The 140,712-nt window shown below is 39.0% G+C and overlaps 12 protein-coding genes and 2 long non-coding RNA genes across 23 annotated transcripts in view; 7 read left to right on the top strand and 7 right to left on the bottom strand.

Annotated features, from left to right (window-relative positions):
• The window catches only part of LOC110040952 (sodium- and chloride-dependent GABA transporter 1-like), an 18,906-nt gene extending 16,266 nt beyond the window's left edge, over positions 1 to 2,640 (top strand). Inside the window, exons 14-16 of the mRNA XM_020746216.2 lie at positions 1 to 69; positions 299 to 394; positions 1,710 to 2,640. The exon at positions 1 to 69 is cut by the window's left edge and continues 99 nt beyond it. Of these exons, the coding sequence (XP_020601875.2) occupies positions 1 to 69; positions 299 to 394; positions 1,710 to 1,715 (171 nt within the window). The 3' untranslated portion in view covers positions 1,716 to 2,640. The remainder of the gene's footprint in view (positions 70 to 298; positions 395 to 1,709) is intronic.
• Positions 2,641 to 4,330: 1,690 nt separating this feature from the next.
• Positions 4,331 to 15,162, top strand: LOC110040951 (sodium- and chloride-dependent GABA transporter 2-like). Its single transcript, XM_020746215.2, has 15 exons — positions 4,331 to 4,660; positions 5,283 to 5,417; positions 5,753 to 5,903; positions 6,336 to 6,434; positions 6,992 to 7,124; positions 7,625 to 7,759; positions 8,212 to 8,315; positions 9,155 to 9,279; positions 9,956 to 10,068; positions 10,461 to 10,589; positions 11,075 to 11,174; positions 11,835 to 11,935; positions 12,670 to 12,840; positions 13,126 to 13,215; positions 13,920 to 15,162. Exons 1-15 carry the CDS (start codon positions 4,450 to 4,452, stop codon positions 13,923 to 13,925), a joined length of 1,803 nt encoding a protein of 600 aa, XP_020601874.2. The 5' UTR covers positions 4,331 to 4,449; the 3' UTR covers positions 13,926 to 15,162.
• An 873-nt stretch (positions 15,163 to 16,035) lies between these two features.
• On the top strand, positions 16,036 to 35,094 carry LOC110040950 (sodium- and chloride-dependent GABA transporter 2-like). 2 transcript variants are annotated; one of them, XM_020746214.2, is made up of 15 exons: positions 16,036 to 16,386; positions 21,756 to 21,890; positions 23,046 to 23,196; positions 23,872 to 23,967; positions 26,696 to 26,828; positions 26,982 to 27,116; positions 27,433 to 27,536; positions 27,952 to 28,076; positions 28,877 to 28,989; positions 29,478 to 29,606; positions 30,124 to 30,223; positions 30,752 to 30,852; positions 31,614 to 31,787; positions 32,391 to 32,464; positions 33,226 to 35,094. In XM_020746214.2, exons 1-15 carry the CDS (start codon positions 16,152 to 16,154, stop codon positions 33,242 to 33,244), a joined length of 1,824 nt encoding a protein of 607 aa, XP_020601873.2. In that variant the 5' UTR covers positions 16,036 to 16,151; the 3' UTR covers positions 33,245 to 35,094. The 2 variants fall into 2 exon arrangements, with proteins under 2 accessions (XP_020601873.2, XP_020601872.2); XM_020746213.2 differs by lacking the exon at positions 16,036 to 16,386 and adding an exon at positions 19,263 to 19,623.
• An 89-nt stretch (positions 35,095 to 35,183) lies between these two features.
• Positions 35,184 to 37,591, bottom strand: LOC110040953 (microfibril-associated glycoprotein 4-like). Its single transcript, XM_020746217.2, has 4 exons — positions 37,253 to 37,591; positions 36,625 to 36,728; positions 35,981 to 36,257; positions 35,184 to 35,891 (listed from the first exon to the last, which is right to left on the bottom strand). The coding sequence occupies exons 1-4, from the start codon at positions 37,503 to 37,505 to the stop codon at positions 35,614 to 35,616; spliced, it is 912 nt and encodes a 303-aa protein (XP_020601876.1). The 5' UTR covers positions 37,506 to 37,591; the 3' UTR covers positions 35,184 to 35,613.
• Positions 37,592 to 38,062: 471 nt separating this feature from the next.
• On the bottom strand, positions 38,063 to 56,877 carry LOC110040947 (paladin-like). 4 transcript variants are annotated; one of them, XM_020746208.2, is made up of 19 exons: positions 56,717 to 56,877; positions 50,793 to 51,217; positions 46,969 to 47,136; positions 46,723 to 46,883; positions 45,950 to 46,174; positions 45,421 to 45,532; positions 44,617 to 44,721; positions 44,126 to 44,221; positions 43,798 to 43,938; positions 43,321 to 43,374; positions 43,174 to 43,236; positions 42,518 to 42,640; positions 42,183 to 42,239; positions 41,983 to 42,042; positions 41,386 to 41,535; positions 40,852 to 41,001; positions 40,356 to 40,436; positions 39,953 to 40,093; positions 38,063 to 39,207 (listed from the first exon to the last, which is right to left on the bottom strand). In XM_020746208.2, exons 2-19 carry the CDS (start codon positions 51,195 to 51,197, stop codon positions 38,914 to 38,916), a joined length of 2,586 nt encoding a protein of 861 aa, XP_020601867.1. In that variant the 5' UTR covers positions 51,198 to 51,217; positions 56,717 to 56,877; the 3' UTR covers positions 38,063 to 38,913. The 4 variants fall into 4 exon arrangements, with proteins under 4 accessions (XP_020601867.1, XP_020601866.1, XP_020601869.1 ...); XM_020746207.2 differs by lacking the exon at positions 56,717 to 56,877 and adding an exon at positions 55,778 to 56,080; XM_020746210.2 differs by lacking the exon at positions 56,717 to 56,877 and adding an exon at positions 54,635 to 54,828.
• A 4,286-nt stretch (positions 56,878 to 61,163) lies between these two features.
• On the bottom strand, positions 61,164 to 76,884 carry LOC110040981 (histone acetyltransferase KAT6B-like). 3 transcript variants are annotated; one of them, XM_089298880.1, is made up of 16 exons: positions 76,708 to 76,884; positions 73,679 to 74,249; positions 72,223 to 72,340; positions 71,266 to 71,378; positions 70,620 to 70,701; positions 67,880 to 68,006; positions 67,565 to 67,636; positions 67,133 to 67,302; positions 66,262 to 66,439; positions 65,710 to 65,782; positions 65,479 to 65,568; positions 65,088 to 65,228; positions 64,599 to 64,692; positions 63,932 to 64,078; positions 63,401 to 63,485; positions 61,164 to 63,070 (listed from the first exon to the last, which is right to left on the bottom strand). In XM_089298880.1, exons 2-16 carry the CDS (start codon positions 74,213 to 74,215, stop codon positions 62,005 to 62,007), a joined length of 3,093 nt encoding a protein of 1,030 aa, XP_089155006.1. In that variant the 5' UTR covers positions 74,216 to 74,249; positions 76,708 to 76,884; the 3' UTR covers positions 61,164 to 62,004. The 3 variants fall into 3 exon arrangements, with proteins under 3 accessions (XP_089155006.1, XP_089155015.1, XP_089155010.1); XM_089298889.1 differs by lacking the exon at positions 76,708 to 76,884 and adding an exon at positions 76,436 to 76,632; XM_089298884.1 differs by lacking the exon at positions 76,708 to 76,884 and adding an exon at positions 74,960 to 75,061.
• On the top strand, positions 75,196 to 76,106 carry LOC149118647 (uncharacterized). The gene is made up of 2 exons (XR_016210089.1): positions 75,196 to 75,702; positions 75,792 to 76,106. It is a non-coding gene; the product is annotated as an uncharacterized LOC149118647 (long non-coding RNA).
• A 6,438-nt stretch (positions 76,885 to 83,322) lies between the features above and the next one.
• LOC149118646 (uncharacterized) lies at positions 83,323 to 86,308 on the bottom strand. Its single transcript, XR_016210079.1, has 2 exons — positions 85,571 to 86,308; positions 83,323 to 83,598 (listed from the first exon to the last, which is right to left on the bottom strand). It is a non-coding gene; the product is annotated as an uncharacterized LOC149118646 (long non-coding RNA).
• A 950-nt stretch (positions 86,309 to 87,258) lies between these two features.
• On the top strand, positions 87,259 to 91,175 carry LOC110040960 (apoptosis regulator R1-like). The gene is made up of 2 exons (XM_020746225.2): positions 87,259 to 87,774; positions 89,906 to 91,175. Exons 1-2 carry the CDS (start codon positions 87,337 to 87,339, stop codon positions 90,029 to 90,031), a joined length of 564 nt encoding a protein of 187 aa, XP_020601884.1. The 5' UTR covers positions 87,259 to 87,336; the 3' UTR covers positions 90,032 to 91,175.
• Positions 91,176 to 93,143: 1,968 nt separating this feature from the next.
• Positions 93,144 to 100,029, bottom strand: LOC110040969 (uncharacterized). The gene is made up of 4 exons (XM_089298872.1): positions 99,499 to 100,029; positions 97,962 to 98,083; positions 97,596 to 97,677; positions 93,144 to 96,317 (listed from the first exon to the last, which is right to left on the bottom strand). The coding sequence occupies exons 1-4, from the start codon at positions 99,917 to 99,919 to the stop codon at positions 96,118 to 96,120; spliced, it is 825 nt and encodes a 274-aa protein (XP_089154998.1). The 5' UTR covers positions 99,920 to 100,029; the 3' UTR covers positions 93,144 to 96,117.
• A 23-nt stretch (positions 100,030 to 100,052) lies between these two features.
• Positions 100,053 to 114,714, top strand: LOC110040970 (WASH complex subunit 3-like). 2 transcript variants are annotated; one of them, XM_089298870.1, is made up of 9 exons: positions 100,053 to 100,237; positions 101,583 to 101,681; positions 109,790 to 109,855; positions 110,348 to 110,479; positions 110,867 to 110,897; positions 111,240 to 111,254; positions 111,622 to 111,677; positions 113,036 to 113,100; positions 113,498 to 114,714. In XM_089298870.1, exons 1-9 carry the CDS (start codon positions 100,187 to 100,189, stop codon positions 113,598 to 113,600), a joined length of 618 nt encoding a protein of 205 aa, XP_089154996.1. In that variant the 5' UTR covers positions 100,053 to 100,186; the 3' UTR covers positions 113,601 to 114,714. The 2 variants fall into 2 exon arrangements, with proteins under 2 accessions (XP_089154996.1, XP_089154997.1); XM_089298871.1 differs by lacking the exon at positions 111,240 to 111,254.
• An 80-nt stretch (positions 114,715 to 114,794) lies between these two features.
• LOC110040968 (uncharacterized) lies at positions 114,795 to 121,252 on the top strand. Its single transcript, XM_020746233.2, has one exon. It carries the CDS (start codon positions 117,998 to 118,000, stop codon positions 119,702 to 119,704), a length of 1,707 nt encoding a protein of 568 aa, XP_020601892.2. The 5' UTR covers positions 114,795 to 117,997; the 3' UTR covers positions 119,705 to 121,252.
• LOC110040980 (carboxypeptidase Q-like) lies at positions 121,157 to 127,452 on the bottom strand. The gene is made up of 4 exons (XM_089298869.1): positions 126,243 to 127,452; positions 124,863 to 125,040; positions 124,524 to 124,699; positions 121,157 to 122,929 (listed from the first exon to the last, which is right to left on the bottom strand). Exons 1-4 carry the CDS (start codon positions 126,753 to 126,755, stop codon positions 122,360 to 122,362), a joined length of 1,437 nt encoding a protein of 478 aa, XP_089154995.1. The 5' UTR covers positions 126,756 to 127,452; the 3' UTR covers positions 121,157 to 122,359.
• A 3,517-nt stretch (positions 127,453 to 130,969) lies between these two features.
• On the bottom strand, positions 130,970 to 139,367 carry LOC110040974 (carboxypeptidase Q-like). Of its 3 annotated transcripts, none has more exons than XM_020746246.2 (5): positions 139,179 to 139,367; positions 135,363 to 135,877; positions 133,353 to 133,530; positions 133,006 to 133,181; positions 130,970 to 132,804 (listed from the first exon to the last, which is right to left on the bottom strand). In XM_020746246.2, exons 2-5 carry the CDS (start codon positions 135,855 to 135,857, stop codon positions 132,235 to 132,237), a joined length of 1,419 nt encoding a protein of 472 aa, XP_020601905.2. In that variant the 5' UTR covers positions 135,858 to 135,877; positions 139,179 to 139,367; the 3' UTR covers positions 130,970 to 132,234. The 3 variants fall into 3 exon arrangements, with proteins under 3 accessions (XP_020601905.2, XP_020601903.2, XP_020601904.2); XM_020746244.2 differs by lacking the exon at positions 139,179 to 139,367 and adding an exon at positions 137,143 to 137,222; XM_020746245.2 differs by lacking the exon at positions 139,179 to 139,367 and adding an exon at positions 137,108 to 137,197.
• Positions 139,368 to 140,712: the final 1,345 nt, after the last annotated feature.

Here is a 140,712-nt window from a genome sequence, read left to right as displayed (position 1 = left end):
GCTTCCATATTGCTTATTCCAGGATTTGCAATTCACCAAATGTGGAAAACACCTGGAACTCTCAGTGAAGTAAGTGCTTCTGTTTCTGACTTCTACTTCATCTTGTATCGTCTTCGTCTTATTTATATTTTCGTCTGTAATTTGTTTTCATGAAGTGAATGTTGGATGATTTACCTCTGCATTTATTCAGTCCTTTAGATGTAAGTTTTACAATCTCTTTTTTAACTCGGTGTGGACCATATTTGTTTCACAAAATATATCCTGAGTGAGTTCGTTTTAAAACTTTTGTTGTTCCCAGCGTTTTTACACACTGCTGAAGCCAGACCAGAAAATGATGGATCAAATTTTACGAGACAATGGCATTCAAGACAAAAGGGCACCTGAAGTCGTTTTGGTGAGTTGACTGCTGATGACATTAATTCTAGTCTCGAATAAGACCACTGAAATCTTGGATATTCTCAATTGTTTCTTTGATCTATCAAACTCTGTTTAACTACGCTGAGCAGAACCGTGAACTCAATAAGACACAATTTGCACCCTAACCTTTTTTCAAGTGCGACGCACTGGTGGCAAGCCCGGGGTGGACTCCCATCCTTCACATCCTTGATTTAACGACGAGCATTTCCGACCTTTTCGTATGGGAGTCTCCCCCGGGGGACGGGGGTGGCACGTCTTTTACTAGTCTAGGTACAAGGATTAACGGCTGTCAGGAGAACAACACAATTTTTTATTGCTGTAGGGCACAAGAAACCGTCTAAGTATCGCTTCTTGTATTGATTGACCAAGATGACTCAGTAGAAGTAAGATTTAGCAGATATTTGGGTTATGGCAACCCCGGTTTCTTATGGCTAACCAAAATACACACCCGGTTACTAAGGTTCCTAATAGGCTTTAGAACTAAAGATATGTTCACCTAAAAAAAAAAAAATTCCATTTTCTTGTCTGAAACAAAAGTCTCAGTGGGCTGTTTTTTCTCCCTTTTGAGAGACGACTGAGAATCTACCCGAAAAAAGTCTTAATCCAATCGGAGACACAACTCAGATTGAAGCAGGTCGGAATTGAGTCCTCGATCTGGCAGAAATGTATGTTTGCTTAGAGTTACCGTACCGGCCCTTACATAAGGGAGCTTCAGCAACGACGACGGCGACGCCGAGGACGACGCAAAAGTGAAAACTGAATTTATAGTTACCAGCGAAATTCGCAATTGCCTAGATCTGTTCAGTTCGCCAATGGCTCTAAAAACCTGCTCAGGCTAAATATGCAATGACAGCGTCCAATTTCAAATGGAAATACGAAAAATTAGCCGTCGTCGTTCGCGTTCCTCAGACGACGCAGAACTTGGTCATTTCACGTTCTTGTTTTGCAGAGGACGGCTAAGAAATGTACAAAGATTAAAAACGCACGTGCGCAGCTGTTGTTTTGCTCATTCTCTGTTTTCCATTTGCCCCCCAAATTTTGCATAAACTATTGTTATGAAATGCTCTTGGGAATATGCAGACCTCCCAAGAGTATTTCACAACAATAGTTTATGCAAAGTTTAGGGAGCAAACAGAGTGAATTATGGGCAATTAATTGGAAAATAGTAAATTAAATCTTTTGTTTGGTGACGTTCTCGTTGCCGTCGTCGTCGTGGTTTGTTTAAGCTCCCTACCTCTTTACGACCTTTACTTTATTTTTAAATATAATTTATATATTTGTTTATTTGAAAGTTGTGAGACGATGCCGTTACTTGTCCAAGAGGATTTCTGGCGGTGCAATTGAAGGAAACGTCAAGCCAAAATAAACCTGGATAGAAAGAAATATTCCTGTGTAGTCTAATGAAGTAAAAATCTAATGACAAGCATTTTGATATCTGATAAAGGTGCTGTGATATGATGCTTAAAACGTAACGACTTAGCATTAGTTTCTTTTTGAATGAGAGGTTTTATCTTCTCCGTAAATGGGTGAAATATAGTTAACCAACAATTGTTGGTAGAGCTTTTGGGGATTTCAGTTCTTTGCGCATTTTATTTATCGAGTTCAGTGTTGAATACAAGCACTGCAATGAATTATTGCAGAATTTGTCCTTTTTGTAATGGTAACTTTCTCTTCAGTGAATTATCAACTACTGCGGACTCAGTAAATGTTCATTTTCAGTGAGTGTTAAACAGTTTTCCTTGTTAATCAATCGCACCACTCTTTGTCAGTTGAAGGCACAATGATAATATCAAAGAATTGTGTCTTCTTGCATTTGTATACAAGTTATGGTTATTTTTTCAAGTTTTAAGTCCTCATGACTGAAAAGCAAGTCCACTGACACCACCCCCTTAGCCCCAAAGCCCCACCCCCCCCCCCTCCCACGCGCCATTGCATTGCAGTTAGCGTGCTAAATTACAACTCTTTACCAGGTTGAACACAATGTGAGCTAAATTTCAGGGCCACTTCCTGAACCTTTTTTGAACTTTGTGATAGTAAAACATTTGATCCGTTGAAGCAGAAGGGCTGAAAAACTCTGGAAACAGTTGCCAGCTACATTTCAACGTCGACTAGCCTAATGTTATTACTTAAAAGTTTCTGTATTGTTCAGAGTATATAAAAACTTGTAAGTAAAACTTTTAATGTATATTTTATTAAGGCTGGTATTAAAAACATGATAATTAATATATTTGTCATCTGCCTTGGTTTTACAGTATCATTCAACACAGATTGTGATAACCCCTACAGTGTTTAAGGGTTATGTTTACAAAGTTCTGCCGCATTCCAGGACTACTATTATATTTTGTGCACGTTGTCGGTTCTATATAAGTTCTACTGGGTTTCCAGGTTTTCAAAGAAAGCAATTCAAAAAGTTGGACAATGTCTTCCCCATTCAAAAGCTATTTCGATCTTACTTTAAGCAGCCTAATTGATTTTCTCTGACTTTTATCTTGTCGCTGCCTTGGCATTCAGTTGTGTATATCATCAACGGAATGCGGAAATTTCGAACTCACTTCAGTGTCGTTGAGAATCAGGCTGACATCGATGAAAGTTTCGTGCCTCGCTTTGTACGGTGGAATCGAAAACGATCTAGTTCTGTCTTTCTTCCCTTGCCATAACTTCCTCATATCTTTGCCTTTATTTCAAAAATATGCTAAGGAAGTAAAAGCGAGTTGCTGAAGGAAGACCAGTTCAGCGCTCCCTCGCACGTAAGGATCGAGAGTTCCTAATCAGCAATGAAATCAAATATAATTAGGAAGGAAGCTCATTAATTACTCAAATATTACGTCTCAGGCAAGTCGTGAATTCAACTACTCAATGATCAGCTAGAAAGGAAGTTATCGACGTAACTAAGAAGGTGTTTTCTAGAAAGGAAAAAGGAACGGAAGATGTATGGAGACTACAGTTGACCACAGTTGATGAGTTCAAGGGAAGAAATAAATGAGACAAAATCAAATTTCCATCTAATTGTTAATCACTCGGAATTTATGCAAACCAGTTGGACAGGTAGCCTGTATGTCGCGCTGCGAAAACTACACAACAAGAGATGTTTACTGGGAAACATGAATACATGCAGTTAACCGATTGGGCAGGAGACGAGAGCTATTAAGCTGAGGCTGTTATGCTTCGTATAGTACTGGTGCACGATCAGGACTCAATATGTCTTGAAAATTGATTAAATTTTGCAAAATAGCCAGTCTGCCGAATAAGTTACGTCGACTCAATATCGATAAAATGGAGAGTTTGAGAGTAAAATAAACATAGCGCGCAGGTTTGAAACAATGAATTTCTGAATGAATCCTGCAAGAAGTGTACATCTCACTGGGTTCCAAATTGTTCTTTTATTGAAGGCAACAAGTTATTTAATTTCGACGCAAGCAGTTTTTGCGTTTAAAACTTTCTCGCCGGTAACGACGTGCCCTGACTCCCAATTTTTTTGAAATAATGAATTAATTATTGTTTTATTATATTGTTTTGTCTCAACCTTAAAATTGCTAATTATCCCAAACCCTATCACGTTCACTCTCACTTCTCACTTCCTTTGATGCTAACTTCCTTGTTACTGGATTTTCGTCCACGTTTTGCTCTATACCTCGGTTTAGATGGGTTTAGATATCGCACTTCCGTACACGAATTTTCAGCTAAGAGGCCTGGAGCTTTTTTAAATGAGTAAATCTAACAATAATGGGAATTACTGTTCATTCTGTTAATTCTCCCGTTATAGAGTCCATTTTTGGTCTCTCAATCTTAGGAAATAAGAAAATGGTTCTGTTGGCAACATTCCGTGTTAAAATATGTAGCCACAGCTGAAAAATAGCTCGAAAACAGCCCGACAGGAACTTCAAATTAGCATTAATTTGGCAACGTGATGAGACAGTCACTGAGGTCAATTGAATTACACGTACTACAAGTTAACTGTTTATAAGTCCGTGTTCACTTAACATTTTCCCAAGTTTTCGCTTCTTGCACACGTGTCAGTAACACCTTGTAGCGATGGACAAAAACAACGATTTGGAACCTCTAAATCCCCTTACCTCGTCAAGAAGAGCAACTTCACTCCCTAAGAAAGAGGCAGGTACAGAAGAGCAAGGAAAGCGCGAGCAGTGGACAAGAAAACTCGATTTTATTTTATCATGCGTTGGTTACGCTGTAGGACTGGGGAACCTGTGGCGCTTTCCTTACTTGTGCTACATTAATGGAGGAGGTGAGATATCAGCTGTTTGTGCAGTTCTAATGTAGAATGACATGGTTTCTAGCACGCCCGCCAGGCTATTAATTCTTCCTACTGATTTCCATTGAGTTTCAATTTTCGTGCTACGTACGTCGGGGCAAATTTGTTACTTGTCTCAGTTTAGTGCTATCGCATGAGCTTGATCTTCTTTATCTTCGGTAATGATAACGGCGGTTAAAAAGAGAATGTACCGCGAGAAAATAGCCTGAAAATGAGAGAGATGATACGAGAATGGTGAAAGATGTTTCTGTTTTCAGTGCTCCGACACTGTTTTCTACTAAGTTTCATAGATTTTTTATATCATCAACCCACTACTATGGAACTCATAAGGCATGAAACCGCAATTGGTACACAGAAAATAAATTATGTCAGTTAACCGTTTGAAAGCACTGGACCACACTTTTCACGGCTACTGTTTCTATACCTTCGTTAAGAGAAGCACCTACTAGGACTTGCTCGAAGTTTAATAAGACAACTTCAAATGTAAGTCAAGTACCAATGAAATAGATTATAGGACAAAAAATTAAAACTACCTTCTGTGACAGTTAGATGTTCACATGACTTGGTCTGGCACGGTGTTTTATCTATTTCACAGCCTCGTTTCTGATCCCTTATGTGATCTGCCTGGTGTTCTGTGGAATCCCCATCTTCTACCTTGAAGTCGCTCTTGGTCAGTATGTCGGAAAAGGCGTTGTTAAGTCTTGGTCAGCTATTTGTCCTCTGTTTGGAGGTAAGTGTCACATTCCATGCCATCTTAATCGGAATTTAAAAAAAAAAATTAAAAAAGTTCCAGAGATTGTTCAACTAGTGTTTGAACGCGTTCTACTAGCAACACGCAGTAACAAGAACCTGTTTGAGGTTAAGACGATATCAAAACAATTCATGCCATTACTTTCATACTATTCACACAAACACCGCAACTGACATGTTTAATGGCGGATACTAAACGCTTCCTACAACATTATTAGCACATAAGAAAGTCGCAGTTCAACCAATCAATACACATACGGTAGTAGTTAACTGTAATGACCAGGCCTTAACACGTGATCTGCTTTATTTCATCAGGCCTCGGTTACGCCATGCTGGTGATCACCTTCCTGATCAGTGTCTATTACAACGTCATCATCGCTTGGACTCTCTATTACATATTTGTAACGTTTAGAAAAACTATGCCATGGGGTGAATGTGGAAATGAGTGGAATTCCAACTACTGCAAGTAAGGGATTTGATTAGGATTAATTAAGAAACATCCTCCACCAAAAGCTGTTTAAAATGTCTCTAGGGTCATATCTGTTTGCCTCTGGACCGCGAGCAAACTCATTTTCTCTCCTTTAAGGAGTGTACAACGCACTTCCCTAGGAAACTTGTTGGGATTCTATTCTCTCGAGAATACATGCCTTTTCAGGCGTAAGTATTTGAAGGATCATTGCTCAAAGTCTTGTCTCAAAATCTGACCCACTACCAAACCTGGAATGATGGCATAAGAAATTTGCTCTTACTACAAATACACGTTTACCACCGAGCCTAGATAGCTTCACGAATCTTGTTGTCAGCAGGAGATAAACTGAGATGCGGCAAGGCAAACTTCTTTGTGTTGTTATCCTCGTACAATCATATAAGTGGTAATTTTCTCTCTTTTTTCATGTAGAAAGGACCGCGTAATGGATGTCTCATTGAACTGCACAGCTATTGGCCTTCCATTAAATTGCAGCGGGCAATATATATCTCCTGAGGAGGAATATTTCAAGTAAGAAATAATGGTTGTTAGTATCACCCAACTAGTGGACTAATGCAAATCTTGCATTTTAATTGGCCACGCTACTAGAGGTCTATTAGTAATAGTCCTTCAGTAGCGAAATTGGCGCAATCGAAGGTGACGCTTTCTCTTGTTTTATTCCCAGATAAATATTTCTTCAACCTGCATTTGCTAACTTTATTATTGTCTTTTCTGTCCGACTAGTTGGGTGATACTAAAACAATTAGACCCTTCGCCCTCAAGGGCCACGGTTCAATAGCCCATTCGGCTTCGCCTCATGGGCTATTGACCCGTAGCCCTTGCGGGCTACGTGTCTAATTGTTAATTAGACCTGATTTGATACCTATATAAGTACTTTTCACGACAAAATAAGAATGGCAAAATATTTGGCGTTCTTTTTCAGTTTTTAGTGACACACTGTTATGACCTGGCTGTTTATTACAGATTTATCCTAAATCCACACACAAGAAATCAATCAATCAATCGATCAGTTCTTATTGTCTTATCTAATGTGCCTGATTGGGCTCTCTTGCTTTTATTTATCTTAGTGGCCGTATGCTCAAGGTGTCGGATGGAATTGATCAACCAGGAGAAATCCGTTGGGAGCTGGCTGTTTGCCTTCTCGTGGCTTGGATCTGTGTTTACTTCTGCGTGTGGAAGGGAGTCAAATCAGTTGGAAAGGTAATTTTAAATATCTTCCAGATATGTGAAGCCAATCATTATCGATTCCGTGCCATTAAAAAAAAATCAACTCTGAAGGCCATCAAAAAAATAAGTTGCATCAATGTTTGCTTCACGGTTTCAATTTTCCTAACTAACTGTAGTATTTGTAGTCCATAGAGAGTTATACTGGATTAACTTCAGGGGTTTTGCAAGAAGCTTGGCAAACGGAAGTTTTCCATACACAAGTGTGCGCTTTGTTCTTTTCTCAAAAAAAATTAATTCAATAAGAAAAGCAAAGAAGAAGAGATTCCAGAGAAACACTTGCCGTCAGATAGAAACGTTGTCTTGACATTAAAAAACCAACCATTTCTGAGCTGAGGACTCTCAGTTGCTAATATACTTTTGGTCGCATGTAGTAAAAGTCACTTTCTTTCAACAGAATGAGAAACGATGCGATTGATACGGCGTACATTGACCAGTGAGATATAAAACTGAAACGCCAGTGTCTTGCTTTCCAGGTTGTCTACTTCACTGCTTTGTTTCCATACCTGGTCTTGTTCATTTTTCTCATTCGTGGTGCTACTTTAGAGGGAGCCGGTGACGGGATCCTCTTCTACTTGAAGCCTGATTTCTCCAGACTTAAAGATCCGCAGGTAAGAGTGCCATTCTGCTCACTGGTACAGTAGAAACGTGTACAAACCCCTAGACAGTTAAAGCCGTCGGCTTAGCTAGGAGAAGAATCTGAAAGATCTCAGTAACTTTACTACTTTACAGTTTTTTTTTACTAGTGTAATGCTTTCTTGAAAGACATTGAGAGGGCCATAAACTTCACTTACTTTTTTTCGTAAAACTAAGCAAAAGATACAATATATATCCAATGTCATTTGATATCTAATACGCGTGACAAGACCAAATACACTCTATTTAGAAGAATGGCAGTTTTGGAAAATATTATTTTTATTTTTTCATTTATCGTCCCTTATTAGCTTTGCAATAGTAATTGAAGCTGGTCTATCTCTGGTGCTTCATTTGATTTCCTGTATTTCTCCGTGAAAAAGCAAACATGGGTCTTGCTTCTTGTTCTCGGCATTAATGATCTCTACAGGTGTGGGTGCAAGCCGCTGGTCAGATATTTTACTCACTCAGTATCGGAATGGGAGGACTCCTTACCTACAGTAGCTTCAACAAGTTTAACAACAACTGTGAAAAGTAAGGGAAACATTACTAACGTCCATTTCACAGGTTTTAGAGATTTTTCCACGTAAAGATACTTGTCAAAAAACTCAGTAACCAAGCAAAATTTATTTTTTGTTTGAACAGTTTCGGGTTTTAAACGTTGAAAATTCGCATGACAACTTTCGCCACTTTTAAAACGAACAACTAAATATAACATATGGTTTACATCACTGAGCAACATTTTATTTCAATACAAAGAAAAACTGTGAAATCAGTGACAGGAAAACGGTTTAAATATGATAATTCCCTCTGTAATTGATATGAGCGTGAGTGGGGCGATAGATAAAAGGTCAATGCCTTTTTTAGACGATTAATTTGCAACTGCTCAATCCCCGTCCACACTGCGCTGGAGGAATTTGAAAACGGAGGTTCCACTCTGAAAACGCATCAAATGTTTTCCGTCCACACTACGCGGGAGGAATTTAAAAACGAAACAATCACCGGTCATTTTCGATTTGTGTTTGGGGAAAACTCCGTCAGGGAAATTACATGGTTATTTTGACGCCATCGTTCGTTTTCGAAAAGCTCCGTTTTCAAAATATTTTCTTTCCACATGAAAACGAAATGCCAGCGTTTTCAAATTCCTCTGGTTTGAAGAGCGTTTCCCAAAAGCTCCGTTTTCGTGACGGATTATGGTAGACGGTTGGCCTAAACGTAAAAATAACGCTAAGTTTTAAAATAGCGTAGTGTGGACGCGGCCTCAGTCACTTTAAAATTGCTGGAGTTCTTTAGTCCATGGTAGACAACATAATGTGCGATTTTGGCTAACTCCGATCGTCTTCACTAAAGAATTCCCTGTTCTCTTATTTTAGGGACAGCATAGTGGTTTCATTGATCAATTGTATGACCAGTTTTTTCGCGGGCTTTACCGTATTCAGCATGATGGGTTTTATGGCACGCTTACTCAAAACTGAAGTTGGTAATGCCGTCAAAGGAGGTAAAATCTCTGCTGTGTCTCGCGTATTGTTTTGAACATATGACACGAAAGTTTGTTTTCTTTTGTTTCTTGTAGTTGAGTATCTAATATCAAATAAAAAAATTAAACTGCACAAATTCCATGTGGCAGACAATTCCTGCTTGTTAATGAACTTAATTATTTAATTAACAAACAGTAAATCCTGCTTGTAGACATGAATGGAACCACTATTTTTCTAGACACTGATTGCCTTTCTGTGCTGACCCTTATTTTCCCCCGTGGTATGCAAATGTGTATCAGGTTATTCCGCACGAAGGGAATTTGAAAGAAAGAAAGAAAGAAAAGAAAGTACCTTTTCAATTGGTCATTTCACATCAAAGTATAAATTAGACTAAAATTGTCACAACGCCAACCACGATGGCAAAATTGTTAAAGCTTTTTTTTCGAGTTGAACGTTGTCTAACATATTCAGTTTTAGGATAGTTCTAGTGAAAGACAATTGAGTAAATTTGGATTTTCGCGAGATTCGTAGGTGAATATACCCCGTTTTTAAATCGCCGTTGTCTTCTGAGTAGCCGCCAGGGGGGTCGTGGCTGCTAGTAAAATCCGATTTCTCTCAAAGGGTTGTTCTTATTATCACACCACCCTACCTCCTCTCTGACCTGTACTCAAGTAACAATATCATTTCAATATTTAGGACCAGGCCTGGTGTTCATGGCGTTTCCTGAAGGAATCAAACAGCTGCCTGTTCCACAAATCTGGGCATTTCTTTTTTTCTTCATGTTGTTTAACCTTGGTCTGGACAGCCAGGTACTTTTACAATGTCGATTCTCATTATAGTTTTGAAACGGAAGCGAATAGATGACATACATATTAGTAGCCTTAGTTCATTTAATTGTTATTCACTAAAAATATGAATTAAAATCAAACAGCCTTTTAAAGACAAAAATTAATTTCACCAAATGTAAATCTTCCTGACCCTTTTTTCAAACACTCCATTAAACTCTTTTTTCGGTGTTACTGATAAATAACTAGTTCAAAGCCTTTAAATCAGTTCCATAATTATAAGTAGGAGAGCTTGAAAATTTAGCATAAGAGAATTACTCTATAGTAAGAAGAAAGCAGTGACATACAATGGCTAATGCTTTGAGAAATATATACATTTTTTTAATATCATGCACTTTGTTTCATTTTATTCTCAGTTTGTTGGCGTTGAGACCTGTACTACCGTTATCATTGACTGGTCACCACGCATGCGTAAATACAAGTCTGCCGTCTCACTCGGTTTTTGTGTTATCTGCTACCTCATTGGCCTGGCACACGTGACTCAGGTAATTATACACGAGCTTTGTTGGCTTAAGTTGAAACGAAAACAGGAAATTAGAAATGTCTTGTCTGTGTATTTCTGAACAGTGACACCGTTGTTAGCTTTCGAACCAAACTGCTCTGACGTCATACTTTTGTTTCTATTAGATTGTTGATATGATAATAATGAAATGTATAATGATAATGAAAATTACGTTTAGCTGTTATCGCGAAACGACAACAGCCGAAACGAAATTAAATAAGCAGGAAACATTTACGGCTTTACCTTTTTTTTTCTGTATCCGCTGTCATTTTACAAATACTTTGATCAACGTCGCCTGATATTTTCTATGATAAGACAGCTTATGTTTCAAACAGGAAACGATCAAAGCAAATTGGATTGCCCTGTCAAAGAATAATTGTCTAACCTTGTCAAGTTGAACTGAATCTTGTCTGCCAATTGTCTGTTAATTTTTCACTTACAATGCCACCTTAATTCGCTTTCTTATAGGGTGGACTGTACGTGTTCGAAATGTTTGACATTCAGAGCGGTGGAATTTCATTGGTTCTTATCGCGCTCCTGGAATCAATTGCCATTGGATGGGTCTATGGTAAGAAAAATAGCTCTTACTACGTTAATTAATAAAATCCATGCGAGAATGTCTTACTTACCGTGGGATTAAAATGAACTCCGCTCAAGGAAGCTAATTTATTAATCTCTTTATTTTGTCTCTCTTTTGTTGTATCCTTGTCACATAATACCTTGCACTTAAAGGAGCTACGGTTTGTGCATCTTGAAAAGTTTAGCCTAAATTTTTCAAGTTCGTCGTTTGTAATCCTTGTAAATCTTCTCCATCCTTAACCATCCTTGTTTCTTTGTGGTTTAGCATTATTTCTTGGTGTTTTTCTATCTTTTAGTAGACTATCGTTTTCAGATTCCCTTCAATTTAAAGGTAATTTTGTACATGGCAAAAATAACTCAAAATAGCATGACTGAGTTCCTTTAACTCCGAGATGGAAGGCCTACAGCCAGCTGATTCCCTTCAGTGATTATAGTCGAGTATCACCAACCAAAATCACAGTACACCGTGAAACTCCGTGACAATGAAAGGTCATGCCGAAAAATCTTAACTTATAAAGAATGTTGTCTTGCTTTGCCACTAAAGTTAAAAGATGTGTATGACAATCAGTAAGGATTATTACCTCTAATATATCAAGTTTGTGTTCAATGAATAATAACAGATGAAATCTCATGATCTCATTTTCAATAGGAACTGAAAACTTTTCCAAGAACATAGAGACCATGATAGGACACCGACCAAATCTGTATTTCCGGGTGTGCTGGAAGTTCTTGTCTCCAGTGATCATTCTGGTAAGGAACACATTACAACTGTATCTGGCTTCATAAAGCCTCTCAATATTTAGTCCATGTCAAAATTACAACCAATCTGAATACAGGAAAGCCGTTGTGTACTTGCGTTGTTGCGTTGGACTTATATGTCGCCTTGATTGTGTTGGCCACTGTATTTTCTATTGCATGGTATAAGCCCGGGGGGGTACTCCCAGAAAAGTTGGGTGGGGGTGTGCGGCCCACTTCCCAAAACTCTTACCTTATTTATGACCAAAATCTGCGATTTTTGCTACCCTATTTATGACCTGGCCAAAAATTCAATACCCTATTTATGACCGTTGCGGCTGACGCAGTTGCCTTAAACTTAAGTTATGAAGGGCTTTTGTTGACGTTCTTATTGAAAACGAAGAAAAAGTAGCTTCTTCTAAGAAATATACCCAATTAAAGACTAGAGCGCTAAAACCATACCCTATTTATAACCAAAATGGCCAAAATCGATACCCTATTTATGACTACAACGGCTGAAAAACCCTACCCTTTGGGGCCGCACATACCTATATAGCCCATATAAGAGAGTACCCCCCACCCCCCCGAGGGGGTATAAGATAGCTACTAAAGGCTCGTGCGTATACCCAGAAAATACAAATGACTCGTGGGCTCATCTCGTGGCGTGGCGTTCACGCTAAAAAATACATATTCATTATTACTTCATTGTAACTGAAGACAATATTATTTACCTTCTCCTCCCATCCCAGGTTATCTTTGTCTGGCAGTGTGTGGACTGGTCAGGACTTTCGCTTGGCGATTACAAATATCCAGTCTGGGCTGAGCTGGTGGGGTGGGGCCTTTGCCTTGCATCCATTCTTTTTGTTCCTGGATATGCCATATACAGGCTTTTCAGAGACAGGTCCCGTCCAATCAAAGAGGTGAGCCACTCAAACCTGCAGTTCTAGGATTTCGTTATGTTGGTAAAGATGCCAGCTAGTAGTAACTAAATATAATGTTACTAGCATTGAATACACGTTCTGTATGGTCCTACCATTTAATCTGTAACACTACAAAGCGATTAGCCCTGATGCTGAGTTTTAACGCAACTAAAACATTGTAGTTTTAAACCAGTTTTAGTTGTTCGTCAGTGATGTATCTACAAAGATGAAAAGATCGATTTCACTGTGTTTCTTTTCTTGTAACACCACTCTGTTTTGGTTTAGCGATTTTTGAACCTGCTGAAACCAGATGAACAAACCATGCGAAGGATAGAACAAGATAACGGACTACCTACCCAAACGGAATTCGCCCTGGTGAGTTTTACAATTGGAACATTTTCTTATGCATATTTGACTGGTACGGCCTACACGGGTAATGAAGCAACAGCCGTAGAAAGCTGAGAAACCAACACCGAAAATGTAATGACATTTAGCATTATTGGCATAATTACCCGAACGGCTGCTAACTTAATTTTCCTTGAAAAGAAGCTTATACGAGTACCTAGCATTTATGATTTATAATATTTTAAACAAGCTGACCACTGGATTAGGACCCTTCTCCATCACAGAGTTTTCTCGCCATGTTTTCAAGGCTGTCCCATGAAAAGATTTGATGTATTATGCATCGTAATTTCAAATAAGCGCCCCCTCTATTACGATCCACTTCTCCTTAAAATAATGAAACATAAAAAAATTAACCGGACTCATTCCCTCCGCCTGAAAGGTGTGAAAATAGTGGCGCGAAATAAGAGAAGGGCGCATTTCTAATGGTATTAGCACGAAATTAAATAATAGAGAATTAACGTTAGTTAAATCGTGGAATTTGGAAAAAGAAAACCGCGAAATTTGAAATAAGACCCTAAGGAAGTGTAATATCTTCAGTATATTGAGTGACATGTCTCAAAAACATGTATTACAAACTGAAGTGTCGTTTTGTATTTTAGAATAGTAGCAGAATATTAATCCCCTAGTCATAAAGCAACTGTTTTCACAAATATTTTTATGTCAATTTATTTCAGATTTAAAGTCTTTAAAGGTAAAGCCCTCAGCTGCTGGAGCCAAATTATCAAAACACTGGCATGAAACTTTGATGTACTTATTAGTTTAATTTATTTCTTTGAGCGCCATACTTCATACGAGTTCATGTCATGATCATAATGCGAGTAACAACAACTTGTACGTAGTATTAATTAGTCTAAGTACGTATATGAGCTAACAGATAAAGAAATGTCCGAGAATATTACATCAGTGGGCAAGATTTCAAGACCTGAATGAAAGACTGTGGGTGTCAGTTTAAACGATCTTTATATTGAGAGTTGAACGTAATTCGAATTGCGTTGGTTTTGTTTAACTACGCTCTGTGATTAGTTTAAAAAAGACTCGCGCCGTCTATTCAACCAATCAGATGCAAATCTGCTCAACCAATAACTGCTCTGTTGCTCGTGTTGGTTAGAGCGGTTTTTAGAGCGTCGTAAAACCAATACCAAAGCAATTACAATGGCCAATTACCGTAAATGAGAACAGACGCAAACAAGGAAACGGACTAATAGCGGGGACCTCCAAATAAAAACACTCGGCCAAGCCTTGATTGGCTTTAGTTCTGCATCTGATTGTTTGAGCCAATCATAGAAAGTAGCTAAGTTTAAACCAAAGCCATTCCGGATTACTTTGCGTTGTTTAGGTTTATTGTGATTAAGAATTGTAACTCCTTTGTAGGATTTGTTCTCATCTCTTACATCAAAGCTTTAAACACGTTTAACTAAAAAGAACTAAGTTTATCATTTAGATAGATTGAAAGTGTTTTGCGTATAGCAGCGTTCACAGAAGTTTGTTTACCACAGAAGTATCCTGTAAGATAAGATAATAACGTTTATTTAAGTGTCAAGGAATTTAGCCCAAGCGGACTAATTAGGCACACTAAACAAGAATGAACCTACATGAATCTACCTCGGTAAACAGTGAGAGAAAAAAAATCAATAGTTGTTCGATGTGCAGAGAAGGAGAGAGGTTATAGAGTTAAGGAAGCAGTTGTAGTGATATTACTAGGAAACAGCAGTCCACTTTGGTATTTTAGGTCCATGTTGGAGGGGTCTGTACTATAACTTGTCAAAAACCGGATATCTTAGCCCCGACGGTAGGATGAACCTGAGCTTTTTATATCAGGATTTAAAGAGACGGAGGTCTTAAAATGCCGAAAGTATTTTGCTGTAATAAAGCTTGATAAGAGGACTAGTGTGGAATAAACTCTTTTAATGTGTTTAATTTCTGTTTGTTTTTTCGTTTTGTACATGGTTGGAGTAAACTATTCTGTTCTTGTTGGATTAGAGAAATTTGAATAAATGAAAAAAGTAGCTTTCTCTCTGCCTTTCTCATCGTCGGGTCGCGCACTACAAGAGACAACTAACCCACGTAGCATAGAGGGTAACTGCCACGGTATTGATCAATACCGCGGAATTTTTGCAGTCGGAGGCAAAATTGCTTGTTGGTCCAGGATATGTCTCTCAATTTTCAGTCCTGCTATCTCCTCTGCAAATCAACAGCCGCGTGACGGATGTAACAGAAATGTACAAGTCACGAATTAGAGGGCTGGTGGTAACTTAAAGATTTTAAGCTATAAATGGCGTAAATCACATCGTAAATGTTTCCTTCTCGTTCCGGGTGGTCTCGCGAGATAGCACATGTCACACGCGTGTTATCACTGAGGCCTGGTTCACACTAGCGACACAACAACATAACGACGCAATCGCTTATGTCGGTAATGTGAACATCGACATAAGGAAAAGATCCCTTTTCTCCTTGTGTCGTTATGTTTATGCTGTTATGTTGTGTATATTGCTATTAATGCCATTATGGATGTTCACACTGCATACATAACGACAAAACGTCCTTCTTCTGTTGTTCTGTTTATGTCGTTATGTGGCTAGTCTAAACTGGGCTTAACAAATAAAATTCTCTGCATACTTGTGGGGGTTATGAAAACACAAAGATCTTTTTAATTTTTGCCCGGCATTTCTCAGATTTACCATTGGTCCTGTTGTTGACCTCTGAGTCCTCTGTGGGTAACATATCAGACATCCAAAACAACGACGCACTTAATTTTTGCCCGGCATTTCTCAGATTTACCATTGGTCCTGTTGTTGACCTCTGAGTCCTCTGTGGGTAACATAGCAGACATCCAAAACAACGACGCACTGGGTCAAAATTAAAAAAAAAAGCCTCTCGCTTCGGAAGGAAACTACCCACAAATTGCCATGGAAGACAAAAAAACCAACTTAGAGCTATATCCTGTCGGCACCCCAAGTGATATCACGCTCACCAGAGGCGAGGTAGCTCAACATGAAAACCCTGCAGTGGCAGAGAAGGAGAACGAAGTTGTCCGAGAGGTTTGGGGAAGCAAATTGGATTTCATTCTGTCGTGCGTTGGTTATGCTGTCGGGCTTGGCAATGTGTGGCGTTTTCCTTACCTATGTTTCAGTAACGGTGGAGGTATGCCATGGTTCTCTTTTGTCTGCATTGAAAATCTGTATTCATTTTCATCCCTTAAAGGGGTATATTTAAACTTCACCAAAAGTGCGCTTTACACACTAACATGCACTTTATAAACATAATTTGGAGATCGGCTGCCATTTTGTTTGAGTTTAGCTCAGATATGCCGACTATTCTTCCTCCATTTTCTATCTGCAGATGCGTTATTATATTTCCGCCCACGATGATCTCTTATTCGTATTTCTGTATTCGTATTCCTGTACAAACACTCAAGAAGTTGTCAGCGAATTTTCTGCTCAGTTTGTCAGTCTCACACTTCTCAGTGCAAATGCCTCAGGATTGTGTCAACGCCAAAAGCGAAGTATAAAGCTGTCACGGAAAAGGAGTGTTTGACATCTCTCAAGTTTTCCCCATAGTTTGTCAAAACAGACATGGAGTAAAAAGTGACACAACACGCCAAAAAAAATAGTGTTTTAATTTAAATATATCAGGCTCATCGCCATAATTTAATATCAAGTCCATCTAATAGTTGACCCTTTAGTTAAGTTTCCGGAGGAAATGCCCTTTAGACTGGAGTAAGAAGCCCTGCTAAACATTTCGCGTCTGATTATTAGGCGGCGAGAAAATGATATCTTATAACGGTTTGATCGAAAAGCGAAATGACGCGTGCTTTGCTTATACAAAATCACAATCGTACAAGAAACCGTAAAACGTCAATCATACAGGTGTTTTTTTTTCCCTGGGTCGACGACCTGTTTAATTGCGTGCGTAAAAATATATAGAGATTGTTTCGTGCCGTTTATGTTTGACGAGGTTGCGACTGGGTTTGCGTAACGTCCCAGTAATGTAATTTCACACCGTACAGGTCTCATACTGCACTGTCTGAATAAGCTTGTCTGACATCTCTCCAAATCTGGCATTCACCAGATAAAGAAATAAACCTGTAACGTTAAAACATATTTGTAATGTTCATAACTTCCTTCTTAACGTATGATCCTAGAAAGATGGGTGATATTAGGGTATGAAAGTTGCGCGGGCAAAGCAAACACGGAAGTGTGAAAGCGCGTCTCAGTTTGTATTAGTGACATCAAATATCCAAATGGTTTGATGATAAACAAAGCCCTTTTTATATCGCCGCCAACCAGAGTCACGCTACTCTCGTGAGTCGATTTTCTCCGTAAAAAATGACTTGAGATTGCCTGCACTAAAGAAACTCGTTCTGCTTTTGCTTACTTCAAGAATTACATGAAATCGCAACAGAATTTCCCGACAACAATAGCCATTACGAAGAAAGAGAGAAGGAAAAATCTCTTCCGGGGAGGTCGTAAAAGTCAAAGATCACCTCAAAAACCAAAGTCACACAGACAGGCACGCTTTTAACACGTGTCCAACTGTAAGTTGGTGAGGGGCAAGTCCGACCCTGCAGCAACAAACCACTGACAAACCGCGTGGGAATGGTCTAATCAGTTGTAACTCTTATGTCTCTTATGAACTGCAAGCCATTGGATTGTTACCTTAATAAAAATATGCTCTAGAAGGGAAAAGAGACCTTTGTAACCTTTCAGTTTTAGTGAGTTTTGACTGAGAATGGCTGTATCCGGTCGATGTTGTTTTACTTAAGGTCCGACTGCTATAAGACCTACAAGTTATCGATCAAATAGAGATATCAACATCCGCCCGGGAATTTCACGGATATTTGCCACGTTGGTTTTCTCAGGATATTGGACTCATGATGGAGAAGCGCGAAGATTCGTCAAGAGTCAATCTCAGGCTCTTTTGATATCATGTCGCTTTTTGTTTTCCTTTAACAAATCTTAATTACTTTACTGTGTCTACAGCAATTTTCTCAACTGAGCGTCGTAAAACCCAAACCAAACCAATGACTTATCAATTAAACTGCTTATCCAATCTCAAACCGAAGGACAACCAAAACCAAAGTAATTGTCTGGTGTTTGTATCTGTTTTTCTGTAAATAAAATGTAGCAGTAAATACAAGAACAAAATAAATAATAAAATAAACCATGACAATTAAGTTGACTTGTGATAGTACATTGTTCGTGGCTAGTCTTACACAGCTCGTTTCGTCCCGACCAAGGGACTTCAAAGACCTTTCTGTTTGGCAAACTCGTTGGGCATCGCGCCCAAAGTCCCGTTCTCTAACAAAATGATGACAGCAATCTCGCCTTATATCGCATAAAGATTCCCGACCGCACAAATTTACGAGTGAAAATTGACAATAAAGTTGACAGTTACTTGTGATAATACAAAATAAAACATGTCGCTCAAAATAAAACTAAAGCTTTGAGAGCTGTTTGAAGGTAAATGCGTAGCTTTGCTTGTGAAATTCAAAGCAATTTTGTATTTTAGTAATACAAATTACAGAAACAATACTTCCAGAGACAGTCAGCCAGAAGTTCGACCCAGGCCATGTTCGAGTGGGTGGTGTTATATCTTTATTCATTTTTTTTATTTTTTTTTTTTCTTGCACTCTGGAAAACAGGGCAAAGTGACTTATGGCGCCATAATGTCCCTAGAGTCCAATTAATCAACTAATTTTGGCTTAGGACACGGGAACTTGAACAACCAGACCTTCAAAGTTCAAATACCCGGTGAAAGAGGGTGCTCGAGGGAGTTTTGAATTGGTCAGTCTTTGTGTAAATATTACACCATGAAATTTCCAAATATTTTCATTGATAGAAAATGAAATTTTGTAATAAACATAGCTACAGCAGTTCTAATAAAACGCACTTAAAAAGCGATGTGAAGTAACAAGAACTAAGCCATTTTCACTAAGGGAGACTCGCATTTCGTAATAATATGAATGGAATGTGACTGATAATGACTCTACTATGCGGCCTTTTGTTTGGCGCTCAAATTACTATGCAGTTTTCTGAACACGAGAGATTGGAACTCAGTCAGCCACAATATCAGCCCACCAAAACGAACAACGCTTTGTAGCGTCGAAGACAGCGGCAAATCGAACATCAGAAGGGTTCAGGATGGCGACAAAAGGCGTCGAATTGTACCCGGTCGGCTATGACAGTCGAGCTGGACTTGCCGATTCAGAAGTTAGGGAAAGTAAGGCAAGCTTTGTGCCTACCGGCAAACCCGAGGTGGAAGTAGAAGAACGTGAGAAATGGGGCCGTAAACTTGACTTTCTCCTCTCCTGCATTGGATACGCTGTCGGCTTGGGAAATGTCTGGCGATTCCCTTATCTTTGCTTTAGTAACGGTGGAGGTAAATGAATGTCTTGTCTTGAAAATTAGATCACGTAATACCAGAGACAACAAGTTCAAGTTTGCATAAAAAAAAGGGTACTTCACAGCTACTTGGCAACTTTTTAGACTTTGAAATTACTATTTCTCAGTGGTGTAGTCGGGAAAAAACTGAGTTGTTACTTCAACAGGAAGAGTTTATGGACAATCCACTTCTTATTTTTCGTATACAACGCAGATTTAATCTGCGCGCTGGAATGTTAGCGTGACTAGATTTGATATATGCCTGTTGGACATCCAATCCAATCATTTGAACGGTTTTGTCTCCCGTCTTGGGAGAAAATAAACAGGTAGCGTGAAAAACATGCTCGTTATTTTCAAAAGATTCTGTCTTCTCCCTGTAGGATCAAAGACTATGTGACAAAAGCATTAGGCTTATTGCAGAAAATACAAATACGACGTGAACCGCAGGCGACTTCTAATTTGCATACTACTTCAAATAAGACCGGCACCGCATAAATCTGTGGTGGCGGAATCACTGCTCAAAGTCGTGTATGATGCATTATTCACAGACCTGCCGTTAATCCACTAGACCAAAGTGGAAACCTTTCATAATTTTATTAATGCTCGCTGTGAAAAAGACTTCGCAAAGCTCTGCAGTTCGATTGCGCACTTTGTTGCGCAAACTTCGCTACTAGAGGTTTTTAACTCTATGACATTAACAGAAAACTTTTATCACCTACTTGGTGCTTTTTAAAACGGGTGTCGCCTCAAACAATTTTAAAATAGTCGTGTTTATTTTTAACGCCGGTGGAATTATTGAAAATCCAGTCTCATAACTTACAAGGCATGTTGGACTTAGAACAAACAAAGCAGAACGACGTATTTCTATTGTCATGTTGAATAAGCTGCCATTTTGATCTCACAATATTATTTTTCGCCAGTGTTTGAACGGGAGAATATTTTAACTCTTGCGAATAATTTGATTAAGTCACGGTTCAGTGCAAGTTGTGTTGTGCAATAGTGTGTCAATTCAAAATTAAGACAGCGCCTTTTGTTATTTAAATCTTTGTACTAAACAACGTCTCTTTACAATTTATCTTTACAAAGAACCATTCATTTCTTTGCTTATGCCACTTTTGGATAAAACAAAGGAATTTGTCATTTGAAAATGATTGCTCTGAGAAAAGCCGGCAGCGACGAGCTGTTCAATCTGCATTGGGTTTGGCTATTGTTTTTCTAAAGTGACAGAATGGAAGAGGGGTTCAATGGGCGATTTCAATAGCCCCCTTGTTTTCCTTGATATTTCTTTGTTTTCTTTTAAGTCAAGTTCAAATATCGTGAAATGTCATAACTATTAGTTTATTTCATTTAGCAACAAACTATGACTAACTACGACAGAAATAGATTTGAAGATAATTTATCATTTGCACACTCAAATATAGTACTTCCTTCAAATGACTTAAAATACTCACTGACGAAAATTGCCCGAAAAAAAAAGTACAATATCAGATGATAAATTTCGAGTATGGCATTCCGAGAGATTTTGGGCATGATCAGCTGTCATCCGAACTAAATTCGAACTCGTTAAAACGAATAGCGAGTGAATATTTTGAGCAACTAGCGATACTTCTAAAACTTCTACGGAATTACTTTAACACAGGAAAAGAAAAATCCAGTATAATTAAAGGCTAAATAAGTATAAATACTATACTTAGAAAAGGTTTCCTCAACTGAAGAGTTACCTGATGTAAAAGAGTATTTGGCGCGAAAATCATGATGTAGGGATACTTGGCCGTGGACTTTACCTGTTACGAAAAGGGAGCAGTTTCCAAGAGCAAAGCTCGAGGGAAACTGTGGGTTCCGAGGAGCAAACAATTTTCATAGACTGATACTCGAGCACGTTTTCGAGTCAAATGGGCGGGGTGGGGTAATTTGTAACATCCTGCAATGTGGTAACTGACATTCGTTTTTGTGTTTGTTTGTTTGTTTTGTTTGTTTGTTTGTTTGTTTGTTTGTTTGTTTTGTTTCGTTTTGTTTTGTTCTGACGCCTCTGGCGAATCATTTCATTATCGACTCCTCAAGCTATGCAAAACATTACCAGAATGAAACATTTTTTAACTTTTTCGATGTTACTTTGCCTTTCCCTTACAGCTTCTTTTCTGATCCCTTATGTGATCTGCCTGGTGTTCTGTGGAATCCCCATCTTCTACCTTGAAGTCGCACTTGGTCAGTATGTGCAACAGGGTGTGGTCGGTGCCTGGGCAGCGTACTGTCCTGCCCTGGGAGGTGAGATAGCTATACACAGCGCTCAATTTAGATAGTTAAAATGAGATGTTAACGGTACTTTTTAAAATTCAATCCTTATGAGATCTTGAAAGAATGATGAAGTCCAAAATTGCACTTTGCGTTCATGCTGACTACCTGATTACAACAAGAACTACAAGCTTTAGTTATTTCCACCATTCGGTCCAAATACAGATATTTATGTATAACTTATTTAAAAAAGAGAGAGGCGGTCTTGCTACCTGAAATAAAGGCAGGCAGGCAGCCAGTTTTACAAACATATTCATACAATTAAAAATAGAAGAACCGTAGCCAGGACAAAACATATTAAAAATTTATAAAAAACGTTCACTGGCTATATAAAGTTAAAACTTTCAGAGCTTTCGGCTGTCGGACTACAGCCTTCGATGGATAAAAAATGGAAAAGATAGCAACTACAAATATATACAAAAATAAGTGGGACTATAAAGAAAAGAATTCCCACCTATTTTTGTATATATTTGTAGTTGTTATCTTTTCCATTTTTTATCCATCGAAGGCTGTAGTCCGACAGCCGAAAGCTCTGAAAGTTTTAACTTTATATAGCCAGTGAACGTTTTTTATAAATTTTTAATATATTTATACACGTTTAGGTCAGTACACACACACACACACACCCAAGCAACCGTTATGCTTAATGCTTTTAATGCTTTTGCGCTAGTGTAAACTAGCCTTAAGGTAAACGGCACGCAATGCATTCAGAAGTGACGACGCTTATTCTTGACGTGGCTATCCTAGACACTGCAGAACAAACTACAAGGTATAAGCTAGGTTAACAAAAGTACCTAAATTTAGTACAAAAAAAAATGACACAGAACAGTGAGCGCTAAATGAATGCCATACTAGAATGATAATACTATTTAAGCAATAGAGCACTTTTTCCGTTTTTGCATAGCTTTATCTAAACACGAGGAGGGTTCGGAGAATCGACTACGTCTCGGATACTCTCATTTAAACACACCTATCAACCAATCAGAGCGCGCGTAGAAACTCAGTTATTTTATAAAGAATAATAAATAGACGGAATGTAGAGCGAAAAAAATAGTAGTAACTGATTGTCAAGTGATAACTTGTAAGGTGTATGGAATGCCGTTTTGATTGATGTGTTTCTTTTATCAGGTATTGGTCTTGGAATGGTGATTATTACCTTCCTCTGCAGTGTTTACTACAATGTTATCATGGCATGGACATTTTACTACCTGTTTGCATCATTCCAGAAGCATCTACCGTGGGAAAGTTGTGATAAATCGTGGAACTCACCGTTATGTCAGTACGTTATGCACGTAAATTAGAATATTTAGAGAAGAAGCCACATCAACCTTAGGTCGCTTTCATGCAGGTCCTCTATCTTCGCAATTTGGAGAAGTTTGGTTTTTGTGGAGAGAGGAAAACCGGAGAACCCGGAGAAAAACCTTCGGAGCCAGGCGAGAACCAACAACACAACAGCAAACTCAACCCACATAATCTCTTTTATGTACATACGGCTGTTTCAAGAAAAGTAGTGTGCAATCACACTTCCTACACTTCCGGCAGAAGTGTGCAATCACACGCAAAAAAACTCAGAACGGTACCACGGCATGTCGTAGTTTACCTGGTTTGCTTTTCTTTTGATCGAAGTTCGCGATGTTTTACAGCTATTGAAGAAAAACCCATGAATACCTGCACTCGTGGTATCTCTTTCCTTCGCGCTGAAGCACTCTGAACTTCGATCAAACAACGCTAAGTCACCACTACCCATGTCATTCCATGAGATAGATATGAGATGATTAGAGCCAACTCATATCCAACGCGCCGCTCGTGGAATAATTGTTAAATATAATGTTGGTACTGTAGCCCTTCAAAAATGGTGATACGTTACATAATTACAGTAAAACAGTCGAAAATCGATTTCAATGAATGTCGAACAATTGAACCAAAATCAAATGCACTTTATATTGCATTTCAGAACAGACCGTAAGTCTCCTCCCGACTGTGTGGCCCTGGGGGTAAATGTTTCTAAAGACGACTGTAAATGGATATCTCCGGAAGAAGAATATTTCAAGTAAGTTAAGAGTGAATTTTTTTAATTAGCAAACATAGCACGGCAGAAGTCGAAAAATTGATTATTCTCTCTTTTCGTCCACAAATAGCCATTAGGTAAATATGAAACGTGATATAGTTTTTTGGAGCTCGAAGCGCTTTAAATTCGAGAAAACCGAGAAAAACGATTTTCGCCTCAACGGTCGCCAAAATGGCCCATGTCAAAGGCTTAAAATTAGTAATCTAAACTTAATTTGCGTTCGCGTGTAAAGGAAAACCAAAACTTATCGATCCTTTTTCTTGAAAGACAAAGTATTCAGGTATCCAAAACAGGTTACAGCTTGACTGAGCGCCAATTGAGAATAAACACACAATTTTTAAAAAAGTCCCTTTCAGTTGCTAGGTCGAATTCCTAATTTACAAATAAAATTCAGAGATATTTTTCGACATGTGCCATAACTCCAAATTCCTTGAAACTTCGCCTTTGGAACCCTTTTATGTTGTTGTAAAACATGTATTAAAATCAGCTTGGGTTATTCTTCGAGTGTTTTTTGAGTCCCGGCTGAAAAACCCCGATTTTACCTAAAACATCCAGCTTGATCAGTTGGAAATCTGCTAACCTGAATGGTTCTCCCAATTTTGCTTATTTAGCAATTAAATCATGAGTTTGAGATTCCCACTAGTTCTCCGCATTTGCATTCAATTTTCAAAACTAGTTTCCAGTACTTTCCAAGGGACTTTTTAGCGCGGGGGAGGGGGCACTCCCAGAAAAATTGGATTCGGTGTGCGTCCCGCTTCCCAGAACCCTTACCCTGTTTATGACCAAAATCTGCCCTATTTATGACTTGACCAAAAATTCGACACCCTATTTATTACCTGACCCTTAAATCAATACCCTGTTTCAGACCTGCCTTATAATTAGTTCCCTGTTCAGACCAATGTTAAACATAATTTATGAAGGGTTTTTGTCGATGGTCTTATCGATAATGATGAAAACGTAGCTTCTTTTTAAAAGAACATACCCATATCAAGACTAGATGGCAAAAGCCTTACCCCATACCCTATTTATTACCAAAATGGCCAAAATCGATACCCTATTTATGACCAAAACAGCTGAAAAACCCTACCCTTTGGGGCCGCACATACCTATATAGCCCATATAAGGGAGTACTTCCCGGGCTTTTTAGCAGGTCATACTGCTGCTATGGTAACCTAATGTGTCATGAACGTGACAACAACGAGTTCAGCAATGATTGGGCAGTTTTTTGATTCCATGATTGTAGCATGAACTGATAACGAGTGGTTAAAATCTTAGTCTTGGAAAGTGTTAGAAACTGTTTTGAGCCACCTAAAGTGAGAATAACAATACAATTTTTTATAACAAGAAACTTGCCGACAACGTGAAAAATTCGTAAATATTTCCATTTTCTTTTACTCCTTAGGCACGATTGAGAAGCTATTTCAAAAACTCGTGCATCGTTTTTGAAATAGAACATCAAAATTTCAGTCTTAGAAAGTGCTAGAAACTGTTTTGAGCCACCTAAAGTGAGAAGTGAGAAAACGTCGCCATTTTGTGGACGACCTCCATTTACAAACAGTAACGGCTGGAAGTGTATAATAGTTTAGCCATTCAGATTTATTTAATGTGCCAAACTGCTCATCGACTGACAAGGATCAAGTTCAAGAGATTATCTACGTCCACAGATCTCCTCACTAACAACAACAACGAACTTTATTTCCCCTCGTACTAATAGAAATATTTTTACAAGGTTATATATTAATAGAGTTAGGGGCCTGGCTACCTTAGTATTCCTTAGTGATTCCTTAGTATTGCATTGCGCATCTCTAATCCGCAGGATTTTCGCGTCATTAGCGCGTGCGCGTACAAAACGTAAGCTCGACAGCGAAATAAATGCTCCTTTTCTCTTAAGCGAGCACGGTGACCCCCACTTTTTATTTCATAATTTCAATGAGAACAATATCGTCAATAACTGAGAAAAAAATTAGCAGAAATCTATGGCTACCTTTTTTGGCAAATAAAATAAATACTACAGAGGGAGACAAAACGGGCCCAACAGTGTATGTCCAAATTATGTTTCCTTTAAAGGATAAAAAAATGCAGGGTAATTGAAGACATTTTTTCTGGGACGTAGATGAATAAACAATCAAAGAAAGTCAAACTCTGCGTCATATAACACGGCATTGAAAAATAATCGAACTTATTTGTTGCGCATTGAGATGACCAAAAGTCACCTAAATAACTGTATTTGTCAGCATTGCGGCGTGAAAACAAACTCGGTGACCCCCTCTTTATATTACGCTTTTTTTTTTAATATCTCCTTGTCCTGTAACAACACCATACCGAGTTTCATCGGAAATCTATGGCGGGTTCTTTTACTGGGGAATCACCTTAAATAACTAGAGAGTTAAAAAGGGGAGGCAGCCAGATCTACATATGTATTACTGCAAATTTAGGTCGGTACACACACATACAACACAGAACACATCTTTATCTTTATACTGAGCGCTAAATAAGAACTGTACCGCGCTAGGACATTTGGTAATGCTAGGGAGCAATAACGGTTTTGTTTTTCAACATTCAGAGACTCGGGACTACAGCAAATGTTCCAGGCTCTGATAGTTCATACAGGGACTTTTTGCCACTTCTACCAAAGTTCGATTCCTTTTAGTATTAAGATACATTTAAGATGTCGAAGCTCGTTAAATCTTCAGCTTTTTGTCTGTTTCAGCAAAAAGGTTCTTGAAATATCCCCTGGTATTGGGGCAGCAGGTGAAGTGCGCTTTGAACTCGCCATGTGTCTCCTGCTGGGCTGGATCATCGTTTACTTCTGCGTGTGGAAAGGAATTAAATCTGCGGGCAAGGTAGCGTACTTTTTCACCTTTTTATTTTCCTTCTTCAAATTACATGGCAAGATGTTGATCGCAACTTTTTCATTTCTTCACGTCGCTGTAATAGAACTGTATTTACCTATATGTTTAAAATGTTGGAGCTCGTCTTTATGTTCTTCCTTTCAGGTCGTGTATTTCACAGCTACCTTTCCTTATCTGGTTTTGTTTATCCTGTTGATTCGGGGTGCCACGTTGGAAGGAGCAGGAGAGGGGGTTATCTTCTATCTCAAACCAGACTTTTCAAAATTAAAGAACCCTCAGGTAATATGACTAATAAATTTTCGTATTCTATTCCTGTTCTCCTTCAGTATTCTCTTAAATATCTATAGAAACATTACAATAACTGGTGACTGACTACAAAACTTTGGAGTTACCTCAGTCTCCAGACTCAAGCCATACATTTTTATGGTCTTCTATTTATACATATTTTTATTAAACTGTAATGTACCAGTTAATGAATAAAGTCGTTGTTGCTGTTGTTGTTGTATTTGACCCTATTCAGACCTTATTCATGTACTGCTTATTTGAAGCTCGTATTTTAGTCTATTGTGACCAGATACATGTTTGCTTGTCGCAGGTGTGGGTGCAGGCCGCGGGTCAGATTTTCTTCTCGCTCAGTGTTGGGTTTGGCGGGCTTATCACCTATGGAAGCTACAACAAATTTCGCAACAATTGTGAAAAGTGAGTAAACTAATATTTATATTCGAGTACGTCACAGAATACTGCTAGCTGGCTGCTGTTGTCCTTTCGCACTATCAGTCGTTCAATAACCCTTGTGCATCAAACAGTTCATGTATCTTTACAAATTAAAACCCTGTTACCTCGTTCTGCCATGGCATTCCCGTTCTAACTTACTTAAGCTTCTGCAGAAGGAGCTTGGTGTTTTTGGCTCTTCCCTTTCCTCTTTGACTCAGGTCTCCTCACAATGTGATTCAGCCACGTTCGGTTTTCGCTTCAGCACTTCATAGCCGTGGACTCCTGACTCTGCATCGTCCAACGCTGTTGTTTGAGATCTTCTCTGTTCGCGTCATGCTTGTACTGGCCCTTATTATCAAGTGCAATCTTTTAAAGCTATAAATCGTTGTTCACTCCATAGGGATACGCTAATTGTTTCCCTTATCAACTGTGGCACGAGTATCTTCGCTGGTTTTGTCATATTTACTATGATGGGTTACATGAGCCACATACTTGGAGTCCCGGTGCCCGACGTTGTGAAAGGAGGTAAGGCTGACTAGAAACACCTGCGAGGGCAGCCACGCTTTCGACTTAAGCGAGTTTAAGCAAACTACAACAGCAACGATGACGGAGCAGTCGCTAAACAAAAGGTCTCGTGAACAGAACAATGACTTTGCACGTGCGCTAAACATCTTGGTCCATTTTTTAGCTGTCCTCTGCAAAACAACTACTTAGAATGACCAAGTTCTGTGGAACGTGAAACTCAACCACAAAATTTCGTTTATGGATTGATCGCTGTGCTACATACTTAGCTCTGACAGTCATAGACACACCTAATTTTAGTTGCCATTGTCCGGAGCGTGAACATCGCGGTTGCTTAAACTCCCTTTTATGTCGAATAGAACAACATTAATGCGTGAATGTATTAAGCGTCTATTGCACCAGCATAGAATTGTGCATTCGAAAATAATGACTACGACCTTCAAAGTTACACTTTGTTTGAACTAATTTTTTTGATTCAGATACTTTCCAGTCAATCTGCTCGTAGCAAGCTCTGATCCTATGCTCCAATATTTCGTGGAGTGTAGAAAAGGGTTTGAACTGAGCTGAGCTTTGCTAGGAGAGTTATTGGTTCATCCAACGTGATCATCCATGTAAGAGGTACTCTTACTTACGTTTTAAAAATCCTAGAATAAGTCATCTTGTCATCCTGTGTGTCAGGTGATAAGATAATTTAGTAGTACCGTATTTAGCCTATGGCCGTTAATCCGATTGATTAGTATTGTCATTATGAATAAGTAGTCGTGATATAATCTCCGTTTAATAAACAAACTATCCGTTTGCAGGGCCCGGCTTGGCGTTCATAGCCTACCCTGAAGGAATCAAGCAAATGCCTGCTTCACCATTCTGGGCTTTTATTTTCTTCTTCATGTTGTTCAATCTTGGACTGGACAGTCAGGTCAACATTTTTATGTAACAGTGTTTGTTTCAAGTTATTTATTCGTTTATACACACGCCGACACCTGTTCCAACGCGTTAATTAGCATAAGTAATGAGCCGTCGGAAAACACCTTCGAGAAAATCACAACCAAGACCAGCTGAATATGTACGAACAATTCAACATCTTAAAGAAGTGCAGAAGGAAGCTGGGATGCTTGATTTACGAGATGCTGCTAATCAAGGCAAAAAGAAAACAAACTTAAACACACAAGCGGACTCTATTCGGGCAAAGTTTTTAATTAGCTGACATCGTTCCTCACATTTTTCTTGACTCCTTAACACATAAGCTAGTATATATCTGAACTGAACCTTTCTTTTTAATCTGCGTTTGATAATGGCGACAAGATGACGACGAAACGTCATGTTGTAGCGTTTATTTTTCTTTTAAAATGTTTTTCTATATCTTCTTTAATCATATTTATTTGCTGTTTATTTATCTTTATACAGTTTGTGGGGGTGGAGACGGTCACTACAGTGCTAGCAGACTGGAGACCAGGCTTCCGTCGATACAAATCCGTCATTACACTGGGTTTCTGTATCGTGTGCTACTTCCTTGGACTTGCTCACGTGACTCAGGTGAGTCACGGGGGATGGGTGGGGGATAAAATGTAGCTGACTGAAGTAATAAATACTAGTATCGAAACATTTAGCCATTTCAACTTTGTGGAGTGCATGCCCGATCCAGACTTGCATACAAGGTGGGCGCCTGGAGTAAAAAGGTGCTCACCCAGATTGAAAGACTTCATGAATAGCACTATGGGAACCCTTCGGCTTTACACCTTCACTCAAAAAGCGGGAGGCCCCCATTTCCTGTCATACCAGGATCCGTTACTGCGTGGTAGATGTTCGCCAGAGAAGCATCCAGTTGCACAGATAACTAAACCTGGTAGTTAGGAAACGCTCAGAAACTCGAAACATCTTTGTCATATTGCTACCTATTCAAATGCACCGAGACTTGTAACATACCAATCACGGAATGTCAACGAGCTGAATCGACAAAATCCAGTAATTCTGTTTTATTGGGTTTTTATAGGGCCCTATACCAAGTGACAAATTTTAAGATTTCTTGATAGTCTATTTCTCTCCTCGCCAGGGTGGAATGTACGTGTTTCAGATGTTTGATTACCAAGCAGGAGGAATATCTCTTGTGTTGATAGCCTTCCTGGAGGCCGTGGGGATCGGATGGTTCTACGGTGAGAAACCAGACACTGAAATTTATTAATTTATAAAAGCTGTGTACCAGGGGTTCATGATTGTTGGGCAACGTGTCTATCACCAAACAATGCAATATCTTGTGCATAGAAAAAGATATCACGAGTAGAGACAATTTTTGGGAGGAGCCAAATGGTATGAGATTCAATGAAACATTTCTTACTTGTCGTTGTTGTTTCTTTTTTTTTTTTTTCCCCTTTTTTATTTCCTTTGATTAATTTATTCATTTATTTCGTCATCCATTTTAATAATTTTTATAATTTTTTTAGCCATTAATTTAATAATAGCCATTCCATGGTTACCTTGTACCATTTGTATTACAATATAATCTGGCGTGGAATTGAGGCAATTTCTAGGCAATTTGTAGTTTCTGCCGGCAATTGCGTCGCTCCCATCCCAGTATTCCCCTCCAAATCCTTTGAGTACTCTTTTCCTTTTATTTCCGTGAAATGAAACTTACGAGGTTAGATATAAAGTTTCCATTTAAACACATTTATTTTAATTTACAGGAACCGAAAAGTTCTGCACAGATATTGAGAACATGATCGGCCACCGTCCCAATTTGTACTTCCGCCTGTGTTGGAAATACATTTCACCCGTTATTATTGGCGTAAGCATGATATTGATAACTGTCAGTATAGCTAATGAAAGGAGTTTCCGAAAGAGTTAAGTAGTTGGATTAAGGATGCCAATCCATCACAGGTTTTTGACAGATTGAGAGCTCTTTCTTGATTATATGGGTGCTATTGCATAGCTGTTCTAAGTTGATGGAGTGATTTGCCCGATTCATAGCCCATTTCCGAGTTGCCTTAAGCCTCTCTATCAAAGCGAGGCCTGGTACACAACCATTCATATGAAAATGAGTTTAATTTGCATGTGAACGGAATTTCATTTTCATATGAAAGGATGGGCACCAAGACTCGCTTTGAGGCTATCCTGTTAACGAACGAGACCTTAACCTGCTAGACGACTGTAAAAGATTTACCAACCTCGGTCTTGAACTAAATTGTCACTTTAGAAACGAGAAGAGCTCATCTTTCATTGGCTTGTTGGACCGTCACTGAGGACATAAAAAAGACGAAGAGCGATGTCGTCCTCAGTAACGATCCCACAAGCCACCGCGAGACAATACTCGCCCCAGATTTCTTTCCGTTCGTCAATTGGCGAATAATATCCACGGTTTCATTTTTAAAAAAGTCCAAAGATTGTCGCACGGCCGCTTGTTTCATATCTAACGAATTATCACTGATCTTTCTAAATTAAAATTCTTGTAGGTCAGCTAATTTTTTGAGAAACATTATCACCCCTTGGTCTCAGTTCTTTTTCAAACTTAGGAAAGAATAACAGTATTTTCCATTATGACAACTGCAGGTGATTTTCATCTGGTTCTGCGTGGACTGGACAGGCATATCCTATAATGATGTCAAATATCCAGGTTGGGCCGAGTTTCTGGGATGGATGCTGTGTATATCAGCCATCCTCTGTGTTCCAGGATATGCCCTCCATCGATATCTAAAACTCGACTCAAGCCTTACTGTTTATGAGGTAAGCTTTAAATGTCCATCAGTTTCGTGACATGCTTGGGGACTATATCTGTCCATTCACACAATGATTAAATGTGACTGAAGCTAATCTTTGCTATCGCAGTCGTTAAGGCGTTCGCTTCTTTGAGAAACAACGCAGAAAATGTTGAGAGAATTTATAGGAGAGTAATGAGTCCCTAACTTTCCCTGCCGTGTTAATATGGCAGTGGAAAAGGAAAAAAAACGGATTTGTAGGATTTTAAATCCGTTGAAGCATCGGATTGATAGGATGTCTTTAAAACGAGAAAACTGGAACAAAACCATTCAACAATTTTCTCATAGGACTTACATGAGTGATATGCAGAAGTATTGCACCACTGAGTGATGAGCGGTGGGTTAGATTGCTTTCAGTCCCAAATCGACATCTCTGAGTGTGGAATGAAACTGTAGTCATCTTTCAACTTACTCTATTCTTCAAATTAAAACGAGACATTAAGATAACTGTTTAAATGACCATGCCAGGCCGAATTAATAACAAGAACATCGTTATCATTATTTGTAGTTCTCTGCGTCATCAGATCAAATCAACAAACTAACGTATTTGTTACCAAATTTGTTTCTCAAGCGTTTCCGCACAATCCTAATGCCTGACAAAGAAGTGATGAGCAAGATCGAGGAGAAAGAAGGCATCAGACGAAGGTAAGTTGAAGTATTGATTCTCGCCCGTTTCTGCCCACCCTACACCCAGACAACATAGAATGGTCAGTATGTGGAGTAGTGCAAAAAGAGTTACAGGATAAACGTCGAAATGGGCGTGTATTTGCAGTTACTCTTGCCTGACTGACTGACTGACTGACTGACTGACTGACTGACTGACTGACTGACTGACTGAATGAATGAATGAATGAATGAATGAATGAATGAATGAATGAATGAATGAATGAATGAATGAATAGTATAGTATAGTAGAGTAGAGTATATCTTTATTACGCCTTACTCTCCAAAGGGAGGTATTGGTCTGTTTACAATAAACTGACTGACTGACTGATTGACTGACTGATTGACTGAATGACTGACATACTGCCTGACTGACTGACTGACTGACTGAATGAATGAATGAATGAATGAATGAATGAATGAATGAATGACTGACATACTGCCTGACTGACTGACTGACTGCCTGCCTGCCTGCTTGCCTGCCTACCTGCCTGCCTGCCTGCCTGAGTGACTGACTGACTGACTGACTGACTGACTGGCTGACTGGCTGACTGCTTGACTCTGTCTCACAGACCGACCGACCGACCGACCGCCTGACTGGCTGGCTGGCAGGCTAGATGGCTGGTTGTCAGACTGGCTGGCTGCCTGGCATTTCTATCGATCGAACTAACGATCGACCCATCCATCCGTCCGTTATTATGTTTTGTATTTTCCCAACCTGTTATTTTTATAATTCCTTACAGGTACCAAAACGTCTTGTAACATGAGGACAGCAGTCACTCTAATCCGAGAAAAAATCTCGTTGCTATATCATTATATCATTACTTTTTAACATTGCTAGCTGATACCTTATCGACAAAAATGCCGAGTTCTCGACTGCATTAGTTCCACTTATAAACTCGCTACTAAGTCATTTGACCTCATATAATCTAGGGAACACGTCACAGTATTCCATATTCATTGTGTACACCGTAATGCCCAGTTGTGACGCTAAAAAATTAGAAAACTTTAGTGAAATAATGAAATGCCCATTTAGATGGTTTGAGAGATTGTCTTCGAGTTGCGAACAGCTTAATCATTTCTCACAATTTCTCCATCCCCGTGAGGCTCAGAAATTACGACGACAATCATAAAATATCCTTGTGTAATATTTTTAAAACCACTAAATAAGGTGTATGTAAGACTTCAGCTCCCTTTCCTGTGTCTGCATGAGCGTTTTCAAATCTGCCAACCTGTGGTCAAGTGCTGTTTGCTCGACTGGGGCGTCAGTAACTTCAGTGTAAAATATTTGTCTTCATAAGGAAAGGGATAAGCCTTTGTACGTTTACAAAATACATTGTCGTAATGTCTAGGTAATTTCGTGTTTCAAAGACGTTTTGTGCTCAGTGGAAATTGAAAATATTACATTTTAAAAATATGTATATCAGCTTGTCCTTGCCCTTTCCTTCTCTACAGTGGACAATAATTTTACTTTGAAGAATTACTGTACTTTTCAGTCTAAACTGTTCATTATACCCCCTTACGAGAACTCCTATTGATTTCGCATTAGATGTACAGTCCCGTCTTGGCAAATGAGTTTTGTGGCGGAGTGTACCTAGCTTTTTACTGTTAAGTCAGATTAATATTTCAGAGCCGTTTTATGTAACCTACGTTATATCGTGCAAAACGATTACACATGCAGGCGTGATGTTATCAAGGAAAATCTGATCACGAGTATCCTCTATGCTCACTTAACGGATTGTGCAGTGCTAGGCTGCGAAAGCCGGGGTAATTTTGCTGGTTTAAATCAAACCACGTGTACAGTTCAGACATCAATTCTTCGTTTAAATTAATTACATGTCTAGTTTAGTATCTTGTGCAGCTTTTCCCCTAGGCCAACTCCAAAACAAACGCCAGCAGCAAAGTTTTCGTTTAGAAAACTGATTAGAACCGAACTACCATAGCTTTCCTCTCCATGCGCCAACCCGCTCAGTCCAGCGAAGGAAAGTTAGCTTTTGTTCAGTCAAGTCAGTCAAAGGAACATTCGATTGTTTTGTGTCTGGTGTGAATAAGGTATCAGAGAATTTAGTTTGACGTCACGTTTGTTGTCTAATTAGAATTTCAATATTAGATACCGTGCATAACGTGTAGATGTGTAGTTATGTCCTGTTTGTAAAGAATAGTTTTAAACTCTTTGAGTAGTTTACAAAGCAGATCGCGTTAAATTAATTAGAACCAACCGCTTCATCAACCTTACAATACGGTCAAATCCAACTCCAACTGCCTTTAGAAGACGAGCAAGAAGAAAATTACTTACAGAAAGGAGAAGATCAGGGTAACCATTGTGTAACTAAAAGTCACCAAAGTAAGAGAGTTTGTATAGTTGGGTTGCTGTGAATGAAAGTGGATATTGTTTCTGAATTTTACTTTACGCCGAAATGAAAAGATGAAGCAGGTTGCTCTCGAGGGCTATATATCATGAAAACAAAGCCAAGCAACTCAGTTGTTGGCATAAGCCAGTAGAACATGAAAATCAAGTACCGCTAAAATATTGTATAGTTAGGTATTGCAGCTTTTTCCTTTAGTGAGTTATGTAAGTGAATAGCAAATAAAAGTGGGTTCTATCGTAAGAAGACTGTATGACTTGAATTGCGCAAATGAAGAGAATTACACCTGTTATGCTCACTGAAGGCTGGTTTATCACTGAGGGGTTTTGAGAAGCTTTTGTTCATATATAATGAGGTCGTTTATTAGTAAACATATCAAGTTCACAGATGCACAATAATTTTAATGACCGACCCGATGGATTGCACATGATGTCATAAAATTTTGGGTCAGGTAGCAGCTCTCGTAAGGTTTCACATGAATGGCTTGATACCCTTTGAGAGGACAATAGAACAAACAACAGAAACAATGCCCCCTAGCCCTAAAACAGTAACAGCTGATACAATAACAAGACAATAGTAGCTTACGAGAACTGCTACATTTCTGACAATTTTGCAAAGGATGTTTCCTCTTTAATCATCCCACATCATTACTTACATGTAAATCAGCGCATAGCGTTAGAAAAAGGTTTACCTCATTGCAAACCACCTTTACCGACAAGCAAAAAGAAAATGAGATAGTCTCGTCGTTAATTATAACTTTCTCGATCACAACCTTCCGTTGAATCCCATTGGTCGCAACTTCATTTCAGCTCGAGATGCAGAGTAGTAAAGTCCGCCCCAAGTCTTCCAGTTCACCCCGTCGGCGTATGATGTCTGCTGATTGCGGTAATAGACGCCATTGAGATTTGACGACAGGCATGCGTTATACCACCACGCCCCTTTGTAGAATTCTGCGCAGTTTCCGTCAGCAGAGTTGTCGTGGTCTCTGTCACGTGTAGTAAATTGCATGTCATTATGCCAGCTCAGAGAGTCGCCCGCTGTCCCTGAAGACGAGAAAGTTTGTCAGAATTAAAAAGATATGTTTTCAACGCTTATCTTTGGCAACTGAAACAATCGATCCAACCACACTAACCTGTGTAGGAACCTATACCAAGGGTGTAATTCAGCTTTTCATTAGAGACTGTAAAGTCCCTGTAGAGAGCATGCGCGGACTGTAGCATCTTTCCATTTAAGTCCACACGTAACATCATTCGTCCCTGATTGGTCAGCCGGTTTATATTGTCCAGTCCCAACCAATATTCACCTCCAGCCGTACCAAACCCTTCTTTGTATTCTTTCCATTCACGGTAAAAGTCAACCGAGCCGTCCAGTCTCCGCTGGAACACTGTCCAGCCACCACCGTCTGTGGTCTGTTGAGGAAATACCAAAAAATAGATAAAAACGAAGTGATAAATTCTGAAGAAGTTCTGTGATAGTAAAGCTCTTTTATTCTGGCTTTCCACTGCTTCTGTCTCGTTTAACACGAACGCTAATGTAAAGAGAATTTCTTTTCAACGCGTCAGTGAACAAGTACATAAAATGCAGAGGACCCTGTCCACAACGACCATCCTCTAGAGCGGAATTGCAATAGCTGTTTTTAGAGGTGGGTGTTATAGAAAAGTGCTGCGCTGTAAGACAATAGTGCCATTGATCTTAGGGGCTGATCATTATGCGAATTTCAAATGCTGCTTAGAAGCGAGGCAGAAAATATCACACTGACTTCACTGCAACGCTAACCTGGTCACAAAACACTTCCATGGAACCTTCGCCATCGGGATCAATGGTGTAAATACCGTTTCCATGACGACCGGACTTGTAGACGTCAGCACAGTCACGAGGAACTACAGATGAGAAAAAGATGGAAACATGCATCACGACTGAAACTTCTGCTCGATACAAGTATGGTGCTCGGGGGTTTTAATTCCACCGTTGGTACAAAGGAATTCAACCAAAAAGTTAAAAAGTCTCACTTTATCGACTGAATATGTGGCGGTGTTATATAGGCTAGTAAAATTAAATTCTCATAAAGATCTCGGCATCTTGTGATCTCTATTTCCCACAGCATGACACCGAAAAGGAAATGAATCCCCAAAACACGACAAAAATGTCTCAAAACATATCTTATATCGAGTGGAGAACAACACACTACTATTTACTTTTTATCGCACTTAGCAGATGCACTGCCTGATTTGACCTTCAATGAATTGTTTTTGTTTCCAAGACAAGTCCCTTCTCTGTTTGTTTTTAATTAACAGATATGGAAGATAAACTAACGAATTTCATCTCAGAGATCAAACAAACTTTTCTTAAATAAAATAGAGCTATTGTGTATCCATGAGTTTCGAGCGCAGTTTCTTTCTGTTACCTTTACTCTGTTGTCCATTGCAGTTAATGTTTCCCACTTGCCTACTCAAGGCGGCAATCCGCTGCTCCTGTGAATCAATTTTATCATTCAGCTTGCCAAGCATCGAAACGATAGAATCGAGTTTGTTCTTCAACTCCGTGTCAGTTGATCTGCGAGAAAGTCGTGTTCTTCCTTCATAATGATCTGCTCCTTGAACGTCGACAAAGGCGATGAAAAGGCCAAACAGGATAAACGGTACAGAAAAGCCTACCATCGTTTAACACCCTTAATACATTGGTACTGGTCGCAATACAGAACTGACCTACCTCGCGTGATGATGGCAGAATGAATATGATGACTTTAATGAAACGTAACACCAATTCACGAGACGACACAAAGTTCTTGTCAGCTGGTCACGAAAGGAACTGTCAACGGGAATCACGCGAGATAACAACAGGGCATGGGAAACCGCGGAAGTCGCGCGTCTCACGATTCCGAAGCTCTCTCTAGTTTCACTCCACATCTAACTCACTATTTTGTTTTTCGAGCCAAATTCGTTTTCAGAACTGACGCGGAAAATGGCCGGCCTGTTGTCGCAGTTGCAAACGTAACTGATCTGGGAGATCGCCAAAGAATAACTAATAATGATGGAGAATTTATCTCTTGATCATGGGGAGGGGAGTGGTTATGGGGCCGGGGGTATTTAAGAGGGCGTCTCATAACAGCATTTCCGGAACATTATGAATTGACTTTTCTAGAAACTCATTTTTCCCTGCAAATTTAATGGTATGTGGGGCCAGAGAGGTTTTACACGATGAACAACACAAAAAATAAAGTTAACCATGTTTATTGTGTTTCCTTCTATCATTACTGTGTATGTACAATGTCGCCAGCGAGATGCATATATATAATATGTTCATAACATTAAATAAAATTCAGAACCAAGTCTTGAACTTTAACTTGTAGTATTATTCTCGTATTACTGGACCACCGTCACCTTGCATGGACAAAATGAATTTTTCTTAGGATGGTGATGGATCCTGAGTATAAACTTTGGAAAAAAGTGACTACGGTATTTATGAATAAATATCATTTTCTTTCCTTTACGTTTGCTGTTGTTGTTTTTGTTTTTGTTGTTGCTGGTGTTGTTGCTGGGCAGTCTAGACATTTAACAAAACGAAAACAACACTCGCAGAGCGAGAACCTGCCCTAACCCTGCTAATTATTTACTATCATTAGATTTCTTTCCCCTTCCCTTTGATTGGTTTAGCGACCACTGCGTCACTTACAAAGAACGGCCTACGAGAATAGACCATGATACTCTCCTAGCCTCGTGAGCATTGCCATGCAAGCATAGTAGTATTAGAAACACAGTGCTACAGCATGGTAGATCGGAGGAGGTTAAAGGACATTGTTTTCTAAAAATAGGACATTGCAAAATTCTTTTCAAGAGACTTAACATCTTTTAAGGCAAATAAAATAAAACTTATTTACATTTTTCAGGTCTGCAACGATCAATTAAGAAGTCTGTAATGATTCTGACGTCGCATTTTACTCTAGTATTAAATTATAATAAATATCAATTACATAGATATTTGTTAATGAAAGTCTAATTTGCAAGGACTCAGTTTACTGCAAGAGAAGACTAGCTTTGTCGCAAATCACATTTCCTGCCCAAATTATCAATTTGACGGCTTCCCCTTGTAACTTTCCCGCCATCTCCAGCGCAGCGCGCGCAAGCGTTCCTCTGTTTTTTCAAAATCGTGGAAGCCAAAATTGTCGAGAATTTCATAAACGCCCGCAGCTGTTGCAACTTCAGTCATCCATTGACTGAACGACCGTTGCCATTTGGTTCTTCTCTCCATGTGAAGGTACGTGTTAAACAGGATAAGATAAAAATATCTCTCCAGCAAGTAAAGGCTCCTTTTTCGAAACTCTGGAATTTCCCCGCGTCGAGAGCAGACGCCATTACGATACTGGGAAAAACAAACCAGGCCATTAGGATTCCTTACACTTTATGATAGCCTCGCATTGCTCGGGACGGGGGCATCAATTACCGGGGGGGAGAATCCCACATAAAAAGGACGGGGGTGCTCGTCGTACCTTTTAGGGGTTAAAAAAGCGGTTTCCGTACCTCTTAGGGTGTTCAGTCTCAAAAGGTCCTCAGCAGGAGCTTTTGCCGTACCTTTTAGGGTATTGAGCCGAAAAAAAAAATGACAGGAGATAATCTGTTGTTTTAGAATTAGTATCTCGTAGAGGTGAAAAAAATTTCGAGGTACGCCAACAAAACAGCATCTTGGTACCTCTTAATAGTTCTTTTCAAAACTTCCGAACAGCACGCCCGTCCTTTTCATACGGAAGTGTCCCCTGGGATCAGTTAGACAGGTAAGAATTTGCCAAGCGGGGTTACGTAGCCAGTCCTAAAGTCTTTTCTTTGGGGTGGATAGGTAGGCTGGCACCTGGTTGCTAGGAAACTAGAAGGTAGATAGGTAGGTAGCATAATAACATAACAATTTATTTAACTTCAATAACATGGGGGTGGTTGCCCAAGTCTGCCGAGCCAAAGGCCCATGGTAAGAACACTTGACAGCTAAAATCGAAAATACATGATAAGCATATAAATAAGAAAATTAAGTGACTAGGCAAGAACAGTGACCATGCCAATACAACAGCACCTTCAACAAGGTACTTCACCTTTACGACCGCTTTAACTCCACTCACCAAATTAAAAGTGCTGAAGATAACTTCTCTTGAGTGATAGTGCATTGGTGTCATGGTCTCTGAGATTCTGTCCAGGACATAATCAACCTCTCGCTTCCTCTGCGGACCGCTGGGCAGGACTCTTTTAAGGTGGCGAATAACCTGAAGCAGGATGAAACCAAACGTTTCGTTCACTAAACTAATACTGTCTGAAAGTACTCGTACAACCAGAATCTACACCACGAACTGGACCACGAAACTGCAATTCCCTTGCCAACTGCCCACCGCGCACCTCCTAATTCAGCGCTGTGCACGAAACAGAGATTTCTGTTCTGACTGTCCCAATCACTTCACATAGCAAACTAAAGGATCGATGAAGGAAATGATAATAATAAATGGCAAATACAAGTGATACTCCACTCACTGAAAACTCGCCCAGCGTGTACTTTGCATTGGGAACACAAGCTGGATCTTGCTCGTCTACTTTAGTACCCACTGGAAAACCCTGAAACGTTTAAAATATGCATAAAAAGGTTAAAAGATATATGTCTGAGAAACTTTTGTTTGGACTGTATTTACACGTTCCTAACGTCTCAATCAGTGGCATTGACCATAGAGCGGTTTTCAATTGAGTGTCGTAAAACCAAAGTCAAACCTCTTATTTATCAGTTAGACTACCCAGCCAAACTCAAACCGTAGTTAAACCAAAACCAAAACCAAAGTAAGCCTGATCACTTTCGACACTCAATTAAAAATAGCTCTATTAGTATAATTTAATTCATACGTCATTATTTTAAGACAGTATTGTTTTCAAACTTGTCATGTGCTGAAATGTGAGATCTTGAAATTGGCAGTCAGACAGTAAAGGCAGAGTGCATATGAAAGCAGTATGACTATTAAGCAATAAAACACGTATTTACCTTCTTGTTGCAGTAAATAAGTGCAGCAATTGCCATGCCCGTGGTTGTTCGACCCTTGCCTAGCTCGCAGTTAAAAACAATAGCAGGACCGTCTTCATCTGTGTAAATCTCATGCAAGTTGTTAAGAGTTGATAATATACGGTCAAAGTCCTGCAAGAGACAAAGTACAAAACATACACAGCAATGATTTAACCTTTCGTTTAATTTTAAATAACCTAAAAACGTGTAGCAGAAAGGCGTGAATGATATATTTCATTTATTAAAATTTGACTGTTGTTTAAGAAATAGAAAACATGTACCGTGTTTCTATCGAGTTATAGAAGTACGAGTGGAAGTTTGGGGGAACGAGAAAACGTTCTCTTAAAACATCTTTATTGCTGATTTGCACACAAAATGTCTGCCTCAGTAGATGTCGTCGTGAATTGTTGGCAACCAAGAAAATTTTCTGTTGTTGATGTTGTTGTTGTTGTCTTTACATTGATTATAACTTAATTACTCAAATTAAGTTGCTGTCAGTATAATTTCAAACTTTACCTTCTCCTCTGGAGCTTTGTCTTCTGGTAAAGGCATTCTAAAATACAACGTCTGTGGATTCTTTGCCATGCAGAGCTCCGCTGCTTCACGCATGGTCAGAACACTGCTGAACTCGTGCACAACAGGCGCGCCGTGGAGATCCTTGTAAACCTGAGCACAAGAATAGCTCGTAACTGATAGAGCTTAGTTTCAAAGTTAACTTATCATTGTCAGTTTCCGGGGTTGCTTAATTCATGATACTTAAATTTTAGCGAGTGCAGAGAACGGACCATTTTCGTATTCTCTTTACCGGACTGGAACTAGCTTACAATGGAAGTTCATGCGGGAGAATATCATTAAAAAAAGATTATCATTAATGTCATTCGCATTTGGCAAGACTCCACGCATTAGCCTCAATCGCAACCGGTCAATATCGGAAATACGAAAACAGTCTATTGCAGTTGCTTAATGGACTACCCTGAGCTAATAAACCTTTGCCTTCCATTCACTTGCGTCAAAGTTGATTACTGAAACCCACAATTGCTTTCTAATTATGTTGCTAATATCATGACTTAAAATAAAAACGAACGAAAAAATGGAGCTTCCCTTTCAACTTACCTGTGTGGGTCGTTTCTTTCCTCTCTTTAACAATTCTGATTTTAATTCATTCTCCTTGTGCTGAAAATTTAGGAAGAAAAATTTTAGACGCAAGGCAGACAAAAGGTGTACGAACTTCACATTGAAAAGCATCCAATAAGAGTCTTCGCCACATTTGTTTTAAATTCAAAGCATGCGTGATAGTATAGGCACATCCTCACCTCTACCTCACTAGTGTCCAGTCCTCTAAATGGCATATGTTCGGTTAAATTAGAGAGCTGCAGTTTGGGAGGAAAAAAAAGATATTTTACAACTCATAATAATAAGTCATAAGAGAGGTAATGCGATTAATTTGACTGGAGGAACGCTGGCAAAATCGACTCTTCAGCAAATGAAGCGTTAGTTCGCTAAACTAAATGATCAGACTTTTTCTGGAAAATCGCTAAGCCACCTCATTTTATATGTTCCACCATCCCAAGGGCATTACTAACATGAAATGGCATTTTTGATCAGTCTTTTTATTTTGAGCTGCATGTTGTGGTCATTGTGTTCTCACCTCTCTCGGACTATACGTGCTGCCGTCACAGTCTACAGCAAGGTCTTCCCTCAAGTTGAAAAACACAACTTTAGGATGAAGACACTTCGGACCGAGAAGATAGCTTGAAACACGATGCAGTCCCTGCAAAGAGAAAGGCGGTCAGAGATTTGCGGACGATTAACGATCAACATGTTCCAGAGAATTTAGTACTGCTAAGGTGATTACCCATTTTAACGTATACATATATGTATGAATGGATTCAAGAAAACCGTGTCCATGAAAAAATGACTTCTTTTGTTCCAGATGACCTATATGCATTCTGTTTTCACGACTCCTAAAAACCTCAAAATCACTCCAAGCGATGAAAACAAAAATAGAGAAGAGCACAAAAAGGAGATAAGGGAGTGAAGAGAAAGAAGACAGATATTCCTTTCAATTTGGCATCGTCTACTTTGGCGAGAAAAAAAGCGCTTGAGAGGGCGAGATTTTTTTTACACTGTTTTCGTAAATCTAGAGACATGTATTTGCTAAGTAATTTGGTTTTGGTTACAGCTGTTGTTGCTGTTGTTGTTGTTGTTGTTATTACTATTATTATTGTTGTCGTTTGTTTTTCTTGTCGTTGTTGGTGTTATCGTCCTCTTCGTTGATGTTGTCATTGTTGTTTGTTATCATACCTGTCTTGACGGTTGGCACATGCCATATATCGGTAATCCGGGAACTTTACGAAAATTTGAAACCTGAAAACAAGAACATTAAAAAAAAAATTCTTTTTCATTTGAACATTTATCAAAGTTAATTGAGAGTATTATAATAGGAAATACCTCAAATTCCCGCTGGGTGCTCAAGACATCCAAACTATCTTGTTCATCAGAAACCTAAATATAAAATAAATACACTGAAACGATCAAAATCGTTCTTCATAAGACAGAAAAGTAATTTTTGTTTTACCTCGCATTGGATTATATATTGGAATTCATAAAATTGTGTTACTTCAAACTCTCTTCCTTTTGTTCTCTTATTGACTTTTATTAGGGAAAAAAATTCAAGAGATGTGGCGAGATATGTCCAGATTGTTTCTTTGGAAGTTTTTTTTTTTACTCTCGCCCTAGTTTCCTTGTTTCTTTACGATTGATACAACCTGCTGGTAGGATACTCCATCGACCCACACACCCAGGAAGTTAGCGATGGCCCGCACGCAAGACTCCGGTTGACTACGTTACTGATTTAAATCTCTCTCTAAAGGGATACTGATAAGCTTTAATTATCTTTAAACGATATTCGCGTAAAGGTCAAATTACCAGGCAAGTTTGATTTTGGTATTTAGAGATGAATTCTGACGTCACACCCTTCTCCATGACGTCAATATGACTCAGCATTCTGTAGAGCCAAGGCCTCTGCTGCATCCACTTCCGGAACGTTTGTGAAAACATAAGTGGAAACTAGGTGAAAGAAAGAGAAAGAAAGTCAATAAGATCCCATGTCTTGCAATGGCCAAGTGACACCGAAACATGCAAACTTTACCGTGAAATAAATGGGATATATTCATTTCAGGTTACTTATTTACTAGCGCTTCAGGCCATATAACAATTTCTTTCGTACGTCTCATTTTATCGACTTTTTTCTCACCTGCTCGTGCAAGTATGCATTGAAGAGGATCAAAAAGAAATATCGCTCTAAGGCACTCAGACCTCTTCTCAACCAGTATTCACGAGCACTTTGACCCTGGGAAGAAATTGAGATGGTTATTGCATCAAGACACGACCAACTAAGGCAGTGTAGTAAACAATTTCAAACACTTTGCTTTGCTGCTGTGGTCCTTTATTTAATGTTTGTCTTTTGAAACTGAATGAAATAGACTAATTTTGTGTTTGTTTATTTGTTTGTTTGTTTGTTTTTCTGCTATTTTAAGAGATTTGGCATAGGGGAAAAGTTAGTGAATAAATTTTTCGAACTCAGTATTGACAAAACTAGAAAATATTTCGTGACGACAATTTGAGGGTTGTTGGTATGATGGGAAGCCGAAGCCACATGATTTGCAGTTACATGTTTCTGTTAGAAGTCGAACACCGTTTCTCAACTCAAACTTTCATAAACCTGTGTTACCCTAAAAAACGTACCTCGATTTTATAGTCATCCTTTATCTCCTCCAGTTTACATTTGCACTCATAACTGACAGATCGCAAGTTCATGACGTCACAGCAGATGTCAATCACAGAATCCACCTTAAAAACACACAAAGCATCAGCAAAGAACGTTCACTTATTTTTCCTGGTATGAAGGTAAATAAGTAGCTACATTCATTGTGTTACCACTGATGAATCATTTCATAAGACATTAAACAGTAAACAAATTAGATGTTGATTGAAAAGGTAAATTAAGGGCACAGCTTCTGTGAACGCCGGCGTCAGGCTTATTCACTTCACAGTGAACAGGAAAAGGATACCTCGCCTGCCTACCCAGTTACATAGTTTTCTGGACTTTTTCCGCACGGTTCCGCCGAGTCTATCTTGGAAAACTCTGTGGAGGAGCTGGTCACTAGGTATTTTTTGAGAAAAATAATTGACCAAATCCTCTCTACCGAATCCGAAGATTTTCTTATTCCGATTCAAATATTGGACATTGTTCTGTCATCTTGGCGGTATTAGATTGTGTCATGTACAGCTTCAGTTTACTACATTCCTTGTCGTGCTTACCATCCCCCGCAAAGATTTTTTTTTTACCTCTGCAAAGAAAATAATCCCTTAAACTAACTATCTCCTGTCTCACTCAGATCGTACATATGTATGGCATTTTCCGTTCTCCTGTCAGATCTCTTCTGTCGTCTTTTAACAACGGCTGCAGACTTCAAAGCTCTTATCATTGTTATCAGCACTTGTTCAATATAAACAGAACACGACAACCTTGTGGATCATTCAGCATACCTCTTGTTTTATCTTTTTTCCACCTGGCAGATACTTTACAAGCTGTTGGATTATTCTAAATTCTCCTCTCTCAAGGTTTGGATTGTTTTCGTCGACAGGCATTGGAATGTGGCTGGCAAAACATCGAACAATAATAGGTCATTGTACGAACCATCATAAAACATTGTGCAGGGAGCTAATTTATCTCTCAAGCTCGAACTCAAATTTCAATATATAGAGAGAATCAGTTTCAAAATGTAAAATTCATTTAATAAGTATATGAATGAGCTCCATAAAGAATGACTTACATTATTTTACGGGAACAAAAACTAAAAAATTGCGCCGTTTCACAATTTGCAAACTGCTCATGGAAAACGACAAAAGAACATAGGCATGCAGGCCTTCGTCTTAAAGTGTTTATAGAGGTTTCTAATTGTTTTTTAGTCAAAATTTTAAGTTGGTCTCCCTTAAACACAATTTTTGTGCCCACAACTTTATCGAAATTTAGCCACGCCCTTGAAGGTCATGTGACCAATGCTATTGCACTTACTGTGCCTCGGATGGAAAACCAGTCCTGTGTGACATGATTAAACAGCCAATCACCATGCCAGTAGTGGTGCGACCCTGGCCGACGTGACAGTTGAACACCATGGCAGGCAAGGGAGCCGACGAGTTGCTGTCGAATAGCTGAGGAATGTCTTTAATGGCGCTGATGAACTGGTCAAAATCTTGCTCTTCGGGAGCATTGGTGGCAGTGATAGGGATCCGAGAATATCTGCGAAGAAACACCGTAGTAACAATCCCGAATTCCACCTGCAGCCGCGCTAAGCCTCGTACACAGACGTCCGAATGGCTTGTCACCCACTCCTTCCCAACGTTGCAGAGAACGGATTGTGTGACAAGCCCAAAGAACGTCTGCTTGGCGATGGTCCATTAATTCTTTTTAAAGGGGGGGGGGGGCATGAACTGTTTTCCTCACCTCTAGATTGTACATGATTTTTTTGATGGGCAATAGCTTGAGCAAGAATGTTAAAACATAAAAAATAGGACCTGGAGAGGAGAAAGCACTTGCTCGATTTTTTACCCCATAGCTCCCCTTGCACGACGGTCCGTCCCTTTTTGAATAATTGTTTAGTATATCGGGAATAACTTTGTCTTTAATATTTCACAACGTGCGATCTCTACGTTGTGAGAGATTTAAGACAAAGTTATTCCCGCTTCTCTAGGTATGAATAAAACTAATGTGTGACAAAAATGCTGCGAAAAATCTGGAGGTGCAGGACACATTTTCACGATAAATATACAAGCTTGCATCTGCCTTACCTAAGGAAAGGTGTGAGAAAGATCTGTCTGCTATAGATTTCATCCAACACACACAGGTCTTCCTCGTATGTAACCTTATATGGGTGTGGCTCGTCTTCAAATGTTTCCACGTTGTTGTAGAAATAAAATTTTCCACCTTCGTCGATTGAAAACCTAATTATCTGCAACAAAAACAAATCAAAAAAATATTGTTTTCTCGGTAGTAAAGTTTCACAGGTAAATACGAGAGTAAAATAACGCGCGTACCTCTTCTCTTATTTTGAGCTCTGTGTCAGCGAGTTCTTCGGGCTTTACTCCGTGATTAGCGATGTTACCTTTCAGACTGTTCGGGTCCCGGGGCGAGTAAGGCACAAAGTCATGATTGAGCCCCACAAATATCACCGGCTCCTCTCGCAAGTTAAACGACACTATCTCCTGTAGACGCAATTAAATACATTTTAAAGTAATTATTCCACGAACGAGCGTTGGATATGAGATGGTAGATAGCCAACAAGCGCGAGTGGAACATTTGCTTTATTAAACCCCCCCCCCCCCCCCCAAAAAAAAAATATAGAAAACTAAAAAGAAAATAAAAATAAAAACGCCCCAAGAAATCACGCATACGCTTACCATATTTGTAGAGCATGGTATATTGTCTCATATACCATGATGCCTAAGCCAATAAAAAAGCTTGAATGATTATCCAATGATACCGTTTTTAATCATGTTAATTACACCTAAACATATATGTAGCTTTTCGGTACGATTCGGCGGTATGTCAGACGAGTTTTGTTAAGCCGTGATTCGTATTTTGGTAAGAAGCAGTCGAACCATGCTCATGTCGAGACCAAACGAGGTTGATATGCCGCGAAAACTCCCGCGATATGTGTTGGGACAATGAATTGATATCGCGAGAAATGAGAACAGTAATAAAGGCTTGACTAATTGCGAATTTAATTACGGTTACGGTGGATATCATTAGAGAACGTGCTTTGATATGACTTTCCAACATAATCAAAACGGTTTTCTGTTGAGTGCAAAACCCAAACCAAAAATAATTTCATTTCAGTGTCAGGCCTGTCATAACAAACACAAATATCCGCACAATGAAAAAGCATACCAAAAATTCACATCACGACTGATTTTAAGTTTGCCATTGAATTTGTTAGAAAAGAAACACAGCATGTTTGCAATGACCTTTTCAAGTCATATTCCACGTTTGCTATTGGCTCTTTTCTAGTTTATTCGCAATTCAAACCAAAGCCTAAATATCCTTAACAGCTTTTTTAAAACAAATAGTTTGCAATCACTTCATTCAAATAACAGTTGATTAATAACAGCTATTGTCAAACAAATATAAGGTTCAAGTGTTGTGTCAGTCAATCTTAAACTGGTTGAAATAAATAGATTTTTGAATAGGTGTGGCTGGAAAATTGATTCTCTGCTCTACTCTCTCTTCTCTGTTTTATCTTGTTCTTCGCTTTTCATCGAAACTCAAGTTATTTAAAATTAAACGTCGATGTTCTAAATGATAAAAGAGCTTCAAATTTGTTGAAACATGCTGAAGCTACTGAACATTTTACTGAGTTTCTTCTTGCTTCCAGAATAATTACTTTTGATTAATTCTTTTGTCTTTGTAGGATATTGCTACGGTCGAAGGGTGGCAGTTCATGGTGTAGATTAAACAGAAAAGAAAAGCTGACAATTTTAACAAAAGAACTGCAGGGAGGTTCAGAATTGCGATATCGCCAAATCAATCGCAGATTTGAAGGCAGTCCTTGGAGAAAATAAGTTTTTCTGGTTTTTGTAAGCTAGAGGAATCAAACCACTCTAAATTAGATTAAATGTCGGTGAAATTTCTAGTTTGATAGAGTATTTAAATACTGAAAAATGTTGCAACAAAGACAAAGATATTTAATTCTGTCGTTCGCAGGCCAGTTCAAAAAATGCACCTGCAGTCAAGGAGGTTTTGTAATTATTTTTCATTTAATACCAAAATATTATTTTATCAAATGTAATACCAAACTACAACAGAGGAAAATGAAATGAGACATTTCCTAATTCTATTGATTGGCAGAAAAACATCTGTAGGATTGACGCACATTGGAAAGAAGGTTTACGAACCGTGCAAAAAGCGGTTTCTATGCATGTTGTAAACAACCGGTCAGCTTAATTTAGGACTTTGAGATCATGGGGCATCGACCTTATCTCAGTTCCATGACCATTTTATAATTTCTTGATCCGCGACTTTTATTATATCGCAAGTTAAATCAGAAGCATATCACCATATCACCAGTTGTTTGTTTTTTACAAGCGGTATTTTTTTTTTTTTTTTTTTTTTACCATCTTCACGACATCGTCTTTAATCCGCGACTTCTATTTTTGTAAACATTTGTTCTTTGAATAGCACACTTCTTTTAAGAGAGCTTGGGTGATATAATAAAGGTTTTAGCAATGACGATTAGCCAAAAAAGCACATAAATAGCTACAGCCGCGACCAGGAGTGTGGACAAGTGTTTTCCGTTGCATTATTTTGCGTACGTCTACAGCCGTAAACGGCGAATTTTAATAAATTTACCTTCGTAAAATAAAATTGATAAAATGTAAAGGCCACCGGCGGGTGTGCGGAAAAATTGAACCTCATTCAACTTTTTCTGAAGACGAAATTTGGCCTCATATTGTTTCCTTTGTATTTGAGCGCGTTAGCGCACGTAAAAATAGCGAAACACTGGTAATCAAGCTGAAATAAAGAACGCTCCAAAGTTTTCAACCGCACGAAAATTGAAAACCAAAAGAAGGGTTGTTCTAGCGGATCTTCGCAAAAGCGCTCAAAGTTTATCAAATCGGAAAATAGGAAGACAATTTTTCCGAAAGTTGCAGACGATATAACCCATGTTGCCAGGCAACTGATCTTCGAATGAAGCCTCGTTGACGTTCGTTTGCCTTGTTACGCACATCAATGTATGCAGAATGTCTGCTAACTCTTGTAAACAATGGTGCTTTTGAAATTTGAATTTTGACAAGGATACGATAAAGCCAGAAATTAAGCTGTAAAATTTTTATTGCTACGATTATTTCCTTTACACTGGTGCTCGGCCTAACAAAACAATTTGGCGGCTTATCTGCCGTTTACAGCGTGTTTTAAATCTGCTCACCCCTACAGGTTATAACTAAATCAATAAGTGTTAGACTGCAAAAAAACCTTGAAATCAATTAAAATCCTCGCGGATTAGCGTTGCTATGAGAACTTCGCAAAATAACACTAATTTCCCGCCACTATGATCTAGTCCGCTGCGAAAAAGAAAATAAATTTAAGGAACGATCCCTTCCTACCGAGCTTCAGGTAAAACAAATTTAAAACTGAAAAATAGAGCGTTTTTTTTTTTTTTTTATCCCGAAAGACGATCGAATGTTCTTGACGTTTGATTGACAAAAGCAAACTCTACACCCAATCAAGTTGTTGTAGAACGCGACGGCTATTTTCAGTGTCCTCCCACTACTAAAAATTATTTTCCTTACAACGACGAAAGACACTACAAAAGCAAATATCATTTGCAAATTTCTCGTTATTATTTTCATAACAATAAAAAATATTACTGCATGCTGTTCTCCTATTCAGCATTTTATTACCAATGTCTGATATTCGCCTTTTCTCGAGAAAGGAATAATTGCAACTTTCCTAAGCGAAAACGAAATTTTTCAGATTTCGAATTATAAGAAAATTTTATCTGCCTCGTAACAGAAGTTACTGGCAAGCGCGATATATATCGTGACTAAATATGTTATCTTTAGCAACCGTAATCGATATCACTGAAAAATCGCCTGGCCTTTGCAATTAGTTTAGTCGCGCGCGCAAAAATGATGCAAATCTTTTTCAACTGGAGGCGAAGTATGTCTCTTAGAATGCGAAAAACTTTGATATTAATACACCATGCTACTTGAAATTGGATTACAATAGCAATTCTAAAGCTAGTGATTTTTTACTTTTTTCTTGAGAAAAGAAAATAGACCCACAATAACCTCATAGAAGAGCTACTATCTGCATCGCTTCGACGAAATGTTGAATTAAAGTTATTCAAAATCCTTCTTACCTTGTGTCCATTTTCAACCAAAGATTGAATTACGTGAGCTAAGCCATCTCTTGACGGTTGACCCATTCCATAAACAGGATAAGGACCGCAGCTCTTGCGGAAATTCGGTGCACCATACTTGTCCAAGGTCTTGAGCTTGTCGATTCCTTCAAAGTGATCTTTTATTAGGAAATATTTGTCTTGAATAAGTCCGTGCACAGGAAATCCTTCCTTGATGAAGCCTCGTTTTCGAATAAGTGGTGTATTTGTCGGCTCATAACTCAATGTAATGAAACCGTTTGAGTGTTTTTTCGATATAGAAGACGCTTTCCTCGATGATTTGTCCTCTGTCGACGGTATGGAGCCTTCCTTTACATTTGGATTTGATCCTGCCTGTGATCCGCCACTGCTAGCTCCAGTTCCCATCTCCCAACATCGAAAAAGACCTTCAAAGCGACAGACACAAAGTTACGATCGATAAAATTCAACTTTTGCTCCCTGGACAACAAACGAGCGAGCGATCTTTTAGCTGCAACGAGCATTTGATGCTCGTTTGAAAGAATGATGCTCATTTCTTCCGCTCAAGTTTGACAGCTGTTGTCCAAAATTAACCAATCGTAGAGCTGTTTCGCTGTATGAAAGTCAATAAGGTACTGCAGGTGGTTTGAGCACTAGTAAACAAAACAATTGCACGTGGCTACGAACAAGGCCAGTGTGTACTTAAACTTTTTACAGTAGCTCGAAACTAATTCAAATAGGAAACTCGATAGATCTTGTTCCGTCTCGCGGCAACGAAACCTTCAACTCATGCAAGGTTTTCCTAGTCTCTTTCTTTATTGTCAAGGGGTCTCGCCACTTCACTAATGGTTAAATGACTGAAAGTTTGTTTTTCATTGTTGCCCTTCGCTTGGCAAACGCTTTTTAATCAAAAATGTGCCAAAATAACCTCGAAAGATAGTTCTAGAATCCCGAAAGTACACTAAAGGACGGCGCCTATTAACCTGAACCGAACATCTTTGGTGGCTAATTACCATTTGTCGTTTATTTCACTTAGTCGACGTTTGTTTACAGCTGCCGTCTAAAGTAGAAACTTCGTAAGAATTATCAACATTTATTGTCTATAGTCAACTTCTATCAGTTATTTTGACGGAAACTCTGCAGTGTTCCAATATCGATCGGCAGTTTTCTCCAAGATACTTGCAATTAACTTTTGTTATAAATGCAACTGCATTAGTTAGTGACCACTGGTTAAATGAAAGCTGTTTAGCAGTATTTTGCTCTGCGTAGTGTTTATTATTATGCATCAGTCAATTCCAGCAGTGCCCATCCCCCCCCCCCCCCGGGCTAACCCCCGGGCATTAGCATTTTTTTAAAAAAATTGGCAAATTCCCCGGGTTGGGGAAACATAAGCTGTCTAAATGCCCCGGGGTGGGGACGAAGAAAGAGGGCAAATGCCCCGCCCCCGGGATCGTCGCCTTCCAACACCTCCACAGTTTTTTAATCAATCAGTGAATAAAACGGTCAACTGTTCAGTATTTTAATGCAACGGTAAGACTTCAAGAACAACAGTACCTGTTAGTTGATACTGATTATATTTAACTCTTTATATTTGTTTTTAACAGTTTGCTAGAGGATAGCTGGGATTGCGGCGGACGTGCCCCCAGCCGCGAGCGATGATAGGTGCCTGTTTTCGCACGCTACTTTTTCCGTGAAGAATCAAGACATTTTAAATGATGATGCATTGCATCATTTTAAGCTCGCAAGATCTGTCTTGAAGATCGCATCATTTGAACTCGCAAACCTTAAGTATTTTAACTCAACTTTCATGAATTTAAAAAATGCTAGGCTAGTTTTGAATGCGAAATGCGAAATAGTCGTGTTCACGTCAGTTTACGTTATTGTTTTGTGATAAACAAAATATAGTTCACCTTGTCGCTTATATTTATATGCTTACAAGAAAACATAACTTTAAAAACAAGTTTCTCTAGTCCCTGACGGACAAGCCATTGTTCGACAAACGCCTCGTCTTTCCCGATGAACTCATCCATGGCACTTTCCAAAACACGTGTGTCGAATGCCCGGGGGTCGCTCCGGGGTACGCAAATGCCCAGCCCCCGGGCCGCGATAAAATTGCGGGTGCCCCACCCCCGGGACTGACAACTTGAGCAAATGCCCCGCGGTTGCCCGGGGGGGGATGGGCACTGCTGGAATTGACTGATGCATTAATTTTGCTTACCGGCTGTGTGTTGCGGTATGTTTTTTAATACCTCAATTCCATAAATATGTTACAGATTATTAGAAATGACAAGATTTAAATCAACAAAATGGAGGTTGTCCTTCTCCAAAAGGCTACAGCATTTGCGAACAGTTCTACTGGTCTTTGCAATGTTTTGTGCTTGTTGTTTGAAATGGATTCCGTTTAAATTGTAAAACAAAATTATGCCTGAAACGGTGGGAAAAAATTGAATTGGCTGACTAAAGCCTCAAACCTTAAAACACTTCGATAGCAGAGCTTCTACTCTGTCCCACTTCAAACGTTCTTAAATTTTGTTTTAAGCTTCTGTTCAAAATAAAACGATAAATTGACACCTATTTTTATAAAAACAGAATCCATGTCTCTTATCATTTCGATTGTTTTCAGTTTATTCTCTTTGTTCCTAATAACTTAAAAGACTTAGTGGTAAAATTGGAGACTTCTTGTTCACTATGCTATACATCAATTCGTTTCTCGATGTTACTTTCGTCTTGATAGGTTGTCCCGTACTGCGATAAAAACTCAGCTGCGCTTTCAATATTCTTTATGAGTCTTATCTACTCCAAGGCTGATAAAAATAGACTACAAATACAAAACAGGGGGTAAACAGGATTAATATGACAAGCTCTTACTATAATACGGTCATTAGATCGACTCAAATATTGGCTACGTGTGTGCTTATTCAGACTGGAAGAGAAAGAAACCACACGCTGTACGCACGAAGGAGGATATACGAGCTTTTTCCCAACTTTTATGAACTTGTTTTGAAATGAAATCCGACTGAAACCATCAATCCAATGCACTATCGTAATCATTGTGATTATTTTTAGGTTAAACTACTGTCCAATCATTAGGTAAAATATGTAGAATAGACTATAATTATCACAAGATATGTCCACTAGCAGCTTAACGCGTTGCCAATTTTTGCGTAATTGCCGTTTATATTGTTCCAGTGCACTGGAATTGAAATATAGAATATTGGCGTTGACGAGTTAACGTGTTTAATACTGGTATTCTGATATGACCGTAACACGATTAGAAGTACAAAAAACTTATATGGCTTTGGCTTTTTCGATCGAGATGTTGCAGTAAAGTTATCGCTTTTCCGCAGGGCACCGAAAGAAAAATTAATAAATCCGGCCATACCTGGTTTTTCTTTACGAAACGCATTTTGTTTCGGCCCATTCTGAAGAAAATTAATGGACACCTTCCGGTTATACTGAGGATAAATAATATATCAACTTTGTTCGCTGAGCTTAATTTAAAGTCAACTTTGGCCGGTAGATCACAGACACACTTGTTCGTACATCGGATCAATGAAGATATGAGAGGTGATCGTATCGCGTAACAGATGTTAAGCTGATCTTCGAAAACTGAGAAAAGCAACATAAATGTAAATATAACCAATACAACAGATTCAAACACTTACTTTGTGGACAATAAAACCAGCCAAAGTCACTTCCTATGAATTACCCTTCTCCAATCTAAGATCGAAAGTGTTTTTTATCCACGCGGAGCACGCGAACAAAGCACTTTTTAAAGTCTTATTTTTCGGCGTTCATTATTATTGGTTTCCGAGTACAGTGCCACAAATGGCAACAAAACTTACCTATTCTGTAAATGCGTCATTCAGTGGTTCAAAGTTCCCAAACCCAATATTCCTTGTAGCAACCAATGGCAAGAACACTAAACGAATACCTCTTCGAAAATTGCCCCTAGAGGGAAATGTGGCCCAGCCGAGGGTAAAACTGATATTTCCAGACAAAAATGGATCGAACAGGACTTGATTGATCGTTGTTTGATCTAAATAATTCTTCATTTGCATTAAAAAGGAAAATAATGGCGTTTGGTGAGGACAAATCAATTTACCACGATCGTAATCATAACTTTAAATTGAAAACCCCAATGGTGGTTTGTGATGTGTTTCTACATTAAATTCATCACAAACACTTCACGTTAAGTCTTGGCGTAGAATCTGGGAAAAAAAATTTAATTTTGAGCAATATACATATATATTTTTTTTTTTTTACTGTTGTAATATATATCTGTCTGATCATCTTAGCTGTATGGCGGAAAATTGGGCCTCGTATGTGGGCTGTTGTAACTGCGTGACAGGCCGAGACATTTAGGATTAGTTGCCTTGGAAATCGTTTGAGTCAAACTGATGGCAAAACTTAGCCTGATGAACGGAGATTGTTTGGAACGGATAAATAATATGCTTGATTCAGATTTGCATATAAATTTAATGAACGCAATTTCCGAGGGCCGAAGAAAAATGATGTTTGCCCAAGTTTTTTTCCAGAAATCTTATACATGTACCGTATTTTCATTTCTTATTATATAAGATCAATCTTCTACTAATAAATCCCTGCAGCAAAATGTCAGAGGAAAGACTGAAAGAGCCGGGAACTAGCGTTAAATTAAGATTGATAAGTAATCCGTTCCGTGTTGCGAGGAAACCTTCAGTGATATAGGATATTGAAGGTCGAGCTATCCACGGTTAGTTTTAATTATTATTCACCAGATGGCGAGATTTTCCGATTTGGACATTACTAGGGGAAAAAAACTATAGTAACAGCAGCTTTCTGACAATGAATACAAAAGATTTTTTCGTACTGTTCAAGTCAGCTGAAAGGAAAATCGTCACACATATATTCTGCCCAGTCGGAAATTCGATCACGGCTTTCAAAGCTATTTCGAGTCGAGTTTCGATCTACTTGTAGTTTCCTATTTTGGCAGCTGCAACACTCACCCGAAATGTCGCGCAGAATGTGACTCATGTTTAAGGTCTTCCTCACACTCCATAAATTGGAAACCCGCAGTCAGTAAACGCTCCCGTCATGGGTTATATGTGAAGTCCTCCGTAAGACTTTTCTATGAAAAGCACGTTTACATAACAATACAAACAAAACCTGCTTAATAGAGGACCACCCACCGCGGGCGCTTGTGAAGAAGAAGTCAAGGAGAAAGAAATGACCAACGTCTGTTTATTTTGAATCTGAAGTCAAAGATCAATTTTTGGGTTTCAGCAATTAATATTATTCATTCATGCAAGAATTATAATCAACTATTTGCCACACGATTTACTATGTGTACTAGCTTATCTTTTGATTTGCAAGTTTCTACAAACCTAGCATATATTGAAACAAATCACATGTAAGTAAATTTGATTTCTAAAAATGGTGAATTGTTTTTCTTTAAATATCTAAAATATCGCATGTAGTGAATGAAAACGAAGAGGATGGCGAATTTTCATCCGCCACAACAGCAACCATCCAATAGTGACAAGTTTCAGTTTGATCAAAAAACAGAAAAGGACAAACACTTGAAAACCAGCTTTACCAGATTGTCAAAGAAAAATGGACCTTAACATGACGCACAATTAACGAGCAGCAATTGATGTTACATCCGGATCAATATTGAAAAAGTAGGGTTTTTTTCTGAGATAAACTTTTCCGTAGAAATAAAAAAAATGCATCAAATAAACTTTGCAAGCATCCATTGCACGTATCGTAACATATAGCAATGTTTTCCTTTTTTAGTGTTATTCTTGGATGATATGATTACTGGAGTGCATTGAAAATAATGACGGATTATTCAATGACAATCACAGGTAGTACGGCACGAAAACGAGAGAGAGAGAAAAATTTGAAAAAGAAGAAAATTACAACTCCAATTCGTGTACACTTACGCGTTTATGATGTCCACCAGCCAGAGAAAGAGGACATTTGATGCAGTAAGATCATCACTTGAAAACGTCTGGCGTTATTCGTGTTGTTCGTTCAAGCGACTGTGGCTAAAAGAATACTGTTACATCTGCGGCGTCTAGATGACCTTTGCTTTTTAAAACGCGTCACTTTTACAACTCAGCATGAATTTAGTATCTAAACGTACGTAATAAGTTGGTACGTGTCCAAGTACGAATAATGTTAAAAATATTTCGGTATTTTTAGTCTTTTGAAATAAAAGGGGATATAGTATTCGATCGATGGTTTTTTTGTTGTTCTTTTTTTTTTCGCAGTAAAGTACAAGAAAAGAGCCACCACACTTTAAAAATAAGAGACAACTGCATTTGCCGCAAAGCAGGTGCGATAAAAGAACAGTGTTGGTCCATTTGATAAAGGATCCCTCTGTTTGATTCCTCAATCGATCAAAAATAAATATTTCTAAAACTAATTTTTTTTCCCCAAACTTTCAACAGTCAGGACGGGTCCCTGAACTATACCTGCGAAAATTTACTTCAGAGAGTCAGTCATGCTTTTCAGAACCTTTTCACAGTCTTAAAGCGGAAAAGAAAATTACTCTCAACTTCACTTTGATTAACAAGAAATCTGCATAAGTCTTCGTCAAAACACAAAGACATGATGGCGTTTTAATTTGATGGTGGCTAAAAGCCGACAGCTATCTTATTAGCCGCCGCCAACACTTTCATCCCAGTCCACTTTTATCTACTGTTTATTCTGAAACAGCTGCCTTCTTCTTCCTTTCGCTGAGAGCTTGTTATTCCATACGCTTTTATCACTGTTTCACACAGGCTAGTTGAATCACAAAACACAGCAATCGCTCATTTTTCAGTAAACATCTGATAGTCGACAACACATGCACTATCACGTACAGAGATCAGTGCAGCTTCCATTATCTGTTGATAATTTACAAGGAATTGCCGCAGCACCTTGCTGATGTTGAAACAAATGGAATAATGAACGAAATGAGAGACGGAACTGGACTCACATGACGTCATTGCACAAGCAACCAATCAAAAGGTTGCACTTAGAAAACCCTGCGAGGACACCACACTTGGTGAATTAAACATGCTGTTCTGATATTTTTGATTTTTTCTTCATATGGTCTTTACGTGAAAACATTACACATTGTATCGTATCGTCTGACGTAGGTTTGTGCGTCATTTTGTGGAGAATGGTCGCCACCCACGAACTGGCAAGTGGCACACATTCTGCTCCGAAAACATTAGATATAACATATTTCGATACGAACAAGTCAACTTATCTTGTGCTTGACTAGAATCTTTGCTTCACAATTTTCAAAAAACAACCATCATCTAAGACCGAATGATACCCCGACGCGAAACAAGTTACAAGGGTTTTTTTAGTTTTCTTTCCTAGTTGATCATTTTATTATGTACCCAGTTTCACTGTGGACTCACTCGGCTGCCCCTCGTGAGTCCACAATATTTTGACCACTGTGATGACGCGTATTGTTGTCGATAAGAGTACAGACCACGCTAAACTACATTCGATTTGTTAAATTTTCGAATTCGATGACATAGCGAAATCGTGTCCATGCAGTCTCTTACCGAACAATAAACCAATATGGCGGCACAACGTGTAAGCCTAGTTTCTCTAGATTGAATCCGGATACCATCGGATGCGTGTGGACAGGTGAATTCGATTTGAATACGCTACGTGCGGACGGGGAAATGTTTGAATCCGGAAACAAAAAGTTGCGGATTCAAAAATATCCGGATACGTGTGGACGGAGCCTAAGACCTTAATTAATTTACAATTCATAAGCTATGAACCGGAACTTAAGCGAGTAAGGATACAAACCGCTTACATAAACAAACTAAACTAGCGTAAAAGATAATTACCTTGGTACTGCTTTGATCACCAGAACAGTGATAAACTTGGAGAAACTTGTTAATTTGCGGTGAATTAACAGATCTTGCGTCAACTGATCTTGCTGACGAAAAAAGCTAATCCTTTATACCGTTAGTTGGGTGTCACGATGCCTACGCGTGTGCTTTCGCGACACAACAGAACTTACTAGATAGACCTAGAAACAAATTAACGTACAGGCGAAACAAATACGCATGAAAAGCCTTAAATAAATGAACGCGCCTAATACAACTAAAATAGTACTCTTAAGGCTACAAAGTATAGTAATTGGACGTAAAAACAGCTTAAATAAGAGACGTGTACAAAACATGCGCAATGTTGCGCGTGCAAAATTTGTTGCAGAAGCGCGCGTCGCCTTAGGTGTCGTATATCGCGCGCGCGCACAATTTAACTGCTGTAGCTGCAAGGATGTGTAATATTTATGCTTTGTTATATGGCTAGCTCCGTGAGAGGGCAAGATGAACCGAATCCTCCACTGTGATTGGCTACCCGAGTGGACAAAATGACGCTATCTTGCCCGCTTGGGATTACCCGCTGTGTCCCACAAGTAAATAATATTCTTTTTTCATATACTAAATCCTTTGTTTTCCAAGGTTGTTTCTATCATGATGGCTGGAGATTGGCCTTGTTCTTTTTTTCTTTCTTTTTTGCGGGTTGTGGACCTCAACTCCGTCTCGGTGCAGAAACACGCAAAAAAAAAAGAACTTGGCCAATATTCAGCCATGTTGACCTCACGCCCGGTCAATAACCCATATTCGGCCCATATATATGTAAAGTAAATATATATAGCATTGCCCTAACCAAAAAAATGAACTTGTAATGCGTGTAATGAGTGTAAGATGACCGCAAGCAAGCCGGAATGAAAGCTAGCCGATCCAGCTAGCCGATGCTCAGCCTCTACAAAAATAGGTCCGCAATGCAGACAAACGAGGCAGTTTATTGACTTTTGGTGACACTTGTACTGGTAACAAAAGTAATGATAAAAAATTGAAGGAAGACAAATATCGTTCCTTATTGTAAGTTGACTAACGAGAGAAAAAGCCTCCGAGATACTTTTTACTTCTGGATTTTCCGCATTTTGAAGCACTTCACTTCCAAACAGCTTTTCGTGCACCCTACAAGAGAATACTTGAAACGGCGATATCCGCCGATGGATTTACTTATTTTGAATTTGAACCCTCGACTTCAACTTATCTGTCTAAAGCTAGGGAAGAAAAATTTATTGTGCGACTGTTTCCAGGACCAGGAGGTTGCCCGACATGTTCTAATAGACGAAAGCTTCTCAATCGCACGCGTAATGAGGACGAAAGCACAAGTAATCTGCGTGCTCGAAGGAAAACGTCAGTGTTTTTCGATATTTTATGACCTCAACATGAGCACAAAAAGCATAACTGATAGTGAATTTTTTCGCGTTTCCTTCGGTAAAATTCCGTAAAATTTGGCAGACTGGTAGGAAATATTTTACTTTAGTCGGAGCTCGTTTTTCACGGGAATCTATGACACCAGTTTTTTTGCAGCGGTAAGACATAAAGTTTTAAAAATCGAAAAAACTGCCTGTACAAACCCTACCTTTTTCGTATCCCGCAGGATGCGATATGCTATGAAAATGTTGGAAGATTTCACCGAAGGAAATTCAAGAACATTAGAAATACGACCATAATAAAGTAAAAAACACATATTTTTGTTCAACCCAAAATTTTAACAGAGATGATAGTAAAACGCTATATAATCATTGCTTATTACATGTAATAAGTTTGAGAGGACTGGTTGTAAAAACGAATGCAAAACAGAAGGCTTGCGCTCGCAACGCCATAAATGATTACCCTATGGAACCACGTTAAGTGGGTGTTTTGATGACCAACTAAATACGTTTAGCTGCGGGAAATATTTAATAGTTCAACTCATGCAATTTTTACGAACTACGTGATTGGGTGCAGCTTGAGGTCGATTTTGAGAGATAGCATCATTCTTTATTTGTCCAAATTATTTGCTGATCCAACCTGAAAGAAATTTTCAGAAAAAGAAAAAAAAAAACGAAAATAAGGGCCGAAAACACAGGCAGGCCCCGAGTTTAAACTTCAGAACACTGGATTGGAAGGCGAGAATCTTACCACGGTACAACCATGAACAGGGCCCAAGAACGAGGTTGATCTCGTATCCGGTCAAATGGACGAACGCCTCCGATGTTGACAGAAAATTCGAGAGCACGGTTGAAAATTTTTCTTTCATTCTTTCACTATTTCCTCACAAAATAAACTGTTCTCACAGCTTGTGCGCACAGAATAGCTTCATTTTCGCGCTTTGAAATCTTACAAAACACGCTGAGATTCATGGCCGCACTGCCACTGTATATAATAGATTCTCAAATCCATCGAAAACTGCCTCAGTAGCGATCACGAGTCATTCAAATAACGCGCGGAAGGAGTAGCCCTGACATGAAAGCAGCGGAGGGAGGGGGGGGGGGGGGGGGAAACGTTAAGCAAATACCCTGGACAACAAACATTATATAACGTCTATTTTATAGATATATTACGATTACTTGTTAACCAAAATGTACAACATCCATCAACTCGTGCAATACAAAATGTTCATCAAAAAGAACTTTCTAACTTGACTCTGTTTCATACAATCAGGAAATCATCCAACAAATACGTCACGTAAGAAAAGAATACATAACAAAACACGATGATGTAAATCAAACATGGGATATGTTGCACAGTAAAGTAGGTTAAGAAAGAAATCCTAGTCAAATTGCGGAAAAGTTGAATACTACTTCCTACACTTTTCTAAACCATCACTAAAATGTCGAACGCTAATACAACAAAAAGTCAATCTTTTCCAATTTAAAGGACCTCAGTCACGGTATTTTGGCCAAGACCAAAATACCCTCTAAATAGAAGAAAACCTGAAAATAGTAGTTTACTAAGATTGAAAAACACCATAGAGATAATGATACAACGTTTAGAAACAAGGATGGTAAAGGATTGATTCACACGGATTACAAACGACGAATTTGAAAAAATTAGGCTGAACTTTTTAAGGTGGGTAACTGTGACGTAGCTCCTTTAAAGAGAGTTAAATCTTTCTCGGTCAACATGTGGTTGAATTGGTAGTTTAAAGTTTCAGAACATAACATGTCACTTTGTGAAACTTCCCGTAAGGTTACATTGCAGTTTCCGTGGATTTTAACAATCAATCGCCTTCTTGAAGAAAGAACTGCTGTCTTATCCAAGTTGATGTGATAACTAAAACCAACAAAAAAGGAGAATTTACATCAATCGTGTGTTTGACAAAAAGACGAGGAATCAATCACTAAAAGAGCACATCAAAATAAAAGGTCTGCTCAAATCTCTTCGTCTGAAGAGTGCTGCCCTCCAAGAGAGGGCGTGGCACCGATAGAGAACACCTCTTCAGACAGTTCTTTGATGAGTGCTGTGCTATCCGTGTCTGGGAAATCCACCACAGGGTTCATATCTTGGTCTACTGCTAAATTATCCGACGGGTTACTCTCCTTGCACTCAAAACTCGGTGACAATCTGGAGAATGCGGGATCCATTCCAATCTCTGGGTCTGTTAACCCAGCTAAGGGATCTCGAGGACCTGATTGGCTGCCGAATCCCTCATAAACGCCCGCTGGCGAGTTGTTCATTTCGGACGACGATTCGCTCGTTCCATCTTCGGAGCCTTTTTGGCGGTCTTCGTTTTGCCTAGCGGGATTATCTTCGTTGTCATCCATAGGTTCTCCGTTATCGCTGTCTTCGGACGATGACGAAGACGACGACGACGAAGATGACGACGAATCATCGGAGTCCGAATTATCTGCAGAATCATCGCTGACATCAGCTCTCGGCTCTTCATCGTTCAATTTCATTCGCTTCTTGACGACTTCTGGTTCGGGCTCTGCGCTATTCAGCTTTTTGCTTGCCGCAGTTTCGGAATCAGTTTCTTTCTTTGAGTTTGCCCGGTTCTTGGACACTCCTTCATCGTCTTCTTTTCCCTCGGTTTTGTCCGAACCGCTGTCCGAAAGCGTATTACTCCGTCGGCGCTTTCTCGGACGAATAATCGGTCCCTCGTCATCTTCCTCGGAAGCACTTTCACATTCTTCATCTTCGACAACTCCGTTCACAATTAATCCATCCTTGGACTTGTCATCCAGACTGCTGTTAATCACATCTACCTGTCGATCGCTGGCGTCCTCTGGAACCTCCTTGTCTTCCACGCCAGTGTCTTCTGTACCATTCTTGGCGTGAGGTCCGTTGGCTGCTTCGTTTTCCTTGTCGATGAGCGCCAAGTTGGTGTGCACCAGAGGGGTCCATCTCAGTGCGTCAGGATCCAGCGAGGTGCGGTTGCTCTTTCTTAGTTTTTCCATGTGTGTGTTGATCAGGCGTTGGTTAACACACAGCACAAACCTGTGGATCAGACAAACAACTTTGAACTCTCATACTGATTTAAAATCGCTCTAACTTTAAAGTCTACGGCTGAGGACGGAGGGTGTGACATTCAAGTGAAAGCCCCTGATCGTTACTTTCAATTGGTACTACTTGAAAAAATGTCTTTGCTGAGCCTCGGTACCCTAGAGAGTAAACGGCAAAAAGCACCAGACAAAATATCTTGACGACATATTTGGCTGACTAAATTTCGTCTAACATTGGAGACTGGCAAGGAGAAATCTATTTGCTTTGCAAACTGAGGTACGGTCATACTGATAGACTAACAGAATACCTATGGCTATGACTCACTTGCCGTCCCGTTTCTGAACCATGTTGAGAATCTGTAGTGTAGCAGCAATGTCATGCGGATCCATTCCAGTCGACTTACTAATCCCTGCAAACAAACGGCATTTCACTGTTCAGATCTTCCTCACGCCGCCCCATCCTGATCCTCTGGGTCTTACTATGCACTTACTTATACAAGACTTCCCTTTTTCTGTCCTATTTCCGTAAACCCGGCAGCATTTTACCAATTCCCGTCACCAGAAAAATAAAACATCCTCAATCAAAATTCAACGGAATCAGGCTGAGCCTAGAATATCCAAACAATAATTTTCAAGATAGTCATAAAAATGACCACACCTATGCAAAACAGAAGTTATCAATCATTTATCTTTGTGACAACAATTAGCAGGAAATCTTCAAGGTGGCGGGGGTATTGCATGCAGTAAGTTCTTTTAATAACTTTTAAAAAGATAAGCCCAGTTCTGGATCAGAAAGAAAAAATAAAGTGAAGGTATTATTCGCAGTTAAGAAGCTACAAATACCACCAATGCTCACCTCTAATGGTTACATGTTTTTCTTTGTGGTCGTGCAGATACTCTAGTAAAACACTCTTCCAGTAGCTACGATAGCTGATCAAACCAAGGTCTGACAAGGGTTTCTCAGGAGATCCAGGCTGGCCTTCAATTCTCGACAAGAGATAACCTTCGATGGAAGAATATATTATGTTAAGAAAGCACCCGGATGACACTCAAACTATATTTTACTTGTAACTTACTCTAAGAAGGTTTCGTCAATGTAGGGCATGGATACAGGGATATAAGAGGGTGAAAGAAAAATGTGCAAAGACAACAAGAAAACCACAAACATGTAACCCCCCCCCCCCCCCCACCACCCCCACTACTCTACTTATACTTATCAGATGGGTCATAAGGGGACAACGTCTCCCAGAGATTTGACAAAGTCTGCTCTTTTTAGTGCGGAGGTTGTTAAGAACCACCAGGGATCATGACACCGATATGCTAACACGCGACAACTTATCTACTACACACTCATTGGACAGTAAGACCCAGAAACTCTTCGGCTGCTTCACAATGTTCACATGCTCTCTCATTTTCCGACTGTTACCGTTCGGTGGTGGTAAATGTAGCAGGAGAATCAGGTAAAGGACATAATGACTGAGGGTAAAATAGATAGGCTAGTTTAAGAACAGAAGCAGGCTTACTGAAGTCGATGAGCAGGCGGCCAAATCCTTGTCTCTGATAGTGAGGCATGGTCATAATACAAGACACATTGTACTTCTGTTGACATGACTTTTCCTGTGGAAAACGATTGGATATAAATCAGTTGGAATATGTCCATGCGTCATATTGGAACTCAGAAAAAGAAAATTTTCTCTTCTCATTATGAACGTCCAACGCTTGCAGTGTAAAAAGATTTAGATACCTTAATGTCTACAATGAAACAAGTTCTTGAATCAAAACACGCGCGTTCCACAAGTGGTGCTGACAGTCGGCTGACAGTTGGTGACCTCGCGGTCAGGGAGGACTTAAAACTGAATTTTCCCCACAGGAAGTTCAGAACATGTATCAATGTCCTAAAGAGTTTTTGGTCGACAATCAGGAAAATGAAAGGAGTAACAACTACACAGGCACAAGAATCCCACGTATTAATAAACATTCAACAAAGATATAGACCGTGAGCAAAACCTCACCTTTGAGAAATAACCCACCAAATGACAGCCTTTCTTATCGTTCTTTGTTAAAGCATAGAACAAGAATGGCTCAACATCGTAATACAGAGTCTTGTGATCAAGAAACAGCTTGGCTAACAGGCAAAGGTTCTGACAGTAGATCTAAGATATAAACACATATGGAATTGTTCACAAAATAATGTACCGTACTAAATAGAAAAGCCTTAGTTTCTCCAAGTAACGACTCGCTTAAAAAAAGTGCCAGTACAATCAAAACTGGCGAGAAAATCAATTTATTCCAACATGGGTTTGCACATAAGCTTTAGAAAACGCAAGAAGAATTAACGTTTAATGTCTGAAATACATCACGCATTGACTCAAAAGCAGAGCCAAGATTTTGCAAAGGGCTTACCTTGTTAACTGCACCATCCACTTCAAATACCGAGATTTCACCTTTACGGTAAATTTCATTAGCCGGTGGATGAAACCATTTGCATTTTGTCTACAACAAGAAATAAGAGAGAAAACTACTGTGAATTAGGTGGAACAAGACTGCAACAAAACAAATACAATAAAGTCAAATAAAATAAAATAAAATAAAATAAAATAAATACAATATAGTCGCTTTGTATAGGTACTTTACCATGTGGCGCATCAGGATGCTGGTGCTTTTCATGTACTTGAGGCAAAACTCACACAGGTAGAGTTTGGGAAGTCTGCAAGATAACATGCAAACAGTTCATGCTACTATGCATAATCAAGAAAATAAAACTGCATGAGCAATTTACAAATGAAAATACCAACTGCACCCATGTGATACACATGCAATTTTGTAACAGCATCCTCAATTAATCTGTTCATCAATAGCAAAGAGAGAAGGGGTGGGGGTGTTAATCTCACTGCACAATGTACATTGACTTTGCTGTACTGTGTCTGCACACCATAGCCTCAGGCTAAATATTTCTTGGTCCAGCCCTCTCACTCAATAAATTTAAGTGTCAGTATATAACATATATTGCTAGTCACTTTATGCTGATGAGCACCAGCCTGATGGGTCATAAGACCTAGAGCTCTCCTCAAGGTGTTTTGTATGCAGAAGATTTCTAAGTCCTTTCACTTTAAGTAAAAGCATTGCTCACTGAATCATATGTACAGTGCAGATGCTGAGACTTTAACCTTCACAGAAATATGTTACCTGGCATACTCTTGAGGATACGGTGAAGAGTACCATGTAACTATCTCATACCGACCAAACTGGATCAGTGGGGGTGAGCGAGTACTTGGCACAAGAGTGGTGGATGAATCCAGATTCATAGCAGCATTAGCTTTTTCCTGAGCCTGTTTGAACAGTGCTAGATCCTCCTCAGTCACTCCTACATGTCAACACACAACGTAACACTTGACATAATATGATATTAGCAGACCATATTGTAATGGTCCTTCTTACAGATGGCACGTATTTCTGTCAGTTTAGGCATAAGCAATTCAACCGGATGTCCGATATTTTTGGATTTCTAAACAGAACTTTCCAAGGTTACTTGTTTGTTCTGGTCAAGGAGAACAAGGACTCTGGGTACAAGGAGGGTAGGATGCACAGTGAGGAAAAATCCTCCATAGGAAAAACGATGGAGGCTGTACATTTTACCACAATATCTTGTGAACCCAACACAACAATTACACACAGAGAGCCATTTTTTGCCATATTTGTCCCTGTATGAAAAACAATGTCCATACTAGGTTTGAAGGTTTTAGAACTTTCCTGTCATACTTATGAGCACTGTCTGTGTTTTCTTGCGCTAAGAATTATGGGTATCTGTACCAACAGCCCTTTTCACAGTGAATTTTTCTCATTTGCGTTACAATGTAATCCAACATGGATGCAAGGCTATTTCGGGCTAAAACTACAAAATAGCCTGAAATTGCCTCACCTACATGCTAGATTTTATTGTAATGCAAATGAGCAAAGGTAACCCTGAAAAGGGCTATTGCCATGATTTTTTCCTAGGGACGATTTGACACTGATATCAGGAGTTTAATACAAAATCAAGTATCCTTGAGTGACTAACCTGGGGGTAACTGCTGTTGTTTTCTGGGTGATGTGGGTGAGAGTGGAGTCATGGGCTGTACTTTACTGGAAGCAGGTGGTCTACCAGGTCGCCTCTTGGGAGTTTCGTCAGCAGACTTAGAATCTTCCTCAAACTTTTTGGTCTCATTGGCAATTGGGCAAGCTGGAAGGCTGCAACAAAACCACATCTACATTGTACATGTAACTGGAGTACAACTTAAGGGTACAATACAATCCCAAACACTCAAATCCTCAGGACAAAAATTCACTGTATTTTAGCTATTTCAACTTCTGCAGGTCAGTTGTGAAAATCTGAGAGTTTTAAAAATGTTATAAACTATTGTATCTTGGAGATAAGTAAATACAGCTGTTTATCCACCAAGGTGATAACTTCCAGATATGATCTTGCAAATATACAATAATTCTACTGCACCTCCTATGTGATGTAAATCTTCCATTGACATGACCTGATCCATCACAACCTGGTGTAGGACACACACTTGACCTGAAAGACACGTCAAACAATTTAGCCAACATATCTGGCTAATGATAACATATAAAAATTAAATATTATTCTACAAAACTGTGCTGCCTATAAGATAGCAGCTGCCTACAGAAAATATTTTCCATGTTTACCTTGTTTGATTGGTGTCACTGTTTAGCATACACCAGACCAAACAAATAGAAAAAGCCACACATTGAATTCATGAATATTACATGTTACTGAGTCTAAAATTATTGCACTCACCCTTGAACTTCTGCTGTTGCTTGAGGTTGAATTTTTCTGCGTGGCGGGCTGGTGATAGGAGTCTCTATCTGTCCTTTTTTCCGTCGACCAGGTGTTTTTACCTTACATCCTGAGCAAACCCAGCTTCCTAAAGGGTGTATATGAAAAAGATTAATATTAAAAAAAAAAGCAAAAGCCTTAACCAATAATATGAGTGTCTTACACAAATGTATGGCAATAAGCGACTCACACCAAGAACTCTCAAATTATCTAGCCTGCGAACAGGCTCCCGGTTGGTTTTAGAGCGAGCTAGCAGAGTGTAGTATAGGGCGAGCGGGACGAGCCGAGAGTGGTTTGGTGACGAGGGAGTGCACGGGGGAGCCTGTAGACATTCCATTGATGCCGCCGTTCCATGATACCAGCTCGTGGTATCAAGATCTGATTGGTTGAATCAATGACTGTTGACAGCTTTGAGAAGCTTTGAGATAAATATTTGACAGATCTTGACAACTGCATGTAAATTTACATAATTCTTGCCGTGACAGACAAAGATGGCTTCTGCGTGCAATGTACAGTTCACTGATGTGGAATTCGAGGTAGCTTTGAGCAATTCTTTGCAACATTTTCATCACATCTCTGGTTTGAAACATGAACAGAAGCTATGCCTGGAAACTGTGGCACAGAAGCGCGATGTTTTCGGTATTCTACCTACTGGTTTCGGGAAGAGTCTTATTTTTCAATTGCTGCCGTGTCTACTGAAAGACTTGTGGAAACTACTAAGTGCTTGTGTCTTAGTTGTGACGCCTTTAGTTTCTATAATGAAAGACCAGGTTGAAGAGTTGACACGTCTAGGTCTGAGAGCGTTTGCCATTGGCTTACGAGACGAAAAAGAAGAGAAAGAACTGGTCACCGGTGGATTTGAACCAAAGTTGCGCACTTACTGTGTAGGCACCCATCAAAATGAGGAACGGCTCTTACTGCAACGACAGACAGATCGATCAAGAAAGGCGCTCCATGTGAAGCGCTACCCTCCTGAAAGCTATGCTTCTTGATCTCTTCCAACAAACAAATCAGTAGTTCAGTTTCTCTGGTTTGTTCCGTCCATGACACAACCTTCGCATCAAAATCGTCACCAAATTTCTCCTGCATGCGAATAGTTGACTTTTGAGACATAGTAATAGCCAAGTGATGACACCTTTGCAATGTCGCCGCTTTCACACCGCCATGCAACAACAACAGACCATTTCTGTAGTGAAAGGCACTTAGCTTCTGGTTGTACTGTTTAAGGCAAATACAGGCAGCAGCACAAAGAGCATTCCTCGTTTCAGGTTTCTCATCAAAGGCGTTTGGTCCACGGAGAATACTTTTTCTGACTGATTTCGGTTTACCAGACTTACAAACCGCGGCCAGGAAGCAAATTAAATGCGGTAGAATGCTATAAAAAGCCAATATATCAGCACGGGAAAAACCATCAATTTTGACAGGTTTAATTACCTACTTGACTGATTTGTAACAGGCTAATCACCAAGGGGTGGAACGGCGTATCAAAAACAATGTCTACAGGCTCCCCCACGTCCCACTCACTTCGCTCGTGGATTCACGCTCCGACTCCCACTTGCTTTGCTCATGGAATCACGCTTTCACTCACTGAATTTTTTTCCACCCTCGCTGGGAGCCTGTTCGCAGGCTACAAATTATCCAGATTACCCAATTACACAACTGACATCTCTCAATTCATCTTTTAAGATTGGAAATAAAATCTTAGGGAAAAAAATGTATTCAAAAATATCTCAATGATATCATTTGATCATTATCAAAAAGTATAGCAGATACTATACAGTCTATTATATATGTAAAAAAGTAAGAAATAATGGTCCAATAATCAATTATGAACTAAACTTTAGTTGCAAGAAATTACTGTTAAGGTTTAAAGCGTTTTCTTGTTAGGTTAGCAGTTTGCACAATTCAAATCAAATTGAGTGCCAACTTTAGGTTTCAATGCCCAAAGTGAATACCAAACAATGACCACTTTACACCATTAATGTAAGATGTGCATTAGCAACACTAGTCAACATTAGAACAGAGTGAACAAAAACAAATTGGCAGTGAAGCTTGCAACTGCAAAGCAATAAACTGCTCCTGGAATGGTGTTTAATGCAAATGAAAAAAAAGTCTTTTCAGTAAGGAAAAGTATACCCTAACTTGGCCAGGAACATTGGCCAAATTACCAGTAATCCCAAGCAAGTTCAAAATGGGTCCCCTGTGACCTTCAGTAGAAGTAGATAGATAGATAATCTTTATTTAGACATGGTAAAAACTCCGTCAGCTAAATCTGAATAACTAATAATAAATAGTAATTAAATAAAAAAAAAAGCTGCTTTCTACGAATGTCATGCCTTATACATCTCTTTTGAGTAGGCGTTTAAACTGCCTCATGGACTCTACTTCCCTTAAACCCCTGGTATAATGCCAGTCACACCAGGGATTTCATTAAGGGCCAGGCAACTGGCAAATTGATTGGCTATGAGGATGCATGATTTCGCCCATCTGGTTTGACCATCTAGGGAAGGTTTTTCTTACACAGATATTCAGGTCAAAAAGTTTTGTCAACCTGTGAGAGCCAGTTGCCCTTCTGTTGAAAACGTTGATGAAACTCCCGCACAAGTATTTGACATTACTGCTATGCATAATTAGTTTACAATTACTGTACTTTTGAAGTGTAATGATTCTTAAAACATAGAGCAGAGAAGAGAGTTGCTACCTGTAGGTGTTTCAGTCATTGGAGGAGACAGACATTCCATGTGGAATCCTTTGTCACATGCATCACAGAATAAAAGGTTATCCTGCAACCAACCATGCAGAAGTCTCAGTGACATCCACAACACATTTAAGGGTTTCATCTTTTCTATGTTAAGCCAGCTGTTAATGATGATACTTAGAGAGAGCTCGTCCTAGAAGGAATAGTTACTTGAAATATAGGTTCAAAACCTAAAACTTGGAATTCCAAATAATACTGAGAATAAATTTGATCAGAAGAATTGCCACAACTAGCTACAGAATAAAAAAAACCTCTACAATTTCAATCAACAAACAATATGCAAAAATCTGGATGGTTACTTATTTAGTTGGCATGTAAACTATGTGCATTCCGCCATATTTTCCTCACTACTTCTCCAGTAACAGTGAAGATTACAAAGGTTGGATACACATAGTACCTCCATGAATGGTACAGCTAGAAGCATCTTTCTACAAGAGGCCTGCACCTAGTGTTTTTTTTTTTTGACAGCTTCACAGAGAATAGGCAGAATGTTTTGTGGCATCACAGGTACTAATGACAGTGCTTTGCTGAGCACAATTTTCATATTCTCATAGGGATTCAACACAGCTACAAGTCAATTTTTTCTTACAGCATTTCCAGCATCCTGGCAGACAGAGCACACTTTGCACTCAATGCACTGCCAAGGTTCTTGCTTAATGCGAGCTGTTAACTCGGGAGAGTACTTCAAACATGATGGATGACCTAAAAACAAGACATAACTAATATCATAACCCTGTCTTTTGAGTATCACAGTAAAACTTTTAATATATTAAAAATGATACAAAAAAAAACACTACACAGGCTAAAAAGTTCACAAGTAAAGAAATGGTTTATCTGAAGTGCTAATGAATGAGCAGTGACAGTAATTACAAACATACCGCTAACTAAAAATTCTCAAAACAACAATGAACATTTAAAGAAATGTTCAACAAGTAATAAAAAGAATTAGTTTTCATAGATTGCCAGAAAACCCACTTGGGGGAAACAAACAAATTGTATTGCATTATAGTAAGAGTTTGAACTTGTCACATTGTAAGCTAAGAACAACAATATATTGGTACATTTATCTGCAAGAATTAAAGAAAATATTATTCCACATGGGCTTCTAAGCATTCTCTTCCTGTAAATGAAAGTGATCAAATGTGTCTGGGAAAATTAAGTCCAGAAATTGGTTTCCATGTAATATTTCTCAGTTGCGATAAAAATGTAAAAGCAAGTACAGGCTCTTTTCTTTAGTAATCTGTCCTTCTACTCCCATTTTTTTTTTATGTTCACTCAAACCAGATGGAGGCTAACTCAATAACCTTGCGGTTCTATTTGCCTCCATGCACAAACTATATACCATTGTCACCCTTAATTGTTATATATGTATCTTTCTTTCTTTTTTATGCTAACATTGTAATTTCAAAATGTAAGTGCAAAATAAAGTAAAGTTGAAGTTGATGTTACAAAGTAAGACAGAAGTCATAACAAAACATGATCAACATTTTAGCACCAAAAGGCTCAGTCTTCAGACTCACGAATGTTTTATTAGACACAGACTTACCGCTATTCCCACAATCAGCACATGAAATGAGTTCTTCTTGCACACCATCCTTGTTACGTTCACCCGTTCCAAGGCAAAATCCACAATAAGTGCTAGCATCAACTTTCTTCTTCTTAGGCTAAAAATTTATGACATCAAATTACTTGCTTTTAATAAACTCTTATTGTTCATTTGCACTGTGTTTTTAGGTAGAAAATAACCACAGTCAGGTTTGTACAGTAAAAGCCTTTTAAAGCAGAAAATTAAGGTGGTGCTAAAGTACTGGCCTGGGTGGTTCAAAGAGTGGATAACACTATCCACCAGATAAATCACTATCCAGCAGATAGCTTGGTTTACTTTGTTAACACTTATCCACTGGATAGCGATATATCCAGTGGATAGCGTTTTCCAACCTTCAAACAACTGGGGCCTGAAGTTTGCATTTAGTTTGACATAATTCACACCAGTTTGATTGCAATCAGAATTTTTTTGTCACAACATGGAAACAAAAGACTATTAAATCAGGACGGTTAAAACTCTACATCAAAAACAATATTTAAACAATGTCAGTGAATACATAACACTGGATAATAAAATAATCTACTCTAAAAATGAAAATTAAACTGTTCTTAGTGTATTGTACATGAAGGCTGTATTAATTCAAAAATTGAATGAAGTTCTTCCAGCATCAAGCACACTAGGGGGATGGGAGATTGCTAGTTACATGAGAAGTAACACACATTATATCCTTCCTGTTCAAAGGCACAATTCAAGTCTCCATGCGACAGTGTCAACTCATTTCTCCATCAAGATGTTATGCTCAAACCATCAACTTACTACATTACAGCACCCTATGCTCTAAGATGCTGCTAAGCTTAAATGTAACTATCATCCCCTTCAAGTAGAAAGAAAATCAACCAATTTCTCTATCAAAATGCTGCTGCTCAAATCATTAAGTTACTACATAACTGTGAACATAACTCTAAGATGCTCCTTGTCGGCCACCAGATGAACATAATAGAGAACATGCAAGCACACAACAGAGAATTCAAGACGTATTGTTTGGTACATGTAACTGTAAGATTCCCTCAAAAAGCTTGGTAATATTAATAAATTAATAATAATAATATTATTATTAATTATTATTATTACTATTATTATTAATTAATAATATTAAGATTATTATTATTATTATTCATCAAGGCTCATGGAATAAATCAATATCACTAAAATTACGTTAACTTTTTTTCTTCTTCCAGTGTTTCTGGCACTGCAAATCAGATCTCTTAGTGTAAACAGACAGTTACTCACTTAAGCTGATATAAAATTTACAAGAAATAATGATTATGAGTTACTTTAAGAGCAATATATACCTACCTGGTGCCAAAGGTGATGTACACTACTTTAGCGCTAAAATTATTATAAAGAGTACATAGAATTACAGTTTGATATATTAAATCTCTCACACAATACAAACCTTGGGAGGTGATGCAAGTCTGTAATATCTTCCTTCCTTGATCAAAACCTCAGAGGCAAGTCCTTTCTTAAGTGACTCTTTGATCCGTATTTGTGTATTACTAGGAGATTCTAAACTTGCAGCATGACGATCAACAACATAACTATGAATAGCTTGCTGTGTGCATCCATTTTCATCTCCTACATTCTCAAGAGCTTCCTTAATAAACTCCAGGAAGTCTAAGGGTCTTTCAACAGTTCCTCGTATATGATGAGGTACTTTAGCAGGGTCCTTATACGAGGCTTTGTCTTTAAAAACTACCTTTAGAACTCTCCCTGTTTTCACACACAGCTCAAGTTGTTCCAAAGCCACCTGCGGGTCTAAGCCATAAACATGTTGAAGAATATGAGCAATACGGTCCTCACTTGGCCGTTGCTTTTGTCCCTTGACCTTGCCTATAGCAGCGATTATCCACAGAGCATACTTTGGATCTGGTTCACGGTCTTTATCCTTCTCCTTTTCCTTCTCCTTTCCAACACTGCTTCTTCCACGTGCCATCTTTGATCAACAAATCCCAATCACAAAATAAAAGCTGAAAGACATAAAATAAAACTAATTAAGACAAATGAAGCACAAATTCTACTAAGGGAACAAATAGGCACAACTGTATTACAAGGTTAACTAACAATAAAAACCTTGATTACTGTGAATTACCTGCATAATTATTTAACATTTACTTAAAGGTATTTAATTTAATGTGCACTGTTCTAGATTGTGTAACCATGATGTTTAAAGCTTGCACTCCATATATACAATATATGGGTCTTGTGCTATATGTATAACCACTTTGCTGACTAAACATTATTTATGTTACAAAGCTAAATGAATCAAATGTGACATTTAGCTTTTTCCAAATTGAAAAACGAAATAACTAGAGGTTTCGGAATCTAAATTTTCAACTACATGTATGCATATAATCGTGGATAGTAGAAGGCATGACAAAATTTAAACAAATACTAGTCCTGAAGCCTCCCTTTTCAAGTCATCCAACTCACTGACAGCCCAGACAATTTCAAATTACATATCACAAATACAGATCTATTAAGACTCTTCTATTTTGATCTCACAAAGATCTCTAATTTTTCACCGACCTTAAAATAAACTAGATATGTAAAAGTCGATATGAACAGCAGGGGAATAATAATCCTTGATGGAAAGCTTTGAATATGATACAATAAAGATGACAAACAGAATGAATTCGAAGAAAAATTCTAGCCTCATACACACATGTATTCAACATACCCAATTCTCACTTCGACAACAAAAGTTTTAAGTGATCATAATCCATTTCGCTTAATGTCTCAAGGCAAAGCTTTGCATTTTTAGCAGCAGCTGCAGCTGAAATCGACAAGATGATTGATCATTCATCTGTGTCCATACAAAACTTCACATGTTAAAGTAGAACAATGAGCTGAGCTACCTGCCACTCATTTCTGTCTCAAATTTGCATTTTAATAAAAACAAAAGAAGAAATCATTTAAAAACTGCCATATCTTCATCCATATCAAGATAAATTACATCTTAAAATGTTATGAAAACAGTTTTGACCTGTATCTCTTCTTCGACATTTTGCCTTCAAATACAAATGTAACAAGCCTTCAGTAGATAAGTCTATGAAATTAAAACTTGGATATATGCAAATAAAAGTTGATAATGGATTTTATTACATTTGCACCTTTGCATGTGTTCAAAATAAAAATTACTAAAGGAAAAAAAAAACACCTAACTTAGACACAAAGAGGGAGAAAAATACACTATGAAGGATAATTCTTTTCCAAGAAAGTATTCATTGTCAGTTCAGCTATATTCATATTATCTGCCATATATTGTATAACAATCACACTGATGGATGTTAAAATGTCAAAATAAGAAATAAGCATACTAATGAAACTGTCTGGTGTAGTCGTATGTATTTATTTCAAGTGAGAGAATAGGAATTTGAAATGATGTCTGTACTAACAATTCAACTGTACATTAACAAATGGGTACAGAAACTTGTGTGAGAGAGGATTATTTTCATTTGAAAAGGTACATGTGGCCAATTGAGATCTTTTTGTTTAACACAATGTGGCAGACATGTGATTCTGGAGGACTGTTGGCTGGTGCCGTCGACAACAATATCAACACCACATCATACAAGAGGAAGAGAAACTTTCACTAATTTAAAACGACTTGGCGTTTTTGTGAAATAAACGTAATTTAATAACATAGCAAAGTAATTGTCCGATCCCAACAGACGAGAAAATAAAAGCTATGTAAACGTTAGCTAATATAAGTTTAAACGTGCATTAACTTAAAATTCTAAGCATAATGAAAAACACTGGGAAAACATGTCAACAATGAATGATCTCTGATGATATTTATAAAAATAAAATTCGGAAAGCGAGAACCCTAAGTCTAAGACTCAATGGTACACTAATAATATGTTATTAAGTCGATGGCCCATATCGGCGTGTGTAACCTACAACATAAAATGCAAGATAAATTCAAATAATTGGTAAAAGCTCTTGATGGTAATAATATCATCTTATGAATTCTGTCTGGGCGAATTCTGTCCATTCCATATTCATTCACGGAGGTAGAATACTGAATACTGATCGGATAAAAATCATGAGGCTTCAGGAGTTATATTATTTAGACCTGCAGAGTAGTAAGTAGAAATATATAACTTGTAAACTCCTGTTGATCTCAACATGTCACATCTTCAAATTACGTTACCTCAACACGATAGCAGTAACTCCTCTGACCACAACCGGCAAGAACTACTTTTACTACAGTTAAAAATCTACGTTCTGTATCTTTCTTTTCATAAGATTCTGTAGCTCTACAACGAAAATATACCTAAGATATCACCGCCAAGAATAACAGTAGCCGGACTAAGCTTTCAAAGGCCACGTGAAGAACACAATTGAGAGAGATTTTGCATATCGCATGTGTTGATCCACATTGAAAGGGTAACACATGCTCCGCAAGAACATATTAAAATTTACCTTGTCTTTCAAGAAAATGTCATCCAAATGAACTCCCAATGGACGAATTACAATAAGCTATTCGATGGTTTCCATTTTTTGCTCCAGAAGGGAAAAACCTGCCTAATATTCCCCTGACAAATGAAGACATTGCTATCGTACATAGCGCGTTGACGCCATTTTGCATAATTAGCTCAAAGGTGCAACGTGATTGGATAAAGAAAAATTCATAAATTATTCAGCACTTGAGATTTTCTTGTAAATCGAGCGAACTTTGTGAACATCCTGTTCATATAGGCGCTCTGTCCTGTACTGTAAACGTTTTTGAATTTCCGTGAAAAAAAATTACGCACTCGAAAAAGTTTCCAGCTGCAAACCAGTTAAAAAAGTTAGTAAATTAATGTGTTTGTTTCAATATGTTCCAAGAGGTGTGCACTTCATGAGAAACGTGAAGTTCGGATTTGTTTATCATTATTACCATTATTATTTTTTTCATGGTTATTATTTTATGTTTTTTTTTTATTTTTTTACTGAAAAAAGTTGGATTTGAGCAAAAATAGGGTTGGGAAATGGAATTTCCTCCCCCAGCTGGCAAACAACAACATCATTACCATTTTTTAGAAATTAATATTTACATGTTAATGGCAGATCGGGAACTGGTAAACTCAGATTTACTTGAGATCTAATCTAGTTGAGTAATATTTCCTGGCCGCTGAGGAAACAACGTGGATTTGAAGGACTGAAAATTTAAAAACGCAAGAGAAAATACCTCTTTTCGCCCGGTCCTCACTTGCGACGCAAGCAGAAGCGGAAGCAGAAGCAAAAGCATGAGCATAAGAAGCGTATGCGCTAGTGAGGACAGCCACGAGTGTGATCGTCCGGGTGAGGGTAGTCACGATTCTGAAAAGAACTGTTGTTGGTGACTGACGTTTTGACAACCTAAGCAGAAGTCATATTCGGAGTCATCTTCACTTGTGACTGAGAATATCAAAACCTTGCGTTCTTCTTATGCTTATGCTTATGCTTATGCCTATGTCGTTATTATGTCCAGTGAGGATATGTTGGCATAAGCATAAACATAAGAATAAGCGTAAGACTATCAGCCAATCAGCGAGCACTTTATGCTTATATGTCAACGATCTCCTCACTCAACATAAGCATAAGCATAAGCATAAGCATAATAATAAGAAAGCTTATGCTTTTGTCGCGGCTGTCCTAACTAGCGCATAAGTTTTTTATGCTTATGTTTATGCTTGTGCTTGCGTCGCAAGTGAGGACCGGCCGAAAATGTTTTTCTTTACTAATTTAACATTTATCAACTTTAACCCTTTGAATACCAATTATGCATATATGCGTAATTAATGTCGTGCTCTTTGTACCACTTGTGACGTCATCAATTTAAATGTCATCAGATATTCTTGATAAGCAGATAGTAGTACTAGGCTAGGCCTTTCCGTACAATGGTCAGATTTAGATATCGACGACATTCCGACGTCGCAAATCGAAAAACAACGTTATCAGTTTTGGTGCAAAAACAGTTTTAAAATGGTCCACTACGCCTATGATTGATCAAGGACCATTTCCAGGCTTCGCCCGTAATTAACATCCAACTTTTCACGGCAGCCAGAAAGAACATGCAACGCTAAAGGTAGCCAGTGTAAAAGGGCCAGGAAAAATAGAAAGGAAAGGGGCAACAAACAAAATTGAGAACGGTTAATGGCAGCAAAAAAAAAAACCCGAAGTTCAAATTTTGGCTTATGCGCATGCCCGGAATTGAAATATTGCACAATTTTGTACCTAATCCTCGAAAAATCTCTCCTTTTAGTAAAAAAAAAAAGCTTTCTTAGCAAAAATTAGGCTTATTTGGCGTCATGGCAGCTAAAAAACCTGACTAAACGGTTAAAAACGGTATTTTTTGGTGAAAGTTTGGTATTCAAAGGGTTAATAAAGACCATATCACAAATAAACAATCTTTTTTTAAAAAAATCGCGTCATGTTAATCAACCTGCGTGAAATCAGTACTTTTCGTCGTTGATCAAGTCAAAGCATAAATAAAACTTTTTCATCGTACGTAGCCATCGTGTGGTGGCTAATGTAGTATGATATGATTTTTCCATTTTCCAACTGTTAAAAAAATCAGGTTAAAGCTACAATGCAATTTGCAAGAACGTCTAACCTGCCAAGTGTCCAGCATCATTTATATAGAGCGTCTAGAAGGGGTAAAATGGGAACTGGGATTGGCCTGTGTTTGCTCTGAGAAAATGGGATTTAAGTCACTGGGGCTAGTATTTGGTCACTGGGAATGGGAAAAAATATCATAAATGAGAATAGGATGAATATTTTGTAACCATGACTGGGTCCCTATTCCCTGGGGTTGAGAAACGTCAGAAATTTGTTTAAGCACCTTGTGCGTGTCAATTATTTTGAGTATGTTGATCCAGGGCTAGCATGTGCTGATCGCATGTGCTATTTTGCGCCGAAGGGCCTGGATTTGCGATCAACGATATTTGTGTAGAGCAATGCGCGCAACCTCCAGACAACGATAAGCTTAATACAATGGACAAGTGTGAAAGCTAGTGAAACGGTCTTGAAACCAGCCGAGTCAATTTGAATTCAACTGAAAGGCGCAGAAAGAATTCCAAGCGAAAGTAATGAGCCACCTAATTCAAATAAGGATGTCAGTTTACCTCCAGCGTCTCCGAACGACGAATGGGTAGACAGCTTTAGTGCGAGTGACATTGACAGTGACTCTAAAGAAGAGTTAGACAGCCGGCACAACACTGAGCAGGATGCGTCCGACCAAGCTGGGAAGAATAAGAACACTTACAAGTCGGATGACAGATTCCCTGCAGGCAGGACTGTGAAATGGCAGGAACTTGTAACATAAATAATCGCTATAACTTCCCTACTTTAACGTTTTAGTGAATAAAGGATGTTATCATCTTCAGAAAATCTTCGTAAATCCTCGTAAATTTTTGGGTCTTTGTTGGGTAGTTTATTGAGAAGCCGAAATTTTGCGGATGTGAGGAGAAAAGAGCTGGTATGTATAACACTGAAAATTTTTCTTAATCTTGCTTGTGCGAATGGATCATAGTCCACGCAGCTCTGGTCCTCTCTCTGTCACGCAACGCAATGCTACGCTTTCGTAGCGTTGTGTGGCAGAGAAGGTCCAGAACTGGACGAATGGGATCAGAGAATTGGGAAGTGGGATTTGGAAAACAAATGGACCGGGAAATGAGATTGGTACCCCGTTGAGGACCCTCTATATACCATCAAGAGATCATAGTCTTTTCATACCATTCACCTGTCTAACAAAGCCCGCGTTTCTTCCTCAGTTTTTGAACTTTACAATTAGGAAATCAAATCGGTGTGCAAATGGTGCTGCCTGCTGCTTTGGGACTTTTATCAGCAACTTGATCCCGAGGGCGGGGAAAACCGCGGTTTTTATAGTACCAGGTGAATGTTGGATTCCCGATCTTGAACCGGGCATGGGAAAGAGGGTCTCAACAGCCTTTGCAGGGTTAATTTTGCATTTGCTTTACAAAATGGCCTGGTACTGCCTTTCATCCACGTTGGATTCATGGTAATGCAAATGAGAGAAGGTAATCGCGAATAGGGTTATTTTCTGGAAAGAGCATAACGAGACATTGAACATGAATTTTTCGTGATTTCGTCAAAATGAATTTCTTTAAACTATATGCAGACTGCTTGATTTTCTTTCGTCTTTCTCTGTTAACGATGTCAGTTGAACTCAAGTTTCCAGCCTTTCGCGTTTGTCACAAATTAAACGCGAAAGGCGTGTGTGTTAGCCTTTCGTTCAACGCTGTTCAAGCAAATTTGCGGGAGTTCTCTATTGTCGGACTAACTAAGGACTAACTCAGCCTACATAATTGCAAAGGGCGCGAAATTGTAGTCCACGCGACAGCCGACGCACAGCTGTTGATAGTGTTAAGAGAAACGAGGTAAGTTGCCCGTGACAACACCGTAATTTTAAGGCTAAAACAAACTTCCGTCGTGCGTTACTCAACTGATAATCGTAGTAAGTGGAGATGTTCAATTCACTAATATATTTGGTGTTGGTCAGATAGCAATTATTAGCCTGTTCCGTGTCCTGGACAGGAAGACACGAGGCTGTCAGTTTACTAAGAAATTCAGTAACCGTCGCGTCGAATCGATCGGGCAGATCGACGTTTTGAGCCTTAACACTCTGTCCGAGTACTAGCCTGTGTCATAGCCGCCTTTCCCCGGGAAAAAAAATTAGGTCAAGTTCATCTGTGAAGTCTCTCAGTTTGATGGATAGATGGAAGGGTGGTTGGATGGATAGGTGAACACGTGACTACACTAGCCACCTAAAATATACATTTCCTCTTTCAGAAGACACAGCTGAAAGGTTACACAACCGCAATACATGTCCGCGCTTGTCACCCATAGCAAAGTCACGTTGGCACGTTCGCAAAGCTTCAATTCACATAAAAGTTATCTTGTTTTTGTGTTTCAGTCCTTTTACAAATAACGCTCTGCAGGAAAATTATATCACTAAGATACTGATTCATCAACACCTCTCGCACGCAAACTGCAAAACGCACCTTATATTATCTAGGAACGTGTTTCTTGTTCTTAGGTTACGCAATATGACAACCATTGTAATAATACATGTATTCCCATCTAAGCGCGAAAAACAGAAATGCATCCCTCTCGTTATACAACAACAACAACAGCAAAACGAGAAACGTTGCAAGGAGGAAGTCAAAGTGACATGTTTTGTTAAGCAAACGCCTGAATTTGGTCAATATAAGAGAGACAGTTTAAGTTGTACGTGCGCGTGGAGTAAACATGCCTTGCCAAAGTTACGTGAACGCTTAATGCGCCATTGTCACTTGCTGATTATCTCCACTGGTTAGTTTATCCATTCTGTTCGCAGAATGTCTTTGTCATTTTAAACTACGAGCATTGACACCGCAGCTGCGGAGATCCCAGGAAACACTGACACTAGCAGCAGGGTGACCTGCAGCAGATTTGCGTCATACGGAGGGTTCCTAGTGTAGCAACTGTGACAACTATGCAATCCTGAAACCGCAGTTTAACGCTGGCCACTTAACAAACTTAAGCCTCTAGGCTCCATGCCAAAGAGGCTTCATTTTCCCTACTTCATAGTTTGCATGTTACAATAACAACACCAACAGCATCATCGTTATTTTCTCAATATAAATATGAGTATTTAACATTCGTAGCATATTTAATATATGTAGCAAGTTACAGATAGAACGGTTTCAGTTCAATTGAGTGTCGTAAAACCAAAACCAAAACCAAAACCAATTACTTACCAATTAGACTTCTCAGCTAATCTCAAACTGTAGTAAAACCAAAACCAAAACCAAAGTAATTGTCTAATTACTTTCGACGCTCAACTGAAAACCGCGCTAAGTGACATTTGTAATCAGGTTTCAATGAGATTGGAGGCTAAATGAAACGTTAGGTTTTCGAGTTGACCTCCGGTCTAGTTATGTCTACTTGAAGGACAGGAGAGATGAAGGAAGAATTTACAGCTTAGTTTAGTTCAAGGGAGACAAAAGAATAAAAACCAAAAACGTGTACGCCCTGAAGAGTCTATAAAACCTTATTGGAGATGACTGGAAGGGAGTCAGCAACGAGGGATGTTTGCCCGATGAGATCTAGCTCCCTTGAAGTTCTGAATTCAGAGGAGGGTGGACAGGGTCCCAAATTATTCTCTCCCTCTTAAGTTCTTGAACAGGTCGTCCACCGGTCTGAAATGCAGCGTGAGAATTTCCGAAAAATATTAGTGTTCAAATGTTGTTGTTCATAGTGGTCAATGCGCTTTGCTACACGTAGTTATGTAGTTCGCAGGTATCACATAAACTGAAAGAAACAAATATATCAGCTAAACACAATAATTGATTGATTTCAAATGATACATTTAAGATAGGCTATATGTGAATTTCGTTTTTGTAGTGCATCGGAGACATTGTGTGTGTTGCAATAAAATTAATTTACTGAACTCAACAGCAATGGTAAGTTTGGTGGGGCTGGCTGCAGGGTGAGCAGGGTTGTCTCCTGTTTCCGTCGTAATCAGTGTCCCAAATCAGACTTTCGTCAATTCACTAACTGACTATAGGGAAACTGATGAACATGCAGCCAGGACCAAAAGCGCAATGTAATAAATGGAGGCAGCGTTGACCGAGTGGTTAGGGCGCCGGACTTGAAATCCGGAGGTCGCGGGCTCAAGTACCGCTCTGACCACTAAGCTGGAGTTGTTTCTAGTTGGTAGACCCCAGTTCAACTTCTCGGTAATGCATGTAAATAGCCAACTGGTCTGCCTCCTGCCCAGCTGGGATTTTTGTAAGCCTATTCACACAGTCAGAACGACAGAGGAAAAAAGGCAATCAAACTTGTGAACAGCAAATGAGTTCACGTGAGCGGGACACCGCTTGAATTGAAGGAACGCGTGCCTCTGTTTCACTCTACGTGGTACCTAATTTGCTGTCTTCTCCGCTGAGAATCACGGCACCGCTCACGCCGGATAGTTGATTGATCACGCATAGACGAGTTTAAAATATTATTTATAGGTACAGGAAGGACTTCAGGATTCAGACTACAGACAAATTATAGCAGGCAGTGTACATTTGTCCGGTTGTATATTCTGAAGATACACCTTGCAAAAGGCATTTTTCCCCTAACAAGGAGTGGGCAAGTAAATACAAGCTAACGAAATAAAGTAGTACTTGGTTATCTCCGTCATGATGCTGAAAAGTCACTACTGAGCTCATGGGCACGTAGTAAATCTAACTGAGAACTGAGGATCCTGTAGTCTTTGTAACTCGCCCCATCAGGCAGCTGAAACTCGAAACGAGGTTACAGGGCCTCTGCCCCGGATGTCTTGGATGATCCCTTTTGCTGAGAAAACAAGAAGTGAACAAGAAGTGTTGTTTATGTCTTGTTATGTCAGTCATGATCATGGTGTGGAATGACAAGATTCCAAAGCATAGTAGTATGACTGGAACTCCAATATATCCAGCTGTTATGGAAAGAGGTTTTTTTCCCCTGAAATCATATTCTACTTCCACATTGTCGGAATTCGTGACCCGTATCGGCGGCCACCCTCAATATTTTAACTTAAATTTTGCTGACATATGCAGGATTACCCACCGGAAATGGTTAAGCGTTGACGCCGTTTACTAATTTTAGGTCGGTGTTTTGTGTAATTCGAGTGTATCTCGTGTAATCACACCTGCTTGGTGACAAGACTCGACAACCGGAAGGAAGAAGCATTTGAATTAATCAAGAGACGATAGTTCATCATCTCTTGAAGTAATTCAATTCATCGACACACGGGAATTGAAATACTGCAATATTATCTTCTTCTGTTAAATCAACTTTTATTTTGTACAATTTCAGACAAAACATTATTTTCGAAGATACCGTGTAACTGACTGAACGATCAGACATTGTACGTAAGCAGGCAACATATTAAATCAAAATTTTTGATTTTATATAATTCTTGATCCAACATTTTCATTCATTTCATTCAATGTTTGTTTATGCATGACGAACAATGTTTGACTGGTACTTCCAACATGATGCTAGTCTCTTTCGAACAAAATAGAAAAGAATGTGAAATCGTTTAGGAACTTTACCTAGGGTAATAAAAATGAAGACTGTTTAGCGCTAAACTAGATGAATCCGAAGTATTTTAAGGCGCTAAAATGTCATGAAATGTCCGGGTTGAAAACTTGGGTAATTCTTTACGTAGCATCCCTACTCAGCCAGTAGCACTAGCTAGCACTGTAAGCTTGGGAAAGGAGAAAGCGTGAAAAAGTTTCACATATTTTCAGCTGCTGGAATGCAACATGTTGAGCGTACGTTTTTGCCCCGGGAAGCAGTGATTAAAATGAGTTTGGGCTAACAGTTAGGGAAAAAGTCATCAAAGTTGCCGACACCATTTTGCTAAAGATAAGAACAATAGTTGTAAGTATTTCATTGTTAAGAGGCCCTTAAAAATCTTCAGAAACTCTGTTTACAGTCATAGCGACCATTACATGCATATTTTCGTGATCATAAAAAACGTGGAATCAAGTCTATCATCTCCGACTTGCGTCAAAAGCGCGGCGTTTTTCAGTCGACCTTGAACTCTGGTTAAGTCTTTGAACAAGTAAACAACACATCAGCAAGAAATTAATAATAAGAATGAGTTCATGAATTCCCTCACGGTTTTCTTCTGAGCACTAAACAGAAGCTGTTACACTTTAAAAAGTACCCACGCTAAATGCATGCAACTGACGACCATTGGCCGCCAAAACTCAGTGTTTCTGAAATGATCACGGTATCACGGTATCAGAAGGAGAACTAATTTGATATTAAAAATGTTACTTTACGTTCGTGTGTATACGTACTGTTGACGTAACGCTTAATATTTAAGGAAGGTATTGATTTTATAGTTTACAAGTATAAAATCTGTAACTCTCTCGGTGGAAACATTAATTGGACACGCAATTCTTGCAACTTCCCACTACATTTTGACTGCGTCCTGAGGCGTTATAATTGATTTAGTAACATACGGTTGAGTAATTTAACAAGTTCTTTTTACGAGGCTGTAAATGTCGTGGTAAACATTGTATGTAGATGCGGATATTTGCAAACAAAGTCAATGTCAAAAATCAGTTAACAGTACAAAAGTTAAAAGTAGTGTGTGATGTTAGACCTCATGTGACATGAGTGCGGCAAGCGACGCGTACGCACGCGCGTCTGAATAAACATTGCGTGAGCAAGATGCTCTTCCAAATATCAACAATTTCCAAGACAAGGGACTTCCGAAAAAGGCAGTAAAACAAGGTTCATCTGTTATCGCTCTTAGATACCTTGATAATACCTTGGTGAATGTCGGGAAACCATGCAAGTATCCGGGATATACGATTACTTCATACCATAGCCATTACCGTTACAAATTTCTTCAGTCAAAGTCCACATGTTCTGACATTAACAGAGTGATTAGTCTTCAGAAAAAGGAAAAAAAGCCGGTCTGACAGGGGAGTCCTGTTTTTTTAAGACTGTCGGCCCTTCTCTGATTGGACAGAGCTCAAGAAAGGACTGATCAAAGATCAACCAGTGCAATTTCAGTTACACTTATACAAGAGACCCTCTTGTAATCTTTTGTTTTTGTATGCTTTTCTTACCGTTCTTGTAATCTTTAGTGCATGTGTATTTCAATATCACCGGACATACCATCTTACACCCTCTATCTTTTCCTTTGAGCGTAGACTAAACACGATTGTGACGGCCGGGAGCCGTGACTCAGCCGTATGCTGTAGCCTCGGGAAGGATATAAATTCTCGCGTGAACGTCGGTGAATAGAAAGTAAATAAAGCTAAAACGGAGGTCTATTTCGAAATAGAAAATATTACACCAGAAAAGGAAAAAATAATCGTGACTACGTCACGTGCACGAGAAGGCGACAAGCCATTTCGATTGTTTATTCACTCCCAGCTCCCAGCTCTCACCATTTGCCTCTTTGCCGTTTGATTAGCATAACCTTCGTTTCTAAAATAGATTCCAGGCGAAGAAATCTTGGCTTCCTAAAAGGTTCCCCAACCTGAAGGGAATCATTTTCACTGAAAAAAAAAATCATGCTTGTTTTCGTTTGCATGTGGAAGGAAGTTCAAAACGTAAGGGGAAACATCATTTTCGAATGAAAACATTTTTGTGTTTACGGGGCCTGAACAAATAAAGTTATATGAATGCAAAAAGGGAGCGATTGCATTTACATATCCACATCAGTTGACGGTCGTCTCATCTTTTGTTTTGAAATAATAGCCAGTCACCATTAATACTATATTTAACCACAAAGCCTTTTTTAACTGTTTTCTCTCTTTTTGGAAAAGAGATCTGTAGGTGGAGACCACATTTTGGCAATTCTCCATAGCAAATTATATTGGCTAAATTCCTGCTCATTTTGACCTGTGGTCAAATTCTTTAGTCTGTAAAGCTTTACGTACGTTTCTTCTGTGGATTAGAAGAAATCAGTTCAAAGGGCGAATTATCTGGTTCGTTCTGCAAGATCTGCCATTTGCACGGTTATGTTGCCTGACCTCTCGCCCGCGGGCTATTGTGACGTCGTTACAAGTGGCGGTGCATTCTCTCACGTACCACGATGATACACCAGCCACATTGTTAAGAGCGATCGCATTTTAACGTGCTCAATTTTTCTCCCATACCACACAATGATACCTGTGAAATGAACCGAAATTTATGATCGATTTTGTTTTGTTGTAGTTCGTGTGTTCACGTCGGCGAGCTGTTTATTTAAAATTAACCAGTAATTGTTGCATTGTGTATATTTGGAATTAATGTCTTGAAAAATTACGTCATGACATACGTTGGGGTCCGTATAAAAACTTGCTTTTTCAGTTTGCATTGGGCAATTTTCACTTGGCGACCTAGAAATTATTTTGCGTGTTTATAGGGTCAATTTTATCGGAAAACAACGTCAACCTGCCCACGAAAAGCATGCGCTTATGACGTCATATAATGAAAACATCATTCATTTTTAGCAGTTCGTTGATTGGTTAAGATCGAAGGTGTATTTGATTGTAGTACAACTCCATACAACGCGAAGGAGCGTAACAAGCAAGGTCGACAATGCCTACTGTTGAAGAAAACAGATTGCAGTCGTTTCACAATATTGTCAAGGACTACATCGCATACAAACTTCGGCAGCATAATATTTTTTTGGCTGGTTATCATGAGAATTCGTCTCCTTCGGCGGCTGCCTGTCATTTGCGACGAGTCGCGGACGAACTAATAGAGGAGAACAGTCAGTTATTCGATTCCATGTGCGACCAACTTCACCTCACACATGCCACAACATATTCCACTTTTGTCGGAATTGCGGATGAAATTTTCCAAAGTGGAAAAAACTGGGGCCGAATAGTAGCGTTTCTGGCGTTTGGAGCCACACTAGCGGTGTATTGTGCGCAAAAAGAGGATTTGGCTCAGAATATCGATAACATTGTTGAATGGCTCTCGGTCTACATGGACCAGAACCTCAGCGGTTGGATTGACGACAATGGCGGATGGGTGAGTACTGTTGGACATGCAACTGATCTGTGAATTCGTGTCCATGTCAAGTAATAGTAATAGGTTTACAAGGAGGGAAAAAGTCATTCACAGATGCAGTAAAACATGCACAGTGTAGTAAAAACGCTGATTCACTGACTATCGTGCGCGGTTTGTTGACAATAAGAACCAAAGGGATTTCAAATATGTGGAAATATCTTCAAAAAAATATCTAGCGTTTTTTTTTTTAGAATTGTTTTCGAAATCAAAAATCTCCTTTTTCCTTTGCTTCGTGGATCGAAGGTTGAAATTTTCGGAAGGTTTCTTCTGTTTCCTTAATTTCTTCTTTTGCATTGGCGTGGAAGTGCCAAGCTTGAGCTCAACAGGATGTCTTATATGAGTTTAAGCCTACTACAAGATTTTTCCTACCACAAAAACGCAGATTAAAGAATCCAAAAAACATTTTCTTTTGCTGGGCAGAAAAATGTTTCACGATTTTAGGCTAAATTTAATTCTCGTATCCTCTTCCTGTCGGGTGATGTTTTCGATCGTGTATTTTCAAGAATAGAACTAGCTCTTCCCGGGGGATTTCACTCTGTATGGCAACCTTTCATTACACACATAAATTACAAATGGTTTCAGTTTTTACAGATACGTAGTTCGAATTCAAATCTCAAATAATATTAAAATAAAACTGAATAGCTAGTATTTTCGAACATTTTCTTTACTATTCAATAAACTATATTATATTAACTTAAGCTTGTATTGGTGCAGGGTTTTTTTCAAAATGACTTGGTAATTTGGGAATAAAGTCTGTCTTTGCCAGAAAGTTCTCGTCGGCGCCAAGACACGTCTCTTGTCTGCAGATAGAAGTGTTTGGAATCGTGTTGTAGTAAAAGTGCGGAAACTCATACATTTCCATATATGTCGCATTTGTGGTAAGATGGAAAGATAAAACATTACCCTCAAGGAAATGCTTTCCTTCCTTTCTCCTTTACTCTTATTCACTTTGCTTTGACAAGCTCTATAAGCAGCGATTGACAATTAAAAATAGCGAAAAGGATATGGTTGGATGGCGTTCAGCATTTGCCAAATTTTTTCATTTTCAAATGGTGATGTAATTCGGCAAATATTGTATTTATACACTTTGATCTGAGAGGTTCAGACATCAAACCCTTCTGTGGGTTGTTAGCTTCTTCATGATATTCTCCTTGAATAGAAAACCAATATTGAAGACACTATATGAGCAAAGTTTGTTGTTTCCAAAGAAACTGGTCAAAACTGCTGGGTTGCCTTGTCGGGCAAATGAAACACAGCTATTTATTTATCACCTTGAAGCAGATAAAGGTAAATTAACCATCATAGCAAGTTTGTGAAGCTGACACTTCGCTCAGCGGTAGCCCTTCAGCATGATCATAGACACTTTTCTCTGGTGAAGGGCAAACCCGTAAAATGTCAGCTTTAGGAACTTGCTATGGTGGTTTTCTTCCTGCATCAATTCAAGTTGATAAATAGCTAAGTGTACACCCAAATAACTTTGTGGTAAAGTAGCACAGATACTGACATTGCCTCGCACCCTCCCCCCTCTCTGATAAGTATTGCTTTAAGGCCCAACTAACCATAAAATAGTGACAAAGCTTTTACAAAAATTTTCTTTTCAACTGCTCTGAAGCCCCCTCCTCCACCCAACTTTTCCCTCTTTAAAACTTAACTCACTTTACTTATCCTTATCCCACAGTAGGAAGTGGGATGTTCAACAAGCCCAGGGCAAAAAAGAAACAGATTTCACAATATATATTTTTGAAACTTCAACAGGATTGGTAGGGTTCATACAGTGTAGTTCCTATTCAAGGTGACATATGAAGCTGCAACAGCCATGGCATACACTTCTGAGAAAAGAGGAGCAACCATTTTTTAGTCAGAGAATTGCATGGTTAACTCCTCAATAAGTCTTCCTGAAGATACATTCACAAAACAGCTATTGATGTGAGAGCACTGGAACTGCTCTAAACTTCGAGAGTTCAGCAAAAAATTGCAAATATGACAGCATTGAATGTCCGAGTACAGGATATTTGTTGCATTTTTATTCAGTTTTGTAATATTAACATGCTATGTAAGTTAACTGTCATTTCTTTTTTTGTTGTTGTTTTAGGATGGATTTATCGCTTTCTTTAAAAGAGATGATGGATCTTCAGAAAGTGGGAGAAGTGGTGGATGGCGTGTGGCAGCTGTTGCTGGTCTGGGACTTGGGGCCCTGCTTATGCTGGCGTGTAGATGAAGTCAAGAAATAATGTCTTTAAACTCGGATATTTAAAGCTTTCAACGTGTTTTATCTCTATTTACCTGTTATATATTTTCTAGTTGTCTTTGATCAGGTTTCGTTTATAATAATGTGGTTACATGTGCTCTGGGTGAACACAAACTGGACAAAATCAGGTGTGGGAAACATTGTGTTAAACAATCTAAAGCAGAGAAAAAATTAATATTGTTCCGTAGTTAGCCAAAGTATTTTCCTTCATTATTTTTAGAATGACCACTGCTTAAAACTTAAGATGGTTACAACTATGTATATTTTTAAGATCTCTGTCAATAGTGTGTGACATTTTTAAGATTATGGTATTTTCAAATATCAATGACAGTTGATTATCCAAGAATAATAGATGTGAAATATGTTCTTGTGCCCGTTCACTTTACTCACCAGTGGGCATGCATGCATTCAGTCACTTGTAAAACTGATGCGCACGACATCTTTGTATCTTCCATGAAGAACTTATAATTTATTTAAGTCAGTCTGTAATTAAATTATCTTCAGTTGAATAGAGCATTACTGTGAATACATGTATTACACTATTTTGAGTACATTAAATACAGAACACCTAAGTAAGTGGCATCCGCAATAGTGACATCTGTGGTTTCAACATGAAGATCTCTGCATTGCTTTTTATAGTTGAAATCAATTACAAAAAGAACGAAAGAAAAAAATAAAATGTAAGTGAAGTCTTGAAGTCTTGCTTAACGGCTTAACAAAAAGTAATCTCAGAATTTCATTTTACGTAATTTGTGTTTGTACAAACAATTGTTTTACATGTAACTCTTATTTACTGTTATTTTGGTTAGCAAAACTTGAAGTTCTGTTCATAGTAATCCCCATTAACACTTGTGAACCACCTTCTGGAGTTATAAATAAAATTGTTTTGGAGCAAGATGATAGATAGTGATCATTGATAATGTTATATCTGGCTATATTTGTACATATTGATGAGTTCTTTGAGGTTTATAGCAGTCACCTGCCTAACTATCAAAAGACAAGGGCAAGAAACTGAAAACCCTCCTTGAGTTTAATAGTAACGTTTTGCTCTCTGGACCTGATGAGCTTGGATGAAAAAAGAATATCAATAAATATGAAGTTAAACATTTGTCAATTGTGCCGTCTCATTTACTGAATTTGTTTTTGTAAGACTTGAAACAGCATGGTTGTACCATTTAAGTTTATTTTTAACATTTGAATCTATTGCTTCCTTTCATCTTTGGAGGGAATTGATTGTCAGCAGCCAATCAGAAGATACTTCCTCAAACAAATACCATGGTGCCTTACAAAATCAATAATTAATTTAATTTTTAATTTATTTTGTTTTGCAAATTTAGACTACGAGTAGTCCCTCTTTCGCTTAGTCCGTCGTGCGTGACGCGAAAGAAAACCGCGAGAAAAAACTGGCCGCGCGAAATCCTGGAGGCGAGGAGCACGCAAAAGGAGGGACTACCGCCTAAGCCCAAGAGTTTGAATTATGCGTTGCTCTCACAACGCAAAAATATGATTGGCTTATGTTAGGAGCGTTGACAACGTGTTGTCAACATTCCAGATACCTGTGACGTCTTGGAGGAATGTTTTGGAATCGGAGCACAGAGAAAATCGAAGCGTTGGAATCGCGCTTCGCAAGCCGTGATGTTCTTGCGAATCTGCCAACAGGCGCTTTGGAAAGATTTAAATTTATCCAGTGTTTTGTTTGGCAAAGCTTTCTGCCTCCACCCCGACTGCGAGCGTGTTAGTGATTTCGCCGCTCAACAGCATCGTCTAAGTCAGCGAATATAAATTCACTGAGCTTGGCCTTTCTGCCGTCCATTTGAAAGATTGAACCGGACTCTCACTTGACGCCGGACACTCACCTGAAATTTTCCGCTGCTATCGGCAAACATTTCACCGCAGTTGGATGATCTCCTATTTATAATGTATAATGTATAATGTAAATTCTTGGTTGAAACTCTGTTGAAATTTTCGCAATAACTTTTAGACGCAGCGAAAATCGTTACAAGAGGCCTTATTCGCCGTCTTCTTTTTACAACTTCTTTGACACTTTCGCTGAACGAACACTGAACGAAGATATACTTCTCACGGCATATGTTTTTGCCTGGCTACTTGAAGAGTAGAGTTGAGCAATTTTATTCAGATCTCCCGGGGCTATTAATAACAGGCGATAATAAAAGGACGTCAAGATGAGAAATCCTACACCGAAAAATCACTCGGCCGTGAAAGGGCAAACTCTTGGGCTTAGGCGGTAGTCCATCCTTTCGCGCGCTCCTAGCCCCCAGGATTTCGCGCGGCCATTTTTTTCTCGCGAATTTCTTTCGCGTCACGCACGACGGACTAAGCGAAAGAGGGACTACTCGCAGTCTATTGCAAATGCAGCCAAGTCATGTTTTATTCAGGGGCACCCAACGACCGTTTTCTCTCTAATGCTGTTAGATGCTGTTTTAGGCTTTCTGGAGTACTTTTAAAGCTCTGTAGGTTAATTTTAGGTTGTACTAAAAAAAATTTATCTGTTCGGATATTCTAGGGGAACTTGAGTATTCTCGAATTTAGTAGGGCTTTTTTGTCCATTTCCCGAAAACCTTAGGTCTTATCGCCTTTCCGAAAATGATAGCTGACCTTTTTTCGGTACTCAAAACGACATTTTCAACAGTCCGAAAACAACAGACATTAAATTTCTCATGTCACGAAAGTTCGAGGTGCCAATTCTCTCAAGAAAATCAGAGGGGATTAAAAGCCTTCCGAACAGATAATTTACCGAAACGATCCGTTGGGTGCCCCTGTTTTATTCCCTTGTTGTTGCTCCTATCTCCAAATACACATCACTGTATGTTTGGTTGTCGAGCACTTCTCAGATCTTAAGAAAACATGAAACTGTTACCTCAAGAGAGACTGTGAAACCGCTCCAAACACTGCAACAATGAGAATGATTCCTGGAAATTCCCATTTAAAGAACTGCAAATTTAAGGAAAACCATTTCTTTCCCTGTGTCCATATACTGTACATTGAAACGCTCACCCACATATTTGGGAGAACTTGACAAAATTGTATCTGACTGTCTAACAATTAAATGTACAAAATCAACTTTAAAGCCATCTTATTTTTTATTTCCCTTTGTATTAATGCTTCTTAATTTAACGTATTGTAACATACATAGGAAATACTTGGTGATGATGATGACAACAATGATGGCAACAATGGTCAAGATAATACTGATGATAAAGTACACAAAGATGAGAAGGATAGTAAGGGAAGTCGGAGCAACTATTGTAATCATGGAAGTATGGAAATCAATCCACTATTCAGAACAAACTATTTGAAAATAATTCCTTCACATCCCCACTGAAGATGCAAATACTAGCAGTCTAGACCTCTTATTTTAGTTCAAAACAGCAACTATGCCTCATCTGAACCTCCTTTTCTTCCCATATAATATTATGGTTGCAAAAGAATAAAAGAAAATGCTAAAACCACAAAATTTAATACACCTGTCAGATTGCTATTATAATATCATCATGCTTACATGCTCATTAATAAATTACAGCTTGGCTTTGTAGCTTTGGGAAAAATGCTGTCAAAAGTAGGGTTGTCATAAAGTTTTAAAGCGACTTTAATTGCTGGAGTGGAAGACTTATTTTTTGTCTTTCTTAGAATCAGGGCCGGGTTGTTCAAAGCCCAACTAAGCTAACTCAGGATAAGCAAGCATTTTTATTTCAGTTTTGTAACTTTTTAAGTCAGGTTTTCTGTTTATATTGTTTGTCCTTCAAACTTTGAATATTATCAAACGACGTGTACATGAAATGTAAGTGGTGAAAAATATTTTTATACTAAAAAATTAATACTACGGTTAACTTTAAATCTTGCATTCGTGTTTACTGTCTTTTGAACAACCCAGCCCTAATAGCCCTGCAGGTTAGCTGGCCAAGATCATGAAGTAGATGTTGATTTTTCCCAGCAGTCAGCTACTTCAGACAACCCTGTGCAAAGTACATTAATCTTACTCAATTTGTAAACTAAGGCTATGTTCATATTTGGTGCCTGAGTATGATTCTGGCTGGGTGCTAATGTGAACATACCCTTTTTCCAAGTATTCACACCAGAATTTGGGCACTGTGTCCGCGCCCGGGTACAAGGTCTCGACCTTGCACTCGGGCACTAAATGGTTCTTGGGTGTTTGGAGTACCCAGTGTCTGAATGCAACAATATTGTGCCGGTGCCCAGGCACCAGTGCTCTGAAGAGCCAAGTGTGAACACAGCTGATACTTAGTAAGATAAGTCAACCTACGATATTTGTGAGTTTGAAATTAACTTCAATTTTACCAAATCTAACCATCAGTGTTCCTTACAATATTGTTTTTAACTAGCTTGCACCATTACATTAGGTCCTTATTATCTGAAACAGGGTCAATAAAGGAGGAGCTGGCTATTTTACGTTGTGTAACTGAAACTACGAAAATCCCCAACCAAACAAAAACGATGAGTCTCATAAAGCAAATTGTCAGTACTGAGCCTCTGAATTACAATACATTTTAGCAAAATTGATACTTGCCATTTAATCAACTACACTCACAGTGAATATAAAATGCAAAACAAATTTAACCAAAAATGTATAAAAGCATGGAACTCTAACTACCAGTAATCATGTGCTAGATAAAAACTAATGCTACCAAAAGCAAGGCAACTTATGACTCCAGATGTGGAACATGTGGGATATAATTCAAAGAGAAAAAGCAAATATTTAGATCCATATCTTACATTCTGTTTCACTCACTTATTTGAAGTCTAGTGAACAGAAGGCAGCCATACTATAGAACATGGCTGATGAACATTTTCTAATCAAAGTGCACATCATGAGAAAGCATGAAAGATGATACCATGAACATACTTTCGATGTTGCCATCTTATAAGCTTGAGATTTCTATGGCATGGTAATTGACAAGGGCACAGTCTGATTCAACCATCATGCATAGAAATTGTGAGCAAATAATCTAATATTGTTTTAGTAATTACATTGTAACTCTACTAGTGGTTCAAAACTTTATCTAAATCGTCTTCACAGACTCTTCAAAAATGCAAAGAAGGGGTCACCAGTTTGATAACAAATGAACAGCGCTAGGCTACCCACTATTGATTTATTTGCGGGTAAATTTCTGTCTGCAATGCAGGCTAGGCATTCGTGATAGAATGCTAGTAGATTTATACTAATTGGATATATGACTGGGGGCATGGCGAGAACTACATGTATACATCCAAATTCTCCGAACTGCATGTAGTATAATAAATTATATTCCTTTGAAAGAGCTCATAAATATAAATTACACAAAAAAGCTATCACATAACATTAACATTGTATTCTCATCACTTCATTTGGACTCAGCCATGACTAACACAATAATAAATTACAAGACCTCCATCAAGCCTGCAAACTACAGCCCCCTAAAGGACAATTACCTGTTATATTCAGGATTTTTTGCAATGAAAGTTTAGTCTGACCACAAAACACCACATTGAAGTTCTGTTAATTTGAAACTTGTAAATAGAAATTAACTTTTTTCTCTGTGAAACATGAACTCTTTCCATAACGAACTCTGATCACCAAATTTGGTGAAACTGTAACCATTGTTCCTGGACTGACAAATACTTGCCTTGCAGGCTTGTCATCTTGTAAACGACAGTCATAAACAGTTTTACATGCTCATGTACTAAACAAACACCAATATTGAACACTTAAGTACACCAGAAATTATAGTAGTCTAGTATCCTGTATTACCATAACCAAATTCACTATTAGCCAATCAGGAACCATGTCTACTGTCCTGATATCCTACAACATCAAGTCACTGACCTGATATGGCTACAATATCTTAGTCACTTGGCCGAATTTGGGTACAGTAATACCTAATCGTAACTTTTTTGGAACACTTTGGCAGCATATCAGGTTTCTTTGGTCTCACCACGGCTTGACCATACTTACCTGATATGCTGCCAAAGCATGCCAAAAAGGCATGGTTAGATATAAAAATATTACTTTCTAGAGTAAAATAGCTAAGGCTTATTTTTTAGAGTCCATTCATCAAATAATCGACCTTGGAATATCTCGGTCTGTGAAATGCATACCACCAAGGACGACCAATAAGAATAAGGGCAGCAAATAAGAACAAAGTGCCGAACCCAAGAGCAATAATCAGAGAGGCATATGTGGTGTGGTTTTTACCATACTTTTCATATTCCATTGTCAGTGGCTCGGTAGTTGTCACAGCTTGGAGAAAAAGAAGATAATATTCTGATTAGAAATATTTAAAAATACCATTGTCCCAAGAAAACAACAAGAACTTATTTGTGCCCTTTTGTCACTTTTTAATTTACAAACCTTTAACCTAAGTCAACTACTAGCTACCAAACCACAATAAACCAGCTTATTCCCTTTTATTTTCACATTCCTGAACTTAATTCATGGAAATGGGAGAAGCAAATTTTGCCAAACTTAAAATTTCATGATTTGGCAGAAAAATTACATGACATCTAATTTTCACAGACATCTGGCAAATGCTGTTCTGCATTAAGACAAAAGGCAAACAGACACTGTCATCTCAGAATTGACATTACAGGTTTAATTTTACATAACCATATTTTACATTGATGTTAGTAACAGAACCATAGAACCATAACAAAACAAACTATTAACAGAGACAGGTATGGAAATTCATCGGTGACAAAACACAAACAAAACACAACTGCTATGAAATATTACACAATTTGTAAAAAAAAAACCAATAAAATATCACAGCATTGTAAACTATAGAACTTAGAAAAGAATGGCATGTTGTAAAATGGGAAAAGATTTCTATGACAGTCACAACAAAGCAGTGCCCCTTCTATTGCGTCCTCCTTTTTGTTCAAAATAAAATTACTATATGAAACGCCCAAAGGGCTAAAAATCTTTCGTGACTAGAATATTTCGTATAGTGTGATCGTCCGGGTGAGTGTAGTTCTGAAAAGAACTGTTGTTGGTGACTGACGTTTCGACAACCTGAGCGGAAGTCATCTTCAGAGTTGACTCTTCTTGACTCTGAAGATGACTTCCGCTCAGGTTGTCGAAACGTCAGTCACCAACAACAGTTCTTTTCAGAACTACACTCACCCGGACGATCACACTATACAAACTACTGATACTCCTGGGTTCAAACCATTTACCGACTAGAATATTTGTGCTAGGGACAAATTCTGAAACCTTAGGGGCCAGCTAGCCAGGCATGAAAAGTCTTGTAATTCCCATAAATGTTTTTTGTTTATTCTGCTGTAAGAACATTTGTTTGCCTTAGTTATTGAGGTTTACAAAGTAACTGTGTGCATCTAGGGTTACAATAGCTCTGTGTACCAGATATGAAAAGTGTCACATGTTTTGCTACACGATCTCTGTAATTTTTAGACCAACAATTTTTTCTTTGGAATTCTGTTTATCCTGGTGTCAGAATGTTTGTCTGCCTTAGTTAAGGGAGAGTTTCATAGAGCTTTAACTGTATTGTAATACTCTTACCTTCAGTATTAGTTGTAGCTGTTACACTGCTTGATGTCTCACTAGTATTGGTTTTGTTCTTGGTTTCAGAAGTCGAAGGTTCCTAGGTGAAAATGGGAGAAATTTAACATCCTTACAATAGAACAGTAATATTATTATCAACTGCAAAAAGTTTCAAGTGCCAGAAGCAAATATTTTCTATGGATGTTATTCATCAGATGCATGTGAGTGAGTGTGTTTTCTTTTTCCAAACCCAAGGACTAAAAATATTCAGGTAACACCCTGATTAAACTAACTAAATGCACCATGTTGTAGAGTAAGAACAAAACTCGATTGAACATAAACATGTCTAAAAGCAAGTCTATATCCTCAGTGCTCACATCTTACCTTTTTGCTTGAAACATCAGCATCTGGCTTGACAGTGGATGTATTTTTTACATCAGATTTTGATTCAGCAGAGGAGACACTTTCCTGCAGGTTAACAACGTCCTTGGCTGCAACTGTATTACCTGCATGTGAAAATTGGAAAAAAAAAATTAAAAGTCAACACGTTTTTACACAATGCTTGCTTTCAAAGTTGATGCAATATTTATAACCAGATTCTTTGTTTTCTGATATTTTTTTGCATGATATGTACTAGACAGAAAACAGTAAGAAGTGGTATTATTGAGAGATTATTTTTTTAAAGGATGATGGTTTCTCTAATGTAGGTTGGATTGAGGCATATAACCTGTTTGAAGCAGAAACAATATTTCACACTGATTGGTAAAAATACAATTTGAACATTAAGTTCTTTGTTTAAGTAAATTTGTTTGAAGACTACGAGTCTCACAAACAAGAGCCCACATAAAAAAAAAATCCCATTCCTAACATGTTATCAAAGCATGACAATAGTTGCCCGGCAACTATAACTACCATTAAAAAAATGATTGCATTGGTTTAGAAAAAAATTGCTTTTCCAAAGCTGGGTAGTAGACGTACATTGTTGATGAATGAAATTTCAGCCAGCAATAAGCTCCCTTTCAGCTGGTGAAATTAGCCAGTAGCAACTTAGCTACTAACGGCTCTGTTATATAGTATATATTAACAACTATACTGTGGCTATAGAAGATACCAATACTTTGGTTTTTAATTCAGGGTCTTTTTTTTTTTCACTCCTCTATGTCCAAAATTTGATTATAGGGAGACTTTGAACAAACCACGACAGCGATGGTAATGGAAACGTCCCTAAACTAAGGGTTTAATTAGCAGACTAATGCACATGCCTAGAAAATCTTAGACCATTTCTTTGCCATTCTGACAAATTGTGCTGAGTCTGGAGAATGTAGGCTACAGTGGCCAATTTTATGAATAAGTTGCTCAAATTTGACGCTGTCTTATTATAGCATTAACAGTAATAGGCAAACTGAATAAATCTAGATTACTGCATGATCCATGGGTTAAATATTGCACTGTATATATTCACTTTTCACTCAACATTGCCCTCCTCTTGTTGCGTTTGCTTAAACTCCCTTATTTTCAATATTTGGGTTTCCAATGTTCGACCTCAGATCACCGGCCAAAGCATTGAAAGTTTTAAGGCTTTTGGAATTCTGTAGCACTGGTTGGTTGATAAATTATATGCTGATCTACTAGCTCTTCAAGTCTATACTTGGTGGAAAGTTTATCATAATATCCAATTGAAACAATTTTGCCTCCTTAAAATATATAATGTACGCTGAAATAGTATGACATATTCTCTAATAACCTATGGATTCATGCAGCTGCAGAATTACCTAACAAATGAATGCTTGTGATTAGCTTTTTGTCACTATTCACACCTAGAAAGACTAAGCTTACTGTACATAACTACCGAGAAACACATTTGTTAATTTACAAGTACATGTTCAATCGCGCTCTATTTCACCGAGATATTTACCCTTACCTTGTAGCAGATCTCGAATCCCAACCACCGATCCTTCGGCCTTACTACTCACATCAACCATGCCCGCAGAACACAGACTTTGTGGCCGACAGTTCAGAATAAAACAGTTGTATTTTTTGTTCTGGTCATTGGTGGGTGGGCGAGGATAAAACAGGTACACCGTACAGTTGATATTATCGCAACAGCCTTGCTCGCACTCTGCGGAAGAGTTCACCATTAACCCTTCGGGAACAGAGACGATTCCTGAACTGTTTTCAGCCTTTTCTCTCGCGTTTTTCATGTTGACCATTTTGCCGTTGAACCGCTCAACCATTTGACACGAATCAGTGGTTACTTCTGTTGTCCCTACGCTGAGTACCTGCACAGTTACCAGATAAATTCCAAACAGAGCCACTGCGTAACATTTTCGCTGCTCCAACATGTTGATTGCGAGGTAAAAGATTTCAAAATAGCACAAAATTCGAGCTAGCCGCCCCCCATGCCACGAAAAGAACAACAAAACACGTCGCGTCTTAAATAAGTCACGTGGCCTCTTTTATTGACCTTACATGACGAGTTACATGACAAGATAAATGGAGATGAAGAGCTGCTGCTGTACAAATTAACTTTATCTTAGTCCCTTTCTTTTCCTTCTTGTGGGAATATATACCAAATTTACAGTCAATTTAATTCTCTGGCTGCACAAACAATGGACAGCGATGGTTTACCGATTGTGGGACCTAATGTGGATTTTACTAAGGTACTGTGTACACCTGATTTACTTATCACAGTCTTGCCTCGATCAATGAATTTAAGATATACTGTAAGCTTACCCCAGACTTGCCTAATAAGCTTATATACATTGACTATCCACAAAACTAGGACCTTGGCAAGAGAAAAGCAATATTTCAATGTAGCTTGCCATTCTACATATAGTGTGATCAATAAGAATTAGAGAATTAGGGAGTGTTTGTTGCTATGTCAAGGAGTTAAATTTGTAATGTGTGGCATATGATAACAGGAAGAACCATTTCAATAACAAACTTCTCGTTTCTGATTGGCTCTCTACATGTCTACCTCTTGTGTAATTAAATTAGGTTGTAATCTCATGGGTATCCAGTTTGAATTTTGTTCAAAATATCTAAAAAACATGAAATTGCATGTCATTAAAGCTCACTCTTGCTCTATCTCCACTGTTTGTAAAACTGATGGAATGGCATATTGCTAGTTACTATAAAATAGAAAATGTTGGCAAAATTCAAGGTACATTTAAAAAACTGGCCAAACGATCACAACATTTCAATGTAACATTGTTGGGCGCAACATGTTGCGCGCATTTGGCCACCCTGTTGCGACATGTTGGCTCAAGTTTGAAAACGGTCAGATTTTCCATGCAACATTTGTGGATGCTGCATGATGTTGTATTGGTTTGGCCAGGTTCGTGCAACAATGCTGCGCCAGGACATGGGCATTAGTTCGATTTGTAACACCCAACATGTCGCAACAGGGTGGCCAAACACATGCAACATGTTGCACTCAACAATATTGAGATATGTTGCATCAAAATGGTGTGATCATTTGGTCAGGGCTTGGAAATACTGGGCCAACAATGTTGTGTTGAAACGTTACAATCGTTTGGGTGGGGCTTAAGTTTTAAAAATGGGAAAAGTAAAAGAAGAGGGCCAACACAAAAGCAGCATTAAGGCTTGAGTTTCGAATGTTAAGCAGGAGCAAATCACCTAAAACAGCTTGTCGTATGGGGGGAGACAGGGAAGACCTATGTACCAATAAGAACTTGGACCAGTAAGTGTAGCCCTGTTAGAGTTTGACTGCAGATCAGGGAAGGAGGGAGAATGACCCTCAGGAAACCCTCCTGCTAGGGGTAAATCAAAATTTCGCATTTAAGTCTCAGACTCGCAAAAGTTTAAAAAGCTGGGGCTCAAGTTACGAAGCTCTCCTAAGCTCAGATGTATCCTAAGCATTGTCTCTTGATGTATTTTTTATTTATTGTTACAAGCCTTCTTAATCTAAAAGACCTTTGTGAATCTGGCCTCTGGAGTCTTGCTTGTTTTTATGGACACATTCCTCTTTTGTTTGGCTTTCAGGTTGGGCCGATTAACCACAAGAGAACCCTAGCATTCCTCAATCATTTTATCACTCATTCTGTCAGATTTTTGAATAGATTTTCATGTGTTTGTGAAGAGGTAAGCAAATATTACATCTGAAGACCACTAAATTCTGACTGACTATTGCTACTGGTAATATTACATCCTCCACATTTTACTATTGACTTGCTATGTTTTTCCCATGCTGTTAAGGTTACCGTATGCCTTCAGGGGTGTCTCGCGTCCAAGCGATGTAGCGCGTCTGGTTTAAGCGGTAGATACCTAAACCCCTATATCAAATTAATGCTTATAGAGCTGGCTATCAAACTATACCAAGAATTTTGAAATGAAATGAATTGCCAATTTTTTCAGGACCACTAAATGCAAGCGCCCTAATTACCTTTTGGAAGCTAGAAGTCAAAGCAAATTTTGTTTTTCGCCAATTTATTTTTTTTCCCCAGTTTAAGGACAAAGAGCACTAAAAGAGCATGTCTGTGTTTTGCCATATTCAATTGCAGTAAAAAGTTACAGTCAGAACATTTTCAAAATAGGATTTAAAAAATGTGAAGTGATCATACAAAAATTGCTCTCGGAGAAAAAATATTTCGAAATAAACAATTCACAGATACCGTTTTGTTTATTGTATGTTAATCTAGCTACTGTCCAAATTTGAGGGCAATCAAAGAAATTCTATTTTAGTTGTAACTCTTTTAAGTGTCTGCTTCAAGCGAAAAAATTTATTTGAGTAAACAGCGCTAAGAAAAATCTCTTGCTTCGCAAACAAACTCTGCCCATGAAAGCCTTTAACTGGGTTCTCAGATCACTGAGCCAATCAGGGCTTGGGAAGTTTTTTCTCGTGGTGAAATTTACACATGAATCTCCAAAACACCCTTGTGTTTTGCAATGCGCTCAAGGCACAGAGATAATTTTTCTGTAGCTCGGTTTTTCTTGAAGCTGATCTGGCAAAATGGGGAAGACAAAAGAGTATACGAACGCTAGAGTGGCTGGGTGAAGAAAACAGACAAAAGAAAGTGCAGCAGAGCAAATGTATACGGTAACCTTAAGGTCTGTTTGGTTTTAATGTTGTCACAAATTTGTTCTGCTCACACTTGGCATGAGCTTGGTATTGAAAGATTTTTTAAGGTGGAATGTATAGTTTAGTTTAATGTGTTTATGCCCATCTGTGGCATTCTATTGCAGACATAATTGATTAACTTGTAGCAACAAAAATTTGTTGCCATGGTAACATTAAAAAAAATGCCAGATTTGCAAGTAGAAGTTTACAAGTGAAATAAGATTGAACTGTTTGTAAGGAAGTATCTTAAGTTATAACTAAGTCAAAAAAGGCAAGCTACATGTATAATTAAGTTGCAAATGCAGTACTGAATGTGTTGATGACATATACTGGTACAGTATCCTCTTCCATCAAATACACTTCCATGGTAAGGTGTTCATTTAATAAAGATATCACCGTATATTCTAAGATTTTTTTTTGAGAGACTTTTTTCAGATCACTGAATAAACTTCAATCCAGTGTGTGAGGCACCATAATGGCAGTGTCATAAAATAGCATTACCTAAACAAGCTCTTACCAGAGGCAAACATGCTATAGGGCTGCCATCACAAATTCTGGATGTGCGAGGGCAATTGACTGGCACCATCAAACCAGCCTGTTCAGGCAGATGGGGCTTGTAGCCATGGAAAAGCAATCCTGTTTTATGAGAAGGAAAACTCTGATTCCAAACCTGGGTAGATAGACACTTGTTAACCCTGGAGGGCAACCACCTCAGGGAAGGAAAACCCTGACAGAAAAACAACCAGCCCTCCAGGCTTGGGGGTTTGGCTGAGAGCTAAAAACCACTCCAGCCCATAAAAATGTACTGATAAAAGGAAACTGAAAATATTCCAAATGGAAATCCAAACAATGATGGCACAGAGGTGAAAATGGAAACTGCAGCCTTTTTTTACCCACTGGCACAAAGAGGTGTGTTGATGGTGATGATGACAACAACACACTGTCTGAAACTTATATTAGGGATCAATTTGTTCCATAAATTATGTCTTCAATAACACATGGGAAGTTCTATAGCAATACTCTATACTACTGTGTACTTCTGTACTCCTACATTGTGGCTTAATCTGCCATTCTCAGTACAGTGAATAATGCCATATGCTTTAGAGAGGCTTTAGGGGGGGGGGGGTGGGCAGGGGGTGGGGAGGGGAGCTTATAAGCAGAATGAAAAACTGTTTCAAACTGATCTAAAGCCAAGTGTTTTTGCTGGTTTTTAATTTAGCTTTGAAGCATAATAAATCAATTTCATTTCATTTTAAACTAAAGTACTCTTTTGCATTTATAAAATATATTTCTAAAAAATATGTGTCATACTCTCATCTAAGCACACCTTGTTGACCAATGAGAGTGTGTGTAGTATCTGAATGGTGTTATTTGTAAGTGTTACAAGTAATAATCAGTATCATGATGAATTAATCTGAAATATTAGAGTAGTTTTCATTTCAGTGTTGAAAAGTAATTGGTTTTCCATCATTTTTTTAAAGTATTTTTTTAATGTAACACACAAAAACTAGTTACAATGTTTTGGTAATATTTTTGCATCATTATGCTACATGGTAGAATCACGCCACTTTTTCATCCAAAATCAGAAATAAAACCTCATTTCCCTGCGCTTTGCATCAGCTTCATGTAATTAAAAGCCAATCAACAAGGATGTAAACAACCTGATTGAAATAATTTTGAACCAAATTCTGTAAATCCTCAAATTAGCCCACAGAGCACTTATTTCAAATTTCCAAGAAGACATTGGGGCAGTTATTTTAAGGAGGTGCTTAATCGAGGCTGGGAGCTTACCGTAAATCCTCAAATTAGCGCCTCCCCTCAAATAAGTGGCCCTCCTATCAGCAAAAATTTAAAATAAGCGCCTAATAAGGATGTATGTATATATTTTAAATTTTGGCCGATAGCATCGGAGGGGCGTTTATTCAAAGGGGGTGCTTATTTTATGGGAAGTGCTAATTCTAAGATTTACGGTATACAGTCAAACCCCAATATTAATAAGGTGGCCGAACACAGTTTTCAAGTGCCTATGCCTAATTCAGCATTGCTTTTAAATTATTTATGCTTTGGCACCCATTTTTGGCAAGAGTCAAGGTTGACCACAGAAGGGTTTATTCTCGCATTTTGGCTAAGGTGTGTGCTGTTGCCATGGCAATGGGGCTGGTTAAAAAGAAGGCTTAAAAAATGGTTTTTGTTTATTTAAAAAAAATCCAGTCCTTAGATTTTTTTCATCATTTGCCCACTATGAATTGACATTAAATCCCCTCTGTCAACACTGTTCTAATAAAATTTTGACATTGACGATTTTGGTAATTCGCCATAAATCATTTTCACTGCATGTTCTGTATTATTAAAAATTCGCTATGTCAAAAGTCAGATTTTTTGTGATAGATCACTCACATGGTTTCTGAATTACTTTTTTTTTGCCAAATTTCTTGAAATTCTAACGACTGGATTGTTAGAAATCGACAAGTTTCTGCAAAAGCAGTCGGTCTCAATTTTTCAAGCAACTGGGCGTGCGCTGCATTTAACTGGGTTTTGGTAATAAAGAAAAAGCTGAGAATTGCTGGGTTCTTTGCATCGTTACCTTTTCTAATATATCTTTGTAACAAAAGACTAAAGCCATCAATACACTACATTCAAATATAGAGAAAAATAGCACAGATAGTGCGGGTGTTGAGTAAATGAAATGATTGCTGGATCGCTCTATTGATGGCGTATACAGCCAATTATCAAAGTCCTTATGGGGGCTTTTCTGTTGTTTGTACCTCTATTAAGGGGCCGCTATCCATTTCCCCGAGGGCCGGCTGTGCCCGTTTAGTAGAAATGCACGGGAAAAAGTGACTTCTGATTGGATGCTGATTGGATGATAAATTTGCCAGCACTGTCAGTTGTGTGATATTCACCCAGATTTCTTCACGGCATTCAAAATCAATATGGCGGCTGGTGCATCTGTTTTCTTTGTAAAGACCCTTGCCTTCTGAGGGATAAGATAAAAGTATTTGGGAGAAGTAGTTCGCAAATTTCTGCTTTAATTGCCCGGGCTACAAAAGTTGATCTCTCTGTTTATGTCGCGTCAGATAGGGAAAAGGCGGTCATCTGCAACTCGACATCCTACAAACGTCTCATAAAATATCAAAATGCTGTGCGAAAAATGGATGCAATCATTGGTAAAATTCAGCAAGATTTTCATGGCCATGGCTTAGCCTGGGGTAAAAGACTGGCTAGCGTACAAAATGCTAACAAGAGGATTAAGCTTGAAGATCTACTTAGGTCAAGTTCTGCAAGTCCACGCAAAACATTACAGAGGAGGACATGGGGGGGTTCTGAACACCGCAAAAAAATTAACGAACACCACATCACTGCGAGAAAAGTCAACGAAACACCATCACTGCAACACGTATTTTTAGCGCCATGATTTGTTCATCTACACTTAAAAGAATACTTTTATACCTCAACAATTTTCCACAAAATAAACACATCACAACACTTTTCATTGCACATATGTTGATACTGCTGATGCCTGTAAATCAGTTTTCTTGCACTTGTGAAGAAACCTTGTGCGAAGCTAGGAAGTGAACGAAGAAAAAAGAGAGGACCCTTGAGAGATGGCGTTTACCCCAGATCCCTCTCTTCTTTTACTTTGCTCACTTTTCTTGGTGTATAAACCCACTGACTGAAGCCTTATCTCCACTGAAAGTATTGCTTTCCAGAGCTTGCTACGTTTGCGTTCGATGTTGGTAATCAAAAAAATAATTGAAAAAATAGGTGTAGAAAGTCGCAGGACCTTGGAGCGGGCAAAGACCCGTATCAGAGTGACCTGTAGATGAAGCTGAATAGCAAAAGGAAAAAATAGTAAACATGTGTAATTTACAAAGCTTCCTTAGCTTAGAAAGCCTTCTTTCTCCCCTGCTGACGCGATGTCTGAATATATTTTGTGGCTGGTAGTTTTCACCACCTTTTCCTTTCTTTGAAGAAAAAAGCTGCGCGGTCAATAATACATTATATTCAGCCTTGGCGTGTCCAGAATTTCCAGGATTGTTTCTGTCCTCACTCCTTCACGTGTCTATGGAACACTGAGCTCCGGGTGGCAGAGGTCAAGGTACTTGTCAAGTTATGTATTAATGAAAACAGCTTCGGATTGGCAGCCGAGGCATATTGAAGATTGACTGGAAATTGGTTTGTATTTTGTTACAAATTATTAACCTCAATGGTACGTGTTTGCATAAATTAGCATCAAAAACAAAGTTTACATGCTAAATTTAGGTCAAATTTAGGTTTGAGAAAGGTAAATCAAAAACCCTCAGTACCGCAAACAATTTCATTTCACCAAACACCGCAGCGTGAAAAACACAAACGTGGCACACTGTAGGGTTTGAGATCACCGCAACACCGCAAGTTGAGATTTTATTCACCGCATCACCGCAATAAAAAAACATCAACACCACAACACCGCAAATCCCCATGTCCCCCTCATTACACCAAGCTCCATCCACGTTTCAAATTGGACATTTGTACGCAATCTACAGTCCATGTGGTGTATGCAGCTGCTAACAGTATAAACACTGCTTCAAATGCTGGAAGTTCTGTTTCTATATTCGCCAGACCTTCTCCTATTTTAGCCACGGATGACACTGCTACAAAGCTTGGAATTTTTGCTACATTCGCTAGACCTCCTATTTTAGCATTTGCTAACGGTGTGAACACTGCTGCAAAGCCTGGAATTTCTGTTACCACAGCATTCACTCAGCCATCTCCTATTTTAGCCACTGCTAATAGTGTGAACACTGCTACACAGCCTGGAATTTCTCTTACCTCATTCGTTAGACCTTCTCCTATTGTAGCTGTAGGTAACACTGCTACAAAGCCTGGAATTTCTGTTACTACATTCACTGGACCTTCTCCTGTTTTAGCCGCTGCTAACAGTGTGAACTCTGCTACACATCCTGGAATTTCTCTTACTACATTCACTAGATGTTCTCCTGTTTTAGATGCTGCTAATAGTGTGAACACTGCTACACAGCCTGGAATTTCTGTTACTACATTGAATAGACCCTCTCCTATTTCTGCCACTGCTAATAATGTGAACACCACTACAAAGCCTGTTACTAGTGGATTTTTTTCAAATCTGCTTAGAAGTTTCACTGCTGATCAACTATATGCTGCATTTCCACTCCAGACACAAAAACCTGAAGAAAAACAGGAGATCAGGATTCATATTTGCGTGGATTATCCCAGTAAACCTGTTTGAAAGGAACTTAAAAGTGATTTACATGTTCTAGCCAGAGCAATGGTGGAAGGTAGTCACCAGCAGATAGCTGGAGCTGTTCTAAAGATTGATGGGGTTAAAGGATTAGTCATTGAAGAAGTTATCAAGCTAATGACTTTGCAAGTAGATGACCTATGTTCCATGCACAGGCCATCCATACAGGAACATGAATGATGAAGCGAAACATTTCAACTACGAGAAAGTGTGCTCCAAGTAGAAAGAGAGAGCACCAGTTTTCCATGCTTTTCTTACAGCATGCAGCCGTAAGGAACAGCAAGAAAAAGAATTCTCCAGAAAGTTTGCCAGGTGTTTCAGTTGCTGGAACAGTTCTCCTAAAGCAGTGTAACACACAAATGAATGCTGGCTTTGCTAAGATTCTTGGATTTCTTATTAGGTCAAAGTCTCTAGAGGTTAGAAGCTATTTCTTGCTGCTGTTCATTCTTTTTCTCATTGGAAAAAATGGCAACAACAGCAAACAAAGTGATTGTGCATGTGCTTATTTTGTGTGCTATTTTTGAGCATCACATGCACTGTTATTATGACTGCTTAATTGTCATCCTATGTAGTAGGTGTAAAAAGGGGGAGGGAGAAGGCAGTGAGGTAATAAGAGCCCACTTTTGCTCATTTCCGAAACTGCAAAATTCCCATTGGCTGATATTCACTGAGTATTTATTATTGTTAGCTGTACAATCTCATCACAAACAGCCACAGCAACTGCCACCTAACACATGTTAACAAGGCTTTGAGAGATATGCATCTTGCTAGCATGAGCTGTACTTAACCTGGAAAAGCTGTTCTTGCAGTTCTGCCCACGGTAAACAGCAATCGTCTAATTGGTCTAAATTAGCTTTTTTGTCAAAATTAGGCTATTTTACATAGATGTGTACTTTCCCCTTCTTCACATCTTTTGTTTCCTCTACTATCTCTCTGTTTATGCCGCAGTGCAGGTTACTTACATTGTAGTTGTATTCTAGGAAAAATATACCCAGTTCTCTTTAGTGAAGCAAAGAGCATGGCTGTCGTGTAACAGTGCAACATAAGTACACAAAGGGTTACAAGTACTAGTTACAAGACATTTCAGAGTTAATCCAAAGTAGCACAAAGACCTCCAAACCACTTAAAACTTTCATTTGAGTGAGGTACATGTTTGCTGGAGATGCTTTGTAGGCTCCCAGTGTTTTGCTGGAAACTATTTGAAGATTCCAGTAGATTTCCAAAGATTGCCTTGAAGGAGCCCAGTGACTTCCAAAGATGCCTGATTGTCATCCCAAAAATTTCCATGCATTTTAGAATACTATTGATAGATTTGAAAATACCAGTACTTCGGGAAATCTATCAGAAGGCTTATAGCCATTAGTATTTATTGTATACCTAGCCTGGCAATGATCTGCTTTCAACTTTCTACTACAGTGGTAATGGTTGCATACGGCAAACATTGACTGCGCACCATGAGCCCCTTGCAGTCATGGGAAGAAAGCTGTCATGTTAGTCATAGTCGCTGTTACCTTAAAATGCTTAAATGTCATTAACATGTACATTGCAATAAATTACAGTATAATTATTACAAGTGAAAGCACTTTTTCCAGCAACATTTGTAGATTAATGTGCTCTTTTATCAAACGTATTAATGACCAAACATCAATCACCGTAATTAATTTTTTGTATATATATTAAATGGATGAAAAATTTAAATTATTTTACTCTGGTACTCACTCTGCTGTATATTGTGTTGTAAATAATTATTTGTAAATGATGATACATGTACATTTTGAAAAAGAAGTGTTACTATCAAAGGAGTAACACCTGTTACTTTTCTTGAACATCATTTTTGTGTGTGTCCCAATGAAATATTTTTTTCCATTGCAGAAATTAGCTGACTTGTCCAACAAAATCCAAAGAATTGAAATAATGATGAGCATTCTAGAAGCTAAGGTAGAATCCACAATAAGTATAATAATCTTAGTAGTTGTTGTTGTTTAAGTGTACAAGTTAGAAGTTTTCAGAACCAAATTAATACGGAACAATTTTTTATATAGTTTTGTTACAATTATTGATTTAAATCATTTTTTTCTGGATATTGGCCAATTTAATTCTAAAATACACATTATATCCTTGTTCAAAATGGAATTTAGAACAGTTGATTTTTGGTAACAGAAACCTGAAGACAGTCAGTCCCTTGCAGATATTTTCTTTTCTTTTCTTTTCTTTTCTTTTCTTTTCTTTTCTTTTCTTTTCTTTTCTTTTCTTCTCTTCTCTTCTCTTCTCTTCTCTTTTCTTTTCTTTTCTTTTCTTTTCTTTTCTTTTCTTTTCTTTTCTTTTCTTTTCTTTTCTTTTCTTTTCTTTTCTTTTCTTTTCTTTTCTTTTCTTTTCTTTTCTTTTAAGATAATAACAATAATTATTACAACATGTTCATTTTTCACACAGTTGGCATCAATCCCAGGGCTGGAAGATGTGACAGTATCAACGCCTGCACCAAGTGGGGCAGCTGCTGCACCAGCTGCAGGATCAGCTCCACCTCCAGCTTCTGATGCACCACAACCAGCTGCGGAGGCACAGGTACAATGTAATTGGAACTCATTTCAATACTAAAAACACTTGTCACTAGCTCTAAAAACATGATAGTAATATGAAGAGGATGCTAGAGTACCATTGATAGGTACTGACCACACGCAAGTTTATAAAGAAGCTACACCTAAAAGCTGTTGCAGTTGTTGAAAGAATGCATAATGCTGTCTGTGGGATAAATTACAAAACCAACCATACCATCTACTGGAAAAAGTTTATTCGATGGATATGTTGTTATTCATTCTTTTAACTATCAGAGCCTTGTTTGTGCACTTGCCATTGCTACATGTACCAAAGGTCATGGAATAATAAATAATATTAAGCACAGAACTTGAAACAATTTGAAAGCAAAAAAATCTTTCGATATTTTTTACATAGGGACCTCCTGCACCTCCTGCAGAAGAGCCAGGTAAGCATAAGTTACTGAAAACCCCTCTGAAAGGCTGTTGTGTAATATTTCCCAGCCAGGTTTTTTAGAATAAGACATTTAACCCTATAGACCCTAATTGTTGCTGTTGTAAAACATTCTACACCAAGATATTGTTGTTGTGAGGTTCTCAATGAATAATTTAAAATATTTTGCTAAAGTCAGGGCTTATTATTGTCAGTGTCATAATAACACCATTCTTTATGTACTTGGTTACTTATAAGCTGTACAGTGTATGTGGGGAATATCATATCTGAATACTGTACATTGGCAGCACTTATTCATTACATTTTTATTTTATTCTTCTTTCTGTATCACCTCCAGAGCCTGAGAAACCAAGTAAGCATAAACTGAAATTTTTGACATTTATTACTGTTGCAGTTCTTTGACACCCACAGTTTAACATTGTGAATCAACAAGTTGAAACTACAGGCTGTTTTCAAAGGGTCCTACATTTATCCCTTTACCAGAACTTCAATTCGTTATTCTACATTTGTACGCACTTGAGTACAGTAGTAAAAGCTTTAACTGTAACAATGCTGCACTTTCTGCAACTTGCCAAGTAAGTGGGAGAGTAGTGGGTGAGGAAGTTGTTTAAGGTCACAAATGTACACTGGCAAGTTTATTGACTGTTATTTTCTTACCACAGAGTGTTATTACCTTTACAGGATATTTTTTAAAATCTCTGCTGTACTTTCATTTCTAGCTATGACTGTTTCCAAAGATCCAAGATATGCCAAGTACTTTCAGATGATTAAAGTTGTAAGTTTCCAGAAACACAGCTCACAGATCTTGTTGCTCATTTTTCAATCCTCTCTGAGAGCTACATCCAGTTGTAATGACATAAGTTCCTGGTTGGTGGAATTTTAATGAATCCGCACTATGTTCACAGCTTATTGATTTTAAATTTCCCCTTTTTCCCACTTTTCTGAGCACATAAAATGTGTACTTAATAGCACATTTGCATGATGTCATCTGATTACAACTACCAGGGTTCATTTTGTTTCTTTATTATTTAAATTCGTAAATCACAGTGGGGTTCAAATAACAATTGCCTCAATTAACATGAGAACAACAACAAGAACTACAACAACAACTTTTTTTGTACTCAACTTAGAAATTAGAAATTACGTGAACAAAAATAAGTTAAAATAAAAAGAGTACATGGCTGCCCGAAATAACCTTAATGGGCTAATAAGACTGAGCAGCCATCCTTAGTGACATAAAGTGATTATTAATTTGAGACAAATTAAAGAGAAAATAGGAAAAAGACACACACACACAACACACAAAATGGAAAAGTGGAGGATTCTGGTAGTTGTAGTCAAGTGACACTATCATGCGAATTGCCTAGTCTTCTCCCATTCAGAAGATGTCTGAGTTTTGAGCAAAAAGGATTTCCTACTAAATTATGTGCCTCTACAAAGTTCTAATTCTGGAGACATGGGACCTTCATGGTTAGTGTACTTACCCCTGGATTGAGTGGTCTGGGCTTGAGCCCTGGCTGGTGACATTGTGTTGTGTTCTTGGGCAAGACAATTTACTCTTGCAGTGCCTCTCTCCGCCCAAGTGTATAAATGGGTCCTGGTGAATTTAATGTTGAGAGTAACCCTGTAATGGACTAACATCCTATCCAGGGGGGAGTAGAAATACTTCTAGTTGCTTCGTGCTAAAGAAACCAGAGATAAGCGAGAGCCTGATGATGGATGACATTTCTGTTATATCACCGACAACATCTAGTCGGTGATCAGAACTTCTCTTGACCTCATGACCTGCATGTAGGTCCACATATTTGCATTTTGAGGAGTCTTAAAATAGACAGATTCAGTTAATGTGTTTACATCCTTGTTGCCACCCAATTCAGACCACTTGGTGATTCATTTGAGAGGTCATAATTGTGCAATTTGTCACGTGCAACTGATTGCATGGGAGTATGTAAAAACAGAACAATTTTAACCTCCCAAATGAATCATCGCATGATCTGAATTGGGTGGCAACAAGAATGTAAACATGTTAGCCAAATCCGTCTATTAGTTCCTTATAATTACTGGAATTGAAAGGGTCAAACAAAGCTCAAACCAGAACCAATTTAACGTTATGATATATGCGGCCTTTTTCAGGGAGTTCCATTAATGGCAATTGCACCCAAGATGAAGGCAGAAGGCCTGGATCCAAGTTATCTTGAGTAAGTGTCATGAGATAGAAGTAAATAATTCTTCGTGAACTGGAATGTAGCTTGGGTAGCAAGTGCAGTGAAGCGACATTTGTTCATGCAGTCTACTCCAGCACCTGCCAAAAAGTCATTCTAGTATTTACAAAGCATACAGCTTTTAGCAGCATTTTGCTGTACATGATATGATATTAATTGAAAACTGCAAATCCTCCTGGGTACCTTTACTGAGGTCTGAGGTACTTGGAAGGTATACTACCAATATTATCATAAGCAATGTTTTCCAACTGGGAGGGTTGATAGGCCATCATCTCTTGCATGTCATCTTTTTATTGTATTGAATGAGTGATACAGTTAATGCTTGAACCACATTTGTTAGGGTATATCATGTTTTGTTGGTATGCTTTTTCAGGAACCCTGATGCCCCAGCACCAGAGGGTGCCCCTCCACCCCCTGGACAAAGTGACTCTGATGAAGACATGTCATCAACATCGTCATTTAGCGATGAAGATTGAATCGCCAATGTACCATGGATGAAAACAGAATTTTAAGCATTACTCTTTTTAATATGCCATTTCTGTAAATCTGAAACAAGTCTTCATACTTTATAACGAAATATCCTTTATTGGTCAATTTTGGGGTCTCTCTTAGAACTTGTAGAAAACAGAGAATTAAGAGACATAGGTTACATGACAATAGTCTTCATGAACAACAACAGTGAAGTTGAATTATGGTAACAAATCAAAACACAGGTGTCCTCCCACCTAATCAAATAGAAATTATATTAATCAATTTTTTTTTGATTTGTTACAGTTTTTCTGGCTCTTGCCGCAGGTTAAGTGTTTTTGCTTACACTTCTGAGGAGATGTTTCTGTGGATGGATAAAATGGGTTGTGAATTTATTACTGCTGTTGTAACTTGGGTATGGGCAGCTGTCTTTACATATGCCAATGTTTCATAGAAATTGCCCGGTGCTTGAAAAATTGTCACTCGACAGTTAGAAATACCCTATGCATCCATGAAAGACGGAAATCTCGATCACTTCCTTGGTAGCTATAACTATAAAGGAAATGTGCATTTAACAAAACGGTTCCATTTTTTACGATAAGAAATTGAATCAACTTTCTGAATAGAAGAATATATTTGTAAATAAGTATCCTCACGTTTGTTTGAAAATTTGTACGTTAAAGATGGAGAAGACTTGTTAAATGTAAAATATTGGACAATCGAGAAATGGGATTCAAGGGTAAAAGCTCCTTTAAACCTGTAAGCACTTGAATGCCTAGGCAACGTAGCAGGCGTAAACAGGGAAATCTCGTTCCGAGAAGCTTTGATCCTGGCGCTTAGCACCGGGCATGATCGTTCAGTCTTCGCTGACTGGAAACCCACGGGCTCTGAGGGAGATGAGGAGAAAGAGGAGTGGGAGAGAAGAGCCAACCTTTGTCCCAGGGTGCAGCGGTAAAAGACATAAATTTGCAAAAATCTAAAAAACTGCCCGTTCAAACCCTACTTTTTTCATGTTTAAAATTCGTGTCCGTATTCAATATTTGCAGTAAAAATTTTGGAAAATTTCACTGAAGGAAATTCAAGAAAATCACAAATAAAGCCATAAAAATGGTAAACAACGCATTTATTTGGGCATTTATAATTCAACATTAAAAGCCAAGATTTTAAGAGAGATGATAGTAAATCAACATATCATCATTGCTTATTACATTTAATAAGTTTGAGAGGACTGGATGTAAAAACGAATGCAGAAACAGCATTCAAAACATAACACTTGCGCGCGCAACGTGATAAATGATTACCCTATAGAGCCACGTTAAGCTAGGTTTCCAATGTCGTTTGTCGATAGCAATACGGTCATTTCGCCCCTGTATTATGTCCACGTCCGGAGGCTCGGCGGTTGGGGCCATGGTGCCACCCCTCAATGTCGTTGTTTGTCCTCACGGCTTTCTTAAACACGGTGCAGTCTGAGGCGCTCCAGGTGGTACCACTGATCCAGCTGCTGGCCACGTACTCAGTGAAGGGCCGACAGCAAAGGATGAGTCGTTCTCTACGGCTGCTGGTAGTGGCTCAAGAATAGATGATTCATCAACAGCAGGATCGGCAAGTGGCTGGCAGAGGCTGGACATAGACTCGGTGAAGTCAACAGGCGTACTCTCAGAGACAGGTGTACTCTCAGACAGCGCCAGGGACAGACAGGTAACACAGCGCCAATCGATGGAAGAACCAGTTTGCATAGCAAAACGGTAATCACACTGGGAGATTCCCGTTCCACAAGTACGATGTTGCCAACGAAAGCAACCATCACATTGAAGGCCTTGCTGACGCACTCGTACTGGATTCTGACAAGCAATACACTTGGCAGACATGTTAACGATGACGACAAATTTGACTGTTTTGATAAAGTAGCGATTGTGGCTCAATGCTGATATGATACTCGAGTAAGAGTCGACCACCTTTTAGAAAGTTCCTTAGGATCAAAATTTTCAATTTGGTAAAAAACACGTTTGGATTGGTTGACTGGAACAATAGCTGTTTACCAATTGATTACTGAAGTCTCACCTCCATTAAAGTTCGCACATTGCGTGGGTAGTAGGTGTGACAAGAAAAAAACAACACAGTCTTCATTACTTAAGTTGCATGCACTGGAAAACTAAAAGCAGTTTAAGGCGTTACGTTACAAGATCACTAATCCAAGAGTGATAGAGAATCTTTTAGGATAACACAATCAGTTGACGTTAAGATCGTATTCCGAATTGTCAAATAAACAAGTCTTTGAAAGGTCGGCGCGTTGTGCCAAAAAAAAGTCTCACCTTGAATTAACACAAGTTCACACATTGCGCGTGCGTACGTGTGGCAAGAAAACAACAATACAGTCTTCATTAACAGAAGTTCTGTGCAACTATACGCGCAATAAATCAAATACATTTAGACTCAATAAAACAAGGTTTTGACGGCGGTTTGTTAAACAACGCGCGTTAAGCCATAGATGGTTTTCGAAGTTTTTCAAATACGATCAGCCATCGATCGATCAACGGACTTTGTTTGACTTTGTTGCTATGTAAGTGCCACAAGTTACTGCTAAACAACGCGCGTAATCAAACAAAGATATTTAGATTCAATAGCTCTTCAACTACGTCAAGGTCAAATATAACTGAAGAGGTTTTACAGGCGGATGAGACTTTACAGGGTAAAAGTCGTTGGATGGTTTTCAAAGTTTTACAAATACGATCGGCCATCGATCGATCAACGGACTTTGTTTGACCTTGTTGCTACGTAAGTGCCACACGTGAATGCTAAACAACGCGCGCAATCAAACAAAGATATTTAGACTCAATCGCACTTAAACTACGCCAAGATCTCGGTCACATTTTAAGTTCTCTACAGGGTTACACTTTCTGAAATTCGATCGGCCATCGATAAACGAGCGCGAATTACCAACTAGCGTATCAACAACATCGGCATAGCGTGGGGGACAGAGATAGATTAGGGCGAGTGAAACTAACGGTTAAAAACGTGTTATCAAGATCGTATTTATAAATGGGACGATTATAACATCAGCTAGGCAAATAGAGACAATCTTGTAAGCATATATACACTTTAATTATATCATGGAGCGAAGTAACTTCTGTATGGAGCGAAGTAACTCTTGTGTGGAGCGAAGTGACTTTTGGTTGGGGCGAAATGACCATGGGGCGAAATGGCCTGATACCGTTTATACCCAATATCCGTTTGGTTCAATGTCAGCAATGGTTTAATGTTGTTGCAAAGTCGAAGCAGTGGTTACCATGCATTTGTTCGTTTTCCTGCGCTTGTTATTAGTTGCGTGTTCTGATTGGTTCATGGCTTCATTTGCGTCCGTTGTGATTGGTGAGCTTCCCGTGACATGTCAACCAAACTGTAAAGCACGAAACTCTCCTCTGACTTCCGGTTTTGAGGTGGCTTAATATCGGGTGTTAATTCTTGACGCACGAAATTTAGAATTATTCATGAGAACACTCGAACGGTAATAGTGATACACGAAGTATACCAACTGAGTAAACTGCGGCAGGTTTAGCCATCAAGGCAGTTTTGTATTACATAATTCCAAATCAACCCTTCATATACCTAGAGGGGAATATTCTAAGTATCTTCAGGCCTCTACAGTCTGCGGTGGACGAGGGAAAATTAATTGATCCCTCTGGCTTACAAGCAAAGATTACATTCTTTGTTGTTTTATCACAATATTCCCAAAACCCACTTAATGTGCATCCGTTCCTAGAGGTAGCTGGAAAAAACCGAACACAGAAATTAATTCGTCTGTGTGGCAATTTCCTTACAACACACTGTTGGAAACTTTCGACTAAACCCAGCAAAAAGTTTAATAAATAGTTTTTTTAATAAATAGTATTACACACTTGACTTCGAACGAATGTCTTCCTGTGAAATTTGCATTTCAATAAAGAATATCAATTATACATAAGAACTTTTCTCTGTACCTGAAAACAACAGGTTTTCTAAGTTTGGACGAATTGAATTCTTTCATGCAGGAATGTACTCCCATATGCCTATCTGGCGAGAACTGGTTTCTGACATTTAGGTTTAATTGGTTCGTTTCCCTCTGTCTCGGTTGTTAGTGGTTCCAAAAAAAGGATCAATTTAAATTTGGCATCCAAAGGAACACTAAATTATTTATCACGTCAGGCGAAAGCTAATCTTCAATTAGCAAGGTGTATTGAAGTTGTGTTGATATTCTTCAAACTCACGCAGCGTTTGACTAACACAAGTGAAACTTACTCTTTGATGTACTTCTTAGCGACAGACCGACTTCATAACAAAAGATAAGGCGATATTTTTATTGAGAGAAACGTCGCTTGAAGTGTCAAAGTGCCTCGTTCGACCTGAAGGAATGTAAAGGACGACAGCAATGCCATCTCCGTTGTCAAGGAAAAGAGGAAGTGCAAAGAAGCCGGGATTAAACCGGCAACGGAACTTTCAACCAGCGTTAAAAACTGTGAAGAGTTTAGTGGATGACATAGCTGATTCAGAAGATCCCGAAGACCGGGATTTTAAAACTAAGGTACTTGAACAAACATCACAGTCCCCAACTCGAAACGAAACAGCTTGTACAAATACAAGTCAGGGACATGAAAGTGCGTCGAAAAACCGTTTGCAAACTATTTCTTCGGACTCTTATTTTCAAAAAGATCGATTATTGCACAGTTTCGATAGCGACTCGGAAAGTCAAAACAATGAAGATAGTTTCTCTGAAGAACAAACAGAGTCTCGTGTTCTGACTGAGGTAGAAAGGTTAGAAGAAGTTCAAGCAGTTCTGGAGGAAAGAATTAAACAGACCAAGGAATTGCTCGAGACAGCGGACAGCACGAGAAATCAAAGACTGCATGGCCAAAGAAAGTTACGGCGACTTGGGCTTAAAGTTCAAAAGTTGGAACAGCGTCTCGAGTTAGAGAGAGCGGGGAAATGTGGGTGGACGTTTGTCAGGAGAGTTTTGAGAAAGCCGAAGGTCGGATTTCATAGCAGCGAGTTGTTGAATCGAAAGGTGCCATTGGGACTGATTGCTGCAAATATAGACACCCGACCTCACCTCGCCGATGTTGTTTTGCAAGAAATGGAACGCAAGACAGACGTTCAAGTAGATATCAACTCACAAAGGCCGAAAAAATTGTTCAAATCGAAGGATCTGCAAGAGTTTCAGCAAAACCTTTCAGACAATCAGTCTCAACAAGGCAACAATGTGGAAGAAGGTGGCAAGGAGCCTGATAATGCTGTGTTGCGGGGAGAGGTAGCCAAAGATGCCGCCAGTGGATGGCTCCAGATTGACAGTAGCGAAGAACTTCAAGAAAAAGAGCAACGAAGTGATCGAAAGGAGATGGAAAAAGGATGGCTACGAATCAGTGACAAGCCTGGAGACTTCGTAAAGAGGATCGAGGATGCTTCAGATACAAAGCAATTCAAAGAAGCGTGGGTTAACATAAATGAACAAGGACGTGAACGTTTCGCAAGGAAAGTTTTCCGGGCCAATATGAATGGCGACTCACTCCTGTCGCTTACTTTGGATGGAAGTGGAGGCACATTAAACGTTCGTGGAGAAAAACTTAGTATAGATGGAAGGAGATCTTTTAATACTTCTCAACAGACACGTCTAGACCGTAAAGATAAAAGCAAAGAGGGACGAGTGGGGAGAATCTCATCCTCCCGATCACTTCCAACTGCAAAGATCGTCAAAATACAAAACGTTGCCGGGACCACTTCTTTTCTGCCTCCAATTCCAAAATCTGAAGCTAAGAAACGCCCTAAAGAAGAACAAGTAGAGAAGGTAAAAGATGAAAACGACGGAGAGCAACAAAAAGAAAGAGTACTTCTGATTCCCAATCAGAGGCGATTGGCCAGAAGAAGAATTGAGATTTACCTAAAACAACTGGAATTCGTTAAGTCTCACAGACTTGATCAAAGGGAGATTTTGAAAACTTTGGCATCTGCTGTCGAGGACTACTATGGCGAAAAAGGAATACCAACAAAACACGAGGCAAAAACGACTCCACGTCACGCTTTGTATTTGATTGGGGCACTGTCCAAAAACCATCTTCGCCCTCCCACAGCGCCAACTAAGTAATAACGCTTTGTTGTTACTCATCTTACTTTTAGTGCAGTTTATGGGAAAAAGGCAAACCTGAACTTTAACAAAGGCACTTTCAGTCGTCATTTGTTTGGTTTGGACCAATTTCAGTGTTCGGTATTATCCACGACGTTTTGGTCGTTGTGAAAAGGCCATATTCGCAGTTTGAACAATGTTTCTTTGGAAAGTCGAAACTGATTCTGATTCTTATTCTACTTTCATCAAATTCTTTCGGGCGGCCATTCTGTGGTCTTGAGTTCTAATGGTAACATTGACTGAGAGTTAGAATGTTTTGAACCCGGAAATTGTATTTCATTTCCCCACGGGTGAATGCGGTTCTTCGCACCCCTCGTAGACGTGTAGTCGGAGAGGGGTGAAGGAGAGTCTATCATCTATGACGGCTGAACAACGCTCGGGGTCCAATACCTCGGAAGCGAAAGCGCGAAAAAACCCTCACTCAAGGGCACTGTAAATAAACATATGAGCTTAGAAAGATACAGCTTCAGAAGAAATATACTTCGTCTTTGTTTTTGAATACAAATCGACATAAAAACTTAATCCCTTTTATCAGGCTGGGAAATACGTGTACTTTACGAGGATACCGTTGCTGTTACCGCCTGAAACAAAGTACTACTTCAAGCAAACTAAGAAGACGGATGAAAACTAAGGAAGTGGACAAAATTACATTGAACAATTCTCATGGATTCATTGCTGAATTTGAAATCTTAGTTGGTAATGCATTTTGCTGTTTTGGGCTCACTCCAATTTAATTCAAAATTCAAAATTTTGCGCAGGGCAAGGGGCTGGAGGCTTGACCCTCCTCCCAAATTTTTAAAGCAAAAAGTTAAGTAAAAAATAGCACAATAAAACAACTATGCAGCTCTTCTTCAGGAGTGCATTACTTGCCTTGAAGTGAAACTCCAGTGGGATATGCGTAGACGGATTCTTGGGTGCCAATTACAGTTGAACGCCTTTCACTTCTCTATAGGATACTTAGAACAGCACCTGTTTTAACACACAGATAACTTAACAAAATCCTTCTACAAAAGACAAGGATGTCGGCCATCAGTGGTAAACCAACTGTCGTTTTATGACGTGGAGAAAATGCGAAACGAAGTAAGCTTCGAATCATTCTATGACGCGATTTCACTAAAACCTTGGGGGTTGAGCCAGAGTGGTCAACAAAAACGTGTGCTTAGAAGAATTGAAATTGAGGCTTGAGAACAGTCATATTTGGCTATTGCAGGCATATATTGGCTCTACGTTTAATGCGATTTTTTGGCAGTGGTCGTGTGCGTGAAGTTTTTTTTGGTAAAAGTAGGTATGCTCGTAGGGTACTTTCTTTTAAATCATCATTCTCATTCAAAAGTCGAATGTAAGTAACTAAGGAAGTAACTATCGTAAGTAAGTAACTACAGTAGATGTTTAAAAATTAAGAGAACGCCATCATCAGGGATTAACGCCATTTTTTTTATTTAAAATTTGTTTTCATGCGTAGTGCTTCTATATATCATTTACAAAATAAAAACTTTCCCTTCAAGTTTGTCTATGATGTAAAATGGTTACCTCCCTCCCTCAAGAAAATCCTTGGAAATCATGACAAATCATCATTTTGTATCTTCATAAACCTAGTTACAAACGGTAAAAAGAGTTCGTTATACAAAATATAAAAATGCACTGTAATTCAAGATAGCTCGCATCAGTTCATAACTATAAGCACGGTCATCGTGGTCACCAAGTAAATTACTCAAATTACTTTGGCTTTCAGTCACAAACAAAGTGGTCTTACAATGGGACCTTGAGAAACTTCAAACAAAAATTTAGGATAAACATTGCAAAAAGGAAATACCTGGTGGCTATTAGCCCGCAAAAACAGGTGGACAAAAGTGCACAAGTTTAAAGCGAACTGCAAGTATGATAATCTGGGCATCAGAAACTTCACTTCTGATCATTGTTATCAATCGTTTCCTGTTCTATGGTATGGCTATACGATGTCATCACAAGTGGATGTCTTAACTTATACTTATAAGACTGGCGTTTGTTACATTAACATAACTATGTCTAAACATAATTCAATTAATGTTAATAACACTGGAACTGGTTGTCCAGCGTCAGCTAGTCTCTCTGAGGCAAAGCTAACGTGATTTTCACGTTCAGCAATCAAGGAACTTGTTGCAAAATAATATTTAAACAAGTCCGTACCTTAGTGTTATAGACCAGCAGAACAATAAGGCACCATTATAGAAAATATATGTTAATTTATGTATGTAATTCTTGATCCAGTTAGCCTTGGCGTGTTATCTTGATTTTTAGTGTTTGATTTTAGTACCATTGCTGATGTACTTCTGAAAAGAATATTTTAGCCTGATAACTCGATCAAAAATCCTGCAAAGTAACAAACATTTCTAAAACTTACCGAATACATTATCATTCCATTCTAACAACATATACCCCCAACCCTGTTACAAAAAGAATCTCACAAAAACATTCTTTCGAACAAATGTCAGTAGAGCGTAGAGCCCATACTTTCACTCAGAAAACTTAGCATTGGACGTTTAAGGTACTTAACTTCATGCACAAATAATTCTCTGGATTCAGGTATAAAAAATTCAAGATCTACACATGCAACATGACTAAAAAATTCTGTTCCTTCTAGTCTCGAGGCAGCATCTCATCCAGATCTGCCACAGTGTAAGCCACTACAGCCCATACTGCGGCACACAGGTCCATGGCATCAGGATCCTGGACAGTCATGGTGTCACCGTTTGTATGATGGAAAAAGAAGTACTTGCTGTTTGCATTGTCTAAACCTCCACCTGGTACCCCATCACGGACCCAGAAGGAGATCTCACCACCAGTATTTTTAACTCTAAGGTTGGTGACATTTATTGGTTTCAACAGACTCATGACTTCCCTCATTATAGCTTGTGCTTTTTCACCTCCATTAAAGGTTATACCCTTAGGCACAAATGTTCCATAATCAGACTCCATCACCAAGCTGAAGTTACCGGCATTTCCTTTGTGACGGTTGTAATATTGCTTTGCTCCAAGAAGACCCACCTCCTCAGCTGTCCACAACACCATTCGCATGGTACGTTTTGGTTTCAGATTTAACTGACGTATCACTGACAGTGCTTGCCATGAAATGAATGCACCACCCCCATCATCCATAGCACCTTGGCCAACATCCCAGCTGTCTAAATGACCGCCAACAAGAACAACCTGTGTGACAAGAAAGGGAGAGATAAGTTGTGGTTCTTTCTAACCATACGGTCTTGGAAAAAAGATCACTGTATTCTGGCACCGATGTTAGACAAACATGAAGTCAATGACGATTGTGGTGGCATTGGAAACATTCACTGGTATTTGGGCAATATTGATGTCCATGTCACAGATGTGACCAAGTTTTGAGTGTCCTGTTGCTATATGGTCTTCACACCTGTAACAAATTAAACTTGCTACGCTGTGGGCGGATTGGATTGAACAACATGCAAGTTCACCTGTTAGACGGTGCCTACTTTTGTTAGTGCGCACACGTTCTGCGCATCACGCAAGCCATGGTTTAAGCTCCGAGCGCGCACTGGGGTTGACATTGACGCAATCAACCACGCTACCAAGTACACGACTAAAATTAAAGCAAAATTCTCACTGTGACCAAATCAAGTTTAATGAACCTGTACTTAAACCAGGAACACTAGAATAGCAGCACATCGCTAACCTCTGACTGTTAACGTCTTCCAGCTGAAAAACCAGCTGTTATCTGTCGAAAATTATGCTGAAATCCAACTGTAAACACGAACCTGCAGATGGCGTAGTGCGCGCGCAAAACAAGTGCGAGATACGCAAGTGTATTACATACTGGGGAGGTGACAGGAAAAAATGTAACGAGCGCCGTACAGTTTTCAAAAAAGATGAATAACTTTAAAAAACACGTGGTTACCTCTGCATTTTATGTCATGAAATGGAAGTAGCAAGCCTATTCAACACATGATTAGTTTCTGGTTGTGAGCAAAAGGTATTTAGACTGTATTTTAGCTGAACCAGAGGAAGCTGTCAGAGACGCTAAAAGCGCTGTTGCAACGATTTTGTTGTTAAAAACATACCAAAAATGGTTTTTATGTTACCATTTGCCATGTAGTTTAAAGATCTTTTTAAATGTGTTTGCTTTTCTGTATATAAAGGCGAATTCTAAGGAAATCTGTGGAGAAATACGCTTTCCTTCTTTTTCAGAAAAATGCTGACGTCAGCATTTTTGTTGAGACTCAAGGCTAATTATCTCGAAAAAATGCGTGGCTACTCCCATTTTTGTTTTTGGATTCCAATATCCCTTGGAAAGATCTACTTTTTCCGCGTGGTCCTAACCTGGCGCAAAAACCTTTGTATTTAGCAGGCACCGTCCTTAAACATCAAGGACCCATCAAGCATACTCGGCCGTAAACAGGTGTTTTGAGTTATGTCTCTTAGGGGCAACCCTACATGAGAACGGCAGAAATGAGGAGGTCAAATTGCCACTAATGTAGAGACTAATAACAAGTATGTGTAGAAACAGATGGCAACATATGCTGTAATGAGATTATGAAGAAACAGTAAAGGCCTTCTATTTCAAACCTAGGCAAGGATGCAAATACTGTATAGCTAAGAACAAAAACTAAGCTGGCTCTCCTAAAACATGTCCATCCAACGTTTCTGCCCTTTGCACCGTAAAGGTTTATCAACGTCTTTGAGATCTTCAGAGCTCAAAATAGACGTTGATATCAGTTTGATGAGCTACATAAATTACCTTGGCGAGGAGAAAGACTGACAAAAATGCACAGACCTGTTCTGGATATACACTGCCTTTTATCTCGGCAACTGTGTTCCTTGAAACTACTGGAGGCAATTTTTTGGCGGCCATCTTTAAGTTGATAACTATTTTTGTTCCTCTAGCAGCCATCCTTGCCATCATTTCTGCATCTTCCACTGTAACGCAGGCCGTGGGAATTTTCTTTACCTCTGAAGAAACAAGCCACAAAAGAGATGAAACACACAAACATCAATAAAGTTAAGCAAGTATTAAATGAACTTGAAATCATTGCATCCAGAGTCATTCAACCCCCACCCCAACAAAAAGAGCTGCTAAAAATCTCGGAGTTAATAATACAAATACTTAAGTCACCTTGTTCATAATCTTGCCAGCCAGTATGTGGACTGTAGATTGAGAAAGGAGTCACAGAGCGGATAAGAGAGGCAACACCGGCAACTTTGGCTACCTCTGCAGCACCATGGGCTCGATAAATCACTGAAGTTCGATAATCTACCCATCTCTCATTAAATACCACAATTTTTCCCTTTGCCTGAAAGCAAGAAAACAATCTATTAACACAGATCAAGAAAAACAAATTATATTGTAGAGCTTGAGTTTAGAACGAATTTGACAACCCTTGTTCAGTCTCTCTACTGACCTTCTTTCTTCAGTGATATCTCTCTGCTAACTAATCAAATGGTCTAGTCCGACCCGCTGATTGGCGACATGGAGGAAAACTACCGGGCCCCTCCCACTGCATGTTATTAGAGTTAGCGATCTGAGATCCTGATCAAGTTTGTCAGGAGAATTCCCCAACCATTTAGGTTGAAAAAGGCTGTGAAAGCAGAAGGGTTTTGATGTAATTAAAATGATCTAAAACAATGGATGGAACGCGACGTACTACCTCTTCAGAAGTTCTGTTTTTCCTGGTGATTTTCCAGTGGATCAGACCGACCAGATAGTTGCATTGTATTAACACCCAACCAGAATTGCTGGAATTTTTGGTTACAAGAAAACAACCCAAGGGTCTCACTAGTGCTAGATAGAGCTAGCGCTAACATCCAAGCTTGTGTAGCATGAAGTAACTGGGAATACTTCCACTCCCTTCTGGATTGAATGCAGTCCATCACGGGGGTACGTTATGCATATTTTTTTATTTAGTATATTTCTGTGCATTAAGGTCACCAGTATCGATTAAGACACCTGGATAGAGAGAGGTACTGTGAGAGTTAACAGTCTTCACAAGAACAACAGCTAGCCAGGGCTTAAACCCTGATCACTCTGGAGTCCAGAGGGTAGATGGTTTTCATTAGGCCATTGTGCTGTGTCATAGAAGGCATAGAAGCGGCACGGTGGCCTAATGGTTATCTCATTGGACTCCTGATCAAGCGATTCGGGTTCGAACTCTGGATGGGGACATTGCGTTATGTTCCTGGGGAAGAAACTTTACTCTTGCAGTGTCTCACTTTACCGAGGTGTAAAAATAGGTACCGCCGGGCAAACTTAATCCTGGGGGTACTAACTTTACGATTGACTAGCATCCCATCGGCGGGGGGGGGGGGGGGGGAAGTAAAAACTACTCTTAGTCGCTTAATGCTACAGAAACCAGAAAAAGCTTAGACTGTATGTTAGGCCACTTGGCCATGGCCCGACGCATACTTAACGGCGTTACTGAACAGTGCCATTGAGACATCTTGCCATTATTGTAACAGAGCACTTGCTTTTTCACGTCTAGTAAAACATGAAACATACCTTTGCACTATTAGCACGAAGTTCATCAAATGACCTGACAACCAAGACTTCTGCAGTTATACCATCTGGCGGTGTACCCACACTACCTCCCAGGCCAAGCAAGGCAATGGAGTAATTTCTAGGCAACATCATTTGGGCTGATTCCTCATCCCGCACCCAGTGTGGCACCTGTACCTCTTCACCGTGTACGTTATCAAGCTTGTCCTTATTTAGTTCATCTAATACATAATCTATTGCGCGTTCAAGATTGGCAGAACCTGCGATGCGACTACCATAAGTGTCCACAAATGTTGCCAGTCTGTCGTAGACTTGCTGTTTTCCGGGCCCTTTAGTCAGGAAGTCTATTATCTTGTTTGCATCATCTTGATGGTTTGCAATCTCCTTTTTCAATTGATAAGGTAAATGTGAGGCTTTGTCAGCTGAAGTGACTGATGCCAATGTACATAATGCTGAGCACAAACAAGTAAGACATAATGGAAAGGTCTTGAGGTCCATGATGATCCTACAGAGCATGCAAGATGAGAAAGAAGTCACGCAAGCGTCCCAAACGATGCACAAAGCTACAGGTCGATATTCGTCTACAGTTTTACCTCGCTTTTTTTGATCCTACGATCACTAGCTGAGAACTCAAGAAAACTCTACTTCAACCTTGGGCAGATGGACATTGCTATAGCTTTACCTCGGCGCGTTCCCAACGATGACACATGACTTGTCAGTGTACTGACATGTTTTTTCAAGTCTGCGCCCGAGTCGATCAAGTTGGAGTTACGTCAAACTCGAGTTAAGCTCGAGTCAAGTTCTTTTTCTTTTTCTTTTGGTCTTTTGGTTTTAATTGTTGTGTCAACATGATGCACCCTAGGCCTTTTTTCGCTGCCGATTGTGAGAGTTAACTCCTGCATAATGGTTAGCAGCTTCTTTTCTGAGAAGTAAACATTCCTCGGCTTCCACTAATTTTCCTAACATGTTCTGGCCTCTATTAATTACGCACAACCGAAGTAGAGGTTCCATTTCAATGGAGTATAATGTTAGCATCTCGCTCGCAGCACGCGAGCGCCATCTTGTTGCATCCAGAGGCATACATACAAGAAATAATAAATTCCAACACAGGTCTCCAAGCTCATTGGAAAATAATTTTGTTGACGCTAGTTCTTTATTTTTTAGATATTTCTTTTTCTCCCTTTCAAATGAGAGCTCAAGACAACTCTGCTATAACCTCGGCATGACTTCCTAAAGATGGCACATGACAACTCAACGCAATCGCACGCTGAGTCGTAGCACGAGGCGAGTCAGAACTGGCAGTCCCAGCCTGACACGAGGGCGAGTCAAGCTCAAGTCAAGCTTGAGTCATGTGTTGTTTTTTGGTTTGTTTGTTTTGGTCTTAATTAGCTTGTCAAAATGATACACCTTACTTTACGTTTGAAATGTTTTATTCGTGTGAAAAGTCAATTTCGAGAAAAATCAGGTACTTCCCATTAATGTCGTTGTTCCTGACGAAAGCAAGTTAAGGTGGGACAACCTAAAAACTCACCATGTTTCAAACATTTTCTCGTGGCTAAGAGTTAACTCCAAACCATGGCAAAGTATACATTTTTAAAAAGCTCAAAGAGCAAAGATTATGAAAAAAATATTTGTGTACCCTATAACTGTATTGTAACCTGACACCGGCTGATTAAATCTGCCACCTGCTGGGGAATGCCAGGGCTTACTTGAGAAAAGATAACTCCTACAAGAACTGATCAAAAGGAATAATTTTTACATTTTTCAAAAGAAGACAAACAGCTTGCTGGGATAAGCATAGAGATTTTTGAAAAGTTAAAAACACGTGAAATGATGATCAAGTAAATCTGATACAGAAAATCTAGCATACGTTTCAATTCATAACTTTTACAGAATGCACTGGATGGAAAAGTTCTCTGCTTATCCCACAGAACGTACTCAGAAGAACAAATCCTGAAAATTTTAGCTCAATTGAATAAATCCTTCTCAAGTTATCTTTTCTAGAAGGCGAAAATAACTCGTTTTGAGAAAACGAGCTTTAAACTTATACAGTAACAGTACTTGTCAAAATAAAACTTTAATACCTTAAGATTCGAGTTCCGTAAAAAACAAAACTTCGAATTTCTTTCAGAATTTTAGGTTTCAATTGAATTTTAGGTTTCAATTGCAAATCGCCTTAACTGTGGCGATTTGCAATTGAACCAGAGCGGTTAATCAAATACAAACAACTCGTGATGGCGTTAATTACGGGGGGAACATTGCCTTGCGTTTGGTTAGCCCATGCGACTTCCGGCGATAGCGTGACAAACAACCTCTCTTATCTCCCCAGCACTACGAGCTGAATGACAGACAGCACGTGCTGGATCGGACAAGAGTATCAGTTAGCAAGCCATGTTCAAAGGCGATGAAAAAACACAAAGTTTTGGGGGAAGTCGCTACGCAGACTTAACCGCACTGCACAGGAGTGACCCTTTGTTTATTATGCAGGAATACATGACCAACCTCGTCTCCAAAGGGAGGGAGGGAGGGAGGGAAAATAAAACGATAGATTTACAACTCAAAATGGACTCTGAACAGTTGTTCGAGCTTTTTTATGGAGACGTTCGTCTGCTGGTAAGCCAGTAGAAAAGGCTGTACAGTGGAACCCCGTTAATACAATCACCTTCGGGCCATGGAAAATTGATCGCATTAACGGGGTGGTCGTGTTAAAGGGGTTCTTTAAATAAGAAAATGACTGACTGAGCTTTTTTGGGGGCCAGAATAAAGCGGCCGTAATAACGAGGTGGTCGTATTAACGGGGTGGTGGTAAGGCGGGGTTCCACTGTACTACCGAACAGCTTACCCTAGCACCTGTAACATCTTAAACATGAATGAGTAGTGCTTTAATGCTTTGTTTGCACCAATGCTATGGTTCGTTATAACATTCTGAAGGTAACAAAGCTACAATGCTTTAGGTTTAGCTACAGTAAAGCTTAAAGTTTGCTGACCTTTGGAATACAACTGCTCAATAGCTCTATAGAAAGCGATGCCGCCGTGAACGGCTCATTGAGAACGTACGTCACGCTCCTATATTTTATTGGCGTGACAGTAGGGGAGCAGGGATGGCGCAGTGGTGAGAGCACTCGCCTCCCACCAATGTGGCCCGGGTTCGATTCCCGGACCCGACGCCATAAGTGGGTTGAGTTTGTGTTGGTTCTCTTCTCTGCTTCGAGGGTTTTTCTCCGGGTTCTCCGGTTTTCCCTTCTCAGCAAAAACCAACATACAGCTGATTCCAGCTGGCTGTAAGTATAGCGGCTGCCAGAGGCGCCAATGTATGCGTTCGGTTCGACCTTGTTGAGCTGCGTCGTTGCTGTGCTTTGCGACGGCGATTAGCCGCGACAATAATTAATAATAATAAGTAAAATCTCATTTGAAACATTTCCGTCTCTTGTACTTTCCAGAAATCTTACAATACCTTATTATCCAATTTCCACTCTCATCTGTCAACTGGGGTCACTTACGGGAAGTTAAAAGCAAAGAAAATTTCAAACTTTTAGCTCTAAAAGTGGTTGCGGTAGCTTACGAGAGGTGGTCGGTTACAAGAGGTTCCAAATATAGTATTTTGGAAAACCGGTCGCTGAGGAGAGGCGATCGCTTACGAAAAGTGGTCGCGGAGGTTTCCGCAGCGTCCACTAATTTTCCTGCGTGACAGGCATAGCCTGTGAACAGCTCCCTTGTCGAGAACGGGGCAAAGAGTAAGCAGGAAGGAAGAGGAAAAAAGAGATGAGGAGAGAGAGAGGAGGAGGGACGCCCCCACCCCACTCCTTTTCCCCCTCTGCCCCTTCAATCTCAGCCAGTTCTGATCCTTCTGGGCCCTTCCAGCCGCGGTCAGACGCTTCAAGCCGGAGCCTTTTCACAGGCTGGACGAGCCCTAAGAGCGTCCACGTACGAGGCAGGACCAGAGCCGAGGCTAATGAGCCGCGGGATAGGATATGGTTTTTGAGGTTCCCGATCCTTGAATAGGGTATCATTTTTGCCCCTGTTGGCATCGTGTTCCCGGTCATCCCAAGATAGGGCGCCTACATTGTGTCATCAAAAATTCCACATGAGTACGTAAATGCCCAGCTAAAATAATGAAAAACAAATTTTATGCTTGATGTTACAGAACTGAAATAAAGTTGACCCGTTCACGCCCAGGGCGGGGGCGGGTAACTCCCAGAAAAGTTGGATGGGGGTGTGCCGCCCACTTTCCAAACCCCTTACCCTGTTTATGACGAAAATCTGCGATTTTTGCTACCCTATTTATGACCTGGCCAAAAATTCGATACCCTGTTTATGACCGTTGCGGCAGGCACAGTTGCCCTAAACATAAGTTATGAAGGGCTTTTATTAACGGTCTTATTAATAATAATGAAAAAGTAGCTTCTTCTAAGAAACATACCCAATTCAAGACTAGATTGCGAAAACCATACCCTATTTAAGACCAAAATCGATACCATATTTATGACTTAAACGGTTGAAAAACCCTACCCTTTGGGGCCGCACATACCTATATAGCCCCTATAAGAGAGTAACCCCCCCGCCCCCGGGCGTTCATGCCATTCTTACTTTTTGTTTTCCCTTGAACAGGGTATCATTTTCCGGGTATAAATAGGGCATCAATTTGCGTTTGCTTAATCCTTGAATAAGGCCAGGGTTTAAGACCCTTCGCGGCACATACCTTTCCGAAATTTACGGGAATACCCCTTACATCATTTAGGCATTTTTATTGAAGCTTAAAAAATTCAAACACTACTTACAAACAGCAAAAAGTTTCATTGGTCATTACATAAAATATAAAAATGTACAGTAATTCCAGCTGAGATAGCTCGCATACCAAAAATACTGTAACTCATTGGGCTATGGTCACCGTCGTCAACAAATTCATTATTCAAATCACGAAACTTTTGACTTTCAGTCACATACAGACTGGTCTTAGAGTGGGAAGAAACCTCCAACAACAATTCAGGATAATCAACAATACAAAAATAAATACCTACATGTACAAGTCAATAGCCTGCCAGGTGGACAAAAGTGGACAAGCTTGAAGTGAATCATAAACTTCACTTCACTTCATTTCTGATCATGAAAGAACGGCCTTCCGTGTTATTGTGCAATTTTGAACTGTCCTATGCAGGCTTTTAGCCAGATGGGTGTCCAGGCATCCTGTGGATGGCCAATTTCTACAGGAAATTATTTTATTTTTCATATGCTGCCTTATAATTTGCTCATTTGACCAGGCCGTATAACACATTTTGGACGGCCACTTTTCAAATTCTGGTTAAAAGCCTGGTTCTATGGTATCAGGTCGACACTATGATGTAGCCATAAGTGGATGTTTCAACTTCTCCTTTAAGTCAGGGTTTGCTACATTAACATAACTTAGCATAATTTATTTAACGCCAATAACACAGAGAGTCCCAAGCCAAAGGCTCATGGTTCATGATCAGCTAAAACAGCATCAGCTAGCCTCTCTGAGACAAAGCAAATGTTCAATGTTTATATCAAATCAAGTCTTGATAATCGTAGTTTAGTGTGTTATACACCAACAGAGCAACAAGACACCCATTGCAGAAAAATATATTACTTTATGTATTTGCTTTCTACAATAATTTGATTTATATATTTCTTTTCTACTATAATTTTAGAAAGTTTTTGATTGATGATGATTCTATTACCAATTGCCGATGTATTAACTTCTGAGAGGAACATTTTTGCCTAAATCTATTAAAATACTCCCTACAAAGAAAAAAAAGAAAATAAAAAGTCTTGAACCAAACTTTCAAAATAGATTATTTTTCCATTCTAACAATACCCCCACCACCACTACAAAAAGATTACCTCATGAAAAAAGTCTTTCTTGTAAAATCTTGGTAGAGCCCAGAGTTTCATTTAGCACTAGACTTCATACACAAATAATTCTCTGGTGTACCTTTCAAGATCTACACATGCAACAGGACTCAAACTTCCACTGCTTCTAGTCTCTAGGCAGCAGCTCATCCAGATCTGCCACAGTGTAAGCCACTACAGCCCATACTGCAGCACACAGGTCCATGGCATCAGGATCCTGGACAGTCATGGTGTCACCATTGGAATGGTGGAAATAGAAGTACTTGCTGTTTGCATTGTCTAAAACTCCACCTGGTACCCCATCACGGACCCAGAAGGTAATGTCACCACCAACATTTTCAACTCTAAGGTTGGTGACATTTATTGGTTTCAACAGACTCATGACTTCCCTCATTATAGCTACTGCTTTTTCACCTCCAGTAAAGGATATACCCTCAGGCATAAAAGTTCCAATATCAGACTCCATCACCAAGCTGAAGTTACTGGCATTTTCTTTGTGACGGTTGTAGTACTGCTCTGCTCCTAGAAGACCCTCCTCCTCACCAGTCCAGAGCACCATGCGCATGGTGCGTTTTGGTTTCAGATTTAACTGACGTATCACTGACAGTGCTTGCCATGAAATGAATGCACCACCCCCATCATCCATAGCACCTTGGCCAACATCCCAGCTGTCTAAATGACCGCTAACAAGAACAACCTGTGTGAGAAGAAAGGGAGACATAAGTTGTGGTTCTTCCCAAATACCACTTGTCCATAATGTCCTGGAAAAAAGATCACCGTATTCTGGCACAAATGTAAGTCAAACATGAAGTCAGTGACCCTTGTGATGGCATGACGGAAACATTCAGGCAAGCTGACCCATATCATCAAGGGCCCATTAAGCACACATGGCACACACCTGTTCTGGGTACACGCTGCCTTCTATCTCAGCAACTGTGTTCCTTGAAACTGCTGGCGGCAAAGTTTTGGCCGCCATCTTTAAGTTGATGACTATTTTTGTTCCTCTAGCAGCCATCCTTGCCATCATTTCTGCATCTTCCACTGTAATGCAGGCCGTGGGAATTTTCTCTACTCCTGAAGAAGCAAGCCAGGAAATTAAAGAGATAAAAGAAACACAATAAACCTCTCAATGCATGTAAACAACTATGAAATGAACTTCAAATCATTACAACCTCATCAAACCCCCACCCAAACAAAAAGAGCACCAAAACATCTCAGAGTTAAAAATCCCAATACTTACGTTACCTTGTTCATAATCTTGCCAGCCAGTGTGAGGACTGTAGATTGAGAAAGGAGTCACAGAGCGGATAAGAGAGGCAACACCACCAACTTTGGCTACCTCTGCAGCACCATGAGTTCGATAAATCACAGAAGTTTCATAATCTACCCATCTCTCATTGAATACCACAATTTTTCCCTTTGCCTGAAAGTAAGAAAAAAATTATCAATATTAACTAAGAAAAGAACTTTCCTTGTATAGAGCTTCAGGGCTCAAAATTGTGACTCACTGGTTGCCAATGCGACCAAAAATTGAGCACTGGCGACTAAATTTTCAGAACTGGTTGCCAGCTGGCGACTTGCGTTTTGTCCAATAACTAAAGAAAACCACGACACAACTTTTGTTTTTAAATCTTTATATTAGGAAATCAATTGGATATGGTAGCTAGTATAACACTTGCCTTTCCGTCCCCACTAAAATAATGTCTGAATATTACAAGATAATCAAAAAAATTGAACGTATTTCGACACGTCGATACTGCATTCTCAGCACGCCATATTGTTTCAGTGGCTTTTTCCAAAACTGGGATCGCAGGCACACTTCAACACCATGTGCTTTTCATTTGCCGCCAAAATGGTGGCAGATACCAAACAGTTGCAGGAATTATGTGAGTTTTTACATGCAGGGAATGAGGGTTCAGCCAATAGGTTAATCCGAACTTTGAATCCTTCATCAGTTGTTGAATAAAATATGCAAATACGCAAGGACCCATGTTTGTCTCAAAATGAAAACAACGGACTTAAAACGTTTTATGCTTCGCTTCATTTAAAATGACTATAGAGACAACCATCACCTTCGGACCAGAGACATATCACCCGAGAACAATGGTAGCTTTATAACTAAGCGTTACCCATGTTGTTTCTAATTGTTTTCGCTCTTCAATTGTGACTTTTCTTGCATGCAAAGTAACATATAAAATCGTGTTCTTGTGTGAGTTATATATAAAACAAGTTGGCGACCAAAATTTATGATCTGGCAACCAAAATATTTCCAGTATTTGCCAGCTGGCTCCCGAACGACAAAGTTAATTTCAAGCCCTAAGCTTGAGTTAAGAGAGAAACTGAAAACTTTTTTTCAGTCTCTCTTACACTTCTTTCTTCAGTGATATCTATCTGGTAACGTATCAGCTGGTTTTAGTCTGACCTGCTGATTGGCGACATGGAGGAAAAGTACCCCCCTCCCACTGCATGTTACTGAAGTCAGTGATCTGAGATCCTGATCAAGCTTGTCAGGAGAAGTCTTGCAAGTGTCACTGCATGCAAATATGATTACTAGCCACATACTAAGTAAACAGTCACAGATATGGATGCTTAACTCTTATTGAAACCTTGTTTGGGGGAATTTCCCTTCTGTCAGTAATGCAGCCTTAGGTGACAACACTCACAACAAGTATTGTGGATTTCCCTTTGAATATTCTGACCAACAACCCACCATTTAGGTTAAAAAGGCTGTGAAATTCTGACGAAAAGGATCCAAAACAATGGATGGAACAAGAAGTACTACCTTTTCAGTTCTGTTTCTCCCACAAAATTTTCCAGTGAACTGAACCAAAAAGTTTTTCATTAACATCCTGATCCAAATTGCTGGAAGTTACTTGTATAGCAAACAACCGAAGTGTCTCATAAGTACCAGAGCTAACATCCCAGCTTGTGTAGCATGCGGTAACTGGGAATACTTTCACCCCCACTGGACTGAAATCTAGTCCATCACAAGATTATACATTAATAATTAGTTTATCTCTCAGCATTAAATTCACCAGTACCCATTAAGACACTTGGATGGAGAGAGGCACTGTGAGAGTTAACTTTCCTCCCAAAACATGAATATGGCTAGCTGGCCAGGGCTTGAACGCAGACCACTCGAATCCAGTGAGTAATCTGGTTTCCATTAGGCCATTGCATTGTGGCATAGAGAAATCTGCCATTTTTGTAACACAGGGCTTGCTTGATAATTGCACCGTATAACGTAAAACATACCTTTGAAGCCTGATCATGAAGTTCATCAAATGACCTGACAACCAAGACTTCTGCAGTTATACCATCTGGCGGTGTACCCACACTACCTCCCAGGCCAAGCAAGGCAATAGAGTAATTTCTAGGCAACAACATTCGTGCCGACTCCTCACCCCGCACCCAGTGTGTCACCTGTACCTCTTCACCGTGTACGTTATCAAGCTTGTCCTTATCTAGTTCATCTAACATATAATCTATTGCGTGTTCAAGATTGGCAGAACCTGCGATGCGACTACCATAAGTGTCCACAAATGTTGCCAGTCTGTTGTAGACTTGCTGTTTTCCGGGCCCTTTAGTCAGGAAGTCTATTATCTTGTTTGCATCATCTTGGTGGTTTACAATCTCCTTCTTCAGTTGATAAGATAAATGTGAATCTTTGTCAGCTGAAGTGACTGATGCCAATGTAAATAATGCTGAGCACAAACAAGCAAGACATAATGGAAAGGTCTTAAGGTCCATGCTGATCCTATCTGATGATCCTACGATTTAGAGAATACAAGATAAGAAAGAAATCTGGTTAATTTGGTCACATTTGAAAACTTCCTAAAAGATGCACAAAGCTATATACTAGTTATATACAATGCTTATGAGTGGTACACTAAGGAATATCCCACAAGCTACTTGTATTTTCTCAGTATAGACAAGACCCTTTAGGCAATAGGCCAATTCCGATATATCAAAATTCTAACTTGGCTCCGAGGCTTAGGCGAATAAAACAAAAGAAATCAATTATTCATCCCTCATCCTCAATGCAATTTCTTTTGTTTTATTCCCCTAAGCCTCAGAGCCAAGTTAGAATTTTAATATATCGGAATTGGCCTATTGTGTATAACCAAGAAAAATATAGTGACATGCAGGTAGGATATTCCATGTTATACCACGAGAAGGCCTTGCAGAACTATTTCATTCATGTACTTAATGCCATAGAAAAATAGTGCCCAACACAATCAATGTGATATATGCACAGCGGGAAGGTTGGGTGTAATACTGTTGAGTATACAAGAGCTTTCCTGTATTCTGATTGGCTCTATTTTCTACAGCATGGTTTAAATGTTGATATTTGTATACAGTTTTTCCTCTTTTTCTGATCCTATCCCATACAAAACCTTATTTGTGCAAATATTCCAATGCTCAAATCTCAACCTTACATGACATTAGTCTGAAAATTGGTGATCTGGATATTGAAACAATGCCCTTTCCAGTTCTGAATTCTTATAGCTGTAGCAAAAAGTTTGGAAATTGTTGGTCACATTTCTTGGTCACATGACCAACTGTTTCAAAAGGCCTATTTAAACGTCGTGTTTTACCACGCCAAACAAGTTCGTAGTTATATTCATGTTTTTGTCGGGATTGCGTTTCGGCGGGAGTTTTGCGCCGATCAATTTGAAGCTTCAACATCCGCCACCCCTCGGGCAACCCACGGGCATTTGACTGATGGTGAAAATACGAATTGATCGGTGTATTACGAGGAGAATATGTCTGAGTCAGAGTCGTTTTTCTGCCATGCTACAGTCGAACCTTACTGTAATTGAGTTCGGCACGCCGGCAGAAGCGCTAGCACGACTTCAGCATGAACTGGCCTCTCATGACGCATGATTATCAATACCGTAGCAATAAGCTTAATACAATCCGTTTTGACACGTTAAATTATCACATCGTTACACAGCAACATTATGAAACTGAATTGCTCAGTCAACTCTAACAATAACCTTAAAAGCAGCAATTTGCAGAATAATTCGCTCACCCACTTCCGCGTCCTTCTGCGTACGGTACGGCGGTTCTCGAACCGGGGAGGAGTGCGGGCGCCTTTTCCGAACAGCGGCTTGTAATAAGCTCCACCGCACGCGATCCCGCTGTCCGCTCTCTGCCCGAGCCTACTTTAGTTAGCTTAGGCCCCGACCACTCTACATCCGTTTTCGTTGAGACGAAAACGAAGCAAAGTACTTTCGCCCACACTAACGATTTTGACTCATTTTCAACTGTCCACCCGTATGCGTTTTCGTTCGAAAACGCATACTTTTTGATACGTTTTCGCCTATCGTCCACACTAAAACGCCCGAAAACGCTGATGGAAACGAAATTATTTGACGCTTTTTTCGGCACCGTTTTCAAAAGCCGTTTTAACCGATCCATACTAGAAACGGAACGTTTCCATACTAGAAACGGAACGTTTTCAAAAGGCTCCACTTTTGAAGCCATTTTCGAAAGCCCCCGTGCCCTCCGTTTTCATCAGCGTTTTCGGTCGTTTTATTAGTGTGGACGATATGCGAATCGAAAACGCATCAAAAAGTATACGCTTTCACACGAAAACGCATTAGTGCAGTCGGGGCCTAGTCACGTTCAGGATGTTTAAAAAATAATAAACTTTTAGTCGACTTGCGGGTGCCCGGTCATGGTCGTTGTAAAATCGTCTAAATAGTCACTAAATATCCTTCTGCAAATTCACAAAGATATTTTTAATACATGTATCACAATACAGTGGCGGATCCACACCTTGAGCTAAGGGGGGGGGGGGGGCGGGGTTGCCTGCCCTGCCGGCTTTTTTTCCTTCCTTCTTTTTTCTTTTTTACTCAAAATAAGCGGGACCCGGGTCCCCCGGACCTCTTCCCTAGATCCACCACTACAATGTTTCTAACTATATCAAAGAACTCTCTTACATGGGAGGAGTAGGGGGTATTTGAACAAGTTGCCTAGAGATACGTAACGTAACGTCACCCCCACGTTCCTGGGGAACAAGACTTAAGACTCTGGCATGGGAACGTGTTACGAGATCATGGTTTGTGTACATTGTAGATCAAAAACAATAGCTTTAAAAGGTTTGTACATTCGGTTGAAAGGAAATAGAAAGTCTCGTATGACTCTCACGGTTCTCAGGGCATCATAGCTTGATATAATATTCAAGTGTACATGCGGTTACACAAACAGCGATGATAAACACAGTTCACCAACATGACGTTACGTATGTCAGCTAGGTAGCAAACATGTTCAAAATTAAAAGTGACCGTTCAAGAACAACTATTTATATCAATATAATTGAGCCTGGATTGTACCTAGACTGAGAAACGTCATCGAGAAGAGAAGCTGTTGCTTTATTAATAAGCCCTAACTTCTCATGACGAGCATACGATATCTTGTTCCCTTCATCCATTTTCTTCCCGCTTTCTCGTCGTTGATGTGGTGCACCACAGTTAGCCCAAGCTCAGTCGGACTACTTGGAACTCTTGAATCGATTGCGGCTTTCATGTTATACAACGAACTCTTTTTAAAGACTTTGCGTTAGCCGGTTTCACTTTAGTCCTCAGTATGATAAAATAACGCTATTAATGTAGAACTAATTGCACTCATCTTACGTAGGGTTGTTTTCGTGTCCGGCTGTCCTGTGCAATTTAGGAGCAAATTGTGTCTATTTTAGAGTTTGTAACAGTACGGGGTTATGATTTTATGTTACTGGTCGTCAGTAATATATGCCCTGGAGGTTGCCCTGAGGATGATAATACCCCATATATCAGACGATGCTAAAATAACGGATCGATATTTCTATCATAAATTAGTTTCTTGGTTTGTTTTGTTTGTTGTTGTTTTTGTTGTTGTTGTTTTTTTTTACTGTTACTCTCCGTTCTATCCACAACTGAAGCAGGCGGCCTGATAGTTCAATGTATGAGAACGACAAACGTGAATTCACCGGTTTGAATTTTTTAAATACAAAGGTTTATATGGAAACGCAACGGTTTGGTTTTAAAGCTGAAAATTGGGACGTTTTCTTTAATTAAGTCGACTCACCTCGATGTTTTGTTGTATCTGCTGTTGCCTGCCAACTTCTCAGCCGGATCCGAAGCGATTCTGTTGAGTTTTCGTCTTTCGTGCCGTTCCACTGACTAAAGACAATAACTGTTCGGTAGCAAGTTAGATCTTTCGCTACAAGCTGGTTTGGGCAGAATTGGATTATACCAAGATGTGTCTTGATTGTACATTTGGCGTTTTACCTTTTCAAGCATGTCAAGATTAGAAACAGGAATTGACAGTTGAAAACTGACAAATAAGCTATAAGTGAATTTTAGTTAGTATAGTTATAAGCTAGTGTCAGAAAAGTTTGCAAACAGTGCATGGTTGATAGCGGGGCTCTATAAGGAAGACAGAGTTTTGTGAGGAAATGTTTCTCGTGGATATATCTGGCAAAAAAATTAACGATAACACGACTAAAACTAGCCAGAACGATTCTGAATACTAAACAACCGGGCCCACATTTCTAAACTCAAATTTTAGCCCAATGATGTGCACGGAAATTAAGCCCAATGTTTACTATTTCAGAAGAAAAAACGACGACAACAGCTACCATATGGGGAGGAGTAAGGAGATTTGTCTGTTGCTACCAAGGAAATCGATATTTCAGACAAGAATGCCTTAGTTAAAATGGCATGGGCGCCTACTAGTAGCTAAGAAAACCAAACGTGAACCCCAAACAATTTGGTTACGAAAACAGATCGAAACTGAGAAAACTGGACAGAGACTGTCTACAGAACTGTAGTAATCAAAAAGAGCAACGTTTCTTTGGAAGTTGCGACAATTGCAATAGTTGACAAATGAGTTGTTAAAATGCAGTAGCAAACCTGCTGGTGCCAGTAGAGCTTCGAATAACTCGATCACGCCTTGCCAGTTGTATATATTTTTCCAGGAAAGAGGAAAGAAAACGTTTTGTCTGTTGATATTACGACAAACCCCTCATGAGCAGGGGGCAACCCTAAACCACGGAATCCCGAAACCGCAAAACCGCAAACCGGAATCCGGAATCCGGAAACCGTAATGATAAATTATGTCAGTGCGTCCAAAAGTAAAACTTATATGTAAGAAATCGACCTCTGAGATCGAGATACTTTAGTGTAAGGCGACTGCCGTAAAAGGACAAGACAGGACGGAATGAGTTATTTTATAAAACAAAACTAAACAGTAACTGTCGACTAAACTACGCGGATAGATAAGACAGTGTTAGAAAGCTGCCAATAATGCCCAGTAGCAATTTTCGAAGTTTTGACAGCCGGAGGTTACATGAAAGAAACGCTATATTGACAAATGGGTTATTGGTTATTAGCGACAAACAGGTAATACTTACTATGAAAGGTGTTGATACATGCACTTAGAGAATTACGCTCAGAACTTTGGGTTGCAAAGGCAAATAAGAGGCAGGGCCAACCAATGATTTGTTTGCAGTTACCCAGGGAACTGATTTTAAAGTTAACCATGCTTTAATTTACTGAGCTGAAACTTTTGCGTTTCAGAAACAGTGCATGGAGGACGGTCAGTTAAAAACAGGTCGCTT

The sequence above is a fragment of the Orbicella faveolata genome, unplaced genomic scaffold (genome assembly GCF_042242905.1).
Source record: "Orbicella faveolata isolate gen_17 unplaced genomic scaffold, um_ofav_v1 contig_1, whole genome shotgun sequence".
Taxonomy (NCBI): Eukaryota; Metazoa; Cnidaria; class Anthozoa; order Scleractinia; family Merulinidae; genus Orbicella; species Orbicella faveolata.
Note: the sequence above shows the minus strand (reverse complement) of the source record. Positions and strands in the feature narration are given on the sequence as shown.

Excerpts from the sequence above, each read along its gene's own strand:
- LOC110040951 (XM_020746215.2), top strand. The coding sequence starts at position 4,450 with ATGGACAAAAACAACGATTTGGAACCTCTAAATCCCCTTACCTCGTCA. Across the intron at positions 6,435-6,991 it reads CCTGAGGAGGAATATTTCAA|TGGCCGTATGCTCAAGGTGT; the intron begins GTAAGAAATAAT and ends TATTTATCTTAG. Across the intron at positions 10,590-11,074 it reads GCCTGGCACACGTGACTCAG|GGTGGACTGTACGTGTTCGA; the intron begins GTAATTATACAC and ends GCTTTCTTATAG.
- LOC110040950 (XM_020746213.2), top strand. The coding sequence starts at position 19,386 with ATGGCGACAAAAGGCGTCGAATTGTACCCGGTCGGCTATGACAGTCGA. Across the intron at positions 21,891-23,045 it reads GTACTGTCCTGCCCTGGGAG|GTATTGGTCTTGGAATGGTG; the intron begins GTGAGATAGCTA and ends TTCTTTTATCAG. Across the intron at positions 23,968-26,695 it reads CCGGAAGAAGAATATTTCAA|CAAAAAGGTTCTTGAAATAT; the intron begins GTAAGTTAAGAG and ends TGTCTGTTTCAG.
- LOC110040953 (XM_020746217.2), bottom strand. The coding sequence starts at position 37,505 with ATGGTAGGCTTTTCTGTACCGTTTATCCTGTTTGGCCTTTTCATCGCC. Across the intron at positions 36,729-37,252 it reads CAATGGACAACAGAGTAAAG|TTCCTCGTGACTGTGCTGAC; the intron begins GTAACAGAAAGA and ends TCTCATCTGTAG. Across the intron at positions 35,892-35,980 it reads TGGTATAGGTTCCTACACAG|GGACAGCGGGCGACTCTCTG; the intron begins GTTAGTGTGGTT and ends TCTCGTCTTCAG.
- LOC110040947 (XM_020746207.2), bottom strand. The coding sequence starts at position 55,805 with ATGAGTCACATTCTGCGCGACATTTCGG. Across the intron at positions 41,536-41,982 it reads GAAAGAAACGACCCACACAG|GTTTACAAGGATCTCCACGG; the intron begins GTAAGTTGAAAG and ends TCTTGTGCTCAG. Across the intron at positions 40,094-40,355 it reads ACACGCTGGGCGAGTTTTCA|GTTATTCGCCACCTTAAAAG; the intron begins GTGAGTGGAGTA and ends ATCCTGCTTCAG.
- LOC110040981 (XM_089298880.1), bottom strand. The coding sequence starts at position 74,215 with ATGGCACGTGGAAGAAGCAGTGTTGGAAAGGAGAAGGAAAAGGAGAAG. Across the intron at positions 72,341-73,678 it reads GACTTGCATCACCTCCCAAG|CCTAAGAAGAAGAAAGTTGA; the intron begins GTTTGTATTGTG and ends ATAAATTTTTAG. Across the intron at positions 67,637-67,879 it reads GCAACAGCAGAAGTTCAAGG|GTCAAGTGTGTGTCCTACAC; the intron begins GTGAGTGCAATA and ends CGTGTCTTTCAG.
- LOC110040960 (XM_020746225.2), top strand. The coding sequence starts at position 87,337 with ATGCCTACTGTTGAAGAAAACAGATTGCAGTCGTTTCACAATATTGTC. Across the intron at positions 87,775-89,905 it reads TTGACGACAATGGCGGATGG|GATGGATTTATCGCTTTCTT; the intron begins GTGAGTACTGTT and ends TTGTTGTTTTAG.
- LOC110040969 (XM_089298872.1), bottom strand. The coding sequence starts at position 99,919 with ATGTTGGAGCAGCGAAAATGTTACGCAGTGGCTCTGTTTGGAATTTAT. Across the intron at positions 97,678-97,961 it reads CTGATGTTTCAAGCAAAAAG|GAACCTTCGACTTCTGAAAC; the intron begins GTAAGATGTGAG and ends ATTTTCACCTAG. Across the intron at positions 96,318-97,595 it reads AGCTACAACTAATACTGAAG|CTGTGACAACTACCGAGCCA; the intron begins GTAAGAGTATTA and ends TTTTTCTCCAAG.
- LOC110040970 (XM_089298870.1), top strand. The coding sequence starts at position 100,187 with ATGGACAGCGATGGTTTACCGATTGTGGGACCTAATGTGGATTTTACT. Across the intron at positions 109,856-110,347 it reads TGAGCATTCTAGAAGCTAAG|TTGGCATCAATCCCAGGGCT; the intron begins GTAGAATCCACA and ends TTTTTCACACAG. Across the intron at positions 110,480-110,866 it reads AACCAGCTGCGGAGGCACAG|GGACCTCCTGCACCTCCTGC; the intron begins GTACAATGTAAT and ends TTTTTTACATAG.
- LOC110040968 (XM_020746233.2), top strand. The coding sequence starts at position 117,998 with ATGCCATCTCCGTTGTCAAGGAAAAGAGGAAGTGCAAAGAAGCCGGGA.
- LOC110040980 (XM_089298869.1), bottom strand. The coding sequence starts at position 126,755 with ATGCTCTGTAGGATCATCATGGACCTCAAGACCTTTCCATTATGTCTT. Across the intron at positions 124,700-124,862 it reads CTGGCAAGATTATGAACAAG|AGGTAAAGAAAATTCCCACG; the intron begins GTGACTTAAGTA and ends TTGTTTCTTCAG. Across the intron at positions 122,930-124,523 it reads GCAGTGTATATCCAGAACAG|GTTGTTCTTGTTGGCGGTCA; the intron begins GTCTGTGCATTT and ends CTTGTCACACAG.
- LOC110040974 (XM_020746246.2), bottom strand. The coding sequence starts at position 135,857 with ATGGACCTTAAGACCTTTCCATTATGTCTTGCTTGTTTGTGCTCAGCA. Across the intron at positions 133,531-135,362 it reads TTCATGATCAGGCTTCAAAG|GCAAAGGGAAAAATTGTGGT; the intron begins GTATGTTTTACG and ends TCTTACTTTCAG. Across the intron at positions 132,805-133,005 it reads GCAGCGTGTACCCAGAACAG|GTTGTTCTTGTTAGCGGTCA; the intron begins GTGTGTGCCATG and ends CTTCTCACACAG.